This window comes from Balaenoptera acutorostrata, chromosome 3, assembly GCF_949987535.1.
Source record: "Balaenoptera acutorostrata chromosome 3, mBalAcu1.1, whole genome shotgun sequence".
NCBI classification, from domain to species: Eukaryota; Metazoa; Chordata; class Mammalia; order Artiodactyla; family Balaenopteridae; genus Balaenoptera; species Balaenoptera acutorostrata.
Window position 1 is genome coordinate 164,385,532 of NC_080066.1, and position 144,179 is coordinate 164,529,710.

Genomic DNA, 144,179 nt, shown 5'->3' on the forward strand with positions numbered 1-144,179 from the left:
TGCAAAGATAAAACTATCCATTTGATTTGTTAATCCCAGGTCAAGAAACTCTGTTTCACTAAACAAGAAATGGTGTGCTTAGCACAAAAATCCATTTTTTTTTTAAAGAGAATTAAATGCATGTGATGTACACATAGATTTGACCCTCAACCAATCTGTAAAATGGATTTCTTGTTCTTAGGCAGACCACTTAACCTTTCAGTCTGTATTTATCACTAAAATGGGTGGTTATGAGGATTTATATAACAATTTACAGGCACTTATTACAGTGCTTTACACATAGAAAGAACCTGTTTTTGATGTTCAAAATGAAAATAGAATGCCAAATTTGTATTTTATCCCAAATTTAAAGTGTATACTGATTTAGCCACTCATAAATATTCATTGAGGCTTGTTATTGCTAAATACTCTTTCAGGTTTTAGGGATTCGGAGGTGATAAATTGACACAGTTCTTAAGGAGTTTATACATACTAGTTGGGGAAAACATAACCAACAAATAAACAAGAGCGTGACATGGATAAGAAGACACAACAAATTTGCAATGGCTGGACACGACATAAATAATTATGAGTATATTGTTCTATAACTATTCTGTAAGTACAGTATTAATTGAAAGTTCCTCTTCATTAAAATGTGGGAAAATCCTTAGTTGGGTGGATTGGGGATTATAGTTAAGCTAATGTGTTGCTGACCAAGATTTCCTTCTTTCATTGGGCTTGTTCTCTACTTGCATGCCTCAGTTTCATGCTGTGTCCTATTTCTCATTTCCTATTATCAGAGCTAGAAGGCTAATTATGTTGGTATCTATCTGAAGTTCAGACTTCAACATAAAAGAAATGTTTGCCAGATAACATAGATTATATTATTATTCTCCCATTAGTCTATCTTTTTATGTTCCCAATTCCTTCTGGTAAAATCTGGGAAGGTTTTTGCTCCTCTCCGACAAAAGTTTTCTTTAAACATCTTTGGAAACCATGTTGAGGGAAGGAGACTTCATACACATCCTTGTATTCACAAAGCAAAGTAAAATTCATGTTTCCAGTTGAATGCTAATTACTATTTCCCCACCATAGCTTGAAAGACTTTTATGCCCTTTGTTGCTTCAAATCCCACCCCAGTAACTCCCAAACCCAGCTGCTGTATTTTAAAACTATCATTTGAAAATAAAACTTTACCTGGGTAGGCATTTTATATTTTAAATCACATATTCATGATATGTTAATATGAATGCATTTCTGTCACCTTGAATAATATCTAAATTCTGGTTCCTGGTGTCAGAACATGACATAAATCCATGGCACAACCAGACATAGGAACACTTGATAACTTTTACAAAATATTTTGTTAAAACTAGCACCCACTAAGATATGTCAAAAGGAGATTAGGCATAACTCAATACATTTTAAGATATTTCTCCTTTTGCAAGTATGAATCACTATATAAGCAGAATTTAAAAATGTGATCATGGTGTCAGTTTTATTCCATAGTCTTGTAGTTAACTTCCCTGACTTCAATCTTACCGATGAGTAACATGTTCCCTATAATGCAGACATTATGTTTCTTTCTAATAATGTATTGATCTAACAGTTTCCAGTATTGAAGAAAGTTTCACACTGCAGCATATTTAAACTTTTAACACCTTGGAAGATCTGTGTCCCAAGTTAAGACAAAGTCACAGAACTGGCTTTGTGACAGCTTCCAGTGATCAATTCATGTGATTTATAACATGAGATTTGTTTAATAGTGCAGTTATTTGGGTTCTATGTTTCGACACTTGAAGAATAAAACATATAAAGATCAAAAGAACAGTGTTCCCTGAATTCATGGTTCATGGCTAGAACATATTTCAGAAATGCTGAAGTAGAAGGGGAATGATAAGTCTGGGCAATCGAAAGGAAGTTGAATGACCTGTTCGTGACACTGGCTAGCAGGAGAGCCGTTATCTTGCTCGCCCACACTGCAGGTTCCCTCTGCTCTAGAAGAGTAATTGCCCATACAGGTCACCGATCCATTGCTTGATGAGTTGATGAAATTTGTCTTTGTACATTTGCAATCACTGATTCCTTTTGCTTGGTGGATAAGCTCTGTTGTCAGTGAATTCTCTGTGGTCACTATTTCCGTGCTGCTCTGTTCATTAAGAAAATACGTCTCTATTTTATTTGTGGTAGTGTTATATGTCAGTCCCAGTCTCCCAATTTATCCCTCCCCCCTCCTTATCCCCTGGTAACCATAAGTTTGTTTTCTACATCTGTGGCTCTACTTCTGTTTTGTAAATAAGTTCATTTGTACCCTTTTTTTTAGATTCTACATATAAGCAATATCATATGATATTTGTCTTTCTGTGTCTGACTTACTTCACTCAATATGACGATCTCTAGATCCATACATGTTGCTGCAAATGGCATGATTTCATTCTTTTTTATGGCTGAGTAATATTTCATTGTATATATATACCAAATCTTCTTTATCCATTCCTCTGTTGATGGACATTTAGGTGGCTTCCATGTCCTGGTTATTGTAAATAGTGCTGCAATGAACATTGGGGTGCATGTGTCTTTTTGAATTATGGTTTTCTCTGGGGATATGTCCAGGAGTGGGATTGCTGGGTCATATGGTAGTACTATTTTTAGTTTTTAAAGGAACTTCCATACTGTTCTCCATAGTGGCTGTACCAATTACATTCCCACCAACAGTGTAGGAGGGTTCCCTTTTCTCCACACCCTCTCCAGCATTTATTGTTTGTAGATTTTTTGATGATGGACATTCTGACTGGTGTGAGGTGATACCTTATTGTAGTTTGATTTGCATTTCTCTAATAATTAGTGATGTTGAGCATGTTTTCATGTGCTATATATAAAATTGATAACTAATAAGAACCTGCCGTATAGCACAGGGAACTCTACTCAATACTCTGTAATGGCCTATATGGATATATGTATATGTATACCTGATTCACTTTGCTGTACACCTGAAACTAATACGACATTGTAAATCAACTAAACTACAATAAAATTTTTTAAAAAATAAATTGCTGCCCCTCCCACCCCGAAAAAAAGATAATAAGTTTTGGAAGGCTGGAAATTGTTTCCCTCCACCTCTCTTTTCCTATTTTCTTTCTAAAAAATTAAGTTGGATTATTTTGATCCTTCTTTAAAAGCTCTTTAGCAGCTCCCCAACATAAGGCCCACAAAACGCAAAATGGACATTCAAGGCTCTCTAATTTCTAGTTTCATGAAAACATCATTTTCTTACATCATCTAAAACCCCTGCAATTTCCTGAGCCTACCAGACAATGTGTGCACATTCTGTTCCCTTTCTGGCTCTCCTCCTCTTAGCATTTCCTTCAAGATCTAGCTCTATGTCATCAACTGGATCAAGCCTTTCATAAGTGGTCACTAGCTTTTCTGTACTTCCATAGTCCATACCTGTATTATACAATGCTTTTCAGTTGACTATGGTTATCAGCCTATGGATTCATCTTCCCCACTGTGCTGTGAAGCTCCTAGAAGCCAAAAAGATTGTCTTCTGCTTTGATTGCCTGCACTTCATGTGGTGCTTGGTTTTTCCCTGTCTGATGCTCTGCCCTTAATACCCTCTTTGAGAAATTCCTGTCACCTTAGAACCAGATTAAGTCTCTCTAGGTGTGTAGCCCTGGTCATCTATCTGTGTCACACACACAAACACAGGCGCACGCACACACACACACACACACACACACACACCCCCCACACATACAGAGTGGTAGAAAGTTAATGTGATTGGTAAAGAAAATATTTAGAATCTTGGGAAAAATATGTCTACAACATTTATTTCCATCATCATTAGAATAAAACTCAATTGTGTATTTGTTAAAGATGTAATTCTGGGTTATAAATCAAGGAAAAGATTTTTAGAATGTGCATTTTCAAAACAAAGTTCAGTGATAGTGCCATAATGAGCTTTGGTTTTTATAATGAATATTCCAAAGCATTTAGTTGCTGTGCATTTAGTGGCAATGCACTATACCCGGCCATTAATACACATATTACAGTGAAAACATTTGGCAGAATATGGTCCAGCAATAATAATAATTTTAACTTATAGCTCAAAATTAATCGCTCAAAGCACTTCACAATGTGCTGTTTAATTTCTGCTTGCCCCCATATGCTACTTATTTCATCTTCATTCATCCTGCAAGTTATGTGAGTGTATGACTTTCATTAAAATAATAAAAATAAATGAAATGTTTAATATGAAGAAGAAAACTGAATAGTTTTTTATAATTATCTTGAGTAACTGGAGAGCTGATGGCAGGGAGGGAAACATAAGGAATATTTGCTTGTATTTTCTCTGAGCTCTAGGATCACCTGGAGGTGAGTGGAAAAATGTTCTTGTGGATGAAGTGCTAATTCGAGTCATTGATTTTTACCTGAGGTGGTTTTGAGAGTCAAGTTTCTGAGAGCAGTTGAGGAAACTTTTTTTTTTTTTTAGGTTTTTCCCTGGTAATCTCAACAATTAGCACCCATAGAAGAGAGAAGCATATTTACTTCTTGTAGCAACTAGTCTGAAGATCTCCTTAGAGGGTTACAAGACTTATTACTAAATCTCAATCTTCTTTTGGAATCTCTGGGGTGTTTCCTCAATCTGTACCTGGGTTCTGAATGTACCTTCATACAGAAAGCCAGGATTTTTTGCTATGTTCACCTTGTTTGGCTTTCTTCTCTCAGAATCCTACAGCAGAGTTAGTGAAGACAGTGAAGATATTAGTTGTTTGCTAAGATCTGAAAATGAGTCATTTAAAATGATTGTGTCCAATTTTCCAGTTGTTTTATAGTGGGAAAGTATTTTAGTCCCTGCTACTCACTGGCCATAAGTGACAGTCAATTTCTTTTACTACATATACATTTATTCAGATGTTCTTTCTTCTCGTGTTAGGTTTGGCAAACTATGTTTTGCAAGACATTTTTTTCATCCAAGTTGTTGAGTTTATTTTTGTATCATTTTTCTTAGTATCCTCTTATTATCTTCTTAATGTATTTCTTGTGATTTCCCCTTTTTCATTCCTGATTTTTATCACTTGTACCTTCTTTCTTATTCCTTGATCAGTAGTGCCAGAGCTCTATCAACTTCTGCTCTGGTAGTCTGGTCCTTTGCAGTTTTCTTTTCTGTTTCAGAAATACATGCCCTTTGGCTAAACACAAAGTCAGTGAGGAATGAATGGAGGAAAGCAATCTGAATGAATGTTTGGGGAATAGTAATTCACTCTCTTACATTGAGTTGCCTCTTGTTCTGATGACCTGCTTAAACCAAATTCTGTTTATCACCTACATTGGCTCATATATGTACACCCTTTGAACACATGGTGGGCACTGCCCTGTTTCTTCATTTTCCTTACTAACAATTTGGGATTATAGAAAAAGAATACAACTAAACTTGGTGGAAGTGATTGTTTAAGGCTGAGTATTCCATGCCATTGTCCAAAATCCTCCCACACAGGAAAGATTTCTTAGGCATAAGCAGCAGTTTATCATCAATTTTGTCCCCTTCCTTTAATCCTCAACACTCTTTTCCACCCATCTCTACCTCCCAGCCTTTAATCCCAAACTTCCAGTGACATTTGAGTTATTTTTTGTTTATTATTGTGGTAAGAAAACACTTAACATGAGATTTACCCTCTTAACAGATTTTCAAGTGTACAATACCATTTTGTTAATTATAAGAAAAATTTGTCTAGCAGATCTCTAGAACTTATTCATCTTGCATAATTGAAAATTTTGTACCTGTTGAATAGCAACTGCTCATTTCCCACACATCTTAGCCCTTGGCGACAACCATTCTACTCTCTGTTTCTATGAGTTTGACTATTTTAGAGACCTTATATAAGTGGAAACATGCAGTATTTGTCCTTCTGTGACTAGCTTATGTTTTTTAGGATAATGACCCCCAGATTCATCAATGTTGTAGCCCTTGGCAGAGTTTTCTTCTTTATAAAAGCTGAATAATATTCCATTGTATTATATTATTTTATATTATATATGTGTATATATATATATATATATATACATGTGTATATATATATACTATATATATATATATATATTTTTTTCTTTATCTGTTCATGGATGGACATTTAGGTTGTTTCCATGCTTGCTGCAGCCAGCAGGTCTCTGCAAAATTGGGAGAAGACTCAGATCCTGAGGATCCAATGACACTCTTATGCAGGACAATCTAGTTCACTCCTTTCACTGTCCTTTACAGTCTATATCTACAGAATTTTCTCAATCAAAAAGTCTCATCAAGGCTTATTAAGTGTTTCCTCAGAATGAAGGCAGTCTACCCCAGAAATATATTCTACAAATATGCATTTACAAAATTTTCTTTCAAAATATTATTTTGTATTCTATTCTAAACAAATGGGGCCTGTTCTGTTGCTCTCTCAAAATTTCTTAATCTATCTTTCTCACACGTATATATGCATACATGCACAAACACACATAAAACTATTCATACATAACATACACATTGATGATATATTGATATACATATATTTACCTCAACATCTTTCAATAGAATAAATTTGGAGAGATACAAATATAATTTTAACAGTGATTTCTTGAGCAGAATGGGAGTGTGGGAGGTGATGAGGAGGAAGGACTCTTATACACTTTTGTTTTCTTTAATTTTTTCCCCCTGGGCTGATAACACATTTTTTTACTTAAAATAAATATATTTTAAAAACCCATGCCTACTATGTGTTCTGTTTTATGTACTTTTGTTTCTCTCACTATCATGAGAGAACATATTGATAGTTTAAGTTTTTATATATTCTAATCCTAAAATTATTTTCCTGACCTGTGTTTTATTGATTGTCTGTTTAAGTTATAATTCATTTTGGCATTTTCTTAATGTGACACACAGTCCTTGAATCCACTGGGCTTCCAGTTTATTTCAGCATGAAATGTTTAAAAATGGCCCTATCTGCTTGCAGAAAGTTCAGAAATATCCAAACAATCTCTACTCTCCTGAGCGTAAATATAAGTGAATATTAAATTCCTTTCAATCAGGTTAGTCATTAGTTTGACAGTCTATGTTGGAACATCTATATTTAGCAATCAAATTTCCTGCATTTTAATGAACTTGATCAAATGTATGGTTTAAGACCATAAGTAAATAATTATTATATAAGCAATTTCACTGTTACCATAGTAATGAAATAGAAGCAGCTCACTTTATGTTCAATGTGGAAGCTTAAAATAAAGACAGTCTAAAATGTCTATAGTTAGGAAAAGAGCAGCAAGAGCTCCTGTCTATTCAGTCTTTAGATTCCAATTATCATGACACTATTTTTGTTAAGCAGATTTCTCAAAGCTCTAAAAAAACAGATATTAGGAAGCAATTCCTTGTAATAACAATTTTAAATTTCCCATATAACTTTCATTTCCTTAAAGTCTATCCCACCCTATGCTGGAAACCATGGGTGAGAAATGTAAGACATAGCACCTAAGATCAAGAAGATGATTGTCTAACTGATGAGATACGTACCTAATTATACGTATTTCATACATATAATTAGTTTTAAAAAACCTCAGTATTCCATAGAATGAAACTGTAAATTGCATGATATAAATAAATGAGCTGGGAAGAAAGGGAGATTTGAGTAGTATGGAATACTTTAGAAAATCTTAGTTGAAACTGGGAGGAGTTTTGCTAAAGCATTGTGGACATTTAATTCATTGAAGACGCATATTAAAGACCCAGTTATGACCTATATATTTAGCTAGGTGCTTTAGGAAATACAAAGAAGAATAAAACAGGATTCTTGTATGTGGATGCTTTACAGTTTAGTGGGACATTGTAGATATAAAGGTAAATCCAGAACCGATACTGTGATGAGTACTACAATATCAAGAGAAATAGGAGACTGGGAGGGTGAAGTATCAGCTCTCGAGGTATTGATAGTTCAATAGGAAGAATTGATGAATGGTGCTAGGAAGGGAGGAAGATGTAGTATGTTTATTGTATTTATGACCATAATTAAAAAGCCCAATTAAAAAGGCCACTCTGTTTCCATGCCTTTGCCCTTCAAATTTGTAACTCTTTGCGACCCTGGCTCTGGGTTCAGTAAATGACATTTTAAGGCCAATGAGCTGTTAGCAAATTTGGTGGAAGCAGAGGTTTATAAAAAGCATGCAAGTTCCAAAACTATTGTGTGTTTGGCTTTATTCCAATGAAGTCACTCAAATCAGATTCATAGAAAGCCCACAACATTTGCAATGGATCTGTTGAGGCTAAGGAGCCTAAACTAAACTCAGAGGGACAGACACGTAAATTAGTATTAAGGCCTCTGGGACCCCAACTTTATATAGGCAGGAAATATGCTGAGAAAATTTCTCAAATACATATTTTCCAATGCTCTCTTAAGACGTGGTTAAAGAAGACCATGAAAAGAAAGTAGCTCACAGAGATCCAGGCTAAAACCTCAGACCTAGGCTAATAAAGGAACAGTTCTATCCTTGGAATTGCAGGACTTGGCAACTTGTGCTTCACTGTCTTCAGTTAGCTATGGACAAGTGACTGCTCCATGTTTCCTATTCTTTCCTTCTGTGAATGGTCCTGACTGTCATGGATACCTTGCCTCTGTCTCACCTCTGTGGGTGAGTAGGGAAAGGATTAGTTCATAATTCTCTATATCAAAAGGAGCCAAATCTGAGGAGCTTCATGTTGACCTAATGTAAAGCAAAAGACCCTGGACTATGCTATGATCAGATGAGACTCATTTTGCATGTGGACGGCAGAGAGGGAGGACTATGACAGACTGACTGCATTAATGACCCTAATTATTTGTCTCCCTGCACCTATGCCCTTTACCATGTAACTTTGTTCTCTCATCCCCACCACTCTGACTTTGGGCTCAGTTATGTGATATGCTCTAGCTGATGGAATGTTAGTAATGTGATGCAATCAGCTGCTTGAAAGGTGAATTTTTTTGCTGGCAATCTTCTACAGTTGAGCTTTTCTCTTGCCCAGGATAACCTGCTGGAGGATGAAAGAAATTGGAAGAACTGCCCATTCAAGTCCAGCCCAGATCACTAACCTGCAGGTTCAAAAGCAATAGTAAATGATTGTCATTTTAAGGCACAATGTTTGGGGAACCGTTTTTTATACAGCATTATTGTGGCAATAGTGACTGACACAGAGATTGTTTCAAGTAAAAGGAGATGAGGAATGTGTTCCTCATCCATGGTCTCTTCAAAGACATAATAATAAACATTAAGTAATAGTTGTTGACTGGCTATTCTATGTAAGGTACTATTCTCAGTTGATTTATGTGTACTTGATCTTTTCTTGCAATCCTTAAAACAAATTTTAAATAAGCTGATGCTATTATAACCCCTAATTTATCAATGAATAAACTAAGGCACAGAAAGGTTAAATAATTTACTTGAGTTCACATAGCTATTAAGTAGCAGATACAGTGAGAATACCATGAAGAGGCATAGTTGGCACAGTGTGAAATATGACAGTAGATCTGTGACATGTTGAATTTAAGAGTCAACAACATTGTCCACAGGATCACAGGTTAATTTAACAATGTAAGAAAGGTCAAGATTGTATATTGAATTGGTAAAGAGTAATGTAAAAGAAGGCAAGGGAATAAGGCCTGGCGAGCATCAGAAATAGAGGGGCAGACAAAGGTAAACACAGTAAGAGATAATAAAAAAACTGGTTGACGAAGAGGGAAGAAAAGTTGAAAAGAATAACAAAGAAGGAAAGAAATGGAAGAAGGAGAAAGTGGGCAGCAGTGTTTCTTGCCCCTGAGAAGCTGTAGTAACTTAAGGACTATTAGTATCTGTTGATTTCCATAGTTTTTATAAAATGATGGAAACCAAGCTATAGTAGATTCAGAAGGGAGTGGGAATTCAAAAGTTTAAGGTCTGATTGTGGTCTATTATCTTCTATCTAAGAAGGAAAAAGAAAATGAGAAAAGAAAGAAAAATAAAGGTCTTATTACTCAGAAGAAATGGAAAGGAATTATTTTATATATATATATATAAAAATAATGGTTAATGGTATTGAATCAAAGGTGGAAGGGAATGTGACCAAGAACTGAACTGAAAGAATTTGTTTTAAGTGAATAACAACCCCTTTCATGGAGAAAATTGGAAAGTTTTTCTCCAGATGATAGACATACATGCAAGTAAATACGTATATCTGCAGTTTGGAAGGTAAAGGATTTCATGACTAGTGGCTTGTGCTTTTCTCAGTGAAATGGAAAATTAGTTCCTCTGCTTAAAATGAGAGCCATGGAGTGCAGATAGGAAGATGGAAAAAAGGATAAAAAAAGTTTACCTAAGTAAAATAAAATAATTAAATATTTAAAATCCCAATTGTGTTCTGAGAGTATGACTTTGTGTGGTTCCAAAATGCACAACTGTGTAGTGCCCAGGCATTAGATGCAGAAACAAAGAAGATGATGAATCCAGCATTAAGAAGTGGTTGGGGCTTCCCTGGTGGCGCAGTGGTTGAGAATCTGCTTGCCAATGCAGGGGACACGGGTTCGAGCCCTGGTCTGGGAAGATCCCACATGCCGCGGAGCAACTAGGCCCGTGAGCCACAACTACTGAGCCTGTGCGTCTGGAGCCTGTGCTCTGCAACAAGAGAGGCCGCGATAGTGAGAGGCCCGTGCACCGCCATGAAGAGGGGCCCCCACTTGCCGCAACTAGAGAAAGCCCTTGCACAGAAACGAAGACCCAACACAGCCATAAATAAATAAATAAATAAATTAAAAAATAGCTTAAAAAAAAAAAAAAGAAGTGGTTGGAAAGGAGTAGCAGCAGGGTAAAGGAATGAGGCCTAGAAGTTGCAGATGAGAAAGCAGCAAAGTAGTCTATTTTGGGTGCAGGATTCTCTCCTGCGTGTGGGCCAGGAGACCTTCTATGATGTCTGCCATAGAAAAGCCTCAGAAAGGCAGTATCAGGGAAGGCTGGAAAATGCATCAGAGACTGAACTTTGGCAGTCAATAAAGTGAATATGAAACTTAAAAAAAATAAGAAATAATCTGAAAGTGAGAGAAATTAATAAGAAACACCCACCCCTACCACTACCACTAGGTTCAGGTCACACTGGATTTCTCTCTGTCCCTTGAAAGCACCAAGTACATTCCCAATCTAGGTCTTGTTCCAATTATCTCCTCTGCCTGGAACAGTCTTAACTCAAGAGTTTTACTTGCTGATTCTTTCTTGTAATTCAGAGTTCAGCTCAAATGTCACCTGCTCATGGAGACTTCCTCAGTTGCTCTCTCCACCTACACACATAAACAAACAGTAACTTCTATTGCATTATTCTCTGAGTACCCTTGTGTTTATCACTTGTCCCACTCACTAGAAGGCAGGCAGTGTGCGGGCATTTACTTGGTCTCATTCGTCACCATATCCTTACTCCTAACATGGTGCCTGGCACGTTGGAGTGATTCAAGGAATACTTGCATCCTGATCAGGTGTATGCTTGGAAAATAGACTATAGGAGATCGGATAGGTGGACTAATCCTGAATGAGAAAAAGATCCAGAATATGACCACAAAAGCAGTTGCTGAAATAAAGTATAAGTGAGAGTATTGTCACTCAGGAAGCCAAGGGTGAAGGTCTAGAGACAGTTTGATGGAGTTGCCAAATACTTGTTTAAATCAACAAGATTTATAACACACAGAAAAACAATAAACTGTGAATCTGGCTCTGCGGCCACTACAATGAGTTTTGAAGGAATGTGAGACAAAGCAGAGAATGGCATCCACATATCCTGGTCTTCAGGCTGCAGGAACATGATCAAGCTTCACTCTGAGCCCTTAACCAAGTCAAGAGTAGTCGCTAAAAAAGCTGAGGTTAGAGAAGGGTGTGTTAAAAATGAATTATTACTTCCAGATAGTGTTGTTTTATTTATTATTTTTCCAGATCTCTCTGCTTTGTTAAATCCGGGATAAACGTGAATTTTTAGGACTTGAGTCAGAGGCAAAATGAACATAGTGATGGCAGTGTGGAGCTCGGCACACCTTGCCACTCAATAAATAACTGTTCAATTAACAGGTGGATCATGGTAGATCTCATCAGGATCCAGCATATATGGCTTTTATTTAATTTTATTTTCTCTCTCATTGAAAATGCTGACATTGTTATCATGCCCTATAACTGTTTTATTCAATATGATATCTACCAGTCACATGTGGCTATTTAAATCTCAAATTAAATGAATTAAAATGAAATAAAATTTTAAGTGCTCAATTGCTACATGTGGACTAGTGACTACAACAGTGGACAGTGTGAGCATTAGAACAGTTCCATCATCCCAGAAAATTCTATTAGAGAGAATTGACATAAAACAAATGCAGCCATGGTCTCTTTTCCTAATTCACTCATCATATTGCATGTGTTTTTGACCTTTCAATCATCCTATGCTATTCCTCTAAGACACTGGAGAATTACATTAAGAGACACACGTTTTCATTGATGATGTACTTAAGTTCCCTGCAAACATACTTGAACATCAGGCCACCTTCAGCCCAGATTTCTCTGACCAGCCTCCCAACTATGCTGGCTTGCATCCATTTCCTACCAACCCAAGTTGCTCAAGTCCCGGCATGCCTCAAGCCTAGATCTTTAAGTTACAAAAGTGAGTAGTGATTGGTGATCACCACCAGAGAAAAACATTTTTCTGATATTTCAATTTAGAAGAAGATGCAGGCAAAATTATATCCCTATTTTATTTTATTTTTATTGGAGTATAATTGCTTTACAATGTTGTGTTAGTTTCTGCTGTACAATAAAGTGAATCAGCTGTATGTATACCTATATACCTTCCCTCCCCTCCATCCGACCCATCTAGGTGTCACAGAGCAAGGAGCTGAGCTCCCTGTGCTTTATAGCATGATCCCACTAGCTATCTATTTTACACATGGTAGTGTATATATGTCATTCCTGATCTTCCAGTTTGTCCCACCCACCCCTATGTCCACACGTCCATTCTCTACATCTACGTCTCTATTCCTGCCCTACAAATAGGTTCATCTGTACCATTATTCTAGACTCCACACATATGCATTAATATACAATATTTGTTTTTCTCTTTCTGACTTCACATTTTATGACAGACTCTAGGTCCATCCACTTCTCTACAAATGACCCAGTTTCATTCCTTTTTATGGCTGAGTCATATTCCATTGTATATATGTACCAAATCTTCTTTATCCATTCATCTGTTGTTGGACAATTAGGTTGTTTCCATGTCCTGGCTATTGTAAATAGTACTGCAATGAACATTGGGGTGCATGTGTCCTTTTGAATTATGGTTTTTCTCAGGGTATATGTCCAGTAGTAGGCTTGCTGGGTCATATGGTAGTTCTATTTTTAGTTTTTTAAGGAACCTCCATACTGTTCTCCACAGTGGCTGTATCAATTTACATTCTCACCAACAGTGTAAGAGGGTTTCCTTTTCTCCACACCCTCTCCAGCATTTATTGTTTGCAGCATTTTTGATGATGGACATTCTCACCAGTGTGAGATGATACCTTATTGTAGTTTTGATTTGCATTTCTCTAATAATTAATCATGCTGAGCATCTTTTCATGTGCCTCTCGGCCATCTGTATGTCTTCTTTTGTGAAATGTCTATTTAGATCTTCTGCCCATTTTTCAATTGGGTTGCTTGATTTTTTTGATATTGAGCTCCATGAGCTGTTTGTATATTTTGGAGATTAATCCTTTGTCAGTTGCTTCGTTTGCAAATATTTTCTCCCATTCTGAGGGTTGTCTTTTCATCTTGTTTATGGTTTCCTTTGCTGTGCAAAAGCGTTTAAGTTTCATTAGCTACCATTTGTTTATTTTTTTGTTTTTCTTTTCATTACTCTAGGAAGTGGGTCAAAAAAGATCTTACAGTGGTTTATGTCAAACAGTGTTCTGCCTATGTTTTCCTCTAAGAGCTTTATAGTGTCCAGTCTTACATTTAGGTCTCTAATCCATTTTGAATTTATTTTTGTGCGTGGTGTTAGGTAATGTTCTAATTTCATTCTTTTACATGTAACTGTCCAGTTTTCCCATCACCACTTATTGAAGAGGCTGTCTTTTCTCCATTGTATGTTCTTGCCTCCTTTGTGGTATATTAGCTGACAGTATGTGTGTGGGTTTACGTTTGGGCTTTTTATTCTGTACCATTGATCCATATTTCTGCTTTTGTGCCAGTACCATACTGTCTTGATTACTGTAGCTTTGTAGTATAGTTTGAAGTCAGGGAGCCTGATTCCTCCAGCTCCGTTTTTCTTTCTCAAGATTGCTTTGGCTATTCAGGGTCTTTTGTGTTTCCATATGAATTGTAAAATTTTTTGTTCTAATTCTGTGAAGAATGCCTTTGGTAGTTTGATAGGGATTGCATCGAACCTGTAGATTGCTTTGGGTAGTATAGTCATTTTCAATATTGATTCTTCTAATCCAAGGATATGGTATATTTCTCCATCTGTTTATGTCATCTTTGGTTTCTTTCATCAGTGTTTTATAGTTTTCTTTGTCCAGGTCTTTTGCCTCCTTAGGTAGGTTTACTCCTAGGTATTTTATTCTTTTTTTGTGATGGTAAATGGGATTGTTTGCTTAATTTCTCTTTCTGACCTTTCATTGTTAATGTATAGGAATGCAAGGGATTTCTGTGCATTAACTTTGTGTCCTGCAACATTACCAAATTCACTGATTAGTTCTAGTAGTTTTCTGGTGACATCTTTAGGATTTTGTATGTATAGTATCATGTCATCTGGAAACAGTGACAGTTTTACTTCTTCTTTTCCAATTTGTATTCCTTTTATTTCTTTTTCTTCTCTGATTGTCGTGGCTAGGACTTCCAAAACTATGTTGAATAAGAGTGGCAAGAGTGGACATCCTTGTCTTGTTCCTGATCTTAGTGGAAATGCTTTCAGTTTTTCACCTTTGAGAATGATGTTTGCTGTGGGTTTGTCATATATGGTCTTTATTATGTTGAGGTAGATTCCCTCTATGCCCATTTTCAGGAGAGTTTTTATCATAAATAGGTGTTTAATTTTGTCAAAAGCTTTTTCTGCATCTGTTGAGATGATCATATGATTTTTATTCTTTAATTTGTTAATTTGTTGTATCACATTGATTGATTTGTGTATCTTGAGGAATCCTTGCATTTCTGGGATAAATCCCACTTGATCATGGTGTATGATTCTTTTAATGTGTGTTGGGTTCCGTTTGCTAGAATTTTGTTGAGGATTTTTGCGTCTATGTTCATCAGTGATATTGGTCTGTAATTTTCTTTTTTTGTGATATTTTTGTCTGGTTTTGGTATCAGGGAGATGACGATCTCGTAGAATGAATTTGTGAGTGTTCCTCCCTCGGCAACTTTTTGGAGAGTTTGAGAAGGATAGGTGTTAGCTCTTCTCTAAATCGCTGATAGAATTCACCTGTGAAGCCACCTGGCTCTGGACTTTTATTTGTTGGAAGATTTTTAATTACAGTTTCAATTTCATTACTTGTGATTGCTCTGTTTATAATTTCTAATTCTTCCTGGTTCAGACTTGGAAAATTGTTCCTTTCCGAGAATTTGTCCATTTCTTCGAGGTTGTCCATTTTATTGGCATATAATTGTTTGTAGTAGTCTCTTATAATCCTTTGTATTTTTGCGGTGTCAGTTGTGATTTCTTCTTTTTCATTTCTAATTTTATTGATTTGAGTCCTCTCCCTTTTTATCTTGATGAGTCTGGCTAAAGGTTTATCAATTTTTTTTATCTTCTCAAAGAACCAAATTTTAGTTTTATTGATCTTTGCTGCTGTTTTCTTCATTTCTATTTCATTTATTTCTGCTCTGATCTTTATGATTTCTTTCCTTCTACCGACTTTGGGTTTTCTTTGTTCTTCTTTCTCTAGTTGCTTTAAGTGTAAAGTTAGATTGTTTGAGATTTTTCTTGTTTCTTGAGGTGAGATTAAATTGCTATGAACTTCCCTCTTAGAACTGCTTTTGCTACATCCCATAGGTTTTGGGTCATTGTGTTTTCATTGTCATTTGTTTCTCTGTATTTTTTGATTTCCTCTTGGATTTCTTCAGTGATCTCTTGGTTATTTACTATTGCACTGTTTAGTCTCCATGTGTTTGTGTTTTTTACAGTGTTTTTCCTGTAATTGATATCTAATCTCCTAGCTTTGTGGTCGGCAAAGGTGCTTGATACGATTTGAACTTTCTTAAATTTTCTGAGGCTTGATTTGTGACCCAAGATGTGATCTATCCTGGAGAATGTTTCATGTGCACTTGAGAAAAATGTATTCTGCCACTTTTATGGGAATGTGCTATAAATATCAGTTAAATCTATCTGGTCTATTGTGTCCTTTAAAGCTTGTGTTTTCTTATTTATTTTGTTTGGATGATCTGTCCATTGGTGTAAGTGGGGTGTAAAAATTCCCTTCTATTATTGTGTTACTGTCGATTTCCCCTTTTATGGTTTTTAACATTTGCCTTATGTATTGAGGTGCTCCTATGCTGGGTGCATAAATATTTATAATTGTCATACCTTCTTCTTTGATTGATCCCTTGATCATTATGTAGTGTCCTTCCTTATCTCTTGTAACACTCTTTATTTTAAAGTCTATTTTATCTGATATGAGTATTGCTACTCCAGGTTTCTTTTGATTTCCATTTTCATGGAATATCTTTTTCCATCCCCTCATTTTCAGTCTGTATGTGTCCCTAGGTCTGAAGTGGGTCTCTTATAGACAGCATGTATATGTGTCTTGTTTTTGTATCCATTCAGCCAGTCTGTGTCTTTTGGTTGGCACATTTAATCCTTTTACATTTAAGGTAATTATCAATATGTATGTTCCTATTACCATTTTCTTAATTATTTTACGTTTGTTTTTGTGAGTCTTTTTCTTCTCTTGTATTTCCCATCTAGAGAAGTTCCTTTAACATTTATTGTAAAGCTGGTTTTGGTGGTGCTGAGTTCTCTTAGCTTTTGCTTGTCTGTAAAGCTTTCGATTTCTCTGTGGAATCTGAATGAGATCCTTGCTGGGTAGAGTAATCTTGGTTGTAGGTTTTTCTCTTTCATCACTTTAAGTATATCCAGCCACTCCCTTCTGGCCTGCAGATTTTCTGCTGAAAATTCAGCTGATAACCTTATAATGATTCCCTTATGTTATTTTTTGCTTTTTCCTTGCTGTTTTTCATATTTTTGTTAGTCATATTACTATGTGTCTTGGTGTGTTTCTCCTAGGGTTTATCCTGTATGGGACTCTCTGCACTTCCTGGACTTGGGTGGCTGTTTCCTTTCCTATGTAAGGGAAGTTTTTGACTATAATATTTGAATATTTTTTCAGACCCTTTCTTTTTCTCTTCTTCTGGGAAACCTATAATTCGAATATTGGTGCATTTAGTGTTGACTCAAGAGCTCTCTGAGGTTGTCTTCAATTCTTTTCATTCTTTTTTCTTTATTCTGCTCCTCAGCAGTTATTTCTGCCATTCTGTCTTCCAGCTCACCTATTCATTCTTCTGCCTCAGTTATTCTGTTATTGATTCCTTCTAGTGTATTTTTCATTTCATTTATTGTGTTGTTCATCTCTGTTTGTCTTTAGTTCTTCTAGGTCTTCATTAAAATTTTCTTATGTTTTCTCAATTCATTTTTCCATTCTATTTCCGAGATTCTGGAACATCTTTATTATCAATACTCTGAATTCTTTTTCAAGTAAGTTGCCTATTTCCCTTTTTATTTATTTGGTCTTGTAGGTTTTTACCTTGCTCCTTCATCTGTAACATACTGTTTTGTCATCTCACTTTTCCTTTTTTTTTGATGGGTGGGATTGTGTTCCTGCCTTACTGGTTGTTTGGCCTGAGGCTACCAGCACTAGAATTTGTAAGCAGTTGGGTAGAGCTGGGTCTTGCTGCCAAGATGGACCTCTGGGAGACTTCAGTCTGATGAATATTCCCTGGGGTTTGAGGTTCTCTGTTAGTCCAATGGTTCAGACTTGGAGCTCCCACCACAGGAGCTCAGGCCAGACCCCTGGCTCATGAACCAAGATCCCACAAGCCATGCAGGGTGGCACACACACATACAGAAAAAAACCCAAAAAGGCCTTGGCTGTAGGGGATTGGGCTTAAGCAGAGGCAGGGTTTATGCGGCAGGCGGGGTCTAGGCTTAGGACCCACGTGGCCAGAAAAGGCCCTGGGTGGGTGGGGGCCAGAACTTAGGCTCAATGTGGCTGGAGAGCCCCTGGAGTGCCTCTGGCCTCGGAGGGCAGAGGACCAGGCCCAGGACCCCAGCAGGCTCCCTGGGCTGGAGTGAGTAGGAAAAATGCTAGGCATACTCCCCCATGATCCTCTGATCCAGAGGGCCCCTCCCCGTCTGCCTCTCCTCTTCTTCTCCCCCACACCCCTAGAGTCAACGTGGCTACAGGGGGCCATGGAGGGTGGAGGACCCTGCCTGGAGCCCAGCAGTCTTCCTAGAGCCAGAGTGGGTGGGGGAAATGCCAGCCATGCTTCCCCTGATCCTCTGGTCCTGGAGGGCTCCCCCCATCTGCCCCTCCTCTTCCCCCCTCCTCCCTCCTTCCTATGCCCCTAGCACCCATGCAGCCATAGGGGGCCTCGGAGGGTGGAGGACCAGGCCCGGGACCCCAGCAAGCTTCCCAGGAACTGATTGGGCAGGGGAAACACTAGCCGCATTTCTCCCTGATCCTCTGATTCCTGGAGGGTCCCTCTAGAAATGGAACTCCTCCCCTCCCCAGCCACCCCACAGGGACACTGGTCCCATCCGGCCTCCACTTCTCCTCCCCGCTTACTCAACCCCATATCCTACCTGGTCATTTGGGGGTTCCTCCCATCCCCTTGGGCATCGAGGTCCCCCACCAGCGTCTGGTAAGGGCCCTAGTTGTGGGGAGACATTAACTCCGTGGCCTCCCACTCTGCATTTGACTCCACCCTTGCAAAATTATTTTCCTTAGCAGAGGAAGATGAGTATGAAAAGCCACGAAGCTGGTAAAGGTTTTTTTCTAGCTCCTGACTTTATCATTTATTACTCTTGATTTTGTACACTTTTTTAGGAACTTTTCTTTGTTTTGTATTGGTCATTAGTATTGTTAGTCAACTGTGCATTAACCTTTTCCTCAATTGTCTTCCTCTTTAAAATTTGGGTATTTAGTATTTATTCCCCCCTTATCACTACAATAGCTAAGAGTGCATATTTATTGCATTTAGGGATCATAATTCAAGCAAAGTTTCTCCTTCTCCAAAGTGCAGCCAACCTTATTTATTCATTAACTTTCTTCTAATTTATTTGTAAAGTTCATTTTTAATTCTCCAAAATTCAAATATGCATTACGCCATGCATAGTGAAGGTAAATATTGCAGAGCAATGTAATCTTACTGTGTCAGTGATACATGCAGACTTACAATTTTTAAATAAACAATGTGTTAACAGTCTGGCAGTTCAGCAGCTTGAAAAATGAAAACAAAAACAAAAACAAAACACAGTAAATGTTCATAGCCTTTAAAAATCTTATATCCGTTCTCATGTTCAGGAGTGAAATAGTGTTAAACCAGATGGCAATAACATTGCTCTTCTTAACTTCTTAGAAGACTGTTCTTAAGTTCCAGTAGAAATCAATTGGTTTAGAATTTCAACATTCCCTTTTTAACAGGTACTCAAAATAGTCATGGATAGTATACAATTTTAGAAACTTCTTACCAAAAATGCATGAGAATAAAATTATACAACTGCACTAACATGTAATGAAGGAAAATGGTTTCCTCCTTGACTCTTAAAATCTTGACCTCTGCTGTTGTCTTATATTTGCTGTTTAGCAATGCAAAGGTATTGGAAAGATAGCCTTGGTGAAAAAGTGGTGGTTCCCTAGATAGAAGAAATAAACATATTTCTTTGATTTGAATGACCAGTAAAAATAAAATAAAAGCAAGATTAAAGATCTTGCCTGTATTCTATCAGTGCCACAGATGTTGCAAACTATTTTTTTTCCCAGTAATCCAGCTGTTTACAAATATGGTGTGCCTGGCCTCACATGAGCCATATTTGTAATAAAGTGGAGGAGGTTTTACTTTTTTAATAAACGTTTTGGAGACATACAACCTCTGTGTGGTTCCCATTCACAGCAGTTTAATGAGTGTGTTTCCCAGGGCCAAGCATACATTCTGATTATGGCAGTGCTAGACTGTCTACCACATACACTCAGAATGCCTGGGGTAATTGTGACCTGGGCTAATGAATTGTAGAAAGATAATTTCCTCTTCCTATTTTTCCCTTTAAACAAATTGCAGCTTCATATTTCAACCAAATGACCTTTCTAAAACTCCACAGTGACTAATTATAAGAGAATGAGGGGGCATTGACTATTAACAGAAATGAGATTAAGTTTTGCCGTAACCTTGGGAAGCAACATAGCCAATGATGTTTATAATCCAGGGTGATTAGAAGTGGGTCTCCTCCAAAGGCTGTTGTAGATTGCTCCTGGCACGGTGCAGCTGAGTGCAGCCTATTCAGTGCCACAAAGCCAGAAGCTTAAAATTCCCTGTCTGGTTTTTATGTTGCTAATAATCTTCAATTTAGTACTGTTGAATGGGAGGAGGGAAGCAGAGAGGAACAGAGAACATGGGTGATAAAGAAACAATATGAGAAAATAGAAATAGGAAAAGGTAAGAGAGAATAAACTAAGAATAGCTATTTACTTACTCCCAAAATATTTATTAAGAACCTACTATGTATGAAGCACAAGGTTCTAGGTATTCAGAGTACAGAATGAAAGAGACATGAAAAGTCCCTGGCTTTGTGGTGTTTGCAGTTAAGTTGGAGAGGAGACAGAGCAAAAATAACAAAACAAGAAAATAATATCAGTCACAATGTGTGAGGAGATCTAAAGAAAATGAATAGGATGCAAAGATACAGATGATACTAATAAATCCTCCAAAAATTATAGAATTGTTTTTAGAGTGAAGCTGAATGATGGATGAGAAGGATCCAGGCATTTCATCATTGTAGAAAAGAGAGAAAAGAAACAGTGAAAGTGTTGAAGTATAAAGAAGATTAAGTATATTAGTAGTACATAAAATGCTAATGGGGCTGAATTAAAACAGCAAGAGGAGAGTGGAAAGAGGAGGTATTGAAACTATGTGTCAAATCCTATATGTGTTCTTAATTCTGAGCGATGGAGTTTCTTTAGGGTTTTGAGTACATGACATGCCTGATTTATATTTTACAGGGAGTTGATGGATTGGACCTAGGCAAAATTGGAAGACAAGAGATCAGTAAGATGATGGCAACAGTGTCGGCAAGAGATGGTGATAGTGGCGGAGGTGCAGAGTGAAAGAGACATGGAAAGGTTTGACAAATATTTACAAGGCAAACTATTAATATATTAGATTTACTGATGGATTGGATGAGGGGGTTAGAGAAATTGAGAGCATTTCCCATGTTTCTGACTTGAGCAAGCTGGTTTATAAAATTGAATATGTCAAGTAGGTGATTATAGGTTCTAGAGCTTTGAAAAGGGATCGATGCTAGTATATTAGTCAGAGTTCTCCAGAGAAAAAGAACCAATAGGAGAGAGAAAAAGAGAGACAAGAGAGAAAGGTATTTATTATAAGAAATTGGCTCTTGTGATTATGGAGGTTGACAAATCTCAAGATCTGCAGTCTGCAAGTTGGAGACCCAGGAGAACTGATGTATAGCTTCAGTCCCACTTTAAAGGTCTGAGACCATGAGAGCCAACGGTGTACTTCAGACCAAAAGCCAGGCGGTTGAAGGCCCAAGAAGAACTGATGTTTCAATTTGAGTCTGAAAGGCAGGAAAAAGGTGATGTCCCAACTTGAAGGCAATCAGTCAGAAGGAATTGTTTTTCACTCAGCCTTTTGTTCTATAGAGAGCTTCAACTGATTAGATGAGATGCATTGGAAAGGACAATCTCTTTTTTTTAAAATATATTTATTTATTTTATTTATTTATTTTTGGCTGTGTTGGGTCTTCATTGCTGTGTGTGGGCTTTCTCTAGTTGCTGCAAGCAGGGGCTACTCTTCGTTGTGGTGCGCGGGCTTCTCATTGTGGTGGCTTCTCTTGTTGCAGAGCATGGGCTCTAGGGGTGCGGGCTTCAGTAGTTGTGCTGCACAGGCTCTGTAGTTGTGGCTCGTGGGCTCTAGAGCACAGGCTCAGTAGTTATAGTGCATGGGCTTAGTTGCTCCGCGGCATGTGGGATCTTCCTGGACCAGAGCTCGAACCCGTGTCCCCTGCATTGGCAGGCAGATTCTTAACCACTACACCACCGGGGAAGCCCTGAAGGCAATCTCTTTTATTCAGTCTACCTATTCCAATATTAAACTCATCCAGAAATGCCCTAATAGACACACCCAGAATAATGTTTGATCAAATATTTGGGCAATCAGTGGCTCAGTGAAACTGACACATAAAATTAACCATCACAGCTAGAAATATAAACTTGAGGGCTACAAGCATAGAGACAGGATTTAAGCCATTGGATGGATAAGCTCAGTTAAGGAAATAATACACACACACATGCAGAGCAGAGAACATAGTACGAGTCCCAAAGGAACTGCATATTTTACAATTTGTACAAAGCAGGAGGAGTTGGAGAAGGAGACCAATAAGAAATGCCCTGGTGCAAAGAAAACCTGAAGAATGTGTACTAGGTAAGTCTATTTACTATTGAATGAAATTCAAACTTTTGAGACTTTCTTTTTTCAGATTATCCATGAATTTAATCTCTCTCTGTTTTTCACGGCTTTTTTTTTGTATTCCAGATAACATTTTCACTCATGGGAGTACGCTCTCAACCCTTACTCTACTTCTCTTATGGTCCCCATTGTGCGCTTTCTCAAAATTATGTACAGGCCTCTTAGCCTTACTGGAATTTCAGCTTCTTGGTATTCATATTATTTGTTTTGTTTTGTTTTTACTTCTCCTCAGGACTGTCAGAATACACCCTCTGTAAGTTGCCACTGTGATGGCTTCAGTCAATGGGCATCGTCTTCTAAAAGCTTTCTTGTGCTAAAAGTTAAGGAAAATTAAAAAAAAGCATTTCCCAGACACCTTCCAGCTGGTTCTGTATACGAGTTAGATTTTTGCCCAATAAAAGCAATAGCTTGAGAGTTGGTAAGTATAAGTAAAGTTCAGGTGTTTACTTATCCCTTTTTCTTCTGGCAAGGAGAGCTGTGATGTTAAAAACAATTGCGGTGGTTGGATAGGCATTCCAATGTCTAGACAGTGGCTCTGTGAATATTGCATGACAGTGACAGTCCTTGAGGCTCCCTGACCTCTAGAATATGACTGTATAACTATAGGTATATGTCCTTAATGATATTTCAGTGGTGTCCATCTGACTGCTCCCATCTTCCAACAGTTTTGTACAAACTGAATTCCTATATTAAATCAATTTCTGCTCAAAATACCCAGAGGTACTTCTCTTCCATTCATTGAACTTTAACTGCAGAATACATGGTAAGGATTCAATTAAGGATGCTTGAAGGAACACATGAAATAAGAGACCAATTATGACATCGCAGTAATATTAGCTACAATGAATTCTTAGTGGGTCTTCTTTACCAGGCTCCGAGATGCTCTACAATTCAAAGATAAGAAGTGGAATACAGCTAATGATGCTAAGTCAAGACTGAGACAGAGGCAACGGAGCGAAGAGGAACAGTACTTTAATAAGAGCTTATCTGTGGAGCACATGCTGGGAAATCGTGTTTCCTAAATCGTGTTTCCTAAAAAATTTATATGTGGAGTTCTAACCCTCAGAATGTGATTTTATTTGGAAATAGCATTGTTACAGATATAATTAGTAAGTTAAAATGAGGTCATACTCGAATAGGGTAGGCTCTTAACCCAATATATCTGTTGCCCTTACTAGGAAAAAAACGAAAACAAACAAACAAACAAACAAACACAAGAAACCATGTGAAAATTGGAGAGATGTTGCCATAAATCAGGGCACTACCAGTATCTAGGAGGAGGCCTGGGAGATCCTTCCTTACTGCCCTCAGAGGGAGTATTATGGTCCTCCTGACACCTTGATTTTAAACTTTTGATCTCCAGAACTGTGAGATAGTAAATTTCTGTTGTTGTAAGCCATCTAGTTTGTGGTACTTTGTTATGGCAGTTCCAGGAAACAAATACATTCAGTACTCGTAAACTCTAAGTGGTTTTACTGAAATGTGGTTAGTAACATTTCCTCTAACTTAGACAATTAGGACAGATAATAGACCCATATTTAACAAGACTTTTAGAAAATTCTGAAATATAAAGCAGAGTCATCATAAACCTGGAAATACACATTAGCAATTTTCCTATGGATTTCTTTTTAATGATTTTTACTTCCAATTATGATTTTTATGTACACGGATGATTCTACTTTATGTAGTCACTCTGATGCATGTTAGTTGTCCTTGAGAACAAGGTCTAGACAATACTATGCTCTTCATCATCTTTGTACCATCAACATACATGGAGGAAGAGGATTTTACTGCAGTGAAAAAAATGGAAAGCACATGAAGCATTCACACAAGGCTTTTTTGAAAGGTGTAAATGTTGTAACTATGAATTCAATTATGTGATAAATCCTGATTTATACTTATTTAATTTTAGCACCACACCTTATTTTTCACTTCTAAAAGGGAAATTGGAAGAGACACATAATTGATTAAGTAAAAATTGTTTAAGGCCATCATATTATAGTTGAAAATGTGCGATAAGATATATCAGGCTTCATGCCACTTTTTGGGAAATCTAGCCAATATATTTATCAGTACTTAGTATGAGGATAAAATCTAATTTCACCCATAGAATTTATTGTGACAGAGTGTTTGTTGGCTTAAAAATAAATAACAAGTTCCTAAGATCCAACGAAGTAACAAAACTTATGTGAAGCTTTCACTCGTGAAAAAAAAAGAAAAAAAAAAGCAGAAAATACATACATATTAGAAATATACTAGTGCATCAGAATGGAAAAGTTCTAGAAGACCAAGGCCAAAAAAATCTCTGCTACAGCAGAAATTAAGTAAATCCAGCATAAAATAAAAACACAGCCACAGCTAGGTTTAAATGAGCTACAGAGACTGCCATTGGCCTGCCTTATTTTCATGTCCTTAAAATGAGAAGAATATTATTATGAAACAGTCTTTTGTAGCTATTGAAGTCACTCTTGTGTTTTGTTTGTTTTCTTAAGTTTAAAGTCTTGATGGGCACAATCATGAAAAAAATATGAAAGAAGACCAAACTCTCTTGAAACTACTTTCAACTCTACAGTTTTTTAACCTTTTACAAAGACACACTGGTGGCTGTAACTGCTAATAGGTGACCGAAAGAGCTAGAATATTTAATTCACACCCATGGCCCTGGCATTTCTCTGTAAGCTAGAAAGAATTGTGGTTCCCAGGTGATTCTGTTGCAAGTGACCTATGAAGGTCTTTTCTACTAGAGAAAGAAACAAACTCATTCTTTCCAGCTCAGATGTTGGAGTCTGTGATACACAGCGCTGATTTCAAATCAAGTTCTTTAAACACTTAGTGTTTAGAATAGAACCAGAAGATGGTTAAGAGGCCTTAGCCCCACTTAAAAGAGAGCTCTCTGAAAATAGACGTTTTTGTCCAAACCACAACAGACTTGGGATCAACAACAAACAGTACAACAAAGCTAAATGTGGTTGAAATGAAACAATTTGTTTAGAAATCAACTTGCTGCATCCATTTGTTTGCATTTAATCTTTTTTACAAAATGCATTTTCCTGTTTATGGATAAAAAGACTGAGTTATAAATAATAAAAAAGACAGTCCAACTTTTGTAACCAAATTACTGAATAATGAAACTTTAGAAATTGAAAGGAGCCTCACAAATCTTCGGGTACTTATGCATGGTTTCGCTAGAAATTCTCCTTGAAAACTCACCATTTGGAAAAGTAGCCCACTGAACTTTGGAGTAACGATTATTGTAAGAAATACTTTCTCAGTATTCATTCAAAATGTCCATTTATATCTTCCTTCTACAGACCCAATTTCAAACTTCTTGTATTCATATAAATCTAATTCCTCATAAAGACTACTGACCTTCTAATATGTGAATCATAGGAAATCCTTGATTTCCAGGATTTTACAAGTGAAATATTCATCAGTTGCAAGATCCTTTGTCCTCTTTTTTTCTGACATTTTATCATACCTGGGTTTGTCTGCTTCCTTCCGGAAGTATGATCTGGCAGTAGGGTTCCAGATATGGAGTGACGTCTTCTTGGTTGTGGATACCATACTTTGATGAATGCATCTGAGGTCCATGTTGACTTCAGTGGTGACTCCATCACCCTGTTGGCTCCCATTAATCTTAGAGCTGGTGAAAATACCTCTAACATTTTAATCCATGCTGCTGTTCAGCTTTGCCTCTCCCTTACTCTTTTGAGCCATATGCTTTCTGACCCAAGCACAGGATATCGCATTTATCTTTATTAAATGTCATCTTCTTAGATTCAATCCACTGTTTCAGCCTGTCAAGATGCTTTTGAATCCTGATTCTGTCATCCCTTGTATTAGTTATCTCCCTGAGCTTGTTGTCAGCCCCAGATTTGATAACAGGTCTTCTTTGTCCTCACCGAGTCAATGATAAAAATGCTAAGGGGACCAAGCCAAGGAAAGAGCACTGCTGCTGGCATTCCTCCAGGTTGTGAATGCTATGTGGATCTGAACTTCATTCAACCTGTTGAAAATCTACTCAACCATATTAAAATTCCATACTGTATCTGATATGTAAAGATATTTTGAATCTGGCCCCTGCCTTCTTCCTTGACATTATCTGATCCTTTATTCTCAGCACTTGTTGCATTTCAGCCAGACTAGCAATCTTTCTGTCCCTTACTGATACCGAGCTCCTTTCTCATCTCAGAACTTTTGTAATTTTTGTTCCCTTTACCTGAATTACTCTTCTCCTAGATATTTGTATGACTGGCTCCTTATTCAGGTCTTAGCTCAAAAACCACCTCCTGGAGCTGTGTTTCTCAACCTTTATTTCTCAACCATTGACATTTCAAGCTGGATAGTTTTTGTTATAGGAGACTGCTTTCCTCAGTAATGTTTGGTGATTTTTAGTGTACATGCACTTCTTCTATCAAATATATTCCCAAATATGTTATTATTTGATGGTATTTTAATGGAATTATTTCCTTTTAAGCTTAATCTTTACATAAAGCTTTTAAATAATGTTTTTTAAACATATATATTTCTCAGTGAACATTTTTAATACTGATTGCTAATCACATAAAATCAGGTGTAGGTCTTTTAAAAGAACTAGTCTATAAGATAAAATCCATCTATTATGTACCTGGTGTTGGATTTAAGGCTATGTTAGGCATTTCACCTGGTTACTATATTAAATATGAATAAATGCCCTCACTTTGCTCAAATAAATTTACGTATATCCTGTTTCTACAAATATAATTCCTAAAATAGAGATCCTACAAATTGACACTTTATAATTCTGTCCACTCATATCCTAATAATTCACTGTGAATTCAAGTTAAAATGCAGGGCTTCTTACCTTTATATAGAATCAAACCCTATATATATAGGTCAAGTTATTTAACTTATTTGACCTAGAGTAGATGACTTGGGTGATGTGAAATCTTGGTTGAATGGTGATGGTAGTAAGATCTTTGACTTTCCCCTTGCATTATTCTTTATAATCCACTGACAGCCAAGATTTATCATTTACTCTTATTATGAAATATGTTTCATATTTAGTCTTCATTTCATTTCTGGCAACACTCTTCTAAACCTCAGATTTAATACAGTACATGAAAGAAAGGCTGGATCAGAGTCACAAAGCACTGAGAAGATTATACTATGTATTTAAAAATAAAAACAACACAAAATTTTAAAATATATGGTGTAGGAAAGTCTGACAAAATTTTGCGTTTTCTCTGGGAGACTATTTCATTGTCTTTTAAAAAAAGAAATCAAATACAATTTTCTAATTTTTCCTCAATGCTTTAATTTTCTACTGTCCTAGACATATCTTTAGGATTAACTGGATAAGCCATCACTGTATGGGGACTATAGTAGTATACTTCTTTACAAATTCTGAAATTTTATATGTATATATATATACATACATATAAAATGCAGAGTAATATAGAAGAATGTACTATAATATGGAAGTCACACACAACTGAGGGTTTAATTCTCCAACCCCTTTTGATTTTATAACTTCCTAGTTTACCAACTATCAATGGCTGACCATTGCCTATAAATCTATAGTCCTAACCTTGTATTAGATGTCCTTTACTATCTAGTGACACAGAAGGAAAACTGACATTCATTAACTTACTACTATGTGCCAGCAACTTTAATACATTATGCCATTTAATCCTATAAATCTGATAAATCTGATGAAGCAGGTATTTAGTTATTTATTTATTTATTTATTTTTGGCTGTGTTGGGTCTTCGTTTCTGTGCAAGGGCTTTCTCTAGTTGCGACGAGCGGGGGCCACTCTTCATCGCGGTGCGCGGGCCTCTCACTATCGCGGCCTCTCTTGTTGCGGAGCACAGGCTCCAGACGCGCAGGCTCAGTAGTTGTGGCTCACGGGCGCAGCTGCTCCGCGGCATGTGGGATCTTCCCAGACCAGGGCTCGAACCCGTGTCCCCTGCATTGGCAGGCAGATTCTCAACCACTGCGCCACCAGGGAAGTCCTGAAGCAGGTATTTTAAACAATTTAAATAACGTGCTCAAAGTCACATAATGACTAAATGGTAAAGCCAAATTTGAAAACCAGATCTGTTCCTCCAGATCAGTCTAGAAAATGACATAGAGAAGGAGAACAGCAAGTAGGCTAATCAGGGCCCCATTGTTGACAAGGATTAAGAAAGTGGGGAGCCCAGAGAATAAACAGTCATTTGGGAAATCTCTTATTATGAGTCTGATATTAGAGTCCAGCACTAACGCACTGCCATGGATTAGCCAGAGTCAAGAACGGAGATCAGGGACTACAGCCGTGCCCATACCCTAAATAAAAAGTAAACATTTATTCATTCAATAAATTCTGAGTTTGGTATATTCCTTAATGGCCACAAATTCCTCCCACTTCAATATGCATATTCCTTTGCACTGTGACTGTGTCATTCTTCAAAACAAACAAACAAACAGAAACAAACGAACAAGCAGGTGGTCATGGGAATCTCCAATTTACAGCCAGTGGCCTAGAAGCACAGGTAACAACATGGACTTGCAGTTGGTATCTGTAGTGGGGACAGTCCTGTGGGACAGACCCTTAACCCATGGTATCTGGTGCTAATTACAGGTAGATAGTGTCAGAATTGAGCTGAATTGTAGGGCACACAGCTGGGGTCACAGAATTGCCTGATGTGTGGAAAAATCAACACATTTGGAATCAGTAGTGAAGTATGGTATTAAGAGTATAGGAGACAAACAAGAGTGTTTTTTCTTGAACAATCACTGATGAAAATGATTATAAAACTGTTTTAAAATAGTTCTAGCTAATTACATGTTTACACTTACCTACAAGTTTTAATCTAGTACATTCTCTTAATATAGCATGAGAAAAACCCACATTATATGTATTAACCCTGTTTGTATATCCATTGTCTGAAAAATTCCACAAGGAGTGTAGCTGTTTACGTCTACTCTTTCGTTCCCCACGATGTGGTGTTATGTCACAGTAGTTGGCTCTCCCAAAATTTTATAAGTTGGGTGTGGAAAAGTCACTGGACTTGGAGTGACAAGATCTGAGTTCCGTTCCCAGGTCTACAACTCAAGAGCAATGTGCTGTGGCCAGATCATTTAGTCTCCAGGTGCTACATTATGGCAGATTAAATGACAAAAGCAGTATGACTGCAGAGGACATTTTATGATCTGGTAGCATTCTCAGCCATGTACACTAAAGCCAGAGGACAGAGGCTTCAATAACACATGACATGGATGCAAAGTATTATTATATCAGTTAAGGAATGAGTTATAGGTGTTCTGTAAAATAAATTTTCATCCCTAATCTGCTCATGTGAACATTCAAATGTATGTTTGATCAGAGTACTTCATCAATGTTGAAATTACATGGAAAGGAATGGACTCCTTGTTCCCAGGAGTAGATGATGGTCTTTATAGTATCGTACTAGGACATATGTAATAGTGTCATACTCAAGACCTGGTTTGAGCATGAAATGATCATGTGTCTAAAATGTCTTATAATTATTTTTCATTTCTCAAGCTGAGACATGTAACTCAAATTATGTTACTTATCTTATTCCTAATTTGGAACAAATTAATCATGTCAGTCAAGCACTCATCAGGACTCTAGCAAAGTAAGGAAAACTCCACTAAGGGCAACCCAGCGGAAGGCTGAAAGGAATCATGATCAAATCAGTATGGTTACATCACAGGCAAAAAGATGATCAAATTATGAAATAATTCCCCACCTATGAGGGAGAGTGAAATAGGTCATTAAAAAGCTGAAATAGTTAATTTAAAGATCATAGGATTCTTAATTCATTTGTGAGATGAGGGGGGCAGAATCCTTGTAGATTTGAAAACATCAAGATGATTTCAATTCTAAAAGAAGGCTATACTTCACATCACTAATGACAAACTGAAAATAATATTATTAAGTTTAAAAAGTGTCAGAGTAAGAAATACGTAAAGATTCAAACTGAATTTAGGTAAATATTAGGACGCCAATGTCATAAATTGACAAAGACAGCCTGGGTGAGGCAAGCTTTTGAAGGCGAAGTGGACGTTATCTAATGTGACATTAAGTTGTTTAAGGGTAGGAGGAGGGAGAAGGTGAATGGGTGGTGAGGGTAGGTTTGAGCAGGCTGCCACAGTGGCCAGGGTCCAGCCTGGAGGCAGTTGGGGAAAGCACAGCACTACACACTTGCTGATTTTGTCCACAGGTGTCCCTTATCAGTGGTAACCACAGAATTTGCATCATACTTTGCATTAGAATATATTACACTGAAATATATATATTTTTAGTATTGAAATTTTAATAAGGAAGTCAATCACAACTATCATAAAAAGACCTAAAGAACTAACATCACACACACACAATTAACGCTTGATGATTTCATCTGCCTAGAGAGAAACTGAAACAGAAACATGTAAGAATTAAATCAAGCTCACATTTTCTTCCAAGAAAGGATTTTTCCCCCACAAACCAGACTGTGTATAGTAAATTGAATACACTATATGATTTTTATTCAAACACTGGCACAATTGGGAAATTGCAAAAAACATAGTCGAATAAATCATTTAGGCATCTGCATCGAGATTTGAATCAGTTTACTCAAGGTTTACACAACAAATTTATTATCTGTTTTCTTAGGAGATGAGGGTTATTTAAGACATGGAGCTCACCAGTCCAGACAAGATCCTTGCATTGTATATTTGGATTCTGCAGGGAAGTTTCACAATTTTATTTCAAATTTAAGAGAAGTACATCATCCAGCAGCCCACAGTCTCCTACATTTGCTCTAATATGTCTAATTACTTTTATCTTAATATGCTAGACCTATGTATATTGAGCCTTAAAAAATATTCTCCTTTTGGCTCAAGGTGCTCATCAGCCATCTGGAACTGCCTCCCAGGCTTCATCCATTATGCAAATGAGTTTTAGTATTCGTCATGTTTCATCTACTGATACTAATACATTAATGTTGGATGTTACAACACAAGCCCCTGAGAAGACATTGCCTTTTCATCAGTCATTGGCTTGAGCTCACACCTCATTACTTTTAATGGTTCTGTGGCACTTAAGGTCACTGAGCTTCTAACTGCTGCTGCCTAGGGTGTTAACAATAAAAGCAATATTCTCTGTTTAAGTGAAGCAGTTTCCCCATTTCATTCTCTTCTTCCTGTTCTTTTATTTTATTTTAATTTTTTGTCATTATGGAATTTCCAGCACTTGGGAATAGATAAGGACTGTTTGATTGAAGAAGTAGAGCTGTCTTTCAGAAATTTAGGTAAACAAAACTAATATTTCTGGGAAGGGTTTAAGAAGAAAAAGTCCATTGGCCTGTGTGTGTCTATATATATAATTTATATATATATAACTTTTATAGCATTTTTCAATTATCTCTCTTAAAAATGTTTTTCCTTTTAGCATACTGTCGAGTGCTTAAAGCACTCTTGAGACAAACAGTTCAGCTTCATTCCTGGCTCTTCCACTTTCTAGCTGTGTGAGTTTAAGCAAGTTAGTTAATCTCTCTGTGCCTCTGTTTTTTTATCTGTAAAATGGGAATAATAAGAGAATTTATTTCATAGGCTTGTGGTGAGAATTAAATCAATTAATATTAGTGCTTAAACACTCTGGCACATAATATGCACTAAATAAGTGGTTGTTAAATCAAATTGCATTGACAATAATGTACAGATTCAGAAATAATTTTAAAAACATGATTGTGAATAAATATTCAAACTAAATTAAGTTGTTAAAAATTAAATGAGAAAGGCAGCACAAGTTAATGCTAATAAGCCTGAATATTAATAGAATTCAATTTTCAAAGAAAAATATGTTAAAATTTATACAAAAATTAATTTAGAAAGACTTATTAGACTGATAATTACAAAATAACTGCATATATATTTTTTAAAGCTCCCTAAAAGCACCAGATTTAGCAACATTACAGGCAATATCTTCCAAAAAATTAAAGAACAGAAAATTCCAGCAATCTGCTAACAGTCCCAAAGTCTTAGTGTGTGGGTACGTTTTTGTGTACCAGTCTTACATGAATATAGATGTAAAACTCCTAACGCAAATTAGCAAATTGAATCTATCATGATATTAAAATAACATCATAATGAATTCCAAGAATGCAATAATGTTTCAATAATGAGAAAACATTATTGTTATTCATCATATCATAAGTTAAAAGAGAAATAGTATTGGAACTTGCAATCCAAGGTGCCAGACTAAGCACATGAATTAACCTTCCTTTCCTCTCCAAATTCAGTTGATACAGAGAAAATGCTTAAGAAAATGTACATTAATAATAGCTCTGGGAAACAGCAATAGATACTAAAAACAGAGAAGAAATTTGAAGGATGGTAAAGTACTTTCTAAACAAAGCCTCAGAGGTAGAAATAAAGGTCAATATTGATATATTTGATTGTAGACTATTCAAAAATTATTTAGTATCAGGAAAATATAAGCCATATTAGAGGGCAAATAAGTAGCTCAGAAACATATTTGCAAGTTGTATGACAAAGGATTAATTTTCTTTTTATACCAAATCACTTAATAATCAATAAGCAAAAGTAAAGCTCTCTAACAGACACTGCTGGTCTCATTAAGCAGGAACTGTGTACTTCAGTGAGAAAAATATTCAGTATATATATAGGGCTCCTAACACTCACAATGAGTCACAAAGAAACATGTTCACAAACACATGTGCACACATACAAACATGTGCAAACATTCAAATACAAACACATATCAGTACATGAAAAATTACTCAACATTGCCAATGAAGTGTAAATTACAATAAGGCAACGTATTTTCCCAACTCACTTAAAAAAGAGAGAATAACAATGCACAGATTGAAAATAGTTTGAGGGAAATAATCATTATATGTAAATTAGGCAATGTACAACAAAAATATTCAATACTCTGACCCTGGGTTTCCACTTCTAGGAAATTTCCTGAAGAAACATATCTTTGAATACAATTTTTTAATAGAAAATATTGGAATGTACATCAACACCTAAATTTAGGAAACATAATGTTAGTATATTATGATACGTCAATGCAATACAGCACTATGCAGTCACTGATAGGATGATGTGATTGGACACATAATTACTTATATGTAAGTATTTTCATATTGTAGTAAGAAAAATAATATTAAGTATTGTCTATAAGTATTAATATTATAGTATTAAGTAAAATAAAAGGTTGCCAAAGAGTATCTATAGTATCTTATATATGTACTGGATTCTCATTATTCACAGAAGTTATGTTCTATAATGTCACTTCAAATGCTGAATTAGTGAGTATTAAACTGCTACTTTTAGGATTAGGATTAGAAATACAGGATTAGGTTCCTGCAAGCCCCTGGTCACATTTTCATAACCTAAGTGCATAACCTTGTTCTACGTATGTTTCTATTTAAAGACACATTATTACATATATTTATTTTTTATATATTATATATACATAGATATGCATATATATTTGTTGATCCCTTAAGTGAACTCACAGCCATCAACCCTATCACTTATGCCTGAAGGAAGCTTATCTAACACGTATTTTCTTGATAAGGCTTGTCACAACTTTCATGCACTTAGGAACTCTGGACAGTACTTCAGCACTACACTTGAAGGTTATTTTAAATATGAAAATCAGCAACAAAAAACTATTATAACAAGTAGAAAAATGTTCAAACACAGAATTCATGAATAATGATGACCAACTATATGTATTAGTAAAGACGTTTTTGGATGAAAGTGCCACAATATGTCAGTTTAAACTAGATAGAGTTAAAAAGAAATTTATTGCACTATAAAACAGGAAAGTTCATGGTATGAAACTTGCTTCAGGTACACTGGACTTGAGGATAGCCACGTCTAGCTCTTCGTTTCTTTCACCCTCTTTGTTCTGTTTTTCGTTCATTGAGGTTGCAAGGATGGCTGGTAGCCTCTGCAACCTTTCATTCAAGGGGCTCAGTGAGTATACGTGAAACAGTGTGTCTATTTCCCAATATCTTCAATAAGAGTCACAAGCAGTGATCATGGGAGCGTGAGCCATCACATGCCTCTCTCTGAAACTAGGAAGTGGAGTCAGAAGTGCAATGAAGGAGCTTGCCTGGGACTCAAGCCAATGAAAAGAAAAGTACACTTCTACCAACAGAGTGTGATGGAGATAGAGCAAGTTATGAATATTCTTGAGGCCTTGGGTCCACTGTTCTTGAAGCAAGCTTTACTCCATGAATTTCCCTATTTTGTGACCCAGTGATTTTCCTTTAGCTTAAACTAGTTTAAATGGACATATTGCCTCTGCCACCTGAACAGTTCTTACTAAAACCACAGATCAAGATTGGGAAAAGAGGTACTCCTCAGAGAACAGGGATAACCTATTACCCTATCTTTTCAGATAATTTCAGGGAGTATATGCACACCAGAAAAGATACGTGAAATATGCATTGCTAACTTTGGATGGAGGGATTTTAAGTGACTTACATTTGTTTGCTTGTTTGTTTATTTGAATTTTCTTTCTTTTCTTTTTGGTCTAAAATAAGCATAAATTATTGGTGTATTGGAAAAACATCATAACTAAAATATAATCTCTACATTAAAGTTAGCAGGGGAGAAGTTAGCACCGAGCTGACCTTTTCAATATTCGTATCATTCGACTTGCATCTTGTGAGACATGTTGGGTGAAGAGTTAGCCTCTACTGAATTATTTAGCAATCTTTTTGGTAAGGCTAGCTGGCCCATGTGTCTGGTACATCTCTTTCTCATTGCTGGAGGCCAGCTGTGCTGATATTCAGAGGTGTGAAATGCAAATAATATCACATATCCATTCTAAACCTAATTCTATGCAAACAAATATGTTTTCAGAAAAAACTTATTTTTAGTCAATGTTCTCAAAGTGTGGCCCTGAACCACCTGCATCACAATTACTGCAGTTTTTGTTAAAAATTGAAGTTACTACATCCAATATTAGACATTAGTGAATCAGAGTATTTGCTGTTAGGTTATTGGGGTAAATATTTCTTAGAAGCTTATATGATAATCATTATATCTTCCACATTTTATAAACCAATGATCTAGTGTGATAAAAACTTACTGTCTTCATAAGAATATATTCTGAACTAAAATTTATTTAAATTAATGTTCAGAAATAAACATTATTAGAGTCACTAAAAGCAAATATCTTCATGTTCATGTACCATAGATGATTCTCAACTGAAAGCAAATACCATGTCATACCCAGATAGAGGGGAAAAATTAAAAATAAAATGTATATTCTCAAAGGTAGAATAAAAATTTTTATTTTCAAAGAGTCAGCTCTGAGAGAGAAATATACTGATAGGCTTTAGTATTCAAGGAAAGTAATAGAGTAAAACAATGATTTTTCTGCCTTCAAGTAGAAGAATGAAACATCTAAAAACAGCTGGAGATTGTATTACAGGTAGAACTAAAAGAAAATGGGCCCTGAGTTAAAATTCCAGCAAATAAGTGAATCTAATGCTACTGAATTTAGAAACTAACTTTCATTACAATATATTTTGATTATAATCCATGCCCTGAGTTCATGCATTGCAGGATGCATGGTATCAATTTTCTGAGTTACTTTTATATCATTCCACAAAGCTGGAGGTTGCATCTGAATGAGTAGAGAGAATTGGCAACAGAGTTGTATCTAAGAATTGATTCAATGATAAAACATATTGGAAAACAATTTATAAAGTGTTACGTATTTTTTTAATATTATACAATATTATGTTATTGCATTTTCTTAGTAGGCCTAAAGCAGATCTGCCTCTTAATATGATGTCAGAGTGCTTTTCAAAACACTGAAATTAAGACCTTTTAAAATATTAATAAGTGTCATTAAGGTTTACCATAGGAAATGTTTAAGAATAGAAACACATGTATAGCATTTAGTCATTCATTTAGCAAACAATTCTGAGTTCTTGCTATGGACCAGGCACTATCAATGTTTTGAGAGGCAGTTTCATAGGGAGGCAAAGTAATAGATAAATATATTGCAGGGTATATATGCTTTGATGGGGGCAAGAGCAGAAAGCTCTGGGTCTATGTATTAGGGGCGTATACCTCAGACCTCCAGGGTGAAGGAAAATTGTCCATAAAAGGAATTATTGATATCAAGCTGTGCAAGATGAGAAGTAGTTTACCAAAGTCATAATGGCTGGTGACTGGAGATTATGAGTCAAGGACTGTTGGGTGTGGTGTGGTTGGGAAATAGGTTTTGAATAAGGGAGTGTTGAGAGATAAGCCTGAAGGTTGATGCGGGATTTCTATCCTCAGGACAATGGAAGACCTTTGAAATCTTTTAAACTAGGGAATTAGATAATTTAGAACAGGGATTAGTACAACTGTTCTATACAAGGCATATAGTAAATACTTTAGGCTCTTTAGACTATTTGCTTAACTCTGCAGCACAAAGGCAGCATAGATAAAATGTAGGCACAAATGATCATAGCTGTGTTGCAATAAAACCTTAATTACCAAAACAAGGGCTGGGTTTAGCCCATTGGCTGTGCCAACCATTGATTTTGAAGTTCACCATGGCTTAAGAATGAAGAATGGATTTAAGAGCGACAAGGATGAAGGCAGAGGGAATATATAGGATATTGCTGCAAAAATGCAAGTATAAGAGTCATAATTAAGAGAAAAGCAGTGTATGAATGGATTAGAGGAAGATGAATACAGGATACCTTAGAAATCTGAAAGATGTAGGAGCTGGTGATTTGAAGGAAGCATATGGATGCAATAAATACAGGTTAAGGATGGCTTGGGCACTGGGAAGGTGTAGATACTGAGATAGAAAACATAAGAGCTGGAGGAGGATTGGAGTTGAGTGGAAAAGGAACGGTTTCTGTTGTATACTACATGAAATCTAAGAACCGTGATATCCAAATAGAGAATAATGATGTCTATTAGGTCAGAAACTCAGGGCAGAGATCTTGGGTGCAGACATCATTTAAATGCTCCAACTCCAGAATTCTTCTATCTATAAGAATATTGAGACAAAGAAATACCTAACCCAAATAAAAAGATAAATAAACCACAACACCATCAGAAGTTGACACCTATATTCTGTGGCGCACAAATGTGAGGGAGGTAGTAAAGGAGGTTTCCACTGAGAAAATAATTGGAATGTTGAATGGCATAGAGTAAAAAATACTTTTGCATTACTGTAGACTAGAGTACTTGAGGGCAGTTTTTTTCTGTTTGTTTGTAAACTTTACAATGCTAAGATGATCTTTATTATAAACCTGACCCAATACACTAGGAATGTTAAAATGTGATTATTTCCCATGGATTCAATTTGAAAATGCCAGCCTGGTGGTTCTGAAAGCAGCCCACCTATTTCACTGACAGACAGCTTTAGATATTGAGGTAGAAGATTTCAAGCCAATGATGAGAAGATGTTCTCTCATTGATAATGACAATGTTTATTAAAATTAACTCTATTGGACATTAATATAATAAACACAACATTGATTATGTTATTGTGTATACTCTTCCTTTTTTCTTCACATGACAAAAAAATATATAATTTCCCTAAATAGTTTTTCTGTATGCTAGAATTCCATGATAACATGTTTCATGACTGCACGGATTTGGGACATAACAGAGTTCAAATAAAAAGCCCACTGAAGCACAATTACATTTAGCAAATACCAAAAATATGAGTGTTAAAGTTATTCCTGTAAAGGTATGCAGTGAATTTCACCATATAGGTTTAGATTTTATTTTACATAAGTTAAGTTATAGCAATTTCCAGGGTCATTTTTCTAATTTGTCTGCAGCTTAAATTGCATTGCATTGCCATTTTATTAAAAGTGTGAATGTTGTGATCCTAAACCGTTTATCTGACTGTTGTGATTCTTAATGTTGTATGACACTTGAAGATATACTTGTTCACAACCCAGGGCAAATATTTTATCTCCTACTTAGTAAAATTTTCATACTTTTACATTAAGTGTATATAAACATCCAAGAATAAATGTGAAGGGTCAAGGAAAATGTTTCAGTGTTTATTAGAGAACAATATACTATATTTACCCTCCATGATCATTATCTCTATTCTCACTTATTCTGAGCTGAAAAAGTGGTATTTATTTTTCACTTCATAGAAGACAGTCAACTGGCTACTACTTTGTGTAGAATGTAAAGTTGCATCTCATGACCTGAAATGATAATGTTTGCATAAATAGAAGTCAGGAGTTTTATTGTCAAATGCACTGTTATTTTATTCTGAAAGTTAAGAAAATAACAGAAGTGAATAATGGCTATTGATGCAGTTAGCAGTGGCCCTAATCTGATGCTTATTCACTGGGAATGGACTCACTGAGTTGAATTTTATACATGTATTATAAAGGTTTGTGAAATCAAATAAGATATTCCAGATGGAAGATTAACATGTCTTGGTGAACATTTTATGACACTGTTAAGTGCAAAGTCAATGAACAGTACCAGAAGAAAGAACCTATCTATAAATCAAAGACAATTTGCAATGAATCATAGGAATATTTTACATGATAAATGCAGTTAAAATATGCCACCAGGGATTTAATTACAACCAAGGTTCATGATTATACCTCTTTGCTTTCTCCCCCAAGCATGCTTTTCTGTGATCTACAAGACTTTATCATTATGGAGTGTATCATTCACTGAATGCTGTACCTCCTGTCATGGATTTTGTTTTGTTTTTTTGTGAATATAGAGCTTGGGCGGATCAGTCTTCAAGAAATATTTGAAAGTCACATGTCATAAAGTGGTATCTCTAATAAACCCATATTAAGGATGGTGAACTTTGTGCCACTTTTCTATTTATATTTTCCCCAGTTAAGTAATCAAATTTTCAACCTTTCTCTAAGCCATCCAAGAAAAATATAACCTAACTAAGCATTAACAGTAATTTCAAAGTAGTCAGATAATCAAGCAAAACTCTCACCTCTGTTCAAAGATTGAAGGTTGGCCTTCACGACTTTTTCCCAAATTAGCCGATTAAAACCTGGAAAGACTGATGTTCACAGGATATGGACTCTTTAAGAATTTTATGCAAATGATTTTTCTCAACTGATCTGCTTCAAATTATCTCCTTCTTAATTCTTTCCATACTTAAATTTGACAACATTCCTCATTTAGTAAAATATTTCTAAGAGCATTGAATATGAATTCAGAATAAGAAAAATCTTGAAGTTGAAATAAGTCTTTTGATGTCACTAACTATCTTTAACAACATGAAATGAATCAAGTTTGCTGACAAACATTAACAGTTGCCTGTACTTTTCTTTGTCTCTTAAATATAATTCATCTGGCTATTATTTGTAGAAGCACATTTTGAAATTAAGCATAGAAAATTGCAGTCTTTTAAATTTTCTGCATTTACTACATATTATCAGAGCTAATTCAACTTTATTCATCCTACTGAAATTGAACTCGGTTTTATATTAGTGCTTAAAATGAATTCCAACTTGGAAAATCAATAAGAAACTTGTAAATACTCTATCTTACCCCAAGTTCTAGATAATTTTGGAATTCACAATGCATGCACAGGTTGTTTAATGCCATTCAGATTTTCTAAAGAGTAGTTTAATTTCATCTGGACTAACGGCAAACTGTGTACAAAAGAATTCAGAGTTAATCCATGTGCCTCGGAAGAGCAGTATGTGACTAAGAAGTCTGGGTTAAAAGAGAAAAGAAAGCAGATGTTAAAAAGAGAAAAAGATAGCGATTAGAGTTCTTTAGTGATATTATCACTTAATCCTTCACCTGTGCAAACTTGTGCTAAAATCCATTCCAGTGTTTCTCAACCCTTGGAACATTCATCATAAAAACCTAGATTATTTACCCAAATCATGGAAAATACTAGCTAACACATAGTTATGTACAATTTCTGCCCAGAAATCTTCAGGTGGCAATGGTTTATATGGTCCGAAAGCCTGACAAAGCCATGTAGGGGTGTAATGGAGATAAATATAAATATAAAACACATATGTATATATACATGTATATATATGTATATAAAGCTAGATATATATTTTATATTATGTATGTATAGATAGAGATACATACAATGAGAATGAGAAAGAGAGAGAGAGAGCTATAGCTGTACTTGTTTCAGAGTCTAAATCTATATGTATTTTAATCTCATTCTTCCTGGTGTTTTCAAAGTAAATCACTCTAACTTAAGCATGAATTTGACCATTTCCAAATCCAAATCTGCAGTGGTCACCTAAATATGCCCATGACATTTTAAAAACTACCTTTACTTTTCAGATGCACAAGTATGAACAATTGAAAATATTTTAAATAAGCTTTAAAGATATACAACAAATAAAATAAGAGGTTTAGATAATTGCTTGGAAAGTTTCAATTACAATGATGTGAAGCCTCAGGAATATATTCCTGTATAAAAGTTTATATATTGTAATACTTTTGAATAATATAATCATGAATGCTTTAAAAGCATTCAATGTGATTGAATAAATCACCCTTACATATGCAATAATAAAATCAGTATTTGTTGCTACTCATAATTAGGTCTGTGTGTCAGTTCTACAAAGCATTGATTTTTATATTTATTTCATAATTATCATTGGAGGAGATGACCCACTTTAACAAATTAGTTAGTGCCACCAAAGGGCTAGACCAGAGGTGTATGGTTATGCTTTAGTGTTGACCAGAAAGTAAGTCATCATGAAGCATAAATCATGTCTTTGATTTCATCTTCATCTTCATCAAGCTCCTTCTTTCTTTTTGATATCACCACTCTCTTTCATTTTCTGCAAAATTTTTCTCTTCCCTTAATGTTATTTGAACATTTCCTCTCTCACTTACTCTCGGGCAACTTGTACAATTTTCACAACTGACTCATAGGTGAGGCACATTTCCCCCAATTTCAAAGATGAGAGAATGGAGACAATGCAGTTACTGACCTGTCCAAGGTTGTACAGTACTAACTATCAGAGATTTGAATCAAAACAGTTCTGTTGGATTCCTATCCTTACAGATCCAGTCTGGACATTTATTGTTAAAAATATTATTTCTTTCCTTTTCCAACTCTTTCTATGTCATAACCGTTCAAAAAAGAACTAATGGGTGAATGGCTGATGATTTCTTTCATAAATAAAACACAAATGCAATTGTTTATACTGTGTGTTGCCGTGAACAGCTCTGGGGTTATTTGCATGCTTTAGTAACCATCTTCCTGACCCATTCACCCAGCTTCAAGGTTGCTTTTTTTTGGAGCTCTCTAGCTTTCTAACACTGGTTTATCCCCAGAGTGCAGCTGTCAGGCACAGTCTTCCTGGTGGCTGAGATTGAGGCCTGAGTTGGCAGAGTGTCACTAAGCAACTTGGTTCTCCTCTTATCTTGCACCTTACACTTGCAAAGGTGTTAACAGTGTCACCACCAGCCCATGTCCATAGCCACTCCAACTGTCAGCTTCTCGACTGACAAGTTTGCAAATCCTTCCCCATGTAGCTCTTGTCCTCAGAGTTACAGACCTTGGATAGTGATGCATCTACTGAATGTCACTGTAAGGTGCCGGAAGGATGACTCTGGGACTAGATTTCCTTTTCAATTTTACTTTTTTTACGTTTTTCTAATGTATTTGTTTTATTTTTATATTTAATTTTATTGTTTTTATACAGCAGGTTCTTATTAGTTATCTATTTTATACACATCAGTGTATACATGTCAATCCCAATCGCCCAATTCATCCCACCACCACCACCACCACGGCCCCCGCCCCTGCTTTCCCCCCCGTGGTGTCCATACGTTTGTTCTCTACATCTGTGTCTCTATTTCTGCCTTGCAAACCAGTTCATCTGTATGGTCTGCATGTAGTGCTTCAATTTTATTTTTGATTAAACTTTGTAAAATCTATGATGGAAACACCTTTTGTTTTTTTCACGACCTACATCAGTCTCAAAATCATTTCCCTTTCTTCCAATTTTATGGTTGAGGTTTCAATGTAGCCTTATCATTGTATTTCTTTCTTTCCTACATTATAATTTCTGTTATTATATATTTTAAATGTTCTTCTATCATTTATGTTTTAAAAAATAAACCACCACCAACAACAAATGATTTGACCTTTAGGAGTTGGGCTAGGTTTGGAGTAATTTTTAATGTTATCAGAAATTTGAACAGTTGTGTTGGGACATCTTCCCTTTTAGGCCCAAGGCCACAAAAATTTCTTATTATTTATGTAACCACAGAGCGGCAGTTCTGTATATTATCTGTTCATCCCACTGCTAATGCCTTCATTGAAATCCCCATTGCACTTGTCAGCACCCTCACCTCACTGATACAAACTCTACCCGGTACCGATTAGGGTTCTTGGCCTTCCCCAATCAATAACAATTGATAAGACACCAGACAAGAAATTCTGGCCAGGCTTTCCTGGGACCCCTGCTGCAGCAGTGGGGAGTGAAAACAAGTAACATTTTCCCTACCTTACTCCCTAAGGGGGGTTAGCTGGCTCCTTATACGTCGTGAGGGTAGGGGTGTGTCCTGGGGTCGGGCCAGAGCGGTGGCTTAGGGGGTCTGCCCACCCCTTTGGTGGTGTTGAGTGCAGGGGGCATGTGCAGTACCCTGCTTTTGCTCCCGGCTCTTCAGAAGTGGCAGCTGGGTTTTTTCTTTTTTTTTTTGGTCTTTTTGTATCTTGTCCATAATTTGCCCCAACTGTACACACAAGCAGTTGTTTTTAGTCCCTTGTAGTTTCTTGGTATTTTGTTGCTGGAGGAGAGGTTTGTCCAGGTGCAAGCACTGCAGCAGAGGGTCCCAGGTCCCAGCCTGTCTTATACCCACACTCTTTCATCCTCCTGGATTTATCTTTCTAAAATAGCTGATCCTTTTATGACGCCGGCCCCTGTATAAAATCTAACATCATTTCATACTTCCTAAAGGTCACAGGTTACAATCCTTCATTATTTGTTCCCCAAACATTTTCCCAATAGATCTAATAAAACATTTCAGTCCTTGTCTTACCACTTTCCGGTCACCCAAAAGCCAGTTAACTGCTATCTCCAAATCAGTTTCTCTTCTACAAACAGAGACTCTCCACCTAGTATATCTGGCTCTGACAGTCTCTTACCAAAAAAATTCCCCTGATTCCCATAAACAGAAGGCTACCCCTCTAAGTGTGCAGGATGATACGGCAGGCTTACTCTTCTCCACCCCACTCTCTCTCATGATTTGCCATCGATCCAAGCTGTACCCGTTGACGTTCCTCAAACTCAACTTCTCTCAGCTCTAAGTCTTTGTCGTGCATATACTGTGTCCACTACCTGTGTCTTTCACACACACACACACACACACACACACACACACACACAATACCCTCATCTCGAAGACTTCCATTCAGCTTAGGCATAGTATCCTTCAGTAAGCTTGGTTGTTATGATGGTTCTTAAAATTTCCTTGTTCGTTTTTTTCAACAGTCATCACAGTGGATTATAATAATCTATACTTGTTTCTTCATTAGAACATAAACTGCTTTAGGGCAGTGCTACATTTTGTTTTTGACATTATTTACCCAGTGTCTCAAATGATGTCCAGGATAGCACCAGTTCCTGGTAAACATTAGAGATTCAAGCACTAAATGAAGGAATGACTGTAAAAGAAGGAGTAATTCTCACTGCTCTAATTTCACATCTGTCAATTTGTTCCTTTTCCCTAACAACTTACCTGCCAGACTCTGGAAAGAAATTTGTTTCCTGTTCCCAAATACACTGCAACTTTTCTGTGTTTATATGCATGCATTCCCCCCACTTGTCTCCATCTGGAGAACTCCTTCAACCCTCAGCACAAATATCATCTCCACCATGAAAACTTTCTTATCTACTAGAGTAGCTCCTTTTTTTGTGCCCCCATAATATTTTGCATATGTTACTGCATTTGTGTTTTATTTTACTGATTTATGTATGTGTCTTCCTTCTTTGCTCAGCTTTAGAGAATGATGTATTCACCATAGAATATTCAGTTTCTAACACTGTACTGGACACATATTAGGTGTTTAATAAGTAATTGATCAATATATTTGAACAATTGTCAGATGGTTTCTGACTTGAGACCAAGATTCTACCTATGTAGGATGTTATCTGTATGTGTAACTATTCTCATACAATACAGGAGTTATTATTGATTCCTCAGTACAAAACATCTCAACTTACGTATTTGAAATCGTGTATTCTCATCTACAGACATTACTTCAGTTCTACAGGGACCACCTCTTATAAGAATCATTTAAAAAAACTAAAATATTTTTCTGCATCAATTTTATGGATATGCTCTTATGTTCCCATACTACTTGTTTCAATATCTGCCTTTAATCCTTGACTATTTTCTTAGGATCTGGGGCTACTTAGACTTTCTTTCATTTGATTTCAGTTTTTTTGACATCCTAGAACTGTAGCACCCTACCTTATCCATTAACTAATTTAATAATTAAATGCAGAAAACCTACTGTGTGCCAAGTACTATTCTAGGTTAGAGATACATTAGCAAATGTAAATAAATAAAACTCTCACTTTTATGCAGCTTACATTCTAGAGAGATGAAACAGACAATAAGCAAAACAAAGAAGTACATTACATTGTTTCTTAGAAGGTGATAAATGTTATCGCATAAATTAAATTGGGGTGGGGTGGCAGGAGAGCAGAGATGGCATGGTGGTTAGATTCAGAATAGAATGGTCAATGAGGGCCTTGCAGAAAGTAACTTTGAGCAATGACTTGAAAGGAGTGAGGTGGGAGCCCTGCAAATTCTGTGAAAATTACAAAGTATAGAATTATAGTACATGCAAATACACTCAAGCAGCAACACATTTGGGCTATTCTAGGAAAAGAAAGGAAGCCACCATGTCTAGAATAGAGCAAGAGAGGAGAAAGTTATTAGAAATAAGAACAGACAAGCAACAAGAAGATAGGAGGTCTTCAAAGATTTTGAGCAGAGGAACAGAAGAATTTAACAGAATCACTCAGGCTATTGTGTTGACAGTAGACTCCAGGGTGGAAGGCAGGAGACCAGTCAGTGGTTGAAAGCTACAGTCTAGCCCAGAGATGATGGTTGCTGGGACCATGGTGGTTGTGGTGGAAGTGATGAGAAGTAGTAAGAATTTGAATATGCTTTGAAAGTAGAACAGAATTTGTTATGAATTGAATATGAGGATTTTAAAAAAGAGAAGAGTCAAAAGTGGCTACAAGCCAAGTTGTCCTGAACAATTCAGAAATGCAATTTCTAATAAATGTAGGAAAACTTGTTCTGGGAAGACAGGAATATCAGAAATTTGGTTTTCAATGTGGTGAGGGTGAGATGTTTGTTAGACATGTAAGTAGAGAGGTCAAGTAGACAATTTTCTATGAGCCTAAAGTTCAGAGAAAATATACAAAATGGAGGTAAACTTTGGATACACAGGCAGTATTTAAAGCCATGAGATTAAGTGTGAGAAGATTTGAGGACTGGTTTCTGTCTTATTTGAAGACTAGGGCCAGTGGAAGAAGAACCATCATAGTAGACCATGAAAGAGCAGCCAGGAAGGAAGAACATCAAGAAAGTGCATGGTGTTACAAATAGAAAGGAGTGGAAAATTGTGTCCAAATGAGAGCTCAGGTGAAATGAGGACTGGAAAGTAACCATTGCAATTGGCAGTGAGGGTGTTACTGGTGACCTCGGAAAAGCATTTAACGAAGAGTAGAGACAAACCTGATTGTAGTTTGTTTCTGTAATTATTTCATTAATACTGTGGGAATAATTGAATCTTATCAGTGTTTTCTCACGTTTTTGGCACTGCTCCCCTGAGTGCTCTGCAGTTCAGTGAAGTAACACACTGTATATAAGTAACTAAATTGTCTTTGATAAAAATAGTATAAACAATAAGACAAAAGGGGACATGGCTGCATGGTATTTTTAAGAAGAGAGAGAATAAGAGACAAATGTAAATAGTTGAAGGGTTACTTCCGTCATACCCAAGGAGACTGCTGTCTAGAGAAGGTAGACAGTGTACAGTTGAACAGGTTGTGCAATGCATAAATCCTAGAGAAGCCATTCATATCACAGTGAATGTGAATGACACCATCCAGGGTTGTACAGGTTAAATCTGGAATGATTGTACATGATGGCTCTGCTCTAGACTGGTATGGGATAGGAGACATACATCTACTGTTGTTTTAGTCTCAATTTTCATGTTTCTCATGTTTGAGCATTTCTTAGCACAAAATAGGATTCACCAGTTTAAACCAATGTATTTTTCAAATAGTACGTAAATTTAGTCCAACTTCTTTGGAATGCACAAAACCACATATTCTGTTTTATCATAAGCATTTTAAACTGTGTTAAGAATAAGTTTTAATGATATGCCTTATGTATCAGCCTTAGAACTTAACTCCTTATAAGATGAATGTCTCTGTATCTCATACCTCCTCACTGATCAAACTCAGGGACTGAGATAATTTAATCACATTTTTCATCCCATGATTCACCAGGTGTGTCAAACACTCATGCTTAAAGGCATCTTTCCATCATTCAAGAATCCGTGTCTTTATCCTATATATATATCCACTCAATAAATAACTCCTAAACCCCCAACGTACACCAGACTCTAAATGTTAGAGATTCCAAGAAAATAAAAACATGATATCCATTGTTCTTGCTGTTAGGTTATCTCCTGTTGTGCAGCAAATTCTCCCCAAACTTTTAAAGAACAACCATTTTACTATATCTTATGATTTAATGGATCAGGAAACTGTGCAGGGCTCAGCTGAACCATTCTTCTATTTCATGTATCAGAGGCTGATCATTTGGTAATGTTCAACTGGGGTCTTTGTTAGTTAGAGGGTTTAAGACAGCTTTACTCACATTCCTAATGCCTCGGGCTTGGAGCGGTGGCTGGAAGGCTGGGCTTGACTGGGTTTTACTCTCAGTAGTCTCAGATTCTTTCGACACGCTCTCTCCAGAAGGCAGGAGGACTTCTTACATCATGACTCAGGAGTCCAAAAATGAATGGTTCAAGAGAAAGGAAGTAGAAGAGAAGTCTCAACTCCGGGCCAGCAAACTAGCTCATGCCTTCTGATGTATTCTTTTGGTGAAAGGAGTCACATACCCTTCCTAGATTTAAGTGAATGGTACATAGACCACTACTCTCAGATGGGTTGTGCAGCAAAAGTTTTGTGGCTGTTTTTAATCTGCCACATCCACTAATCTTTTCATGAAGAAAGTATAGGTATTAACACAATGCATTACAATGGCTGAGAAAAGAATTACTAACAGTCTAGGGAGTGGTTGATAAGATCATTTTCTTCTGCCAAGTATATCTGGAAAGCCTATGCTAGGGCTTAAGTGACAAAATATTTGCTTTGCCAATCCAAATATGGAAAAAGATGGAGGAAACACAAGCCTTAAATTCTTTCCACTTAATTCTCTGCTCGTTAAAGGAAGTGTTTCTGAGAAGACAAAGACCACCAACATAATCGACGAAAATGTGACACTTCATTTTCAAGATCTCCTCCGGTTCTAAATAACTTATGTCACCTTATAGTCCTTTAAAACTGGGACTATACAGCAATGGAGTAGCAAGATAACCACCTGAAAAATGCGAGCAAGCAAAATGCCCTCTGCACGGTGACCCTGCCTGGAGTGAGTGTGAAATGGAGACATAAATCTATTGTTCCCTTGGTTCCTTATGGAAAAAAGGAGTCATTTTGTGGCAGTTGAAGACAAGATAATTGCAATATTATATTAGGCTCCCAACATCTTACACTCCTTAATGACCCAAAGTCAGGCTGTGGAAGAAAGATTGGTTGGACATAAATGTCAAAGGTTAGTAAGAGTTTATACAAACAATCCATGATTCTACTGAAGTATTTTAAAGCAACCTGTATCTGCAAAAGAATTGCTAGAAGTGTTGTTGTATATCCATTATGTAGCCATATGTGAGGCTACTGTCGTTAGCAGAGAACAGCATCAGAGTAGAGCTTTATTATTTTAGAAATAAATGACTCACTGCATTTAGAAGGCAAAAATTCTAGAATTGTTTCTACTCCAAAATCACCAGAGCAAGACTATTTTTTGTGTGAGGCTTCACTACCAATATCCTCTTTTAAATACCGACTGAAGATTTTGTATTTTCATGAGGAATTAAATGTGTAGTGAAGTAAGATTGACTTTTAGACTTCTTGAATTTTCAGAAGTGACAAAAAAAAGAAAAAAACAACAGCTTAGGAATCCTAAATGGAGTAATTTTGGTTGTTGTTGTTGAGGTATTCAGATCCTTATAGCATCAGCTTTACCTTTCCTGAGTATGCTATTTAAAAAAAAGAAAAAAGAAAAACAAAGAGATATACCACAGTAGGAAAGAATCCATTAAAAGAAGATAGCTATATAAATTTTCTTGTAATACAATAAATTATTTTAATGAATTATGCATTTTTAAAGATTTCTTTCTGCAACATGAACAGTCTTGTAAAAATGATCTACTTTCCTATGAACATGATTACATACAGAAAATATATGTGTGTAGCAGTACAAAACCATTTTTAACTAGCTTGTTTTCAAAATTAGAAGTTTGATTATGAATTATTATACTTCTTTTAGCATTTTTATAATAGAATATGAATTAGAAACTGAGAATTGTCTCCTCTTCCTAAAAATATACTGAATTTTAGCTTAAAGGTATTTGGTATCTAAACTATAGCTCTGACAGATAACATTCTTTTTACTTTGGTCAAGAGGTTATAAACAGTAGTAAAAGATAAAGTTAGAGAATGCTCATGGTGTCATCAAAATATAGTATTTTCTATTTACCTAGCAGTTTACATTTTCTAAAGCTTTTGTCAACTCTTCGATTTCATTTACTTCTCACAAATCTCTGTTACAAATCTCTGAACAAGTTACAATAAGTACTTTGGTGTGAGTTGTGTTTTTCAGATGAAGACACTAAAGCACAATGACACAATCAAATTGGCAAAGACAAGTTTGAACTAAATTTCCCCCTCTGCTACCAGGGTTCTTACCTGTGTAAACTAATGTAACATTCAATCCCTCATGCTTTTGAGCCCAATGGGTGCTACACAAGTTGCCACCTGCTGTTCTATATTTTAGTGCCAAATGTTAAGTATATGCTTAAATTCCTTCTAAATTGCATCTTACGATACTCAACTAGAGTTTGCCGCTATTCAGATATGGTTGAGACTGGGAGAATCCTCCAATCAAGAACAAAAACCACTACGCCCTTTATTTATGTTCTAACCAAAGCCCAGATACATGACAGAAACATTTATTATTCAATCCAAATATTGGAGTCCTCTACCTTTTGCAAGCTCCTTTGAAATAAGATAATGGTCATATGATTATTGATGGCCAATTGAAATAGGAGCCAAACTGATATGTGCTACTTCTGGATCAGTGCAGTTAAGGAGGTGATAAGCGTGGTGCAGCTTCCATTACCCAATTGCATGTAGCAAATTGTAGAGTTTTAAGATGGAGGAGGACGACCTGACTTGCATCAGGCTGAGACATGAGCAAGAATAAGCCAACATTATGTTAAATCACTACATTTTCAGGGGTTTGTCTATTGCAGCATCTAGCCTTCAATGTTCTAATGAATATAACATAGTACTTTCAAGAAACAGAAAATGGTTTCTGGATCTGTTGCAGTCCGCATGACGGTTACCATAAATTGATTGAACAGTAACATTTCAACTACAGAGCATGTTTCAGGGTCCCTGAACTTTTGTACAGATGGAGCACTTAGAACTTAGACTTACCTGGAAATCCCTCATCCCCACCAACATCCAGAGCATAAAATAAAACCTCCTCTGTTGTACAACCTATGACACACCATGAAATGTACAGGTCACAGAGAAACTGAGAACCACACATAATGTGGCAGTGCTAAAGAAGACAAGAAATGACAAAGAAATGATCACTAACTGAAAATTGTTTTGAGATGGAGCCTTTAAATATATGTCATTAACAATACAAATAATTAGAGATTTAAGCACAATATCAGAGAAGTCTCTGAAATGACAGTTTGTACTTTCATCATTTAAAGATTGAAAGATAGAGAGATCTTCACTCTTAGGAATTCTAAACACTAACACAAGAAAATTTACTAGCCTTCCCACTGCACACTCATTTGGGATGTTGACAACATAGAATATGTAAAAGGAGCCACAACATAAAATAGAGTTAAAGGGACATTTTTCTTTTTCTTATTCCTTAAAGGAAACCTGGATAATAATTTTGCCAAGTCCTAAAAACAAAAAGAAGAAGTGAATACCCAAACACACTTGGGGTTTTCTCTTTCGGTGCCCACGTGTGTGTGAAACATTTAATGTGTTTTAGATAAATTAGAACTCAGGGACTTCCCTGGCAGCACAGTGGTTAAGACTCCACGCTCACAATGCAGGGGGCCCGGGGTCCGATCCCCAGTCGGGGAACTAGATCCCACATGCATGTCACAACGAAGAGTTTGCATCCCATGCCACAACTAAGGAGCCCGCATGCTGCAACTAAGACACAGCGTAGGCAAATAAATAAATATTAAAAATAAATAAATTAGAACTTGGAGTGGTTTAGGTCTTAAGTATCTATATTCAAATATCCATAAAGGAACCTCTTTTTTTGAATTGGATTGGACCAAGAATAAAATCTCAGCCCGATTCTCGATTAAAAGTTACCTTCTGTTAGAATTAGATAAAGATAATGTTTATAGCTGGCTCTGCTAAGCAGCAGAAGTTAAGTGGGTATTGCTTTGAGTTTTTCCTTGTAGCTGTTGGGACAACTGAGGTGGAAACTTTAATGCTCTCTCCCATTACTAAAATACTCCTAAAAGCCAAAGTGAAGGAAGCTGAACAATGTCATGGGGAAGGAGCAATCCACAGAGTTTGTTCTTGATCACGTATCAGACTGTAAAGAGAAGCCCACCTTTGTTTAATGAGGCAGAGTTCCAGTTGGAAGCCAGAATAAAACATAATTGTTTCAGTAACTTTTCCTATTTCTTTAATCCTTAAGTTATCAACAAAGTAAACAGTCACACAATGCACATCCACACACATAGGGCTGAGGAAAGAAGGAAAGGCTTAGGAGGGGCTACAGGAGCTTACATGTTCATGTTCCTAGAAAAGGTGGTTTAGTTAATCACTGGATTAGCTTGAGAACTTGGAATTCTCTTTCTGTATCTCTTTGGAATGACACCAATCTGCTTTGCCAATAAATAGGCTATATGTGTTTTGTTACAGGTAGTTACATCTGTGTTGGCTTTTTGTATATCAAATAATTTAAAAACCATGACATGCAAATAACCTGTGTAGCAATGACTAATCTTCCATCCCAAATGTTGTAACTGATTTATAGGGAAATGATTCATCAGTGATGTTAAGCCAAACGTGGGAAGCTTTTCTAGTATTGCAAATACATCTTTTGAATGTTCACTTTTATCTTCTCTTTCCTGTTTCTATTATTGGAACTCTTGCATTGTATGTTTGTTCCAATCCAGACATTATCACAGTTTTCAACCTTGCACATACCCTGTCCTTGATAAATGAGTGTTCATTGATTTTTTTTCAAAGTGGCATTTCCAATTTAATGAATGAGACACTTACTGTGTGACCTTAGGAAGAACACTTAACCTCTCTGGGCATTACCTTCTTCCTGTGGAAATGTAAATGAAAGAGCAGGGATCACTCAGTGTTTTCCTTAAGTTCTGATACTGGATAACATTTTGCTACTATTCTCAAAGCACAATTTTATTTCTTCCAAAAAATTTAATACTGCACCCTCATCCTGGTGAATAAAAGGATAGTGAAATGAATACATTTCTAACAGCCACCCATAATCCTAGGTTTTTCTAAAAGATATTTTCTTAGACTCTGCTTTCCAAGCATGTGCTTCGTATCTTTTACTGAAGCTTCTTTCCCTTGGGGAAGGGAACCGATGCTTAAAAGAAGCATTTGCATCACAGAAATTGTGGTCCCTATTAATGCCTGTCCAAGGACAAGAATATATCAAAAAGGAAGGAATGGTTGTCCTATGTTGAGGTTAAATAGTTACCACCCCTAGGGAAAGCTTACATTTCTTTTGTGCTATGTGTCTGTGAATGTTTTATGAATCCAGTTGAGCTTAAGAATCAAGTTTCTCCAACAGACACAGTTTATTCGGAAGAATAAAGATACAGCAGAAAGTTATTGATTTTTGAGGGATCCACGCCTTGTGAAAAATTAAGCAGACATTCCTTCAAAATCAATATGATTACCCTTGCTGCTTCACAACTGTTACACCGAGTCTGACACAAAGAATGTCTTCATCGTAGAGGGCAGTGGTTGCTTTTGTGGGTCTTTTGAAAACCAAGGGCAGGTGATTTTCCCCTTTGAATGAATCTCTCCTTTCCTCCTGTGATTTCTAATCCTTGACTCCTTTCCACAAATGTGTGAGTAAAAAACACCTTCAACTTTCTCAGGATCCATCTGCGGTTTTGCTGGCCTCTATAGCAGTCACATGGAGGCTTGGGGTTACCCATTGAATCCACTTCCAGGCTGGGTAATTAGTAAGACATTGATATTAGGTTTTATTGTCGCTTTCCAATGGAGGTTACCACGCTGCTCTCTGTGACTTATCAATTCTGATCACTTTGTTTTTTGATAACTGATCATGGACTGCCCTTTCCCATATCTCCTCAGATGTAAGAGTGTCTCGTCTCTCTGCCATTGAATCAATATAAAGTCATACATTGATGCATTTCTATATTCCTATCTAGCTCATTGGTAAGTAACTGAAGTCCATCTCCAATATGCATTCACTGTAGGTCTAGCAATGAGCTTGCTGCTGGAACACACAGAGGAGCAAGATAGAAACCCATTAGTCAAGGAACTCCTTGACTCACAGCATTTCTCCATCAGAGTGCTCTTGGCATTTAGTGCAAGGAAATCTTTTCTTGTAAAACTCTGCCCTGTGCTTTTGCAGGGTATTTAGCATACTTAGTCTCAATCCATCATCAGTAACGTCCCTCTGTTAACCCCTCTGCTATTGTGGCAGCTGGAAATACCTCCTTGTATTTATAAAACAACATTGGAGGGCTTCCCTGGTGGCGCAGTGGTTGAGAGTCTGCCTGCTAATGCAGGGGACACGGGTTCGAGCCCTGGTCTGGGAACATCCCACATGCCGCGGAGCAACTAGGCCCGTGAGCCACAACTACTGAGCCTGCGCGTCTGGAGCCTGTGCTCCGCAACAAGAGAGGCCGCGATAGTGAGAGGCCCGCGCACCACGATGAAGAGTGGTCCTCGCTCGCCGCAACTAGAGAAAGCCCTCGCACAGAAACGAAGACCAAACACAGCCAAAAATAAATAAATAAAAATTTAAAAACAAACAAAAAAAAACAACATTGGATAAATAGTATTGCCCTGATTTGAGCTTTTGGTGCACAATTTAATGTCTGTCTTGATGCCTGGGTACCAGATATCTAACCTTCTTCTGAACACAGGCTCGTGGGCTAAACTCTTTACTTTGATCTTTTGGCTCCCAAACCCTTTGTTCAATAAAGTCCCTGGTTCTGACATGTCAGGGATCTGGGATCTCTTGTCCATCACTTCCATGTATGTAGAAACTGACTAACTCACTTGGTCTCCTCTTAATGGGCAGACTGTGTCTCAATAAATCTAGTCCTTCAGAGTAATGTCTTCTTTAATGCTACAGTGCTCAGTAATTTCCCTAGCAGAATATTTGAGATATATGGGTACTCATTCCCAAGATTTTATTAGATAATTAACAATGTAATATATTATGTTTATCAGAGTAATTTTACTATGAAAACTACTTCTTTTGCTTTTTCAGTAAATCACTCCAGCTGTTCATGATTAATTGAACCACTACTAAATGCCAGGCATTTGACGGATCTTTAGGAATACAGACACAAGCTTAAATCCGATCCCTCCCCTCAAAGACTTTACATTGTATTAGCAAAATATACTAATCAAAGAATCACACAAATTAATTAAAATTATAATGATAAGTATGAGAGAGAGAGAACTCTGAAAGGATATAATGGGAGAATCATCCTTGTTAGTACTGTGACAATTATCCAGAGGAATTGTCACTTGAGATGAGGTCTAAATTTCATGTTCTAAAGAAGAAGTAGTAATTAACTAAATGAAGTTGAGAGGGGAGAATATTCCATCCAGAAGATTAGCATGAGAAAAGGCCTTCTATATCAAGATTTACACATATTTAAATCCATTTGTATATGTATATATATATATATATATATATATATATATATATGTTATGTGAATGGGATAAGAACTTTCAATATTTGAAAGAAATTAGCTGGCTTTTCCCTCTAAGTCTGGCTTACATGTTCTTATTTATATTAGACAAATCATTTAGCCCCTTTAGACCTTAGTTTTCTCATATGAAAAGTGAAACAATGAAACCTGAAGTATTTTAATGGCCCTTCAAGTTTAGGTCTACAGATTTGTTTAGTAAAAATAGGCAAGAAAAAGTAACCATGACTGCTCTTTAAAATATCAGAATTTGGAAATTCAGGAGAAAGAAATTTTAAATGTATATAGTTTCAAAAAAAGTTTTTAATGACATTATATATTTTATTCAGGTTAAAAACATAAAAGTTATTATATTGTGTTAAGAGAATCTTGTAATGAGCCCTTGGTTTTCTAGAAAGTATAAAAAATTTAAGCCGTAGTAAAATGTAAATGTTAATGAAAATACCTTATGCTGAATATTTGTTCTTTTACATCATTTTTCTAGCCTATAATTGGTCACACATATTTTTTGACAATACCTATGGCTATTTCTGGATATGTCAATTCAAAATTATTGCTACTTTTTTGTTTTCTTTTTTATGCTCCTGGGCCATACAAAATGACTCTTTAAATTTCTGTCTGTTACAGGGATTAACAGGTACAGATTTAGCCATCAATCTAATTGTTGGACAGATCACACGCCACGTGCATGTCAAGCTAGTTTGTATATTAATTGGTTAAACCCTAATAGTAATCTCAATTAAGTGCTCTCTCATTTGTTTAATTAGCTCTACTTTAAATGGATGGTTTAAATCTATTTGTCTTCTACTCCTAAACCAAATCCTGCCAGAAGGACTGCTCTTGAGAATTACGACCCCCAAAGTAAATCGAATTGAGCAGAGCTGATTCTAGTCCCACCAACTCTCTTTGCTTCAGCTAGTCATGCCATCTCCTTGTTCCTTGTTTCCTCATTTACCAAAATAGTGTTTGAAAAGAGATCAGTGGTTTTCCTACTGTGTTTCTTGGTGCCTTAGTTTTTAAAGAAGCACTCCTGGAAAAGTCTTGAGAAAGGGTAAAGAAAATATTCAGTTTACAGCACAGATATACTTTTACTGACTTATCTTCTGGTATTACATGGGAAATTGCATATAATGAAGAGTTCTATGGCCATACAAACAAAACACACCCTGAACTGGATTTTTTTTTTTTTGATGTTCCTTCCATTTCTATCTTTCTGTAGATCTATAAATTCAACAATTGATGCATTAATTTTATTCCTAAAAAGGAACAAAATATCTATACAACCTTGGCTAATACCTGTCTCTAATAAAGCATGGATTGTGTAAGAGAAGACAGAAACATTCCCTCAAACAGCAAGATAAGGCAATTCAACTTCACAAGAGAGACTGATTGCTTCATTCATTCATTTGATAACATGCCAAGGATCCAATGGTGAACAAAACATAATCTGCTATCTTAGAGCTCATGGTATATTGGAGGAAACAGAAACCGACTAATAACAATACACACACACAGGGCTTCCCTGGTGGCGCAGTGGTTAAGAATCCGCCTGCCAATGCAGGGGACACGGGTTCGAGCCCTGGTCTGGAAAGATCCCACATGCCGCGGAGCAACTAGGCCCGTGAGCCACAACTACTGAGCCTGCGCGTCTGGAGCCTGTGCTCCGCAACAAGAGAGGCCGTGATAGTGAGAGGCCCGCGCACCGCGATGAAGAGTGGTCCTCGCTCGCCGCAACTAGAGAAAGCCCTCGCACAGAAACGAAGACCCAACACAGGCAAAAATAAATAAATAAATAAATAAATTAATTAATTAAAAAAATACACACACATAAAATAACATGTTAAATACTGCTGCAAAGCATGAAAAATAAATCAAGGCACAGGCATAGTGAGTGATGGGGAGTTTATCAACTATCTATTGTTGTGAACAAACATTCCTAAAATTTAGGGGCCAAAAGCAAACAAAAAACCTTTTAATTGCTCATAATTCAGTAGTTTGAACTGGGCTCAGCTGCATGCTCCTGCTGGCCTTGTAGGAGATAACACACGACTTCATTCAGCAGGCTGGTTAACTGAGTGCTGGGCTCAGCTGGATGCCTGGGCTTCTCTCCCTTTCTGCTTGCTTTCTCCACGACTGTGTACCTGATTTCCTCACGGGGCTGCTCTATACGTTCTGCTCAGCAGTGCAGCCGGACTTCTGGCATGGCTAGAATGAACACAAAAGCAGAAGCTCTTGCGGTTACCTAAGGCTTAGGCCCAGAAATCCTGAAATGGCTTTTCTATTTGTCCTATTGATTAAATTGAGCCCCAGGGATAGCCCAGCTCCAGCAGAGGTGACTCCAAACGTGTGTGAGTACCAGGGATCACGTTTTATTAGGAGCCACAAATATAACAAAACTATCCCAGGAGGTTCTAGTGTATAAAGTTTTGAAGACCAGAGGCCTCCCTGAGCAGAGACCTGAAGTGGGAATAAATGGAAAAAGACAGTCATGCAAAGATTTGGGGAAAAGCTTTCAAGTGGACAGAAAAGCAAATAAATGGCCCCAAGATGGGAAAGCTCAATTGTATGAGAACTGGATAGAAGATGAGCATGAACAGAAGGGAGGGTCTATGTAGGAGAATGATAAGAAATATGGTCAGAAAGACAAGGTTCATATCACATAGAACCTGAAAGACCATGACCATATGCTGGAATTTTATTATTTTTTCAATAGAAAATTAATGGAGATTATTGGCCAGAGGAGTGACACAATTTGATTTTTAAAAAGTCACTTGCCTTCTGTGTGAGTTGACTTATTGGCTCCAGAGTGGAGGAAGAGAAAGAGGAAGTAATTGTACCCTTGAATATAAGAACATTACAAGAATTGGTCACGGTGATGTTGGAGGATGAAGTAGATAGATTTTAAAAATATTTTGGAGGCAGACTGACAGGACTTGGTAATGAGCATGGTATGGATTGGGCAAAGAGGAGCCTGATTTTAGCATGAAAAACAGAGTTGGGATGATGCCATTTACAGATACGGAGAAAACTGGAGAGGCGGGTAGGAGCTTGAGAAATCAAGAGATCTAGTTTGGACCTCTTAAGTTTGAGATGCTTCCTCAGCATTCAAATGGATCTGAAGACTGACAGTTAGATATTATAACTCAGGGATGGGACAGGGCCAAAACCATTTCTAAAGTCTTCAAAGCCATGAGACCGTATGATATCACTGAGAAGATGAGTATAAAGAGATAAGAGAAGAGCTGAAAACTGAGAGATTTTGAGGCCAGGAAGAACAACTCTAGCAGCAGGGAGAGATTGAGCATAGGTCCCAGTAGCAGGGGTACAAATTAGGAAGCATTGCAACAACGCAAGTGAAGGATGACTGTCAAATTCAGGGAGTAGCAGTTAGAGGGGAAGAGGGAAATTCGGGTTCACTTGGGGAGAGAAACCACAGGATTCAGTGGCCTACAGGACGTAGAGGTGCTGCCAAAGATTTTATTATATTATTTACTTAATTTTTTTCTTCACAGATTGGGGTTTTAAGGCCTTGATTTCAAATAGTTCTCTCAAATGTAGACTGAATCATTTGCAAAATTATAAAGATGACATAGAACACGGTTTGGAAAGAAATATTGAATAAATAGAGAGGTGGCTTCTCTTATAACCCAGAACAAGACAAAACCATCAAAATCCAGTTTCTTCTGCACAGATTGTGGTGCCTTAAAGCACTGGGCAATACTCAGATATCTCCTATCACAGTTCTCTCCTTTTTAAAAGGAGAAAACAATACTCAGATATCTCCTATCACTGTTTTCTCCTTTTTAAAAGGAGAGAACAATACTCAGATATCTCCTATCACTGTTTTCTCCTTTTTAAAAGTCATCATTTCCTCAAATTTCATGTCTTTTTTTAGCCCCTGAAGCGTTTTGAGTGTAGAAGACATTTCATTCATTTAGTATTAATCATTTGTGTGTCTAGCATTTTCCCTTTTGGTATCTGCCTTCTGGTACCTTATTTGGGAGAACAAAACCAATCTATGTAAAATGATCACAGAACAGTTAGTTGCTACACACTGTGGTACTCACTGAGTGCAATAGGGAGCCGGAAGAGAGAGACATTAGGGTAGGCTAGAATACGTAGAGAATGGTTCGTGGAAGGGGTGGGACCTGAACTATTTTCTTTGCGCTTGGACTTTAGATTGACAGGGGACATAGGGAGGACATTTTAGGTGGACAATCAGTGAAAACAGCAGACATGTAAATCCAAGGAACTGTGTAGTTCTGTCTAGTTTGAAGAAATAAGTTGTAAGGTGGAGTGGAGATTAGTGGTGCAACAACAGGCTGTAGGATTTAAACTCGGGTCAAGCAGAAGCCATTGCAGATTTCAAAAGGACAAGATTTTCATTTTATGAAAGCAGTGTTCAAAGATTAGTTTACTAGTTGTACTCAGGATAGATTGCTAGAGAAAAGAGGACCTCACTAAGGTCCTCTTTTTTCAGTAAGTCCTGTTTGGATTGCTTATAGTCTTCTAAAAGACAAGTTCAGGGTGGCATCCATGGGAAAAAGAGATGTGGGTGAGAACTAATTACTACACCTCCACTATGCTACTCCTGGTATAAATTTTGGAACCCTAGAGAACGCCTTGGTTTTACTTCAGGTTAAATAAACTCCTGCTGCCCCCTAGTGGCAAATTGTTGGGGAACAAAGTCTCTGCATCTCTTGTTTATTTTGTGACAGATGTGTGCATTGGTGACACCAACATGGTACATAGAGGAGAACTCTAGAAACCAAGGCATTTTATAGACATCAAAACCCTGACTGTGCATTCGTAATCACATAAAATATTGATTTGTCTGTTGTCATTGCAATCAGTGAAGTTCTTAATCCATAGGGTTGTTCAGTGATAGCAGTACCATGCCATATGTCAATCAGAAGTTGGTCATGTCTTGATGGGTCTAGCAATTTATTCATTTTAATTAGTGAAGTTCTGAATCTTTTAGCCACAATCATCATCATCATGTGATCATCTGGGCTTACTGAACCTTGAACAGGCATGATAGCAAGAGTGTGTTCTAGCTTAAGACTTGTAGCTTAAGATTCTACTCCTCAATTTTTATTTCCTGATTCCCTGTCCCATGTTTATTGTCTGTGGGAAATGCCATTTCCTTCAGGAGAAACCCAACTCCCATTCGCAGTATCGGGATATAGCTTTCTGGCCTAAAGAACGTAATCACATCCGGAAACAATGGTTCAAGTGACCACCCATTCTTGCTCCTCTTCACAGTCTTTTCATGGTTGAAATAAAACATGGCCTTCAGGGGCTTCCCTGGTGGCGCAGTGGTTGAGAGTCTGCCTGCCAATGCAGGGGACACAGGTTCGAGCCCTGGTCTGGGAAGATCCCACATGCCGCGGAGCAACTGGGCCCGTGAACCACAATTACTGAGCCTGAGCGTCTGGAGCCTGTGCTCCGCAACGAGAGGCCCGCGCACCGCGATGAAGAGTGGCCCCCGCTTGCCGCAACTAGAGAAAGCCCTCGCATAGAAACGAAGACCCAACACAGCCAAAAATAAATAAATTAATTATTTTTTTTAAAAAAACAAAAAACACACGGCCTTCATCATTTTCCTAAGACCCTTCCAGTGCAGCTTTTCGTTTACAAACTGCTCAGAGAAGGCTACATACAAATTCATAAGAAAAATCCACACTTTACAAAGATAAGACTCGTGCTCTAAATCAAACATAAAAAAAGTTAATATTTCTTCCCAAAGAGGCATGGAAAAATATCGCACTTATTTTCTTCTGGAAGATATATCCAATTTAATTTACCAAACAGAACAATTCATTTGTAAACCTAAGATATCTGCATAAGTAAATGATATCTGTTCCAGGAGTAAAATGGTGAGTAATTGTTTTGCACTCATAGAATAAGAAAATTTCTTCTGGTGATTTTTTGGCAAAACAAAGGTACCTTTGTTTTCATCCAGATAAATTCACTTCCAAGGAGATAGGAACTATTTTAAACAGTTTAAACAACACCATTTGCTATTTAAATTGTAAATTTTTAGTGTAAGCTTTCTCCTCCCTGGATTCTATACTCTTAAAAATTAAAAACAATGAAAAGAAAAAAAAAGCTTTAAATGGCTCTCACTTTTAAGGTACAGTCATTTAGGAAGTAGGTGTGATTCTGTGTCCCCTGTTTGCCCTCCTCTTAGACCTTTGAACTTCTTAAAGTCAGAAGAGATGACAAACACATCTTTGTAATCCAAGCATCTATAAATAGTCTGGTTTATAATAGATGATCAATGCAAGTTTGTTGAAAGGAACCCAGAAAGAGGGATATAGGTGACATTGTTAGCAAGAGAGAAAACGTAAGCAGTAGCCATTGAGAGACAGGATGTCACTAAGGGGAAACCTATGGGATGATTTAATATTGATTGACAGGGAATTAAAATCCCTTAATTACCCTTTGAATTAAAAACTCGTGGCCTACTCATGTTCAGTCTTTCGGTGTGAATTTTATATTTCAAAATATTGAATAAACTGTGAAGCTGAACTCATGGATGTGATTCCAGCTAAATTCGAGACTGTGTTTAGATACAGTGGGAAAGAAGACAAAGTTTGCTCTTGGTGTCTTCTCTTTCTCATCACAGAATACTCTATTTTCTTCCTACGTTGTCCAGGGATATCCTGTTAAGAAAGAAAATGATCTAATGTACCATCTCCATTGTTGGAATATAAGCATTTTTAAAGAAGACTTTAAAGAAAAGTGTGATGCTAAACATACAGTCATACTATGGTAATGAAGGTATTTTAGGCATGGTAGGGAGCACATTTTGGAAATGGGGTTTGGGAAATAATATCCCTCAATTATAAGACATAAGCATCAGTTGATATGACGTAATAAGTCTGTAGTTGAGGCTAGTCATAATTGTTATACCTTATGCCACATCCCTCTGGGTTCTTTGACTCAGAGCCTTTACAGTTTCTACAAATGCACATTAAAGGGCTAGGAACTCAACATCACCTTTCTCAATAAGCTTCTTTGTGAATCGTATTTTCCATTGAAATCCTATGTTTACGTCAACTCGTAACATTCTTGAAACATATGCGTAGCTTTACAAATGAACAAAAACATTCAAGATGTACCTGTTGTTATTCCAATAGGCAGAGATATTGGAAGATCTTTTAAATCTAGTGGTGAAAACGCTGGTGGTGTGTTCAACCTCAGTTCTCATTTTTATAATACTCAATAACGTATCTCCATTCATCCCAACAATTAATATACATAATAGTAAGAATCAATTACTATTTTCCAGCGATTTTAAACCAGTTCATTTGTTTCAAACTCTAGGATGGATTTTTTTCAACTCGGAAGGAGATTAATTACTTTAGTTTTAATTTTAATTGATTTTTAAGGCCTCTTTCATAAGTAGCACTTTGCTTCTCATTTTTTTTCCGTAAGGATTTATCTAAATGGCATTCCTTCTTGCTATTTATAACTGTAGAGGTAATTTCTCCAGATGATCTTTAACTTGAACTGCCTGTCCAAACTGGTAATTCCTGCAGAAAAGGGGCAGTAGATATAAAATAGTACAAGGGGCACACATTTTAAGGCAGATCAAGCCAGACTGAAATCTCACCTCTGAAACTTATTAGATACAAGATTGAACAAGTTATTTTACCTGTTTAATTTTCTTTTTCATGTATTAAATTATTTATATCTTCTTCCTAGAACTGTTTTGAAGAATAACTAGAATAATACCTATTAAGACCCTGATGAAAATAAATACAGAAGAAAGATTAATTCTCACTATTTCCTATCCAGATCTTCATAGTTATTTTGTTCAGGTTTTACTAAAATGTCCTATTAAGTGTCTAAATAAAGTGAGAATCTGCAGCAATATAAATTATTTACTTTATGAAGAGAAAGTGTAATTAGACAAGTCTTAAAAATACCTCAGGGTACTGAAATGTGTATTCCACGTTTATGTACTTGCTCACCAATAAACCACGGTAAGAGATAAGAAAAATTTAAGAACATGGGCAGAAAGCTGGGCTAGAACAGTATGCTGGACCTTATATAATGCATTAACAGCAGTAAAGAAACGAGCAGAAATGAATGTAATTAGGTGCCTCTCTGTAAATAATGTTTAATATGCAGTGTTAGCCGAGTGAGCTAATGAAAGACGTTTTAATTATAAGAAAATTATTTCTGTAATACCTTAGGCAGAGTGTCTTAAACATGGTCTTAAATATACTGTATATATCAGTCAATTGCTTAAACAGTGACATTCATTTCACTACTTTTGGGGACAAAGTTTTGCTATCTGCTAGATGAAGTTAAGCAAGGCAAAGTAAGTGTAAACTTAGTGTTTGAAAGGTGGGCAGACATAAAAGACTGTGGTAACAAACTGCTGAGGTAATGTTTTAGAAGTAATTTAGGCTGTGTTAACTCAATGGGATAGTATTAGAAATAAGCAAAAGGCCTCCTGAACATTTGAAGTTGTGAAGAACTTCCCTCGCTTGCTGAGCTTTGATATATACACATCATGTGTTCTGGTGAGGTTACACCACACAGACAAAACACGCAGGCATCTCGCCTTCCTTCCAGGAATTTAAAATAATAAATAGCCTCATCAGATTCCAAACACAGCTGGTTATTTTCTAATAATATTTGAAGAAGCTAACATCAGGCAAGGTCGTGTGCATGGTTTCCCAAATATAAACATTGCATCAATAAAGTATAGTTTCATTTATTTGATAGAACAAGGAGCTGGAAGTATAATGGCAGATGTTTCAATCATTTTATCATTGACTTGCTCTGTAACTGTCTGTCAGTCAACAGGCTTTTGTTGTTTCTGTGCTGAATTGATCAATGGTAATGCAGTTATCTGTACTCTTCTTTGACTCATTACCAGGCGAATTGAAAAATAGCATTTATTAAACAAATTTTGCCAAATACTACACTCACAGCACTATCAAAAACTAAGTAAGAGAAGGCTTGAAATGCTGTCCAAAACAATTCTCAAAAAGAACTATCAGACTTCACATGGCAGAAAATTACAGGTGATAACTTTGCTTTGGAGATCATGAAATATGGCATTAATCTACTATTCCCACAGGTCATACTATCACCATATTCTAAATCTAACCCTTTAATTAGTGCATGCTGCCATGAAAACATCTGAGTAAAAGAATCCCAAGGTTGGAAGTAACCTTTAAGAAAACTTATCAAAGTACCTATGTGAGACTCACATCACCCCTAGAAGCTCATGGATAAATGGTTGTCCAATGCAAGCTTGAACATTCACTCCTATGGAAGCCACTGATTCACCTGGGAACAACTTTGGCAGTGGGGATTAATGTCTTTGTATTAATTCCCAATTTTACTGCCTCCACCTTCTACTGTAATTGTGTTTTGTGAGGGGATTATAAGCTAGCTTAATCATTTTTTTCACATTCAGTAGCAATTTAGCATATAAGAAGTATGTGCCTGCTGCAAATCAGGCACTGTTTTGGATACAGGAAATAAAATACTGAATAAAAGGGGGACCCCAATCACATGGTGTTAACTGTCTTGCTGCGGGATGGCTAGGAAACAGGCAGGTACATAAGCAAGTACAGTACAGTAATATGACTTAGGATAGGTATTTGTGTAGAATGTAGTGGAATTATCCAGCAGGTAGTTGGATTAGGGGTGTTGCCTAAGTGAAGAACAGAGGTATAATAATGCTGTTTTCTTCCAGGAAACAGATAGCACTCACATATACAGCAAGTTAATCAGCTAATAATAAATATCTTGGCCAAGCCCTATCGGGTGACCACCATGCAGCAGCTACTGAGTCATGTACCTTTCCTGGACCATGTCACCTAATACTATGGATGCCATATGAGAAGGTACTATCATTATTTACTGTCTTATAGATGAGAGAACTGAAGTTGGGAGAGGTCAAGTTATTAACCCAATGTCACCCAATGAACAGGTGACTAAGCAAAGACTCAAATCTTAATCCCTGAATAGCACCTCTCCAGGGTAATGCTGTGAGAATGAACTTCACAGGAAAGACGACTTACAAATGAGATTTCTTCTTTACCAACCTTTTCTCTTTTAGAAAACACTGGATAATTTCCAGAATTTCAAGGGAGCACTTTCAGTTCACAAGCCAAATCCTGATAACGTGGTACATTTCACAAGTTAACAAAGCAAATTCTGGCATCTCCTGGATTCCATTCTGGGGTCACTCCTTTCTGGGGTCAGTTCCTTGCTTTAGGCAAGACCTCCAAGTCTGACCCCCTTTAAGTTTCTCACCTCTAAACACCCTTCTACTAGCTCATTGGCCTGCAGCCCACTGGACTTTTCTCTATTGCTCAAGCACCCCTCCCAAACCTTCCTACTCTGGGCCTTTGTACTTGCTCTTTCCTCTTCCTAAAACATTATTCTCCATATTTTTCCCATAGCCCTTTAGCTCCTTATTATCTCAGAGCCAATGTAGATAGCCAGCTTTGCTGCTTTAGAATTCCACTGCTCTCCACAACTCAAAGTTCTCTCCATCTTATTAGTCAACACTATTTCCTTCAGCGTACTCATCATCTGACCGATAGTGTATATTTATTTGCTTAATCAGTATTTTAATATTCTCCACTGGAATGAAAGCACCATAAGGTTAAGAGTTCTGGCTGGCATGGTCACTATGTATCCTGAACAACTAGAATAATACTTGGCTTCTAGTGAGACTGGAAAAGATAAAAGATAAAAGAATGATGCATTTACTTTTTCAATGAATATTTGCTGAGTGCCTCCTGTGTGTTGGGCCCAAATGCAATTAAAAAATATCTTGCCTATACCAAAATAGGATCTATATAACGCTATACAGATAAATCTCATTTTCGCCAGTTTGAGATGAGACTGAGAAGTTAAAAACTTGGGTCAGTAGCCCAGCCAACCAGGTAGAAGACGGATGAGGGAGAATCAAAATTAAACTCTCTCCTACTCCAAAGCATTTGCCCCTATATTTCAGAAAATATGGTGAGGGCTAAAATAAAAGTGTGACAATGAAGAGAAATCAGAGCATAAGAGGAACTGATTCAACCTGGGAGAATCAGAGAAGTTTCTCAGAAGTGACTATTTCCCTGTGTTTGGAAATTTGAGGAAGAATTTGACAGGAGGAGAAGAGCAGCAAGGAGACATTCCTGCCAGAAAGGAAGACGTGTGCAAGAAGCAGGGGTGTGCACATCAACAAAGGTCCATTTAACACCTGCCTTTTTGAAAATAGACTCCGCCATGGCATCAGGGTTTTACAAGTTGCTTGTAAGAATATCTGCAAAACAAGATTTAGCCACTAAAATTCAAACCAAGACACTGATAGCTAGCATGCTGCCCAATGAAAGTGTAACAAATCAGCACCTGGTTCTGTCTACCAAGCGGAGACGGACAAATTGAACACTGCCGAGTGGACATCAAAAGCTCACTGCAGGGACAGGAATAAAGATGCAGACGTAGAGAATGGACTTGAGGACACCGGGAGGGGGAAGGGGAAGCTGGGACGAAGTGAGAGAGTGGCATGGACATATATACACTACCAAATGTAAAATAGCTAGAGGGAAGCAGCCGCATAGCACAGGGAGATCAGCTCAGAGATCAGCTTTGTGACCACCTAGAGGGGTGGGATAAGGAGGGTGGGAGGGAGGGGATATGGGGATATAGGTATACGTATAGCTGATTCACTTTGTTATACAGCAGAAAAGAATTCACCATTGTAAAGCAATTATACTCCAATAATGATGCTAAAAAAAAAAAGAAAGAAATGTGGGAGGAGGAAAGATTCACTTCATAGAGTTTGAAGAAGCAAATTTTAATTTTATTTTAATTAAATAAAATATTGAATTAAAAAAAAAAAAGCTCACTGCAGTGAATGGGGATGGAGACTGAGCACCAGAGGCCACAAGCTCGCCCTCCTAATTTATTAGATTCTCGTGAGAAATGCAGATTACAGTCTGTCATGTTTATATTCATGTTCATTTGAGACCCACCATCAGAGCGACAAGGCTAACTGCCCATTGACAGCAGCGTGAAGTCTGCAAAAGCGAAGATGGCTATTGACTGCCAGACTTCTGGAGACAAGCTGGCATCAGAAATTGCCTCTAAGGGTAGTACACATATTGGTACCCCAGAGTCACCGGGAAATTGTCCCAGAGACAGACTTAAGTGAGAACTCAAGTAACTGTCAGACATATTTCATTACTGATGTAAATACTAAACAGAGTAATTTTGCTGATGTTTCCGGGATTAGCATTAAATCCCGACTCTGCAGGAAAACCTTTTGCCTGTAAGGAGGAAATTTCCTTACAAGTTTCAGGTGGTGTGAATGTGCTAATACCAAAACGCATATTACTTTCCTGCCAGAATTATTTTCCTTAACAACTTTCCCTACACTGGGCTTGGAACAGGTTAGGTTTATTTAAAGAACTCTATTTCAAATAGTATCTATCACATGGAAGTCAGTTGTTTGGTGTGTGTCTCTGTGTCTGCACGTGTGTGCCTGTCCATCTGTGTGTTTTTCTCCAAAGGATATTGTATTTCAGAAGAAAATGTCAGAAGTCAAACAGTACAAAGGCCATTTTTTTCTCATAAATTCTTACAGTGGTTTCTTTTCTAGAGGTGTCCCCTTGAATTGCTTGTATTTTAAACATCTGTAATGTTATGTACCATTTCTAACTGTATTAGCACTGAATCACTTACTTTTCCAGGAAATAAAATATTTTTCTCTGTTTCATCACTTTTTATTTCATGATCATGCACATGTAAATGTCCTAGATATTTTTTACCCTCAGGGGTTTTGCATACTTACCAGGAATAAAAATGAAAAGAGAGGTAACCAACCCATCAAACATCTCTCTCTCTCCAACAGCCAATAGAAATGCATTTGTGAGCTAAAAAAGTGGTATGGTTTGAACAAAGAAAGCTGTTAAATGTACCTTTAGAACTCTATGTAGGGTATAAAATTCTGGAGATATAGCTCTGTTTCTACTTCATCTCAACCAGCTTTAATTTCTATACAAAGGGAATATTAAATCTTGAAAAGGCCTAGAAAAGGACAAAGCATATTTATTTGTGAGCACATTAAATATACCAGGCTTCTACTTTGTCATAAAACTTGCATGAACAGATATAAGAACAGGCAAGGAATAAAGGTCATTCCTTTTGTCCAAGCTAAATTCACCAGTTCTCCCCCTAACAAATCACTTATAGATTCCATCAAAATGTGAGTTAATGAATTATAGTACATAATATCCACTGGCAACACAATTTTGCTATGCCTTTTTTTAATATCCTGCTGAAACCATTTTTTTTTTTTAGATTGAAGGAGGTAAAGAGTTAATTAGCACAGGCTTATTAATACTTTCAGGATAAAGTTGTGAAAATTTTCATTTTTTTATGGAAAAGGAAATATATATAAGAAATGGTATTGTATGTAGGGAACTTATGCTAACTATACACAAAAATTATCTTTTATAAACATATTTGATATTTGTAAAATTAAATTTGTGTTTTGAGCTACTCCACAAGTCTTAATTTATTATAGAGACGACTTCATGAATGTACTATAATTATTTTTTCCTTTTCATGTAATTTATAGTCAAATTTGGATATATGATGAATAAAACCATTGCTTCTGGGTCCTATTATTTTAGCTTAGCTCTCAACTTTTGGACAAAGCAGAAATGTGAATAGGCTAGTTAAGGATGGTATATAGTTACAGAGTTGGAGTACATCCTTTCGTAATATTAACCCACCAACATGATTTCTCCGTGAGCCTCCTGAAAATCTAGAATCAAACCCTTCCTTAATAAGAGGAAATCTCAGATTTGAGATGTAAGACTTCAGCCTCACAAGACCTTGAAAATGTTTGATTTCCTATCCATTCATTGGGGAAATTTGAGCTGGTTTGGGCTTCTAGTTTAAAACACCTGAGAGCCTTACCATCTCTAAGAGAGAGTTGGAGTTAACAGTAAGTGTGCTTTCAAAGGTTTGAACCTCTAAGCAGCATCCTTAAGAGTTACTCACAACTGTGCTTGGGACTTTGGAAATTGAACTTGAAATCTTAGCCATGAGAAATTTACTTTTCTTTCAATATAGATGGTGCTCTTGACTTCCGTCAAATCAGCATCATCTGAAGGATACCTTTGTCACTGGATTTCTTACTTCTTCAACTAGAACCTTATAAAAACTGCTTACAAAGGCAGAACTGTATATGTATAATCTACTGATACCCTTCCTATTGGAAGACAACACTTCTTGCTGGTAATTCATGTAATATAGGAACTAAGAAGAATCCTTCGCCTCCTTCCCCTCAGTTATTTATAGGACCACAAGAAGAGTACATTACACAAAGCAAAAATGACCTATTAAAAACAACCAGAGTTAGAGGAATTCTACCATTTTTAAAATCATACAAGCACAATTTTTTGTCATATGGAGTGATGCATTGAAAGGAGCCTAGTTCTAAGATTAAGAAAAAGGTGACTTTTAAATTTTGAAAGAGTAAAATGGGATTTCCTTAAAAGCTGTTTTTGTGGGAAAAAATTATGAGATAGCTGTATTTGTTCTGTATCATCATTCCTTCTTTGCCAGCTCCACAAAATAACCTTTAAAAATAGCTGTGCAGTAATAGCTAAGAATGGAAATGGTTTTAGATAATTTTTTTGTAGTGTGCAGAGGCACCTGAAGGGATGTGGCATTTCCTGTCCTTAGGAAGCTCTTTATCCTGAAACTCTGGGTGGAGGGGAGGAGAAGAAAATAGAAAGAAAGATTTCATCACAACAGAACTCAATCGATGTTAAAAATGTCTTATGTACATGCAATTGAGGCCAGATCTGGAAATTTTACTTATAATTATATATACATAATACATTTATAAAACAGTTACTTGGACTCTGTAGTCTACAGTATATCTTCATCTTTATTATCCTTGGGCCTGACTTTTTGTTTGGCAGCAAATGGAATTTTAACTTGGCAGAGGAGTTTTTTGCAGTTAGCAGATATTCGCGGTGTTCTACCAAGCCTCTACAAATCGATTAGATTGTAGACCGCTAAGGAGAGTCTAAAAGGAATGGAGAGAGGTCTGTCATTGTTTGACACTTGTCCTGGATTCATATACATCATCATTATGCATCCATTCCTCACTTGTTGGGTGACCATCGACCTGTTAATGGTCCCAGCTTAATCTAGAATCTTCATGTATGAAAAAGAATGTTTGCCTCACCATAGTGATATGGGGCCTGGAGCTGGCATGTTTTTTAAGTCACCTATCATACTGTAAGACACAGAGTTTAGGCTGAATAAATAATAACTGGTTTTGTTGGTATTACCTTGTTTTCTTCTTTTTTATCATGTGAATATACAAATGTGTTTTAATGTCTCCCATAGAAAAAGTAAAAATACAACCTCCTTTAGTTCTACTCCTCCCCTAGTCCACACACCAACCAGTTTCTCTGTTACTATAGAGGAGCTGAACTTGAAGGAAATATGGCAGCCTCCATATGCTCACCTCTCATTCTCTCTTCAACCCTACTCCAGCCAAGGTGTTGCCTCCATTTTTCTCTCATGTTGCCAAATCCTTTGGGTATTTCTGTCTACTCAAATTATTTGGCAGCATTCAACATAATCAATTCCCATTTCTCAAAACATTCTACTCTTGGCCTTCTGACACACCCATTTCCCAGTTTTCTATCTACAACACTGGGCTTTCCTGCTCAGCTTTTTTTTTTTTTTTTATAAGATTCTTACCTCTGAATAAGCATATTTCTCAGTTTTAGTCACAAGTATCTTTAATTCCTGTGTTGTATGTCTACCATGTAGTGTCACCCATTTCTGTGACTTTAAGTATCACATATACGTTGACACATAAATTTAGAAATCCTATGCTCATCTCCTGGTAAGAACTCTCCTCTGCATGGCAAACCATCAAGTTGAAATCTCAGACTTTTCTTGTCCAAAATTATGCTCTTGATTCAACACTTCACCTCTATTCTAACTCCTTGATTTTTCCATCATTCTAAATGGCTTTACCATTGCCTAGTTGCTCAAGCTATAAAACCTAAATTTCCATAAGATACCATGACCAAGACCATAGTCTCTATGGTTTAAATCTTGGCCCTGTCATATTATGCTAGACAACTGCCTAAGTCCATTTGTGTTGCTATAACAAAATACAACATACTAGATGGCTTAAAAAACAGAAATTTACTTCTCAAAGTTTGGAGGCTGGGAAGTCCAAGACCCAGGTTCCAGATTTGGTGCCTGGCGAGACCCATTTCATAGTTCACAGATGGTCATCTTTTTGCTGTGCTTACACAACAGAAGGGGTGGTGGATCTCTCTGGATCCTCTTTTTATAAGGGCACTAAAGCCATTCATGTGGGCTCCACTCTTGTGATCCAATCACCTCCCAAAGGCTCCAGTCCTAAACACCATCACGTTGGGGTTTAGGTTTCAATATGTGAATTTGAGGGGGGCACAAATACTCAGTATATAATAGTGACTTGGAAATTTTCTGTACCTCTCTGTGTCACAGCTTCCTCACTTGCATTTCAGTCAGTTTAGGCTGCTTTAAGAAAATACCATAGACTGTGTGGCTGAAACAAAAATTTATCTCACATAGTTCCAGAGGCTGGAAAGTTCAAGATCTGGGTGCCAGGGTGGTCAAGTTCTGGGGAAAGCCCTCTGGCTGGTTTATAGATGACTGTCATCATGCTGTGTCCTCAGAAGGCAAGGAGAGACATCATCTTTTTCATGTGTCTTCTTATAAGGGCACTGATCTCATTCATGAGGGCTCTACTCTTATGACCAAATTATTCCCAAAAGCCCTACTTCTAAGTATCTTCATGTTGGGCATTAGAGCCTCAACATATGAATTTTGGGAAAACACAAACCTTTAGTCCATAACAACTTACAAAATGGAGATAATGATAGTAATACCTTTATGTTGAGGTTATTATAAGGAATAAATTAATGAATTTATTAAGTGTTGTGCATAGTGCTCTACCTAGAGAAAATATACAACAAGTACTACCTGTCATCTTCAGCATCATCATCAATGTCACCTTCAGTGTTGCCACCATCATCATCATCATCTTTGGCTTTTAACTCTCACCTTCCACACCCAACCTAAAGGAACTCAGGCAGATTTCCAAATGTATTTTATAATATTTTAAATCTACCCATTCTCTCTTTCTATGCCACCACTCTATCCAAGCCAACGTCACTTCTTACTTGGATTATTGCAATAGCCTCTAGTTGTCCTTGACAATTCTTTTCTTATTGTCTTCTAGTTCTCCAATGCAGAAAACAAATTTTCAACATGTCAATAATTTGTCCTCCAATAACTTTACATATTAAAATTTAGAATAACATTAAAACTCTTTATGTCTTAAAAGTCTAGTATGCTATGGCCATATACCAACTCTACAACTTCACCTTATTCCACTTTCTTCTTGGTTCATCAGAGAATAACACAGTTTCTTATATATTTTTTGAATGTTTTGAGCATGCCTAGATACTTCTTGCCTCAAGGTTTTCTCACATATTTTTCCCAGTCTATCTTCTTCTGTTTATCATATTTGCTTTTTGATTAAATAGTTTTAAATATTTCAAATGGAAGTGGAAGAGTAGTTATACATTAATTGGCAGATGAAGATTACCCATATTGTTGCTGTAGAGTCCAAAATTAATAATTAGTTTCCACAGAGCCAGTTTTCAAATACAAACTTCATAAGTTGTCACCCAAGTGAAACTATGAAACCTACCAAAATAACAAAGAAAAATAAAAAGAAGGATTAGGAGAAGGAGAAAGAGAAATAAATTTTAAAAAATACAGACAATGGTAAAGCCAGTCTCTACTAAAAACAATGTCACATGGCTTAGATGTTAATTGCACAGCAAATACATTTATATTAATATATTATTAACATATTAAGTATTAAATATAAAACATGTTAATATATATTAGTGCATATAATTTAAATTCATGTATATTATGTATACACATATTTTAAATACATATATACACATATATATGTATTTAAAATATCTCATTCCCAATATCAAGGAGAAAATTATGAAGTCAATTTTATTTTTAATACAAAGGTGTTTTCCTTATTTGAGGAGAGTGTTATTTAAGTAAATTTCCATATAGAGAAGTTATATACTAATAAAAATAATTTTAAAAATCACCAAAGGCCAAAACCCAAATGCAGCTACTGTTCTCATTATGATCTAATGGTCTCCAATTATACCTATTTTAACAAGATGAACTTGCATAAGTTTACTGAAGATTCTTGCCAAATATTAGAATATATGTAAATAAGAACTTGCCATTAACTCATCATATAGTAATCTAACCTCCGTTATAGAGAACTTTTTCAGTATAGTGAAGAAGCTTGTTCCAAAATTTGTATACATCACAAAAAAACAAAACAAAACTAATTGGATTCTCTGCAATAAGATATAGGAATTTCAGGAGAAATATTTTTGAAATTATATAGAATGATATTTATGTAAACTGTAAAACAAACTTTTTTTCTCAGTAGTTTTTTAGCCTACAGTGATATAAACAGATAAATAATGGAAGAAACCGTAGCATTTAAAACAAAGCAAATGATTCCTCATTCTATTTCTTGGGTTTTTATAGTTTTTTATTCATCACACACTTTTTATGTAGCTTAGTGACTTTGTACTAACTCACATTTTATGTGTTTTCTCTTATTTTTTTTCTTTAGCAGTAAAATTTTATCATCCTTTGATTAGATGAACAGAGAAGTCTAAAGCTAATTAAAAGCTACAAGCATTTGGTGAGGTTCGTTGAGTTCCTTGAAGCACAAAACTGTTTCTTAAGAAGAGGGTCCTGAAATCTAGAGTACCAAATATAACTTTTCAGATAGCTGCATAGCCTCTACATAATTTCAGAACCTGTCAAAACACTTGCACTTATGACAGTGTTGGCACAAAATAATGACTTACCCAAATATTCATGCTGACTTAAGAAAAATAAAACAGAAGCAAACATAATATGTAAATGATAAATTCAAACTGAAACAAGATTAAGCAACACTAAAGTACACTACATGAACAAAGGCTGTGTGCTACATTAAAATGAGAATAATTGCAGAAAAACTGAATCACCATTCAGTGCATAGAAGTAACAGTGTACTAAAATAAAGTAAAATAAATTCTATTTTAGCAGTCAGAGCCATATTCACATTGTAACTGCTGATTTAGTGTCAACAAAAGAACATCATTTGTCACAGTAAACTAATGATGTTAGTTTGGATTTTATGGTTTGTTTAGTTTTGTTAGCATTTAATTTATAAATTCTTTTGACTTTATAGCTCCCTATAAGCTATAAGTGAATAAGTTTAGACACTTTGTTTATGTTTATACTACTTAACTAACATAATAAAAATTATAAAAGTCAACAATGAAGGTTAAGAAATACCATGAATTCTAAAAAAACACAAAACTGAAATTTTGTTACAATATCTTTGTGTATTATTCACACACATGTAAATCAAGTACTTTTGCAAGTAAGCAAGGAGTCTTCATGCTTTTCCCCTTCATTATTTTCTTCTTTAAATTAAACTTTTTATTGAGAGATAATTGTAGTTTCACATGAAATAATAAGAAATAATACAGAGTTCTAGTTCTCCTCAATAATAACATGGTAAAAAACTATAACACAATATCTAAACCAGAAGACTGGCATTGATATAGCCAAGGTATAGAATATTTCCATCACTAGGCTCCCTCATGTTTCCCTTTTTAAGCTAAACCCATTTTTCTTCCACATTTGCCCTACCTCCCTTAGCTCCTGACAAAAACTAAAATGGTTGACATTTTTTTTTATAAATTTGTCATTTCAGGAATGTTGTATAAATGAAATCATAGAGTATGTAACCACTTGGATAGGCTATATTCACTGAACATAATTCTCTGTATATTCATTCAGTTTGTGGTGTGTATCAATTGTTCATTCCTTTTATTGCTGAGTAGATTGCAGAGTATGGATACATCACAACGTATTTAACCATTCATTCACCCACTGAAGGACATCTAGGTTAGTTCCAGGTTTGGGCTACTATAAATAAGACAGCCATAAGCATTTGTGTACAGGTTTTTGTGTGAACATACATTTTCATAAATGCCCAATGTGCAACTGTTGGGTAATAATTTATTTCCATGTTTAGATTTAAAAAAAAAAACTGCCAACTTTCTTCCAGAGTGGCTGTACCATTTTACATTCCTATCAGCAATATATGAATGATAGGTTTCTCTGTAGAGTTACCATAACTAGGTGCTGTTAATGTTTCCACCACGCACTGCCCCCACCCCAGGCCCCTGCATCACCAAGCCATCCAATAGCTCTGTATTGATAATTCATGATTTTAATTTGCATTTCCCTAATGGCTAATGATGTTGAGCATCTTTTGATGTGCTTATTTACCATTTTTAATCCTCTTGAGCAAAAGGTCTCTTCATTTACTTTTCCCATTTTCTAATTGGATTTTTTAAATTGTTTACTTTTGAGGGTTCTTTGTATATTGTAAAGACTAGTCTTTTCCTGGATATATGAATTGCAAATACTTTCTCCCAGTGTTTCCTTTGCTGGTTTCCTTTGCTGTGCAAAAGGTTTTAAGTTTAATTAGGTCCCATTTGTTTATTTTTGCTTTTATTTATTTTGCCTTAGTGCTTTGATTTACACCAAAGAGTGCAGTGCCTATGTTCTTTTCTAGGAGTTTTATGGTTTCGGGTCTTAAATTTAGGTCTTTAATCCATTTTGAGTTTATTTCTGTATATGATGTGAAGAAATGTTTTAGTCTCATTCTTTTACATGTAGTTGTCCAGTTTTCCCAGGAGCACTTATTGAAGAAACTGTCTTTTCCCCATTATATATCCATGCCTCCTTTGTCATAGAATAATTGACCATAAGTGTGTGGGTTTATTTCCAGTCTCTCTTTTCTGTTTCATTGATCTATGTGTCTGTTTTTGTGCCCCTATCATGCTGTTTTGATTAATGTAGCTTTGTAGTATAGTCTGAAGTCATGGAGCGTGATACCTCCAGCTTCATTCTTTCTTCTTAGGATTGCTTTGGCTATTCAGTGTCTTCTGTAGTTCCATATAAATTTTAGGATTATTTGTTATAGTTCTGTGAAAAAAGTCCTGTGTATTTTGATTGGGATTGCACTAAATCTGTAGATTACTTTGGGTAGTATGACTATTTTAACAATATTAATTCTTCCAATTCAAGAACAAGAGATATCTTTCCATGTCTTTGTATCATTTTCAAATTCCTTCTTCAATGTTTTATAGTTTTCTGTATATAGTTTTTCAGCTCCTTGGTTAAGTTTATTTCTAGGCATTTTATTCTTTTTTGATGTGATTGTAAATGAAATTGTTTCCTTACTTTCTATTTCTGATTGTCTATTATTAATGTATAGAAAATCAACAGTTTTCTGTATATCAATCTTGTATCCTGCAACTTTAATGAATTCATTTGTTAGTTCTAATAGTATTTTAGTGGAGACTTTAGAGTTTTCTATATAGAGTATCATGTCATCTGCAAATAGTGACAGTTTTACTTCTTCCCTTCCAAGTTGGATGCCTTTTATTTCTTTTTCTTTCCTGAATGCTGTGCTTAGGACTTCCAATACTACGTTAAATAGAAGTGGTGAGAGTGGGCATCTTTGTCTTGTTCCTGATTTTAGAGCAAAAGCTTTTAGCTTTTCAATGAAGAGTATGATGTTAGCTGTGGGTTTGTCACAAATAGCCTTTATTATGCTGAGATGTTTTCCCTCCATATCCACTTTGATGAGAGGTTTTATCATGAATGGATGCTGAATTTTGTTAAATGCTTTTATCCTGAGTGCTTTGAATTTTTTTTCAGATAATTCTAACATCTTCGTCACCTCATTTTTTAATTTATTGATTGTCTTATTTCATTCAGTTTGAGCTTATTGATATGACTTCTTCGCATTCAGTGTGAGGTTCTTCATATGACTAGCAATTTTCTATTGGAATTTGGACAGTTTTTTATTATGTTTTGAGACACTGGATCTCATTTAAACCTTATGTTTTAGCTTGCTTTCTCTGACAGTGTTCTCTAGGGGAGGGAGGCATTGTCCATTTATTGCCAAATGCAAGTAGAAATCCAGTTTCTCCACTCTCATTATGACTGCTGGGTTGGGGTGTGAGTCCTGGCTCCCACTAGGCCTCCAATGTTAAATCCCTGGCTAGGAGGAGTAGCAATGTCTCATACAGTTGCCCACATATCTTGCACTGACATCATGGGTAGATGGCTTACTACTGTTGGCTGATGGTCAAAATCTTGACTCTTCATTAGGTCTCCTCTTATACTACTCTAATGAGGACGGTGAGTAAAAGTCTCTTCACTGTCAGATGGGGGTAAAGATCCAGGCTCCTCATATGTTCTCCACCAACACTGCAGAGGGATAAGGGCTCATTATTGGCTGGTGGGTAAGAAAGTTGTGGCTCCCTATTTGACTTTTTCTGGTACCACCTAATCAGGGAAGTTGAAGCACCATTTTACAACTTACTAGTGTGGACCTCTGGGTTTCTCATTCAGTCTTAGTTGATGTGGGTATTGAGGGGGACAGATTTTTTTTTCCGTGGTGTTTGGCTAGAGTAGAGTGGTTATCATCTAAGATTTTTTTTTTCTTTCTGGGCTACCCCTTTCCTTGTCATTTGACTAGAGAGAGCAAGCTTTGAGGGATCATTTTTGTCATCACTCAGGATTTCTAGGATGCCAGATACTTCAGCTCCAAGATTGGGAAATGTGAAGCAAAAAGAAATCTCACCATCATGTCCTTCCTTGGGTCCTGAAGCCCTTAGATGTTCTGCCTTTTTCTCTCCTCCTTTCAGAGTTTTCTTATGTTTGTTTTATATATAATGTTCAGGGGTTTTACTTGTAACCTTAGCAGGAAAAATAGGAAATTGTATGTCTACTGCAACGTCTCAGAGGTTGAACCTTCCCTTTCTTTTTAAAACAAAGTAAAATAGTAAACTTATACAAGTAACTCATGGTGGTCCCAACAAAATATGTTTTTTCTAGTATTCCTGCTTTCAACTCCATGGCCCACTAAATCTTTGTATCTATCTGACCTTCTATTTTACATTTTTCACATCAGTTAAATTGCTCTCCCATCTGAAAGAGACTGGCATCTTCTTCCCCAACTCTACTTAAAACCTACTGTTATTTTGCCCAGCATAACCATCAAGTTTTTAACCTGGGCTCCTCCCATTTAGTATTTGTTTGTTTCTTTTTGTTTACTTGTCTGATGCTTTTCTGCTGCATCTTGTCTTCCATTACTGCTTTTATATTATATATAATTGGGCCAAATCTTTCCTGGTTGAACAAACTCTAATGCTATGCATGGCAGAACCTCAATTCCTTAATAAATTACTGCTGAATTTAAGGAACTCATAGATACAAATCATCTCAAAGGATGATGCTTTCTCGAATGGAAGATAAAAGGATTATCCTCTGGTATCAAACCATGAACTAGACTTCTGGTACTCAACTAATTCTTATACTTTCTGACCTCAGAGACTTAGCTTTTTCTTCTTGACTTCTGGGCCTTTGAGTTTTGACTTACTTTTGACCAAACTGGTCCCTCATTGAGTTAATTCAGCTTTTAATAAACGCTGATATCTGCCCAACCTAATCCATGTTATGTTCTTTCCAAAGCACTTTTTCCTGCAACTTGTCTACACTCAGCCAAGCATTTTAACGGTTTTGTTTTGATTATTAAATCACAGCTCTGGAAACTGTATATCCTGTTAATCCTTCTTTAAACTAAAGTTGTTTTATGAGGTACATATGAATGTACTTAGAAAAGCTAAAAACATTTTTACTGAAATGCAGGGAATTATAATCAGCAGGAGTTTATTTTAAAGTAATTTACTACCCAACTATGTTTGTGGGATTCAGAGCTAAAAAATAGTTCTTATGGGGCTTCCCTGGTGGCACAGTGGCTGAGAATCTGCCTGCCAATGCAGGGGACACGGGTTCGAGCCCTGGTCTGGGAAGATCCCACATGCCACGGAGCAACTGGGCCCGTGAGCCACAACTACTGAGCCTGCGCGTCTGGAGCCTGTGCCCCGCAACGGGAGGGGCCGCGATAGTGAAAGGCCCGCGCACCGCGATGAAGAGCGGCCCCCGCACCGCGATGAAGAGTGGCCCCCACTTGCCGCAACTAGAGAAAGCCCTCACACGAAAACTAAGAGACCCAACACAGTCATAAATAAATAAATAAAATAAATAAATAAAGTATTAAAAACTATTAAAAAAAATAGTTCTTATGGAATATGGTATACATTTAACCCTTTTGGGATGAGATGGGGGTAAAATACATATTTCTTCAGTAGTCTCGTTTATTAGCATAGTATTCATTTATTACGTATATATTTTTTATATAATTGCACATTTTCTCTACATAGTGAAACAAGTTATTATTTTATGATAACATTTATTTACATTAAGTAAATCTATATTCTCAGTTGTTGAGAAGAACTAAAGAAGCCAGCCGATGAAAGCAAGGAAAAGTGAAATATTTTGTACACTGCCTAGATTATGATAAGCAAGGGTATGTAAGGTGCTACTCTATTCCAAATATATCTGTAAATTTGTCATGCTTGATGAGAATGCTCTTTTTACACTAAAGGATGCTACATAAGCAGAAGATAATTTAAATAACTTGCCTCTTCATTTCTGATTGTGTTTCCCTTCCATGGGGAAGGAAGCAAAGCAGAAGAGAGGATACACTGGAAAACCATTGTTTCCTCTGCTCCAGCATTCATTCCTTTTTATTTAAAGCATAGAACCCCTGTTTTCTTTTGGAAACCTCCCAGCTTTATTATCAATATTTTGTACCCAGGATGGCAACTCAACCTAGTTATGGCCAATCAGCATACTCAAGCTACAGCTATTCACTCCAACTACTCTAACCAGAGTAGCCGACTCAGCAATAGCCATGCAACCCAAACCAGGCAGATAAGTTTCAGATCTTTCATTGAAAATAATGAGAAAGTGATAAATAAAAATATGAAAAAAAAGAAGCATAGACTAGAAACTCTGAGCACAGACTCTGGAGCCAGATTGTCTGCCTCCAAAGCTTGGGTTATCGTGGGCAAGTTTCTTAACCTCTCTGTGGTTCAGTTTCTAGTCTGCAAAATGTGGATAACAATAGTGCCTACTTCATAGATATTATCAGGATTAAATGAGTTGCTGTGTCTAAAGTGCTTGGAATAGGTGTTTGTTTTATTATTATTTTCTTACTGACATTTTGCTAAGCTGGTAGGACATAAATGTGGAGATGCGAATAGCCATTTGCCATAAACACCCATGAGGGAATAAATCCAGCAGAAAGAAAGAGTATAGTTAAGAGATGGAGAGAGATAGGTCCCTTGAACATCATTTGATCATCTGAATCCAGCTCTATCTTGATGTGCAAACTTTATAACTTCTCTGTTACCTAAACCAATGTGCATTGTGTCTGTCCACTGTAAGTGAAAGAGCCCTAAGGAACACAGAAAAAGAAGGAAATAAACTTTCTAGAGCAGTCTGTCCAAGATCCAGAGTGGAACAGCAAACTAAGATTCTCTCAAAGAAAAGCTCAGTAATATATTCAGTCAACTCATTCAGAACGTATTTATTAAATGCCTATTATGTATTATGTACAAAGTAAGCGTTTCGGATACCACAGAAAAGGAGTGGTCCCCACGTTAGAGGAGGTTACTATCTAATGGGGAGATAAGAATCTTAGTCACCTCAGGCTGCCATAACAGAATCCTGCAGACTGGAATGGCTTAAATGAGAGAAATATATTTTCTCCCCGTTCTGGAAACTAAAAATCCAAGATCAAGGTGCCAGATAATTCAATTTCTTTTTTGTTGTTGATTTGCGATATAATTGATATATAACACTATATTAGTTTCAGGAATACAACATAATGATTCAATATATGTATATATTATAAAATAATCACCACAATAAGTCTAGTTAACATCCATCAGCACTCATCGTAACAATTTTTTTCCTTGTGATGAGAACTTTTTTTTTTGTTTTTTAAATATTTTATTTATTTATTTATTTATGGCTGTGTTGGGTCTTCGTTTCTGTGTGAGGGCTTTCTCCATTTGCGGCGAGTGGGGGCCACCCTTCACCGCGGTGCGCGGGCCTCTCACTATCATGGCCTCTCTTGTTGTGGAGCACAGGCTCCAGACGCGCAGGCCCAGCAATTGTGGCTCACGGGCCCAGTCGCTCCGCGGCATGTGGGATCCTCCCAGACCAGGGCCCGAACCCGTGTCCCCTGCATTGCAGGCAGATTCTCAACCACTGCGCCACCAGGGAAGCCCGTGATGAGAACTTTTAAGATCTACTCTCTTAGCAACTTTCAAGTATACAATACAATATTATTAACTATAGTCAGCATGCTGTGTATTACATCTGCAAATCAAGTTTTTGGTGAGGGTCTTATTCCCAGCTTACAGATAACATTTTTTCTCACTGTCCTCACATGGCAGAGAGAGAAAGAGAACGGATATTTCTTCCTCTTCTTACCATGACACTAATCTTATCAAATTAGAACACACCCTTATGACTTCATTAAACCTTAATTACCTCCCTAAAGGCCCAAATCTCCAAATATAGTTACATTGGTGGTTAAGCCTTCAACACACAAATTTGCAGGGGCAGGGGTGGGGTGGGGGAGGTGGGGCACATAATCCAGTCCATAACAGTAAGTAACGATACCTGGTTGAATATTGTTTAGAGAAATACCTGGTTGAATAATAAATCTTTAAGCATTTTCTAAAATGGTCTATTCATTCAATGAAATGCAATTCTTGAAGACAAATTCACTTAGAAGCAGCTTCTATTAAGTAAATGCCTAATATAAAAATATACATTGGGAAGATAATTCGTAGTGAAAATAATTCTGCCCTTCTAAAAGGCATTTCATAGGAAAAAATGTTTATTTTGCAAGATACATTGAAAAGTATATTTATCACAAGTTTATGAAATAAACTATTGATACTGAGACAAAATGATTATAGAATAATCTATTAGAGCATGCCTGAGCCTAGCTTGTGTTTGTTAACTTTACCAGGTCATTCTACTGAACTTGTCGATGGAAGCAGTAAAAAAAAAAAAAAAAAAAAAAAAAAAACAGAAAAATCAACCAAATCAGGAACTTGACATTCTAAAAAATTAATATAACTAAGCAAAAAACCTATTAATTGATCTAACAACAGATTGAGTTGACAAATGTTTGAATCAGTTAATTGATTTAAGCCTTTGTAATTCCAAACACTGAAACAGGTAACACTTTCAAGGTCAAGTTGGTAGTAGAAATGCATGGGTTGCAGGTGAAAAAATGCTGCTAGGTGAGTCACATTTGACAGCAGAATGCCAACAAATAACAAGTAACTCTTTAGGCACTTTTTATGCGAAATCAATTTGATTTTCACTACAAATTGAAGAGGTAGGTATTATTGACCCTACTTTGTAGATGAGGAAACTAGGCAAGACTTTCACCCTCCAGGCACAGCCACAGATCAGTGGCATCTCAGCCAGAACACGTGAAACTGAGTCCAACACCTTGTTCTTTCTACTTTAACATGCACTGTGTTAGACAGGAGCAGGCATTAACTACAAATGTCTCTGCTGACAAGTGTGATTAACAGTGGGGGTGAAGAGCCAAAATAGATCAGAGATTTTTTAAAAAACCATGATGTTATGCTCAGTGCCCATTTATTTTGCTTTTCTTTTCACAATATATATTGAAGTGCATGGTCTTTTATTTAATTGTTTATTTTAACTACTTAAAAAATGTTATCGTGTGCTTGATTTTAAAAAGAAAAACATCTAAAAATCCTCACTTCACAGAAACAAAAAAATAACAATTATCTGCTTTGCTTCTTGCTAGTCCTCAGTTCCACTCTCCAGAAGCAATGGTTCTATTCAATTTTAGCTTTTTCTTTTGTTATTTAACACATTTCTGAATAATGTGTTTATATTACTATTTCTTGATTCAATTATTTAGACATTAACTATCAACTCCCTATGATGGTGTATGCGGACGTTAGCTCTCTTTACACCTCCCACCACTCCCACTTCCTCCACATATAATTAAACCTCTCCATTCAATCTGATGACTGTAATTATGTCTCATTCTTAAGCCAGGTAGTGAACAATAATTATATTTTCTTTCTTGTACAGTTCTTGTGTTGTTTTGCTTTGCTTCATTTTAACTTCTGTATTGTTTTCTTTAGCTCTGTAACAGTTAGTTGGGTACTGGCTTTTCCACATTTTGCTGGGGGGTATCCTGCTGGAGGTCTTTACATTCCTACTGCAGTCAAGATTAGTGGATCTTAAACGTGCTGTCCTAGAACATCTCTGCCTTTCCACTGGGTGAGATGCCATCTTTCCTGGATCCCAGATGTTCTTCATTTTGCTGAAGCACATCTACCAGTAGCTTCTTGGGAGAGAGGGGAAGGTTATGAATTCAAGAGATACATTATTTGAGACCAGGTCACTCAGAAAAACATTTCTCCTGTCCCCTCATGGTCATTGGTAATATATCAGTCTGTACATTTCTAGACTGAAGAACATTCCCTTTTGGAAGCATTATTCCACTGGATTCCAGTCCCTCATAGGATATTTCGTATTTCCCCTAAACCCCAGAATAATTTAGGATTTTTGCCTCTGGTCTTTTAAAGTTATGCGACAAGACTAGATGTCAATTACAGGAAAAAATCTGTAAAAAATACAAACACATGGAGGCTAAACAATACACTACTAACTAACCAAGAGATCACTGAAGAAATCAAAAAATACCTAGAACCAAATCATAATGAAAACATGACAGCCCAAAACCTACGGGATACAGCAAAAGGAGTTCTAGGAAGGAAGTTTATAGCAATACAACCCTACCTCAAGAAACAAGAAAAATCTCAAATAAAAAACCTAAACTGACACCTAAAGAAATTAGAGAAAGAAGAACAAAAACCCCCCAAATTAGCAGAAGGAAAGAAATTGCAAAGAACAGATCAGAAATAAATGAAAAAGAAATGAAGGAAATAATAGCAAAGATCAATAAAACTAAAAGCTGGTTCTTAGAGAAGATAAGCAAAATTGATAAACCATTAGCCAGACTCATCAAGAAAAAAAGGGAGAGGACTCAAATCAATAGAATTAGAAATGAAAAAGGAGAAGTAACAACTGACACTGCAGAAGTACAAAGGAACATGACAGACTATTAAAAGCAACTATATGCCAATAAAATGGACAACCTGGAAGAAATGGACACATTCTTAGAAGAGCACAACCTTCTGAGACTGAACCAGGAAGAAATAGAAAATGTAAACAGACAAATCACAAGCACTGAAATTGAAACTGTGATTAAAAATCTTCCAGCAAACAAAAGCCCAGGACCAGATGGCTTCACAGGCGAATTCTATCAAACATTTAGAGAAGAGCTAACAACTATCCTTCTCAAACTCTTTCAAAATATAGCAGAGAGGAACACTCCCAAATTCATTCTACAAGGCCACCATCAGCCTGATACTGAAACCAGACAAAGATGCCACAAAAAAAGAAAAGTACAGGCCAGTATCACTGATGAACATAGATGCAAAAATCCTCAACAAAATACTAGCAAACAGAATCCAACAGCACATTAAAAGAATCATACACCACGATTAAGTTGGGTTTATCTCAGTGATGCAAGGATTCTTCAATATACACAAATCAATCAATGTGATAAACCATATTAACAGATTAAAGGAGAAAAACCATATGATTATCTCAATAGATGTAGAAAAAGCTTTTGACAAAATTCAACACCCATTTATGACAAAAACCCTCCAGAAAGTAGGCATAGAGGCAACTTACCTCAACATAATAAAGGCTATATATGACAAACTCACAGCCAACATCATTCTCAATGGTGAAACACTGAAACCATTTCCAGTAAGATCAGGAACAAGACAAGGGTGCCTACTCTCACCACTATTATTCAACATAAATTTTAGAAGTTTTAACCACAGCAATCAGAGAAGAAAAAGAAAGAAAAGGAATCCAAAATGGAAAAGAGGATGTAAAACTGTCACTGTTTGGAGATGACATGATACTTTACATAGAGAATCCTACAGATCCTACCAGAAAACTACTAGAGCTAATCAATGAATCTGGTAAAGTATCAGGATACAAAATTAATGCACAGAAATCTCTTGCATTCCTATACACTAATGATGAAAAATGTGAAAGAGAAATTAAGGAAACACTCTCATTTACCATTGCAATGAAAAGAATAAAATACCTAGGAATAAACCTACCTAAGGAGAAAAAAGACCTGTATGCAGAAAACTATAAGATGCTGATGAAAGAAATTAAAGATGATACAAACAGATGGAGAGATATAGCATGTTCTTGGATTGGAAGAATCAATACTGTGGAAATGACTACATTATCCAAAGCAGTCTACAGATTCAATGCAATTCCTATCAAACTACCAATGGCATTTGTCACAGAACTAGAACAAAAAATTTCACAGTTTGTATGAAAACACAAAAAAACTCTGAATAGCGAAAGCAACTTGAGAAGAAAAGTGAGTTGGAGGAATCAGGCTCCCTGACTTCAGACTATACCACAAAGCTACAGTAATCAAGACAGTATGATACTGGCACAAAAACAGAAAATTAGGTCAATGGAACAGGATAGAAAGCCCAGAGATAAATCCACTCACATATGGTCACCTTATCTTTGATAAAGGAGGCAAGAATATACAATGGAGAAAAGACAGCTTCTTCAATAAGCAGTGCTGGGAAAACTGGACAGCTACATGTAAAAGAATGAAATTAGAACACTCCCTAACACGATATACAAAAATAAACGCAAAATGGATTAAAGACCTAATTGTAAGGCCAGACACTATAAAACTCTTAGAGGAAAACATAGGCAGAACACTCCATGACATAAATCACAGCAAGATCCTTTTTGACTCATCTCCTAGAGGAATGGAAATAAAAACAAAAATAAACAAATGGGACCTAATGAAACTTAAAAGCTTTTGCACAACAAAGGAAACCATAAACCAGAGGAAAAGACAAGCCTCAGAATGGGAGAAAATATTGGCGAATGAAACAAATGACAAAGGATTAATCTCCAAAATTTACACGCAGCTCACGCAGCTCAATATCAAAAAATCAAACATCCCAATTCAAAAATGAGCAGAAGACTTAAGTAGACATTTCTCCAAAGAAGATATACAGATTGCCAACAAACACATGAAAGGATGGTCAACATCACTAATCATTAGAGAAATGCAAATCAAAACTGCAAAATGTTATCACCTCACACCGGTCAGAAAGGCCATCATCAAAAAATCTACAAACAGTAAATGCTGGAGAAGGTGTGTAGAAAAGGGAACCCTCTTGCACTGTTGGTGGGAATGTAAACTGATACAGCCACTATGGAGAACAGTATGGAGGTTTCTCAAAAAACTAAAAAAAGAACTACCATACAACCCAGCAATCCCACTACTGGGCATATACTCTGAGAAAACCATAATTCAAAAAGAAGCATGTACCACAATGTTCATTGCAGCTCTATTTACAATAGCCAGGACATGGAAGCAACCTAAGGGTCCATCAACAGATGAATGGATAAAGAAGATGTGGTACATATATACAATGGAATATTACTCAGCCATAAAAAGAAACGAAATTGAGTTATTTGTAGTGAGGTGGATGGACGTAGAGTCTGTCATACAGAGTGAAGTCAGTCAGAAAGAGAAAAACAAATACTGTATGCTAACACATATATATGGAATCTAAAAAAAAAAAAAAAAACAGGTTCTGAACCTAGGTGCAGGACAGGAATAAAGACACACTTAGAACTAGAGAATGGACTTGAGGACACGGGGAGGGGGAAGGGTAAGCTGGGACGAAGTGAGAGAGTGGCATGGACATATATACACTACCAAATGTAAAATAGATAGCTAGTGGGAAGCAGCTGCATAGCACAGGGAGATCAACTCTGTGCTTTGTGACCACCTAGATGGGTGAGATAGGGAGGGTGGGAGGGAGACACAAGAGGGAGGAGATATGGGGATATATGTATATGTATAGCTGATTCACTTTGTTATACAGCAGAAACTAACACACCATTGTAAAGCAATTAAACTCCAATAAAGATGTTAAAAAAAAAAGATATGCATAAGGTTTGTGATGTGATTAATAAGCAGTAAAAAATAAATAAAAATAAATTAAAAGCTATCATTTTTTAAATTTAAAAGAACTATTTCTTAATTTTTGATTGTATTAGCTTCTCATTCTTATATTATAAATAAATATGTTTTCTTATCTTTCAGAGATTATCAATGATGCTATATTGAAGTTTTCTTCTGTTCTCTGCATTTTCTCTGATAAACTATTCTCTGTTTCTTTGTATTGACCTCTGACTTCTTACTGGAGGCTTTCTTCAAAAACCCTGCTAATTTTACTGTGTATTTGTTTTTCAGAGTGTGAAACAAAAATACTAATTGGGCTGAGACTTTTGACTGGTAGGGTAGTCAGGTGTTTAGCTGAGTTTTCTTTAGAAAATGTAAAATATTGTTTTGTTACCTTGTCTGGAACTGATCAGTCTTTGCGGAGAAGAATCTTCCAGCCTCTTACACAGGGGTTATAACCCATTATTTTTAGTTGGGCAGCTCAACTTCTTCATGTCTTGTTGTCCTGAGTTCAGAGTGTCTGCATTAATCTCTCTAGTGAATGTATCTGGAATGAGAGACTATTTGCCTAACTAAATGGGGAGGGATGGTTATAGAAGGGCCTAATTGTTCTTTGTATTAACTTTACGTTATCCTTTTCCGGTCTTTTGTATCAACCTACGTTTCTTGGTGTCTGGTGCTTCTATTTCTGAGAGTTGCAGTTTATCATTATCTTTCTCTATGGATACACAGTCCTTAACTAGCTCTGACAGTGGATTCAACACTCCTCCACGTACTATCCACATTCTTATACTATGGTATAGAAATTTGATTCTCCTAGTTTCATCAGTGATAACACTTTGGTGCCTATCTCTTGATCTTTCATTTTTTCGGAGATTACTTTCAAGGAACAAATGTTTTGAGGTCTTAGAAGATATTTTTTTACCCCTCCTTTCTTGAAACCAGAAGTATCATATCACCAGTGGTAATATGATGTAGTTACTGAGCAAGCTTTACCTGAAGTACTAAGTAAGAGAAAAGCAGTGTTTGTAGCAGACTGAATAATCATAGATTGAATGTTTGGAGCCATTGGCTACTTGTTGTGTAAGAACCATCAGGGGGAGTTATTGTGGGTTGAGAGACATGTAATAACTTTGGGGGATAATGTTTTCTCCAAGAGAATTTTGGTATTCTATTTAGGCAAGATACGTTTTCTATTGTTGTATAACTCATAACTGTAAACCTAAGTGAGAATTTTAGCTTAGAACTTCTGTATTCTCTGCCCAGCGTAGTGCGAAGTGAAAATTAAGGTGTTACCCTAGCTGAATTCTTGTCTAGAGTCTTTGGAGACGTATCCACTTCCAACCTCATTCTTGCTGTTGGCAGAATTCTTTTCTCGTGGTTGTAATTCTGAGATCCCTGTTCCCTTGCTGGCTGTCAGCCGAGGGGTTGCTTTCAGCTCCTAGAAGTTGTATGTATTACTTGACACATGGTTCCCTCCGTCTTCAAGCCAACGAAAATGCATAAAATCTCTCTCTCATATTTTTAATCTCTGGCCTTTTTCCATGTAACTAGCCAGAAAAAGCTCACTGCTTTTAATAGGCACGTGTGATCAAGCCAGGCCTACCTAGATAATCTCCTTATTTTAAGATCAACTGTGCCAAATAACATAAGCTATTATGGGAGTAAAAGCCATGATATTCAGAGTCCCATGGATTATGCAGGCCCTGTACCTGGGGGAGTGGGAAATCTTGGGGGCCATTTTAGGATTCTGCCTACCACAATTAATAATACAAAGTCTTTTTTCATCTTTTATTAAACATATATTTAGAGCTACATTTAAATGTATAGAAAAAGTCCCCCAAATATTCCATATTCCATATGTCCCTCATCCAGCCTCCCCCAATGTTACCATCTTACATAACTATAGTAGAATTGTCAGAATCAGGAAACTGGCCTTGGTAAAAGAGTTCAGCCATCTCTCTAACCCACAAAGAACTGGAGTTATCACCTCCATGCACCACTCTTCCTTCCTTCTAAAATTCTTACTCCTCTTTCAAGTATTAGCACAAAATTTTCCTTCTTGTATGGGGTATGGGCTCATTCTCCATCCTCTGAATACTCCACACCCCTTTGGGAATACCTGTATTATAGCACTTACACAAATAATTAGAGAACAATATATCTGTTTCCCCAATCTATAATGTGTATTTATTCATCATATATTTATTAAGGTTCAGTATGCCACACAGGGAGATATTAAAAGTAGAAACCATAGGTATTCACCTTCTCCTCACCTCACTCTCTATCTAGGTAAACCCTAGAACATAATATGCTATTTATTAATATTCAGCTGAATAAATTAGGTGTAAGATTAGAGTATTCACAAACACTGGGTTGAAAAGTCCTTTGGATACAAAATATACTGAAATGATATCATTATATACTAACATATATGGTATATATTTTTAAAAACTTAGGTTTGAAGGTTATTTACTTATTTTTTTCCTTCAGTTTACTACATTATTGTGCACATTTTATTTGTCTGATAGGGGTAATAAATAGCAATCTATACAGTCATGTTCCTTTTAGCCCATGCATATTCTCTTAGACCATTTTGTAAAAGTAATGGAGTATTTTCCTTTTTTATTTCCATATGCTAAAATGAATATTTGGTAATAATGTTCTTAAATTCATTGACTACGTCCTTAAAAGCCAAAGCTTGGCAGATACCTCTGGAGAGTATAAGAAAATTCACAACTTCAGGAGGTAATTCCATAACATTCCACTCTTTCATGCACAAATAAAATGTTGGAATGATGCTGGACATCAAGGACAGAGCAGGGAAAAGAGTGCCCATCAGACCTCCACCCTGTAAAAGAAGTCCTCATCAGGAATGACCTTAGAGCAGAAGGGCACATAACGTATGAAAAACATCACATAGCCAGCAGGACAAATTAATGGCCCCATAATAAAATATGTTTTCACATGCTTTTTTTTTTTAACATCCTTATTGGAGGATAATTGCTTTACAGTGGTGTGTTAGTTTCTGCTTTATAACAAAGTGAATCAGCTATACATATACATATATCCCCATAACTCCTCCCTCTTGTGTCTCCCTCCCACCCTCCCTATCCCACCCCTCTAGGTGGTCACAAAGCACCGAACTGATCTCCCTGTGCTATGTGGCTGCTGTTGTCACACTTCATTGCATATGTGACTAGAAGCTCACGATGATGGAAGGTGAGGTCAGCTTCCTAAGCCAGCCTGAGTTGTAAGTGGGCAGTTCATTCCTGTAAAGTTCCCTGGAGCTTAGGGAATTCCCTGTATCCAGTTTGGTCACTTTTGTTAAAAGGAAATAAGTAATGGCCTTTCCATGCCGAGACTTGGAAATAAAGATACAAAATGATCTTTCCTGGTAGACACTGCTAACTGGGGTTTCATCCAGATGACAAAAACAGAAACGTGACTAAATCTCCTTTAGGAAAATTAGTTGTTTACTTATGGAGTGCCTGGATAATGGAAGATGCCTTATAGTTTCTGTGAAAGGGAGAATGGATTGACCCTTCTAGAAATTAATGTCTTCCAACATGTATTACATTAACATCCTGTGCAAAAGTAACCTACAGACATTTGCTTGGACCTGCATCATGGCCCACCAAAGCACTTCAGTAAAAAGTGCAACTTGTTCCACTCAATGATTATTTAGTGATCTAGTTAAATACCAGAAAATCGTGACATTTTCCACTACCTGATAATTTCTGGTTGTAGAGTTTACTCTTTTTTGAAGAAATTAAATTAAAAGAAGATGGTGCCTTATTCATTTTATTACCACATAATTGTTGCTCAGTAATAGTTCTTATTTTAATGTATGTGTCCCAGAAACAAAGTAATGTGGTGGGGTAGAAATGGCACTGTTTTGAAAATCAGAAATATTTGTATCAATGTCGGGTCTGAATCTACCTTGCTGTGTCACCCTGGACCATCATCCCATCTTTCATTTTCTTTTCTTTTCCTTTTTTATTTTTTTAAATTTTTATTGGAGTATAGTTGACTTACAATGTTGTGTTATTTCAGGTGTACAATAAAGTGAATCACTCATACATATACATGTCTATTCTTTTTTAGATTATTTTCCCAAAAGTTTATTATTGACTAGAGTTCCCTGTGCTATACGATAGGTCCTTTTTAGTTACTTATTTTATATATAGTATTGTGTATATGTCAGTCTCAATCATGTTTTTCTTATATTTTAAAATGAGAGAGCTAAACAAGATAAACTGTACACTTCCTTCTTTCTCAGCATTACATGATTTTTCTAGGTCATTGGCTAGTAGCAACTTCTGAAGAAATTTCAATATGCTAAAAGTGTCATATAGAATAAAATGGAAATTATAAATACTGAGCATCATTGCTTCATAATATGTCTTTTATTTCAGGATTCTTTATAAGCATTCTGGTTCTTATAAACTGCAGAAGAGTTAGTCACAAAACTTTTCTAGTCAAGAGCTGAATGCTTGCCTTGTCTTACATGGATCGCAACAAATGCAGTTGACCTGGCACATAATTTATCACTACAGAAGGAGGTGGTGAACCCACAGGAAAGGGATAAGCTCCCCTTATGCATTCCAAGCATTAACAACTTTTGCTTTTTGCGTCTCCTCTCAGTTTTCTCTTTTACTCATCTAAGAGTCCATTTCCTGAACCTAATCTTACAAATGTCTGCATTCACCTGTGACAAGACTATGCAAGATCATGTTATCAGCAGTCAAACATAAGTTGAAAAATCAAAAAGTGAGTTTGCAGAAGAATGTATAGTTAATTGCACCATTACTGTGGACCCTATACAATCTTCCAACACAAGGATAAAAATGCTAAAGGAATGATGGGGAAAAGTGTTTACAGTTTATTAGGCTGTTACAAGATTTTCTTAAACTACAAATGGAACACACTACCTGCTTCTGCACACACAAATATCATGCATTTGAGGGCACAAGATGGTTCCCCAAACTACGTTTTTCAGAATGCTATGGGTCCTCAAATAAAACGAGAACATCTTCTAGCTATTCTCCTTATTTAAAAAATTCTAACAACCATGAATATAAAATATCAATATATAAAATAAAGAATACAAATGGCCAAATAAACTTATAGAATTTGTTCCCACTAGTGCTTAAAGACCTGAAAATTAAAATAAAATAGAAATCACCATTTTTTGGTTTTGGTCAAAATTAAGGCATTAAAATATTTAATGTTGAGGATGTACAAAATGGGCACACCTTTTCCCTCTCACCCTCAAAGCATTATCCCACTAAACAGTGATGGATTTGGATACATGCTGATTTCCATAAACAGCTTTATAAAATTACAAACATATGTAACATAGAAATTTTCACAATAAAAATAAGTATATATAAGTATATATAAAAGCATATAAGTATATACAAAAGTTACATAATTGATTGTTTCCTAGTGAGACACAGTTAATTAGATTAAAAGGATATAAAATAAAGAAAAGGGCTCTTGAAATGTTCAGAAGTTGGAAGAATCAAATCCTGAATCTAAAAAGAGAAGTCAAAAATAAACCAAGAGAAGGTTAAAATGATTATCACAAGTGAAATAATCATTTCCTCTGTGTAAATTCTGTCTTCTGCCCCCTTTGTTTTGATGAAATGAGCTGTTCACCAATTTTTGTCAAGTAGAGTGAGTACAGAGGCTGATCCCATGGTCTGGCTCCTGAAGTAGCGGTTAGGATGGGAATGACACTGCATTCTTTTTTTTTTTTTCTATAAATAATCCCCATTTTATTTTATTTTTTATTATTATTTTTTTAATCTTTATTTTTAAAAATTTTTTTGGAGTGTAATTGATTTAAAATGTTGTGTTAGTTTCTGCTGTACCACAAAGTTAATCAGTTATACATATACATATATCCACTCTTTTTTAAATTCTTTTTCCATGTAGGTCATTACACAATACTGAAAAGATTTCCCTGTGCTATATAGTAGGTCCTTATTGATTATATACTTTATATATAGTAGTGTGTATATGTCAATCTCAATCTCCCAATTTATCCCTCCCCCCTTTCCCTCCTGGTAACCGTAAGTTTGTTTTCTACATCTGCGACTCTATTGCTGTTTTGTAAATAAATGGTACAAATGGATACTACATTTTGATGTAGTTCGGCACCTTTCAGCAGTGGATAATAGAGGAGATACTGTGGGTGTCACTGATGGTGAGTCTGCATCTGACTATTCAAGTGCCTCCAAGGAGTGAGAATTTCCCCCTCTGCTCCTTGAAAGGCACAGCTCCAATCTGACCTCTCTCATTTTTTTGTTGTTAAACTATTAGATTCCTTTGACTTTGCCCAACTTATTTTGGTGCCTTTCTTTTGTGAAAGAATTCCATTCCAAAGTAATTTTTAGTTTACTAATTCTCTTACACTTTATAATATTTCAGACTAATGCTACTCATTATCACCTTTTAAAAACAGATAATAGGGGGCTTCCCTGGTGGCGCAGTGGTTGAGAATCTGCCTGCTAATGCAGGGGACACGGGTTCGAGCCCTGGTCTGGGAAGATCCCACATGCCACGGAGCGGCTGGGCCCGTGAGCCACAATTGCTGAGCCTGCGCGTCTGGAGCCTGTGCCCCGCGACGGGAGGGGCCGCGATAGAGAAAGGCCCGCGCACCGCGATGAAGAGCGGTCCCCGCACCGCGATGAAGAAGAGTGGCCCCCGCTTGCCGCAACTGGAGAAAGCCCTCGCACGAACCGAAGACCCAACACAGCCAAAAATAAATAAATAAATAAATAAATAAATAAATAAATAAATAAGAAAATCCTTTAAAAAAAAAAAAAAAAAAAAAAAACAGATAATAGAAATAAAGCAGAAAGAAGTTAAGTGGCTTCCCAAGACCTGATGCTTATGAAGAGTGCAATGGAGGGTCATATTTATTTCTCTCCCTAAACAGCTTCTGGCTTTTGCCGAAATGGTCTGAACAACTGGAAAGGGACCAGAATCCTTGCTTGGTGAGTTATTATGGGAGTCACTCCCGTGTATAATTTCCCATCTGTTATTCTGTATTAAGACTATAATAAATTTAAACTTGTAAATTTTTAAGCATTAATCTTGATTAATTTTTCAGTTGAGGGACTGGGAAATATAGACTCAGGTTAAGTATGAGACTACTGAGGGAAAAGAAAATTAACTGATTTGATAAAAGGTCAGGGAGATACTTAACTAAAGAATTAGTTCTTCAACTCATGACGTCTAATAACCAGTACTATATTTTGTTTTGCTTGTTTGTTTCTCCCTACATCAGGGTGACTTTCTATTTCCTATGAATCATATGAATATTTTTTCTAAGGTCTCTTTCTCCTGTTAAACCTTATAAAAGAAAAAAAACCTGATTTCTTCTGAAAACACTTTTTTTTTCTATCAGCTTAATTATTCAACATTTAAAGTTTTATTTTCTTATTATTTTACTTGGATGATTAACATGCGATGTCAGAGCCCAGTGACTATGAAATTTATGTTTCCATTGTCCATTCTTACTAAAAACTCGATATTAGGTTAATGCATCTGTAACTATATTTTAATCTGCCAATTGTTAATTGGCTATCTCCAATACTTAAGATCATGATTTCCAAGGTATCCGAGCAGAATTCTATACTTTTTTTAGCCAAGATTACCGCAAGTGCAATAGAAAAAGAATGCCTTCCCCAAGTACATATTCCTATAATTGTTGTCACTTCCACCACTCTGCTCATCTCATGATTAAATCAAGTTCAGATTGTGCTTCTCAGCTCTCTCTGACGCCATGCATCATTCTGTAGAAAAATATTTATAAGCCGTATTAAATCAAATATTCACACACACCCCAATCATTATGGGTGATTAATTTTCTTTTCTAGACTCCATTAAGGGCCTTCACTGATATTCGTACCAGAGGCTGAGGTCTCTAATTGATTTCTCTCCTCCGCTCCTCACAGCACCCCCCTTTTAATGGCCCAGGGTCATGCTGGGATATTCATTAGTTTCCTGCTAGCTGTTCTGCCAAGTGGCCTCCAAAGCCTCAGCGTCACCTCGGAAACCATTAACGTAACTGGCGCTGCAATCTCCACCTGCCAAGCATAGAGTAATCATTTAGAGAGTGAAACCTGTTCCTCCATAAATGAGCATTTTGGGGGGAGAGAGAAGTAGAGAGGGAAAGCTCATGTGTTGCAATCATTTTCTCCAAACAAATGAAATCTCAGTAACTGAGATGAGAAGGCAGATGTTTGCCAGCATCCTAGTCGTGTTTGGGGACCAGAAATGGTTTGGTGTAGAGGCAGATGTGATTTGCTTTTGGCTAAAGAAAAAGACACAATGATATATTGAGGGCCCAAGGACGTCTAATCACACTTGTGATTTTCTAGAGCTGCCTTCACTTCCACTGTGTTCATACATGGTGATAGAATCTCATTGCAGATGTGTCTTGATGAAGTGATGATGCTATTCTTAGCAAGGATACGGAAAACCCATTCAGCCTTCAATCAAAGAATAATGTATATACATTTATTTATATGTGGTTTATAGGTTTTATGGTTAAAGACACAACTGCTGGTATTGTTCCTTATGTCATCATTCAAAATTATGTCTTATACAATCAGTAGTGCAGGTTCTATATTAAGATTGCTGACCTGAAAATATAGTTCTCTTAAGAGCAAAACAAACAAACAAACAACAGTGGTCAGTGAACACAGGGTTACAGCCTTATTGAATACAAAGGAAATATGAATCTTGCATGGAAAAAATGCAGAGACTCTGTGTATATGTGTTCCTATGGACAGGATCTCTGCCTTTTTTTTCCCATGTAGACTTTGTTTTTTTGTTGTTTTTTTTTGTTTTTTAACATCTTTACTGGAGTATAATTGCTTTATAATGATGTGTTAGTTTCTGCTGTATAACAAAGTGAATAAGCTATACATATACATATATCCCCATATCTCCTTCCTCTTGCATCTCCCTCCTACCCTCCCTATCCGACCCCTCTAGGTGGACACAAAGCACCGAGCTGATCACCCTGTGCTATGCGGCTGCTTCCCATTAGCTATCTATTTTACATTTGGTAGTGTATATATGTCCATGCCACTCTCTCACTTCATCCCAGCTTTCCATTCCCCCTCCCCATGTCCTCAAGTCCATTCTCTACGTCTGTATCTTTATTCTTGTCCTTCCCCTAGGTTCTTCAGAATCATTTTTTTTTAAATTCCATATATATGTGTTACATATACAAATACAGTACTTGTTTTTCGCTTTCTGACTTACTTCACTCCGTATGACAGTCTCTAGGTCCATCCATGTCTCTGCAAATGACCCAGTTTCCTTCCTTTTTATGGCTGACTAATATTCTATCTTACATATGTACCATATCTTCTTTATCCATTCCTTTGTTGATGGACATTTAGGTTGCTTCCATGTCCTGACTATTGTAAATAGTGCTGCAATGAACATTGTGGTACATGCTTCTTTTTGAATTATGGTTTTCTCTGGGTATATGCCCAGTAGTGGGATTGCTGGGTCATATGGTAGTTCTGTTTTTAGTTTTCTAAGGAATCTCCATACTGTTCTCCATAGTGGCTGTATCAATTTACATTCCTACCAACAGTGCAAGAGGGTTCCCTTTTCTCCACATCCTCTCTGGCATTTATTGTTTGTAGATTTTTTTGATGATGACCATTCTCACCAGTGTGAGATGATACTTCATTGTAGTTTTGATTTGCATTTCTCTAATAATTTGTTATGTTGAGCATCTTTTCATATGTTTGTTGGCCATCTGTATGTCTTCTTTGGAGAAATGTCTATTTAAGTCTTCTGCCCATTTTTCAATTGGGTGGTTTTGTTTTTTGTTTTTGTTTTTGTTTTGATATTGAGCATGAGCTGTTTGTATATTTTGGAGATTAACCCCTTATCATTTGCTTCATTTGAAAATATTTTCTCCTATTCTGAGGGTTGTCTTTTTGTCTTGTTTATGGTTTCCTTTGATGTGCAAAAGCTTTTAAGTTTCATTAGGTCCCATTTGTTTATTTTGTTTTTATTTTCCTTACTCTAGGAAGTAGGTCAAAAAAGATCTTGATGTGATTTATGTCAAAGAGTGTTCTGCCTATGTTTTCCTCTAAGAGTTTTATAGTGTCCAGTCTTACATTTAGGCCTTTAATCCATTTTGAGTTTATTTCTGTGTATGGTGTTAGGACGTGTTCTAATTTCATTCTTTTACATGTATCTGTCCAGTTTTCCCAGTACCACTTATTGAAGAGGCTGTCTTTTCTCCATTGTATACTCTTGCCCCCTTTGTCATAGATTAGGTTACCATAGGTGTGTGGGTTTATCTCTGGGTTTTCTATCCTGTTCCATTAATCTATATTTCTGTTTTTGTGCCAGTACAATACTGTCTTCTTTACTGTAGCTTTGTAGTATAGTCTGAAGTCAGGGAGCCTGATTCCTCCAGCTCCCTTTTTCTTTCTCAAGATTGCTTTGGCTATTTGGGGTCTTTTGTCTTTCCATACAAATTGTAAAATTTTTTGTTCTAATTCTGTGAAAAATGACATTGGTAATTTATAGGTACTGTATTGAATCTGCAGATTGCTTTGGGTAGTATAGTCATTTTCACAATATTGATTCTTCCAATCCACAAACATGGTATATCTCGCCATCTGTTTGTGTAATCCCTGATTTCTTTCATCAGTATCTTATAGTTTTCCGTGTACAGGTCTTTTGCCTCCTTAGGTAGGTTTATTCCTAGGTATTTTATTCTTTTTGTTGCAATGGTAAATTGAATTGTTTCCTTAATTCCTCTTTCTGATCTTTTGTTGTTAGTGCACAGGAATGCAAGAGATTTCTGTGCATTAATTTTGTATCCTGAAACCTTCCCAAATTCATTGATTAGTTCTAGTAGCTTTCTGGTGGCATCTTTAGGATTTTCTGATGTATAGTATCATGTCATCTGCAAACAGTGACAATTTTACTTCTTCTTTTCCAATTTGGATTCATTTTATTTCTTTTTCTTCTCTGATTGCTGTGGCTAAAACTTCCAAAACTCTGTTGAATAATAGTGGTGAGATTGGGCAACCTTGTCTTGTTCCTGATCTTAGTGGAAATGCTTTCAGTTTTTCACCATTGAGAACAATGTTGGCTGTGTGTTTGTCATATATGGCCTTTATTATGTTGAGGTAAGTTCCCTCTATGCCCACTTTCTGGAGAGTTTTTATCATAAATGGGCATTGAACTTTGTCAAAAGCTTTTTCTGCTTATATTGAGATGACCATATGGTTTTTATTCTTCAATTTGTTAATATGGTGTATCACATTGATTGATTTGTGTTTATTGAAGAATCCTTGCATCCCTGGGATAAATCCCACTTGATCATTGTGTATGATCCTTTTAATATGTTGTTAGATTCTGTTTACTAGTATTTCCTTGAGGATTTTTGCATCTATGTTCATAAGTGTTATTGGCCTGTAATTTTCTTTTTTTGTGATATCTTTGTCTGGTTTTGGTATCAAGGTGATGGTGGCCTTGTAGAATGGGTTTGGGAGTGTTACCCCCTCTGCAATTTTTTTCAAGGGTTTAAGAAGGATAGGTGTTAGCTCTTCTCTAAATGTTTGATAAAATTCACCTGTGAAGCCAGCTGGCCCTGGACTTTTGTTTTTTGGGAGATTTTTAATCACAGTTTCAATTTCAGTGCTTGTGATTGGTTTGTTCATATTTTCTATTTCTTCCTGGGTCAGTCTTGGAAAGTTGTACTTTTCTAAGAATTTGTCTATTTCTTCCAGCTTGTCCATTTTATTGGCATATAGTTGCTTGCAGTAGTCTCTTATGATCCTTCATATTTCTGTGGTGTCCAATGTATCTCTTAGAGAAAACTCTAAAGTTCAAATTAAGAGACTGTAGCATAAAGAGAATGCTTAGAAGTGGTTTCAGACATGAATTCTGGCCATTTAATCTGTTTGACTACATAGTTGAACTAGGAAAAACAAGGTGGGGAGGAAGAAGAGAAAGAGGAAGAGGAGGAGAAGAAATGTTACATATGTAGTATTAACACTAATTAGTTTAAAAAGTATATCTTGCCTCATTTACCTGGTTAACTACCCAAAGTCCTTATTTTCTCATATTAGACTTCTAGATCTAATCTGAAGAGAGCATATTTAAAGAACTAGCATTAGAAATAGCCAAATAAGCAAAAAATCACTTTTTTACCTGAAGATAATAAATAATAGATAATGTAAGCATCATATGACATTTTTTGAAACCTGGTTTATTTAGGAAAAGGGTAGGTTAATAGTGTAACTGTAGGATAATGAATCTATATATAATCCTTTGAAGAAGTCACTTGCAATAAATGACCCTGCAGAGTTGCAGTGAAGTAAATCTAATTATTTATTGAAATGATAGAAAAATAATGAATAAAGTCATATTTCAGAAAGAAGATAGTAGAATCATGCAAAACAAGCAGCATGGGACTATAGCTAATAAATCATTTTATGCCAACGTCATACTACTACCCAAATTAATAAGATAATAAATAAAAAAAGAACAGTGTAATATTGCATGTTACTTTTACATTTTAGAAAGGCATTTGAGTTGCTCAAGTACATTCTAATTTTAACATATTATTTGGAACAAGTGATTAGCTTCTATGCTATTGCTGACTAGTTTATGTGACACATACAGAAATGGAATTTAAAAACAAATACAGTATGTGGATGAAAATAATCACACTCTAACACAGGAGTCCCCAACCCCCAGGCCGGTACTGGTCCTAGGCCTGTTAGGAACTGGGCCGCACTGCAGGAGGTGAGTGGCAGGGGAGTGAGAGAAGCTTCATCCACTGCTCCCCATCTCTTGCATTACCCCCTGAACCATCTCCCCTACCCACCGTCCTTAGAAAAATTGTCTTCCGTGAAACCAGTTCCTGGTGCCAAAAAGTTTGGGGACCGCTGCCCTAATGCATTTACATGTCAACTTGGAACCAGAATATGAATCACTTTTTGGCCATACCATTTACAAGATGTGTGAACATGATTATATCCAAGAGCTTTTTTGCATCTAAAAAAGTTTCATCCATCCCTTAATTTCTAGCATCTATATCCACTCTTCCATCACCAACTCTATTTCATGGTTTATGATGAATACATATCAGATGAATTGCCCTATATAATGTAAGGTTTGAGTCTTCTAAGAACATTAAAATACTTTTAATTCAATTCACCAATCATCCATAACTCCTTACTTGTGCTCAGGAGTCTTTCTTCTTAAAATTCCCCTCTCTCTCTCTCTCTCTCTCTCTCTCTCTCTCTGTGTGTCTCTTCTGTTTCATCATAACCTTGGCATCATTGTTCTTCATTCTAATAAGATTAATTTAATTTTTAAACTATTTTATATCAAGTTTATTGTGATATAATTTACATGCCATAATATTCACCTCTTAAAGTGTACAGTTCAGTGTTTTTTCTATATTCACAGATTTGTGCAACCATCATCACTACCTAATTTTAAAACATCTTCGTTACCCCACAAGGAAACTATACTCCTTAGCATTCACTCCCAGTTATCTTCTGCCCCAAGTCCTGGGAAAGCATTATTCTATTCTCTTTCTCATTGGATTTTCCTACTATGGATATTTCATATAATGGAATCATACAGCTGTGGCCTTTTCTGCATAGCTCCTTTCACTTAACATAATGTTTTCAAGGTTTATCCATATTGTAGCATGTATCCTTTATTTCTTCTCATTACCAAATAATATTCCATTGAATGGATATATCATATTTGATTTATCCACTCATCACATTGATGTTCCAGTTGTTTCCACTTTTTGGCTACTAAGAATAATTCTACCATGATCATTAGCATACACTTTTTTAGACATATGTTTTCATTCTCTTGGACATGTACCTAGGATTGTAATTTCTGGATTGTATGGTAAGTCTATGTTTAACTGTTTTAAGAACTGTCAAACTGTTTTTCAATGTTGCTGCAACATTTTACAGTCTTACCCACAACAATGTATGAGTGTTCTAATTACTCCACATTCTCCACATCACTTGTTATTGTCTGGCCATCCTAGTGGGTATGATAAGGTATCTCATTATGGTTTTGATTTGTATTCCCCTAATGACTAATAACCTTTGAGTATCTCATGTGCTTACTGGTCATTTGAATATCTTCTATGGTGAAATATCTATTCAAATCCTTTGTCTATTTTTAAATTAGGTTGCCACCTTATTGTTGAGTCGTAAGAGTTCTTTGTATATTCTAGAAGTAGTTTTCTGATGAGATATATGACTTGCAAAACTTTTCTTAATTTTTATAGGTGGTCATTTTATTTTCTTTATGGTGTCTTTAGAAGCACAAAACTTAAAAATATTTATGGATTCCAATTTATCTAATTTTTTGTCTGCACTTTTAGTGTCATAAAAACTATTGCCTGAATGAATGCCACAACGATTTTCTCCTATGCTTCTAAGAGTTTTATAGTTTACCTTTTAAGTTTAGATTTAAGAGCTATTTTTTTTTCATTTTTATATATGAGGTATAAATAAAATTAGGTAGGGGCTCCACTTCATTCTTTTACATGTCGCAGTCCAGTTGTTCTGGCAACATTTGTTGAAAAGAGTATTCTTTGACTATTCGGGGTCTTTTGTGTTTCCATACAAATTGTGAAATTTTTTGTTCTAGTTCTGTGAAAAATGCCAGTGGTAGTTTGATAGGGATTGCATTGAATCTGTAGATTGCTTTGGGTAGTAGAGTCATTTTCACAATGTTGATTCTTCCAATCCAGGAACATGGCAATCTTGAGAACGAAAAATGGAGCTGGGGGAATCAGGCTCCCTGACTTCAGACTATATTACAAAGCTTCAGTAATCAAGACAGTTTGGTACTGGCACAAAAACAGAAATATAGATCAATGGAACAGGATAGAAAGCCCAGAGATAAACCCACACACATATGGTCAACTTATCTTTGATAAAGGAGGCAAGCATATACAGTGGAGAAAAGACAGCCTCTTCAATAAGTGGTGCTGGGAAAATTGGACAGGAACATGTAAAAGTATGAAATTAGAACACTCCCTGACACCATGCACAAAAATAAACTCAAAATGGATTAAAGACCTAAGTGTAAGGGCAGACACTATCAAACTCTTAGAGGAAAACATAGGCAGAACACTCTATGACATACATCACAGCAAGATTCTTTTTGACCCAGCTCCCAGAGAAATGGAAATAAGAACACAAATAAACAAATGGGACCTAATGAAACTGAAAAGCTTTTGCACAGCAAAGGAAACCATAAACAAGACCAAAAGACAACCCTCAGAATGGGAGAAAATATTTGCAAATGAAGCAACTGACAAAGGATTAATCTCCAAGATTTACAAGCAGCTCATGCAGCTCAATAACAAAAAAATGAACAACCCAATCCAAAAATGGGCAGAAGATCTAAATAGACATTTCTCCAAAGAAGATATACAGATGGCCTACAGACACATGAAAGAATGCTCAACATCATTAATCATTAGAGAAATGCAAATCAAAACTACAATGAGATATCATCTCACACCGGTCAGAATGGCCATCATCAAAAAATCTAGAAACAATAAATGCTGGAGAGGGTGTGGAGGAAAGGGAACACTCTTGCACTGTTGGTGGGAATGTAAATTGATACAGCCACTATGGAGAACAGTATGGAGGTTCCTTAAAAAACTACAAATAGAACTACCATACGACCCAGCAATCCCACTACTGGGCATATACCCTGAGAAAACCATAGGTCAAAAAGAGTCATGTACCAAAATGTTCATTGCAGCTCTATTTACAATAGCCAGGACATGGAAGCAACCTAAATGTCCATCGACAGATGAATGGATAAAGAAGATGTGGCACATATATACAATGGAATATTACTCAGCCATAAAAAGAAATGAAATGGAGGTATTTGTAATGAGGTGGATGGAGTTAGAGTCTGTCATACAGAGTGAAGTAAGTCAGAAAGAGAAAAACAAATACAGTATGCTAACACATATATATGGAATCTAAGGGAAAAAAAAAAAAAAAAAAAAGGCCATGAAGAACCTAGTGGCAAGACGGGAATAAAGACACAGACCTACTAGAGAATGGACTTGAGGATATGGGGAGGGGGTGGGGTGAGATGTGACAGGGTAAGAGAGTGTCATGGACATATATACACTACCAAATGTAAAATAGATAACTAGTGGGAAGCAGCCGCATAGCACAGGGAGATCAGCTCGGTGCTTTGTGACCACCTAGAGGGGTGGGATGGGGAGGGTGGGAGGGAGGGAGATGCAAGAGGGAAGAGAAATGGGAACATATTGTATATGTGTAACTGATTCACTTTGTTATAAAGCAGAAGCTAACACACTATTGTAAGGCAATTATACTTCAATAAAGATGTTTAAAAAAAAAAAAAAAGAGTATTCTTTCCCTCATTGTATTGTCTCAGCACCCTTGTCAAAATGGTTCTGATGAACCTAGGGGCAGGACAGGAATAAAGACGCAGACATAAAGAATGGATTTGAGGACACGGGGCGGGGCGGGGGGGGGGGAAGGTAAGCTGGGATGAAGTGAGAGAGTAGCACTGACATATATACACTACCAAATGTAAAATAGCTAGCTAGTGGGAAGCAGCCGCATAGCACTGGGAGATCAGCTCGGTGCTTTGTGACTCCCTAGAGGGATGGGATGGGGGAGGGGGAGGGAAGTGCAAGAGGGTGGGGATATGGGGATATATATATATATATACATATAGCTGACTCACTTTGTTATACGCAGAAACTAACGCAACATTGTAAAGCAATTATACTCCAATAAAGATGTTAAAAAATAAAAAAATTAAACCGTAAATGTAGGGTTTATAGATGTATTGCCAATTCTAGTCCAATTACCTTTTTGTTTATTCTTATGCCAGTACCACACTCTCAATTGCTGTATATTTGCAGTAAGTTTTGAAATTAGGAAGTTTGAGTCCTCCAAACTTGTTCTTTTTTTTTTCAATATCATTTTAGCTCTTCATTTCTATTTGAATTTTAGGATCAGTCAGTAAATTTCTGAGAAAAACAAGCAACTGAGATTTTTACAAGGATTGGGTAGTATTTTTTGATCAATTTGGGAAGTCTTTCCATCTTAGCCATATTATATCTTGCAATCTATGAACATGGGTGTCTTTTCCACTATTTAATTATTTAATTTCCTTCAGCAATTTTTTGTGCTTTTCAGTGTACGAGTTCTACACTGCCATTGTTAAATTTATTACTAAATATTTTAATATTTTTATACTATGATGCTATTATAAATGGAGTTGCTTTCTCCATTTCATTTTCAGATTGTAAAATTAATTTAATTAGAATACTGTCCTCAGTCCTAAAAATGTATGGAGTAATTATAAACATGTAGTTCACACTAGTCCTTGGCTTAAAAATAATAGTTAACATTTATGTATCATTTTTTATGTGCCTGGCATTGTTCTAAGTATATTATACATATATACTGTTCTAAGTATATATTATATATATATTTATATATATATTCTTTAATGTAATCTTTATAGCTACATTATGAGATCATTTCACAAATGAGACATAAAGAGATTAAGTGGTCCTTTCTTATTAAAACAACAACAAAAAAAACGACAGTATATTCCCTTATACCTCTCAGAATACCACTTATAATTTTTTTTTTTTTTTTTTTTTTTTACCGCTTATAATTTTATTGAACTTTTCTTCTGCTCTTTGGCTTCTGTTTCCTGTGAGATTGCTTTTTCATGTTAGTTAATGTTGAATTTTATTTTTCATGTCTTATGAGGCTTGACTGTTGATTGGAACTCTGTCCAGGTGTAGGACTTATTAACTGGTGGCCCTCAGCATACGAATATCCTGACTTTTCATGTGTAGGCCCCCATACCCAACATAAAGGTACCTATGGTTTTTTTCCCTTAGTTCTTCAGCCTCTCCAGGAACGAATCTGTACTCTGCTGTTGAAGGATAGGTGAACTGGCTGCAGGAATTGTGAGAACAGATTAAGAGAAACGGATATGAGTTATTGTTTTGTGGTTTGAAAATTTTCACTGAATACTCATTTTCTGTGTGAAACCTCCTTCACCCCTCTGTTTTGAAATTTGAATTGTCCCTGAATTTGAAAGATCCAGTATTCTGTGTGTGTGTGTGCATGTGTGTGTATAAATGTATTCCCATGGGTGAATGGCTGGCTTGGAGAGAAGAGGGTACAAAGCAAGGGTTACCTTGGGGAGGGTCTATTTCTTGTAGATTTTTACATGTCCCCTCTTATTATCATGATGTGTTTCTCTCATCTTCTAAAGCAGCGGTCCCCAACCTTTTTGGCACTAGGGACTGGTTTCGTGGAAGACAATTTTTCCACAGAAGGTGGGGGGGAATGGTTCAGGCGGTAATGCAAGCGATGGAGAGCGGCAGGTGAAGATTCGCTCACGTGCCACTCACCTCCTGCTCTGTGGTCCGGTTCCTAACAGGCTGCAGATAGGAACGAGTCCGCGCCCCGGGGATTGGGGACCCCTCTTCTAAAGTATTTGTACTTTCAAGTTCTAAGTCTTCCTCATCTGTTGACCTAAGTCAATAGATTTATGAGTTAGAGGCCCACTCTATTCAGGGACATTTCAGCCTTTTGAGGTGTACTGTTAATTACTGTTAATTACTATGTCTCTACATGTTTTTATCCTTCAATTCTTTACATTCTAGTGAGCATGTATATGCTCTATCAGTGCATATAATTCATCCACCAAAGCTACAATTATCCCAGGTGTTTTTTTACACACTTTTTTTTCTCTTAAAACCATCACAATGCTTGGCACATAGTAGGTAATCAATAAAATACTGGTGAAGCCAATTAAGTCAAATGGAATTGAATGGGACACAGTTTGGAAAATTATATATAACCAGTGTATCTAAATATTATAATTCAGTAAAACTACTACATATGACTAGTGAAAAAACACTATTTTTGAAGTATATAAATTAATTGCTCATATAGCCAAAACATATGGAGTAAGAAAGCCAGTGGAAATATATTTAATCAATAAAATCTAGATCTCTGTGTCAGTGACGGCTAGATATTCACTGATTATTCATGTTGCCTTACTCATGGTAAGGCTGTTGCTTGAAAGCCACAGTCCAGCCATTGAATACATTTTAATATCCTTCTTGTATCCCAGTTGAGACATTGGGATTCAGTTCTAAAATATGGAGTATAAAGAGAATAAATGAACGATACAACCAATCTTGTCCCATAAAAACATTCATCCCTCCTTCTGAGTAAATATCAATGTCCAAGGAAGCTACGTGTTGAAACTTGTGGAGCCGATGTCAAACTTGGTCCCTGGATGATAACGTAAAGGAAAGTTCTCTCATCCCTGACTTCTGAGTCAATTAGACATAATAGAAATAAGAAATTAACTCATGTTATTATATAACACTAGGACTTGAGAGTTAATTTGTTACTAGCATTCCTCTAATAATAAAAAATAACAAGTAAATATAATGCCATCAGTATTTCATTAGTAGAAAGTAAATTAAAAGTTGATTTGAAAATATGTTAGTATATAGCATCATCCCTGCAAACTTAGCAAAGCCCTCCTGCCGTCCTTAGTAATTGCTTCCACTAGGAAATCCCTGAAAGTAAAACATTTTGATCGAGTATTTCTGTTTATTCTGCTTATTTCTGTTTATTATCCTCTGGGTGTATATGTTGTTTTACATAATGTATCTTTTCCCAGCCTTAAAATACAAGGACTCTACTCAGTAACTGTCTTTCCTTGAGGTGAAAGTCACAAGTTATTGACCCAAAATCTGATACAGATTCTAATTATTGTTTAATTGAGTAAAATTGAAAAGCATTAAAAATTCACCTAGAAATCTGGAATGTTCAGCTTCTGTTGACAGTTAGACTATCTGACAAATGTGCTGCATTCCAGCATGACCACATGAGCTGGAGCTAACCGGCTTCTCCTCCTTGGGTAGAATACCTGTTTTTGATTCCCCTTAGGTGCAGCCATTCTTTCAATGTACTCATGCATTCTTATACCTGGCCTCATTTATGTACTTGTCTGGTCCCAAAAGGAATTTGGATTACAACCAGTTTTGCAACGATGCCAAAAAATTAGAACATAAATATATTAAGTTTGTTTTATGGCATTTGAATTTTGTAATTTTTACACAGGTTTATTATTGTCATGTAGGGTCTTGAATCTGTGATTATCTTAGCTGAGTGTCAGAGAGGTAGATTGCTATGTTATCTTACTTTTACATATTACTTTATATTTAAAAATCTGTTAGTTACATTTAGTCTTATCTACTTACTTGCTGGGGGAAAACATGAAGCAGTGGTTGTGCTTCATCATGAAATGGAGAGTAAATTTAAGAAATATAAACTATTATCCATATGTTAGCCTACATGAGTTTAATAGGAAAAGTACGTATATTATGGATCAGACTTCCAAAGGTATTTGGAAGAAGTTGTCATCAACTCACACATTATCCACCTAAATCTGTAATATTCTCAATAACAATTTCAGATGTAAACTTGGGTAAATCAGTATCAATTTAATTATATTTAGTGTTTAAAATAGAAATGACTTTTATTTATTCCCCAGGATCTGGGGAATTCTCCACTATATTCATTAAAATGTGTTCAGCTTCAAGTAATAGAAAACTTGAGTTCAAAAGCCTAAACAAACAGGGGTTTATTTTTCTTACATTACAAAAAGTCTGTACCTTGTTTTTTCTAACATTGATTCACTGGTTCAATGTTATCAGTGTTTGCATCTCTGTAATTTTTCTATTCTTGTTACAGTCACAAGTGATTACTACAACTCCAGGCCTTATGCCCACATTCAAAGCAATGCAGGGACATCAGTTGAAACTACCTTTATTATCAGGAAAAGCAAAAACATTCCCAGAAATCCATCAGCATAATTCAACATATGTCTCATTGGCTAAAAAGATTTCAGATGGCCATTTCTAATTCAAATAGAAGCTTGGACTGAAAATACTTAGAGGAAATAGTCAAGGGAAAAGAGACAGGAATGAGTGTTCAGTTAGCCAATCATTTGTATATGTCCATAAACCATATGGGTAATAATAGGGAAACACATACTGTCTCCTACAGTTGACAATGTCTACCCAGTCACCCTTGCTAAGCAGGTGCCCCCATTGCAGGCTGCTCACTAGATATTTGCTAAGAAGCAGAGAAGGTGTAGCAGTAGCATTGAAATTCTAGGAGCAGAGTGTCAAAAATGCAAAGCAATTTCTAGAGGCAGTGGGGTGATGAAAGCAATGCAAGCTTGGCAGCCAGTAATCAGCATCATCAACACTAGATCAGTTTGTAGCATGGTTTTGCTGTGGTCCTGGCTACCATTTAACCTACCTTATCCCTGCCCATTTCCCTTGCCTAATTCTGTAGCCTTCCTGGGTATTCTTTGAATGCCCAGTGTTCTTTAGTTAAACCCTTCATCTGTTTCATGTATACAAGAAGGTAACACAGGAATTAGCACAAGAAATTGTTGTAAGCCAAAGACATTCAGAGAAATGAGAATCTGGGGTATGTTATTTCGATTCAGCTGAGACTAAAGGCAATAACAAAATAAATTCTAATGAGCATTAACGGAAGGGTGTCTGGCAGTCCATGATATGCAATAGGAAATGGCAAACAACTTATGTTATTATCAGTGGTCACCTGGAAGAAGCACCCACTGAAAATAATGTTTGGAGAGCCAACAACATGATAAATAAAATTCAGGACTGCAGAGTAGAGTGATTTACTCCAGTGGGACTGGAAATATTAAATAAATAATTTGATAAGTTCAAATCCCCTTGCTGTTGTTGTTATTGTTGTTCAAATGCAGACAGAAAAACCAGAAAATTCCTATGCCTTCTCTGAAAGATTTCCTTATCTCTTAGAGCCACTGGACTAAAAGCCAAATCCCAGACACAGAGTTTGCTTCTGTGGGTTGCTAAATTATGATGTTAATTGAATTCACAGCCTCTCAAAGGACATTTAGGGATATGGAAAGAATGAACCTATAATCTTTAGAAAATTGGCTTATATGAGGAATCAGAGGATTACGAATACCAAAACTCAATCCACTCTTAGACTCTTTTGGCAGCAGAAGTGACACTCTTCCCAGTTTACTGAAGCTGTTCTCTGCCTTGCTTGAAAATATTGAAAGGTTTGAGATATGGATAGTTAGTGATTCTTGGTTTTGATAGAATGGTCAGGAACTTAGAAGCAACCTGATTGGATGGTTGATGACATGAGATTTGGACAAGAATTATGTGGATGGAGCTCTTAGAATTGACTCCGAGTGTAGGAAAATTTGTATTCTACAGGAATCTTCACAAAAATGCCCCCACTTCAAAGGAGCTTCTTAGTAATTAGGGTCACAAAATGACTTTTATAGCAATATCAGCTAGTATTCTTTCCAGCCACCCTGGAAAGGACTTAATGAGATCATGAACAAAAAAACACATTAATCATGATAGCTTTAAGGATGTATAGACTATATTTATGTTCAGCTACTTTGATCTCACTTATCCAATGCTAACTGATGTACTTTCCAGGACCAATGACAAAACTGAGAGTCAATATGGCAATGTATGCCAGAAGACCGGACAATCACCTTTTGGCAATTGGCCTTCTTCCACCAGGGTGAAGGTGACATTTTACCCTTTCTAAGAGTCATATTCTCAGTTTGGTTTTGCTTTTTCCACCTCACAGGTAAACTACATATTTTAAAACAATAATAAAACTAAACACTTGTATTAGTCTGCTGGGGCTGCCATAACAAAATACCATTGACTGGCTAGCTTAAACAACAGAAATTTATTTTCACACTGTTTTGGAGGCTGAAAAGTCTAAGATCAAGGACCAGCAAGGTTCATTTTCTGTTGAGAGCTATCTTCCTAGCTTGTAGATAATCACCTTCTCGCTAGGTCTTTACATGGATGAGAGAGAGAGTTCTGGTGTCCCTCTTTTTATAAGGACACCAATCCTATAAGACTAAGGCCACACCCTTATTAGTGCATTTAACCTTAATTACCTCCTAAAGACCCTGCCTCTAAATACAGTCACTTCGATGGTTAAGGCTTCAACATAATTTTGAGGGGACACCGTTTAGTTACAGCACTACTCAACATTGCTGTTGATGTAGGAATTCCCTTTACCAATTAACAAGAAACACACAAACACATGAACACAGGAATGAATAAATAAAGGCAATATATCGATGTACATTGTTGTTGTGAGTCTTTTCTATTATCAATAACTCAGAAGCAGCTGACCATACAGAATGACAAAATGCTTAATGTCTTTGTTATGGCACAATTGTCCAATATCACCTCCAGATGAAAGTGATATCCTTTGAACCACAACTGATTTACGGTGTTGTTTTTCCTACATCCAGTATTCATAGACACAGAAACTAAGGGCTAGAAGTTGGGGTGTCACCTCTTCCTATTACACAATGGTCTACTCACAAAATATCTGCTTCCTTTCCCCCATGACCCTGGGCTTTCAGTTCAGAGGTTTCATTACACAAGGGAGAAAACCATCCCAGTGGGCATAGCAGGGCCTAGTTCTATTAAATCAGAAGCTAAATTGCCACTGGCCATTTTGGGCTCTTCATGCCAACAGATGAACAGAACAAAAAGGGTTTACAGGGCTGTCTGGTATGATTGATCCTGACCATCAGAGTGAGATAGGATTGCTGCCATATAGTGGGGACAGGAAGGAACATAGATGCAACCCAGGGTTTATAATGTTCCAGAATTACCTTGTTCAGTGTTACAAGTTAATGGAATTCTATAGCAATTCTATACAGATGGGGCCAACAAGAGATCTAAAACAAAGGCTTGGATCACCTCACTCAGTAAAGAGCAACAACAGGCTGAGATCCTGATTGAAAGTAAATGAAAATTAATACAGCCTGATTAGTTGAGGAGGAAAGTTGTAAATTCTAAATCCAGGCTTATGAACAGATCTGGAAACGAGGGCTACATATAGCCCATATCTTCCTCTGTGTTTGTGTGTGTGTGCATGTGTGTGTGTTGGATGGTTTGATTTAAATCTGCTTGAAATAAAAATCATAATTGTGAACTAGATAACCTAATCAATCAATCTAGATCCCCATCTGATGATAGGATTTATAACACCACTGCATTCCAAAAGATGCTGAGTTTTACAGAAAAGCTGATGTTATTGAATAGCTGTCAACGGAACATGCACCCTGAGTTGTTGTTCCAAGTGGGCCAGAACATTTGCACTGAATCTTCAGCATTTTCATACTTGATTTCATCATAGCCAACAGCATGAACATAGGAGTTGAGTAGAGATTCAGAGAGATTTACTAGGTTGCTCAGGAACAAATCATTTCTCTATGAAAATGAACCCAAGTTGTTGGCTTCAGGAGTATTAGGCTCTAACCAATTGGAATAACTGTTCTTAGATAATTGTAGCAGTGGAAGCCTCTTACACATGTGTGTTAATAACTTATAAGGTTCTGATATATGGATTAATCTGTTGGTTCTCCCAAGAAGTAGGCAAACATGCATATGACCTTATTTGTAATATTGATGATGAAACAAAGCCAGACAGATTACAGTCATGATCACAAAGTTTATAACTGAAGAAGCTTGAACTGGAATGTGTGCTTCAGAACCCATATCGTTGATGGAATTATAGACATACTGGAAAACACTGTATTTGACACTTATAAATAAAATCATGCAACTTTGATAGCTTTGTTGCACAAAAGTTTTCTAAAGGTGTCCTTGAAATGAAGCATGAGAATATCCATAATTTATGGAACAGCAATGACTAAATAAAATTGTTGGTAACTTGTTTTATGCCTCCTGTCTCTTTCTGGATTGGGTGATGATGGAGGCCATAAGAGAAATTATACTCTGGGCGTAAGAAAGGTATTGCTTTAATTTCACTCCTCCGTAATGAAATTACAAATCTTTGATTTTCTCTAATTGAAAATAATTTATGTCATCTTGTTTTAGAAGTTATTTTTAAAAAAATGACCTAGCAACTAATATCTTTGGGGCACTCTCCCTGGATTTGTACTTAGAGTCACTTCATGGGCCAACTGTGATATTTCTCCAAAAAAACATTTAATAGTTGTTATGTACCCATTTTAGTTCATATTTGTGGATGCAAGAAGCTCTTGCTGATCCTCTTTTTTTTTGTATGAAAATTCAGGAAACAAAAGAAACCCTATCCTTACCTCCAAATTCTAGAACAGACATTGTATTAAGCTCTGAGATCAGGTAAGGATACCTAGGTAAATATTAATGAAATAGCAAAATGAAAAGGAACATATATTTGCACTGTAATATCCTGTAATTTTCAAAATGAACAAATTAAAAACATAATTAATAAAGTAAAGAGCAAGGAAAATAAAAATTCATAAGCAGCAATGTTTCATCTTTCTTTGTAGGAACAGTTCCTTTTCCATTTCAATTGACACAAATATAAAATGCTTTTCTTTAACTGAGTATCTATATTGATTTTGCTCTATGATCCATACATCTTCTCCATGACTTCATTCCCCTCACTAAGACCACAAATAAGTTAAAATCCATCCATTCTCTAGAGTAGTTTCAATTTTCGTGATGAATCAACCAAATTTTGACCAGAATACCAACAGTAATTCTCTTCTGACAAGTAATTGTATTTGCTCTATAAAAAACAACTCTCATTAATCCACATTGTTCTTTTTCAAAACCAGAGGTTTAAGATTTTATGTTAGATGTTGACTGACCATGCATCTCAAATACCCTTTTATTATATTGGAAAGGTTCACAGGATAGTACTCATAAATGAATGCCACACTTTGGAAAAGAACGTAGTTAAAAAGATAGGATAGATGCCTGGGTGAGACCTGAATTAACTAGACATTTTGAGAATGCTGAACATTTACATTTTCAGCACATCTAATTAACTTGTAGGTATTACATTCCAGTTGATTCAGGGAAACTCATACACATGCATGACATGAAAAAATCATTGCCACTGTGAAATGGTGTTTTACACTTACACCCCTACAGGCAGTTTTCTTTTTTCAAAATTAAATATGCATCAAGCTGCATATTAGAATCCACCTGAAACTTTTCCAATATTTCTTCCTTTTCCTTCATTCATTTTCACTTTTAACTCCTAGTGAGAATGGGAAATGGAGACTGTAAAGAATCATAGAAGAAAAATTCTGACCATATTCTCAACCACAAACATAACGAAAGCATAGTTTTTATACTTCATGGGACTTTTTGGTTTTTTCTTTTGCATTTTATTTTATTTTATTTTTTATACAGCAGGTTCTTATTAGTGTATATATGTCAATCCCAATCTCCCAATTCATCCCACCCCTCACCATGGGACTTTGTTTTAATCAAATCCAATCACTTATAGATTCATTCCTCCATTTCTAGTCCAGGAAGCAACCCCCAATGTTCACTTTAATGAGTAAAAGTAAAAGCTTTACTCAATACATTATCTTCCAACATAAAGTACAAATAATATCATTGCATGCTTATAGGAAACCTTTTTCATGATATCGTACTTCCTTTACTCTCGAAAAGGTAAATGATCATTTGGAAAATTCTTCTAATGTATGCTGTATACATTTTAAAGACAACTTGGAGTTCAAAGTAAGACAATAAATGACACTCATAGTTTCTTATATCATGAATTTCAGCACAAAGAAACAACATTTTCTAAAACCATATATAAAACTATTGAGTTCAGCATGCAAATAATTCAAAATAAATCCATTTCAAATAAAAATTACTTGATTTCTTAAAGCAAAAACCAATAGCTCAAAAAGTCACTCCAATGCTTTGACACTTTTAAGTAACCAGCTAAGAAAAAGTGCATGACTAATTCAGCTGGCTATGCAAAAAAAATTGTCTTTCAGGTGGTTAAAACTTAGCCACAAAATGCACTAATGGGGATAAATTATCTCTGTGCACACCAACTAAATAGAATATAAAACAATTTTTCCATGAAGAAAATGCAAAATTTGCACATATAAGCAAGCAGGGAAGACTTCTTCAAGACTGATCTGTTGTTCTTGAAGTTTGTACATTTTATTGGAGTTTTGATGTTGCTAGTTTATTTTGCTTTTGTTCTGGTGGTTTTGTTTTTATTTAAATGTCAGTAGGGAATTTTTAACCTCTTTGACTACACACATTTTAGTCTGGAAGCTAACATCACTTTTTAAATTTTTTTTCTCCAATTGCCCTTAAAGATATCCAGGATTAAACATATGATATTAATATTTCTCAGAAACAGTGAATCACACAAATACTTTTAAACAAAAACATAAAAACAAAGGAAGAAAAAAAGAGAGGCTATATAAAACTGAAAGCAAGCAAGAATTCCCCCCTAATCATAATGTGAAAAAACACTTTATCTCTTTAAATTTTAGACAAAAAATTTTCTAAGAGGGAGACTGTTTCTGCTTAATCTCTTTGGCAACAGTTTTCTTTTTCTCCTTCCTTCACTGTTTTTCTAAGATAGATCCAGAGAGCACATCAGAGAAGTAAACACTATAGTCTGCAGATATCATACCACACACACAACAATTTGTATGATAATTTTTTTTCTTGATTGCAATTTAACTCTTTAAAAATGCAAATTGTATAATTACTACCAAAAAAAAGAAAATGTTCTCCATGTGTAATGACAAAAAGTCCACAAAAGTGCTATAAATTTTGCAGAATAATGGGTTTACAGATGAAAAAAAAAAGAGTGTACTCTATTAGACAAGCCCATTATGGAAGAAAAACACACTGGGTTGAAAATCCTTACAGTTAAAAATTTCTAGGTTGTTGTTGATTACTGCCCGGAGCCCTACCCTCAGTCTTCAAAACCTGTTGTAGAGGGTAAAACATTTTTTTCCCTTCTGACATATTTCCCAGTTATATCGATTAGATCAAAAGTAATGTCAGAAAATCTAAAATTAAGCATTCAAACCTGCAACTACTTGAAACATAGGCAATAAAGCATTAGAAAAATCACATCTATGCTCACAATCAATTTTACAAATAGTTGAAAATATGGACCTCGGTAAATATATACACATACTTACTATTTACACTATATATCCTTTTTCTTGACAAGTTTTTGTGACTAGATAGAAGAAGATCAATGAATTCACCTAAAGCAGAGTGTCATCATAAGCACCACATTTAGCAATATAACAGCTAAACTTTCCTGAATACCTGCTGTGTGTCAGTCTCTGTGTTTAGTGTGTTATGAAGATCAGATCCTTCATAATCCCCAATTGGAAGGCATGAATAGCATCCCTTTATTCAGGTAAGAACTTGAGACTCAAAGGGTGATTAAGAGGTGAGTCACAAAGCCCAGATCTAACTGTGCATACCTGATCCCACAGCCAGCACCCATACTGTTCTACCTCCTTTCTCCCCAGTGAAAAAATAGACCCATTTACCACTTGGCTTGACTGGGCAAATGGGCAAGTTAATTATTTGGTGTGTCCAGTCACTCACATCTGATAAATGGAAAAGCTAATTCACTTACCTAATGCACAAAGGAGCTGTGAAACATTATACAAATGAGCTTTGAAAATTGGTGTATTATGTAAGTGTAAACAATAGAAACTTTCACAAATGATTATTTTTGATGCATAAAGTTTAAAGGATTAAGCAGTATTTATAATAAAAAATACTGTCTTCAAAATCAAACACATATAATCAAGTCCTGAATCTATCACTTAATAGTTAGGTAAGTACAGAAAGGATCCTTAAACTAAATGAGGCTAATTTTCCTCTTCTGTAAAATGAGGATAGTGAGTATTACAGAATTATTGGAGGAACTAAAATAATGCATGAAAAATAATTTGACATATAGTAGACACTAAACAAAGTATATCTGTTATTATTATTTTATGAATCAGAAAAAATCTGAGTACTAAATTAATACATGAATTCCCTATTTGCGTACTGCTTTCATATGTAGAATCATCTGCTGATTGAGGGAAAGGGAACCTTAAATTTTAACAAGCAAGAAAGTAAACATAATTCTTTCCCTCCTAATATCACATATATATATATAATATTATATATAATATAGTAATACTTGGCTTAACTGTATTAGAGAAAGCCATCTGGCTATGGCAGATTTGTAACATGCCATCTTGAGTCTAATTTATTGATATGTTGCATGTTTAACTGTATGTTAAAAATGTGACTTACTTGGTGTCAGTTTCTTGTGAAAGACCAAGGGAACAGGAAGTTCCCTCATGAGTGTTGCCAGACCACTGATGCTGGACTTGCAAAGGAGTAGGGAAAAACCAGTCATGTAACACTTTGTTGACCATCACTTCTAGCCTATAGGTGATTAGAAAGTTTAAGAAAATAGTGGGAGATTAAAAAGATAATTATTTGCAGAAAGATGTGATGTGGGTGCTGCAATTCTTCTGTGGCAGAGTGGTGGGCAATCATGTTCCCACCTCATATCTCATGAAAAGGGATTCAGAGCAACCATGCAAAGAACTTGATGTATGTCCTCTACAGTTGTGGGCAGGATGACTGGTGTTTGATAGACACCTAAGGAAAATAAGGCTCAGAGGCTTGCTTGCTAACATACACATCTGGAGTTTGTCAGGTCAAAGGCTACATGAGTGCATCCTGTGGACCAGATGTGGGTCATGTATGCAAGAATCAGTCTGGGCACGTCTTAGATTCTGTTCAAGAAAGGCACTCTGTAGATAAAGAAAAGCTAATAAAACAGGTACAGCCATCTTCTTCCTGGTCTGTGGCTAAAGCCAACAAATAAAGGATCTATAGATGTATAGAGCCAAGAGAATGACCAAGGAGTTTAGCTAGGAAGGTGACACACTGCTTCTGATGCCTGCCTAACTTGTGGTTTCTGGTCATATAAGAGAATAATATTATTACTTCAGCTAATTGTGGTTAGGGATTTTGTTTCTTGTAGCCAAAAACATCATAACTACTACCATAGCTAATCTACAGTATTTATGTGAGAATTAGTGGAAATTTATGAAAAGTCCTTAGTAAGATATTTCTGAATGTAGTTGACAGGCACTAGATAAATAGTAGATGTTTCCTTAAGGTTTTTGATAGAAAGAAGAGAGAAATGAAGACAATGTAAATGAATTGAAATATATTAAGGAAGATAAAACGTGTATGCACAAATACAATATATAATAAACATTATAATGTTTTAAATGCTACACAAAACTATGAGTTTTCAAAGGAGGGAGAGATTATTTCCAGCAGGGAATATATTTGAGGACATTATTTGAGAGAGAGGTTGCTCTCTGATTTCTCCCAGGCAAGTTTCAGCTCACAGATGTGTTTGCCCATGTATAAATCAGGGTTCAATCAGAAGAGCAGGACCCAAGGAATTACACAGAATAGGGAATTTGTTTACAGAGATTAAACCTTCCACAATCATGGGAGCTGGTGGGGAGATCTATGAAAGGCTGTTGGCTCTGCATCTGTTGTTGGATGTGATGTTTCTGTAATTCAACCAGTAGAGCATTTGGAGAGGAAAGTTAGACCTGAAATGGGCTAGAATAAGAAAAAACTGGCATCCTTGCTGATGAACCTGAACACACAAGGACAAACTGAAACCCACGTTGGTCTCTTTTTCCCCAAACGTTGTTGATACAGATAACTTTCCAGGGTTGCTGGCACCTTTGGCCACAGACCAATACATACATTTCTCTGGGTCTAGACTCAGAGAAACTTTAGGAGATCCAGTGTGAGTTGCAGGAGCTAGAGGTCTGGACACTGCCCCATGCCAAGAGCATGAGCTCAAAGATCAGATGTATCATGCCTGACCAGAGAGGAGGCTGACTTTCAGAGAATACAGATAACCACTACATCACTTCTAGTCTCCACCGTTCACGCAAAGTTTGACCTGTCTTGTGACCAACCGTAACCCAGAGCCACACAGGGAAGGGTATTCTGAGAAATATAACTGTAGCTTAGCTAAGTGACAAAGCCAGCACAGCCCATAACTTTTTGATTATAATTATTTTATATCATTTAAACTTTAGGAGATTTCACAGAATGACCAAATATTTGGGCTCCCCTTAAAGAAAGAAGTTTGTGAAGATATTGACGAAGTGACTGTAAAGTTTATATGGAGAGGCACAAGACCAAGAACAGCCAACACAATACTGAAAGAGAGCAAAGTGGGACGACTGACACTACCTGACTTCAAGACTTACTATAAAGCTACAGTAATCAACACAATAAGTTATTGGTGAAATAATAGGCAAGAAGACCAATGGAGCTGAATAGAGAGCCCAGAAATAGACCCACATAAATATAGTCAGCCCATCTTTAACAAAAGACCAAGACAACACAATAGAGCAAAGGTAGTCTTTTCAATTAATGTTGCTGGAAGAACTGGACATCCATATGCAAAGAAATGAATCTAGACGCACATTTTGCAAAAACTAACTCAAAATGGACCCCAGACCTAAATGTAAAACATAAAACTACTGGAAGACAAAATAGACAAAACCTGGGTGACCTTAGCTATGGTGATAACTTTTTAGATACAATACAAGGGCATGATCCATGAAACAAATAATTGATAAATTAGACTTAATTAAAATTAAAATGTCTTCTCTGTGAAAGGCAATGTCAAGGGAATGAGAACAAGCTAAAAACTGGAAGAAAATATTTTCACAAGATACATCTGATGAAAGACTGTTATCCAAAATACAGAAAGAACTCTTAAAACTCAATAATATGAAAACAAACAACCCAATTAAAAAATAGGCCAAATACCTTAACAGATACCCCACCAGAAGATACACAATTGGCAAATAAGCATATGAAAAGATGTTCTACATCATATATCATTAAGGAAATGCAAATTAAGACCAATGTGATATTACAACACACCAGTTAGAATGGCCAAAATCTGGAATACCAGCAACACCAATGCTGGTAATGATGTGGAGCAACAGGAACTCTCTTTCACTGCTGGTGGGAATGAAAAATGGTACAAACACTTTGGCAGACAGTTTAATGATTTCTTACAAAACTAAACATACTCTTACCATGCAATCCCTCAATCATACTCCTTGGTATTTACCCAAATGAGTTTGAAGTTATGTCCACACAAAAACCTGTACATGGATATTTATAGAAACTATTCATAATTGCCAAAACTTGCAAACAACCAAGATATCATTCAGTAGAGCAATGAATAAGTGAACTGTGGTACATCCAGACAATAGGATGTTATTCAGCGCTTAAAGAGAAATGAGCTATCAAGCCATGAAAAGACATGGAGGATCCTTAAATACATATTACTAAGTGGAAGAACCCAATCTGCAAAGGCTACATGATATATGACTCTAGTTATATGACTTTCTGGAAAAGCCAAAACCATGGAGATAGTAAAAACAAAAAAATCAGTGGTAGCAAGGGGTTGCAGGCTGGGGTGGGGTGAATAGGTAGAGTACAGAGGATTTTTAGGACAGTGAAAATATATTGATGGATAAATGTCATACATTTGTCCAACCCACAGAATGTCCAACCCCAAGAGTCAGAGATAATGTAAACTGAGGACTTCAGGTGACTATGATGTCAGTGTACGTTCAAATGTACCCTCTCGTGGGTGGTGTTAATAATGGAGAATGATATGCATGTGTGGAGGCAAAGTGTATATGGGAAATCTCTGTGCCTTCTCTTGCTGTGGACTTAAAGCTACTCTAAAAAATAAAGTTCTGGGCTTCCCTGGTGGTGCAGTGGTTGAGAATCTGCCTGCTAACGCAGTGGACACGGGTTCGAGCCCTGGTCTGGGAAGTTCCCACATGCCGCGGAGCAACTAAGCCCGTGAGCCACAACTACTGAGCCTGTGCGTCTGGAGCCTGTGCTCCGCAACAAGAGAGGCCACGATAGTGAGAGGCCCGCGCACCGCGATGAAGAGTGGCCCCCGCTTGCCGCAACTAGAGAAAGCCCTCGTATAGAAATGAAGACCCAACACAGCCAAAAATAAATAAATAAATAAATAAAATAAAAATAAAAGTAAAATAATAAAAAAATAAAGTTCTAATTAGAAGAAAAGAAAAGGAAAAAACACCATCAGTTGAGCTGACATTCATACATGACAGCAGGTGACCTGAGGTGGGGAGAAGCAGCCCCCTTGCATGGGTTTGAGCTCTCTTGTTTGCCATCATCCCCATCATTTCCTATCAACTTCCAACACCGAAACCTTGTTAGTTATCATTTACTGTCACTGTAGACTGAATGTTTATGTTCCCTCAGAATCCATATTTTGAAACCCTAATCCCCAGTGTGATAGTATTTGGAGGTGGGGCTTTTGAGAGGTGACTACGAGACACCATAATGGGATGGATACCCTTATAAGAAGATTAAGAGACCAGAGCTCTCTATCTGCCATTTGAAGATACAGCAAGGAGGCTATCCACAAGCCAGGAAGGCTTTTACTAGAAACAACCCTGCTGGCTCTTGATCTTGGCCTTCTAGCCTCCAGAACTGTGAGAAATAAACCTCGGCTGTTTAAGCCACCCAGTTTATGGTATTTATCTGTTAGAGCAACCCGAGTTGACTAAGATAAACATACTGCTTTTCTTTTTTCTTTCATTCATTAAGCCTGGGTTCTGAAGAGTTTTGCATTTGGGACCCCATATTTTGAAGGAGCCTTCGGATTGAGTATCTGAGAAGGGTTTCCATTTGATATGGAAAGTGATAGGTAACTTAGGAAAAATTGTTACAAGAAATATTTTTTAAACTCATGAGCAGTCTTAGGCCCGATGAAGATTAAAGTGTGAAAGAGAGTTTGGTGAGATGTGGTAGTCAGAAAGTGACTTGGCGCCAGATGGTAAAGGGTCTGGAATGCCAGTTTTATTTGGTAGACATCGGGAAGCAATTGAAACATTTTAAAGAGGTGAGGGAAATGACCACAACTATGGCATAGGAAAATCAATCTAGAAGTTGTATAATAGTGAATTAGGTGGGAACAGAGACAGAGATGGAAAGTATCTTTTGTAATGCAGAAATTTTTACTTTATTACCAGTCTTGCCCGAAGACCAATCTGATTATTCTTATGGCCACTGGGCCACTGTCTTTGTCCCACTTAAAATTTGAAGCCCTAGATTTATTTATCACTGTGGTTGATAGACAGAACTCCAAGTTTTCCTTTGTTTAAGGGAAACACATTCAAGCTGGTATTCAAGTTCATATTCAAGCTCCCCAGGCAGTTTGGCTGCCAAGACTGTTCTGGAAATCTTGCAAACTCTGTTCTGTGGCATTTAGCACTGCTGCTTTCAATCTTGGCTGGAAACCATAAAAATAATATTTCATTCATTATGTTGTAGAAGAGGCCCTTAGAGCTTCATACTTGAAAGAGAAGATATTGTGCAGATAGCATCACATTTCTATGCACAGCAAGGCACCAGATTGACAAACAGTTAAGTTATGACTTAAGGGATATTATTAAAATGGCAGTATTACTTTATCACCAAAGAATTATGAGGTCTTAGTTATATCCTCTAAGTGACTGACTGAGAAGGAAATTATTCAAACTAGTAAGACTGGGAAGACACTTTAGTTCCTTCCTGAGCAAACCTGTGCTTACTCTGAATAATAAATGGAGTTGGCGTCTTTCGTTAGAAACCCCCAAATCACAATGAGCCAAAGGAATATTACTCTAACTGCATTTCAGAAAATAGAGTTAGAATTGAAGAACTCAAAAGCAACACTGGTGACTATCCCCCAAATCTCAAATGCATCCAAAATACCCAACTGCTTCAATAGAGATGAAGAAGTAAATACTAAACAAAAATCTTTGACTTACACATTGCACACAGGTATAGACATCACATTACCCCTCTACTGCACACATATCTAGTTTGATTCCACTGAGAGAACTTTAGCAATCAGTGAAAGTACTACAGCTAAAAGGACAATATATATACGTAAAATAAGAATGTTTTGGTGCTTAGTAAAATAAAAGAAGCACCCATATTAGGGTAGGCTGTCTCCCAAGAGGTCCTCTGCATTGGAGTTCTCTGTCTTCATCTTTGGCACTTCCAGTACCTTGTACAATTTTGGGGAATATTGACTGCTAGACTGCTAAACTTCATATCCCTATAGAGAGAAAGCTATTTCAAGGCAGGACAGAGACCTTATTCTGTAGCCAATGGCCAAGTTCCTTTTTTTCACTTTTGTGTAAACCAAACTACCAACACAAGAGTCTATTCTGCCATTTCCTGGTCCTAAGTCTATTTGCTTTTTACACTCTTCATATCTAATTTAGACCACAAATACTAGTCAATTAATAATTCATAATCAGAACATCTCTAAATACACTTACATTTGAGGTTAGGGCTTCGACATATAAAATTTTTTTCTGGGGGGTGCATAATTCAGTTCATACATAGCACAGAGGAAATCAGAAAATTAACTTATAAGCCTCAATGTCTTCATTTTGAACATCAGGATAATGATATCTTCTTCAAATTGTTGTTATCCAGAACAAATGAGATAGTACATTTTAACAGTATAATAGTTGCACAATAAATCTAAAGTTTCCCCTACATCAAACCATCTGGTTAGAAGTCCACACTATCCCTGGACTTGTATTTTGCTCAAATCCCTGCCTCTGCCCTCCTGCTGGGCTTGGATCTTTGGCTGGGATCTCCAGGCCCATAATTGCCAGAATCAGACATCTGAATGCCTACTCAAGTCCCCTTTACCTGTTTACTGGTGTTCAGATATGCCCTCAAAAATCCCAGTATAAACAAAACATATAGATATAGATAGTTATAAGATATATAGATATTCATATATAAATACAATCCCTTACCTCAACCATATAGAGATTCTACATTTCCCCGCCTGTCCAGTGGCCACTTCAAAAGTGTACTGCAGTCAGATTCCAGAAGGGCTAACTAATAATATTTTAAAAGAAAGTTAGGAATATTTTTAATACTAGCACTCTTTCTATTTATCTGGCCCTATCTTGCCTTTTATTTTCATCCTATTACCTGCTGCTTTCACCAGACCTCTAGATCAAAGGTTCTCTACCGACAACATAAAGAGAAATGGCATTAATTGTTCTAAAGATGCTTTTTAGAAATTTTTAAAATAATGCATTATTTGTGAAGAACTTAGCTCAGCATATGAACGTTAAACTGTATATTTCCAAGCGTTGCTGTACATATATATAGTTGATTCTTTCACCTTTCCTACTGAGACACTTGTGATGTCTGATATAATAATTGCTTTCTGGTTACAGTATGTGTGGTCTCATTTAATCCTCACAAAAACCCTATGGGGGTACCAAAGCACAGAGAGACAGTTGACCTGTCCAAGGTCACCCAGCTGGACAGTGGTAGAGCCAGAATTTGAACTCAAGCAGTCTCTCTTCTGAGGCCACACTTAACCACTGTGCAATATCACCTTGAAATGGAGGGAAAAGTGGAGTCATATAGCCAGTATCCATGGAATTGTCCATAGCCAATGCTGTCTCCCTGGGATGCCATGCCACTTGTCATGTGTCATTTCAGCTCCTGAAGAATGAACGGTTAATGCAGCTATTTTATATTCTTGCTGGAAAGGAGATTGCATCTGCTAGAAAAGGACTCTGAGAGCACAGCTGACATCAGTCAGGTTTCTGCTCCATGGATTAAATCTGACAAAAAGCAGATTACAAAACCCTCTCCTCAAATCCTGCACCTTCGTATTATTTTAAGATCTAATTTGTTTTGAAGAAAAGGTCCTATAAAGATTCCTGCAAGCCAAAAATATTCAGAAAATGACTTAATGTCTGCATTAGGACTTTAAACTTACATGATATAAACAAAATGCAGAATTAGCCTATTATATTTGCATTCACACAGGAAAATAAGAAACTCTCTTAGATCTTGGACAGATTGGCCACTAGAAAGGTCTTAGATCCACTGGTGATTTGGCTGATCAGCTTGGGAATTAAGCACTAGCATGCTCAGAATGAGAGAAATGCTGCTTTGTAGAAATGCAGGCAGATCTGGAAAAGGGAAAAGGAGAAACAAGACACAAATGGTATCTTGATTCAGCTTTTTCAGTCTGTCTTATTCACACAGCGTTCCTCAGAGATTTGATATTTGCCTTCTTATTGAAAGAAATGCACACAATTGTAAAAGGAAAAGACTGTCTTTAAATGTTTTTACATTAATATAATGTAAATGCCCGCCACTATACAATAAGTAAAGAAAAGCAGTATAGTACAGTGGAAAACATATGCTTTCTGGTATCATGCAGTCTTAGCCAAATTTTAAGCTCCCTGAATCTGAGTTTTCTTATTTCTGAAATAGATATTTATCTCACAAAGTTTCTGTGAAAAGCAGTGAAATATCCCCAAATCATCATGCACTGGGAGAGGTAGCACAGTGATATTGAGAGCGACTTGGGAGACAGACTGTGTTCAAATCTCGCTTCACTCTCTTATTAGCTGTGTGAGTTCAGGAAAGTTACTTCAGCACTCTGGACCTCTAAAATGAGGATGATAATCATAGTGCCTACTACACAGAATTATTATGAGGATTTAATGTGTAACTAGTTGTAAAGTGATTAGAACAATGCCCAGATCAGAGTAAATAATATGTAAAAATTGAAAAACAAATAGTGTGTTGGCTATTAACAGTCTGACATTCATTTCCTCTAATTCCAGATACAGCATTCCATCTTTGCTTTCAGTAATGTTACCACCTGTTTATTTTAAATAGTCTTAACTAAGCAGTCAATCCAAGTGCTTCAACCAGTTGTGGCTGAGGGGTGGGAATGTGACCCAATCTAGGCTAATCAGATACCCTCTCCCTGGAATTTGACTCATTAGCAGATACTACACAGACTGTATTGAAATGTATTCATCCTGACTATTGCACCCTAAAGATACCCTCCATTAATTTCTCACTTTAAGATTTCCAAGGTTGCCCTAGTCTCTGTCTACTCTAGGACGTATTTTGATACCTTATCCATCAATTCTATGAGCCAACCCCTATCCTTTTGAGAAATCAGCCCCTATTTCCTTTGTTTTCTTAAATCCATTTCTTTTACTTTTTTTATTTATAATCTCATATTTTATATTTATTTATTTTTTAAAATTTTTATTGGAGTGTAGTTGATTTACAATGTTGTGTTAGTTTCAGGTGTACAGCAAAGTGAATCAGTTATATATATATAACATATATATACATATGCATATATGCACTCTTTTTAGATTCTTTTCCCATATAGGCCATTAGAGAGTATTGAGTAGAGTTCCCTGTGCTATGTGGTAGGTCCTTATTAGTTATCTATTTTATATATAGCAATGTGTGTATGTCAATCCCAATCTCCCAATTTATCCCTACCCCCTCTCCCTTGCTGGTAAACATAAGACTGTTGTCTACATCTGTGACTCTATTTCTGTTTGGTAAATGAGTTCATTTGTACCATTGTTTTAGATTCCACATATAAGCGATATCATATGATATTTGTCTTTGTCTGACTTACTTCACTCAGTATGACAGTCTCTAGTTCCATCCATGTTGCTGCAAAAGGCATTATTTCATTGATTTTATGGCTAATATTCCATTGTATATATGTACCACATCTTATTTATCCATTCCTCATCAAATACTCCCCAAATGTGTACAATAGGCACACAATACAATTTTATTCATTATTAGAATCAGAGTAATCATTCTAAACTGTTCTTCTGTACTCAAGTCATTAGTTTTGCTCATTTAAACTGATGAAATGATTTAGTCCTATGTCACCTCCATTCCCACCCATGGCAGGCAAAAAGGATATATATGTAATTATAATCTGGCAAGGTTCGAAGTGTGTATGACTGGAGAGGGATGTCTCCTAATGACCAGCCCTAGCCCTGGGGTCTACGAGATGAGCCTGGGCAATCAAAGACTCAAGGTTGGCTCTTCATTTCCTTTCAGTCTCAGAGGTACATAGAATTCAAAACAATTCAGAGGTTGGAAAGAAGCAAAGTCACTGAGACTTCATGTGCTCTGATTTTGCTAATATGTCTCTCCCCCTCCTGCTAAAAGATGGACAGAAACTTATCAGAGAACAAAATGTAGTGTGTCTGTATAATGTGAGAATGGCTAATTGGACTTTGAAAAATACACACATACAACAAAATAAATCTCTAATTGCTGACATTTCAAACACTAATACAAAGTAAATAACTTCATACTGAGAAGTTAGAAATCATGTAGTGAGCAATTTGGGGAGAAAAAAGGAGTCTTTTCTGGACTGGTTAAATCATTTATCAAAAATTATAAGCAAATCTATAGAGACAGAAAATACATTAGCAGTTGCCTAGGGCCAAGAGATGGTGGTGTGGGAAGTGATTGCTAATGGGTATAAGGCTGCTTTGGGGGATGATGAAAATGTTCTAAAATTAGACTATATGATGGTTGCACAACTCTGTAAATATACTAACAATCACTGAATTCTGCCCTTTAAACAGGTAAACTTTCTAGTGTGCAAATTATTCCTCAATATGTTGTTTTAAAAAACAATTTCTGAATTTCCATATTTTGAGTGACTAGAAATCTCTAGCTAGCCTGAATGAAAGTTACCAGGCTTGGATTAGGGATTCCAGAACAGGGTGGGAAACATAAAGATTAGTAAAATGCATACAAATCAAAATCTGTGTTCAGATCCCTTAGGTCAGTATCAGACAGCTAATGGAAACCAGGGGCTGGATTACAAATGAGAAATGGGCCTGGGTTGTAAGGAGATGGACATTGGACAAAGCAGGAGCAAGTTCAATTCAACTTGTCACCCTCATAGACTGGGCGCCATGGTCTAGTGAACATTTCTCAATGAGATATAGTCCACCTGCACTATTTACCTGTCTCGTGTAGAGTCTAAGAGAATCTTTAGGCCAAAGAGTACCCAGGATTCTGAAGAACACCCTTCATAATGTTCTTATTTCCTTATCTCAGGCTTAGTAAGTTGCCAGCAACCAGCACATTCTCTGAGTGTGGTTACACAGACCACACACCATGCTGCTGGGTGTGTATTTGTCTATCCAATGGAAATATGAGGTTTATTGAGAAAGCCTTCTTTCCTTTATGTCACTAAGTACACGTGACTAGCAGCTCTCCCTGTTGATAATTTATAAATCACATATTCATTGCATACTGAAAGGAACCTAAGATAAAAAAAAAGAATAAGAATTTTAAAAAATGATATTCAAGAGAAAGTTGAAATTAGAATGTTCAATTTTCCTACCGTTTTGTAGTTATGCTTCCATTCACTAGATTTTTTTTTTTTTCAGAGCTTAAGGATGATTCAAACACAGTCCCCTTCAAAAGTTCTCAGCCATTTTTTTTTCCCGCTATCACACTTGTGATCGATGGCACTTAACACAACTCATATTTTATGGAACATGTGCATATAAGCTGCTGGGTATAGGTGATTCCCACATCTTTTCCTTTGAAGGAAGCATGTCAAGTGGCAGGAGAATGAGACTAATACTGTAGGAATGTTCTAAATAAACATATAGTGACATATTTATCATTAACAAAAGTTAAATCCTATCAGTAAAAATTAATTTGAAAGATCCCTCATAATTGATTGTTACACACACAGATCACACACAAACATTGCAAAAGCACTTCAGAGAACCTGCGAAATGGTTTCCTCTCATAGATTTATAAATGAGGAGAAAGAAGATTCAGAGATTTTAGGCATTTTGCTTAAGCATTATCAGTCTAAGTTAACGTTGACTATTTCCAGGATTAAGGATGTCCCCCACTGCACAATCCCCACCCCTTTTAGACCAGTGCATCTCCAAACTGAATGTGCCTATGAAATACAAGTCAACTTGGGAGTCCTGTCAAAATCCAGAATTTCACTTTACGTTGTGAGGTTCTCTACCTATATTTGAAAGCACCTCTCAAATTTTCAAAGCACTTTACAGAGGCTAATAGTATTTTGTTACCATGACACTTATGAAAACAATACATTGTAAATTCAGTTTTATAAATGGGAATGTAATATGTCTTACATTGTACAGTAAATGATAGATCAAGAATTCAAACTAGGAACCTGTAGCCCTAAATCTTATGTCCTTGACCCCTGAACATTTCCTCCTGGGTAGAAACACATGTTCTATGAGTGTTTCCTTCTGAAGTCTAAGAGGAGACTATAACTCTGACTTTCCTAAATGTCCTCTTATTTCATTTCTTTTTCATTCTCTGTCTGAGATTTTTCTTGACATGTTTTCTGTTTTTGAATATGACCCTGTTGTAACTTCTACAATCAGTCTCCACCATGGACTCTTTTAAGGTAAATTTGTATTTTCTTCTCTAGGTTATTTACATATTTCGCCAATGGATTCAAATCTCTTAGTTCTTTAGCCATGATACCTTAAACATATTATATTCCCATATTTTATTTCTAACTATTAATTTGTCTTTTAATCATATTTACTGTTTCCCTAGAACCTATCTGAACTTCTTAGCCTCATCTTTGTATCAGAGTTAGAGGGTGTGGAGAAAGGGAAACCTCTTGCACTGTTGGTGGGAAGGTAAATTAATACAGCCACTATGGAGAACAATATGGAGTTTCCTTAAAAAACTTAAAGTAGAACTACCGTATGACCCAGCAATCCCACTACTGGGCATATACCCTGAGAAAGCCATAATTCAAAAAGAGTCATGTACCACAATGTTCATTGCAGCACTATTTACAATAGCCAGGACATGGAAGCAACCTAAATGTCCATTGACAGATGAATGGATAAGGAAGATGTGGCACATATATACAATGGAATATTACTCAGCCATAAAGAGGAACGAAATTGAGTTATTTGTAGTGAGGTGGATGGACCTAGAGTCTGTCATATGAGTGAAGTAAGTCAGAAATAGAAAAACAAATACTGTATGCTAACACATATATATGGAATCTAAAAAAAATAAATGGTTCTGTTGAACCTAGGGGCAGGACAGGAATAAAAACGCAGATGTAGAGAATGGACCTGAGGACACGGGGAGGATGAAGTGAGAGAGTAGCACTGATATACACACTCTCAATTGTAAAATAGCTAGCTAGTGGGAAGCAGCTGCATCGCAAAGGGAGATCAGCTTGGTGCTTTGTGACCACCTAGAGGGGTGGGATAGGGAGGGTGGAAGGGAGATGCAAGGGGGAGGATATATGGGGATATATGTATACATATAGCTGATTCACTTTGTTATACAGCAGAAACTAACACACCATTGTAAAGCAATTATACTCCAATAAAGATGTTAAAAAAAAAAGTCAAAATCATGAACAATGTAAAAGAAACATAAGTACTCACAGTCCCAAGTTTCCTACATTTGAATTTATATAGCAAGACATTTCGTGTTCTTTTTAAGGTCTTTTAAAAGATAATAGATATTAAAAGGCTCCAAGCTAAATTTGTTTGTTTTTTTTAAATTTTGAGATAAAGAAGTCATATGGGGAAAAGAGAGAGGGAACCCATTTTGAAGGATGACTTACTGGAATTACAAAATGCAATATTTAGTTACATATTTTATTGGGATCTTGGAAAAATATAAAAGATACACTACAATTGATTTTTCCATGTGGCATTCTTAAAAATTCATAGCATTTGTATTAGTTAATTCCTATTATTTGTAATAAAAAAAATATTTAGCCATCCTATTAATGATAAAACATGACTCTCTATCATGAATAGTATAGTCTTTTCCTACTATTAGAGTGAAAGACCATTGAGTGAAATAATAGTCATTCAAGAAAACCCAGGGATGTATAACAACATTTCTAGATTTGGGAACCATGTTTCTTTTTTGTTTAAATTTCTGAAATGATATGAAACAATATCTGCCCCATCCATTCCAGTCCTGCCTGGCTAGAAGATTAACAGCTGAGTTTTTGATTTCTCCATTTATAGAGAGAAGGAAGAACACCTGAAAGAGGAGAAATGTAGATACACCCAGAGAGATTATCCATTCTGTAGTCGTCCTCTAGGTTATCCCACCGCATTATTGTTTTTAAATATTTGCCATGTCAGAGGTCAGATCGAACTGTACCACAATATATAGGGCTAATAGAATGGAGGCAAACAGGCCTCTGATTTTGAGAAAGTTTGTACCAAATGCTGATGAGAGAGGAAATAAGTACAGTCTAGTTTTAGAGGAAGTATTTCTTCGTTTCACATGTCCCTTATTAGAACCAGGATATTATGCTAAGGTTATTTATTACTTCTGAGGATTTCTCCGGATATCTGGGTGTGTGTCTGCAAGAGAATTCACTCTCCTTCCAGTCTTGACTAATTATTTTACTTACCTGGAGATGTAAGAAGGACCCACAAATTTGCAACACAAGAACAAATCCCTTCAAGAAGGGAGAATTGAAGTCCCAGGACGGTGATTCTCAACCTAGGCTACATATTAGATAAATAAAGAAACTTTAAAAACTGCAAAAGCCCAGGTCCCAATCCTGGATCAGCTAAATAGGATCATCGGGGGAAGGAATTCCAAAGCTTTAAAGCTTCTCAAATTATTTTAAAGTCCACCAGTTTTGGAGGCTACTTTGGAGACGTTCTAGGTGTATATCTAGTTAAAAAATAAAAATAAATATAAAATAAATTGGCAACAGAGTTAAGATGCCTCCTTTCTAATCAAGGACTCTTTTTGCTCCAATGAGAATTATTGAAAATAAATGTTAAAGAGGATACACATTAAATGACTATTTACCAAATGGCAACTGAAGAAGGCATGACTGTATGTTTCAGTAAAAGAGGGCAATAGAAATCAAATTTAAAACCCCAAGGGGAGGAAATCACCAGGGTCAGTGAAAGTTTGTAGCCAGGGGAGATTATGTCACGTATTTACATTATTATTTAATTGTATGTTAAACAGGATTTGTAAAATGAACTATAAATCCAAATACCACCACAGAGGCAGAGTGCTAAAATCTTTCATCTCAGGTTGACACGGATTAGAGATTTGAAAGCCCACTTCTCCTTTTACCATGTCAAATTATAAAAGGAAAAATAAAATGCTGATTTGAGTCTCTAATGAAAGGTAACTGCACGGTTATTGGAAACATACTTTCATTGCAAACGTGGATCTTATTACAGCACAGAGCAGGGCCTGCGTCTTTCTACCTTTAGGTTTTGATGGTGGGATTGCTGTTTACATTCATCTGGTTTTCATTTGAAAAATCCCATCTGTGCTGAGCCTGAAAGAACTGTAAAAATACTAAAGTTACAAGCATTTAAGTAAGGTGAACAGAATTTCCTGGGTTTACTTTGCTAAAATGATGTTTAAAGAAGATTTTGGTGATGTAGGCTGCGAGACCACTATAATATACCTGCTACAACTAATTATGTGTCTGAGATGAGATGCAAAACAGAACTTCAATCCCAGAGGGGAGGGGAAAAAAATATCCTAGCAGCATGATGCACTTATACTAAGTATGGACATTTTCAAAAGTGAATGTATTATAGTTAGGCTAATTATGTAAAACTTTTTATAATATCATATTTATCTGCCATTTTCTATTATAATCCAAACACTTATTGCTACACACATAAAACGTGGAAATAATGGAGTGGAGAAGAGAATGTTTCCATATTACAAAAAACCTAAAAATCAAATCGAATCAAATAAGCCAGATAGTTCTCCTTTTCTATATTGCTCATAAAGGATCAGACTTGCCATGAGAAAGCTTAGTTACTCTGGCATCAGCAGGTGAAGTGTGCCTCAGAAAAAAGAGGAGATTTGAGAGAAGTGGAAATGTCAATATTAGATGTGAATGTTTTAAAAGACAACTTGGGGCTAGGCATTATAGAGGTAAAAGAGAGTTCTTGAGTCAAGCATGGCATCTGGGCAAGTAGAACAGTATTATTCCCCACTTCCATCCCAGGTACATCATTTATATTAATGTAAATAACCCAAGTCAGATATCTGAAAAGATTATTTGGATATTTCTAAGGTATCTTAGATATTTCTAGGGTATCTGGTATATTCCAGAGTTCAAAGGAAGCACTGAGCAACTATCTGGGCTTTCCCCAATTTGGATGATCATTCATTGAGTGTTTAGATGAAGTTCAGACTAGACATTGGTCCAAGAAACAGTATCTATGTTTAGGTGATTTTAATACTGCTATTCTAAATTCTTTGCAAGCTCTGTATCTATGAATTGTTGCCTCCATATGCCTTTGTAAAAGTGTAAGTCCAATTAAAACTACTAAAAGAGACCAAAGTCACTCAATCTCAAATTCCTGCCTGGTTGTGCAGTGGAGAATTTACAAAAGATCCTCACTTCATTTCTCATTTCTTCCTCTGTCACTGCTTCTGTGAAGGATTATTCTGGAAATTACACACACACACACACACACACGCACACACACTAAAACTGCACTAAAAATACAGAGCCAAATCAAGGGCTTCTGCTAGCTGAGAATCACTCCATCGGAAGTGAGGTTGTCACTGACATTTTTCTTCAGTGGCTGCTCTTTCTTACCGTTCACAATTCACTTGTGTCACAGCCTCCAGGTAAAATTCCCTGACTTCCTAATTATGATAGATCCTGATGTGCATATTTCTCCATTATGTTTTCATAATGATATGCGCATTTAAAATAATCTTGTGACACTCCTTTATGATTACTTAATGATCTGTTTCTCCCCCAGCACTGTAGGTTAGGGTAGACACAATCTCTTGATTCACCACAAGCAGGTATCAATAAATACTTGGTGAATAAATCAGGATGTGAATGAATATTTAAATGGCAGACGTAAAATTTATTATATCTATTTGCAAGAGCTTTGAGATCCACAGATATCTAGTGGAATGTTCAGAATTTTCATTCTTTCTTCTATAAATTATTTTAGATTGAGCCTTAATGATTTTTTTAAGATAGACTATTTTTAGAACAGTTCTAGGTTCACAAAGAAATTGAGTGGAAGGTACAGAGATTTTCCATATGCTTCCTACTGCCACACAATCACAGCATCTCCCATTATCAACATCTCCTATCAGAGTGTTACACTGATAACAATAGGTGAACCTACACTGACATATTATAATCACCCAAACTCCATAGTTCACATTAGGTTTCTTTCTTGGTGTTGTATATTTTATGGGTTTTGAAAACTGTTTAATGACATATATCCATCATTATAGTATCATACAGAATAGTTTCACTGGCTCCCAAGTTCTACATCCTCCACCTATTCATCCTACCCTCCCCCCCAGCTCCTGGCGACCACTGATCTCTTTACTGTCTACATAGCTTTACCTTTTCCAGAATGACATATACTTGAATTTATATAGTATGTAGCCTTTTCAGATTGGCTTCTTTCCCTTCGTAACCTGCATTTAAATTTCCTCCATGTATTTTCATGGCTTGATAGCTCATTTCTTTTTAGTGCTGAACAATATACCATTGTCTGGATATACCATCATTTATTTATCCATTCACCTACTGAAGGGCATCTTGGCTGCTTCCAAGTTTGAGCAGTTATGAATAAAGCTGACATAAACATTTATTTATAGCAAGTTTTTGTGTGGACATATGTTTTCAGCTCATTTGGTTAAATACCACAGAGCATTATCACTGGATCATATGGTAAGAGTATGTTTAGTTTTGTAAGAAACCACAAAACTAAAGTGTCTTCCAAAGTGGCTGTACCATTTTGCATTGCCACCAGCAATGACTGAGAGTTCCTCTTGCTCTACTTCTTCACAAGCACTTGCTGTTGGCAGTGTTCCAGATTTTAGCTGTTCTAATTGGTGTGTAGTGGTACCTCATTGTTTTTTAAAATTTACATTTCCCTGATGCAAATTCCCATATGATGTTGTGCATACTTTCATATGCTTATTTGATAATCTGTACATCTTCTTTGGTGAAGTCTCTATTCATGTCTTTTGCCCATTTTTTCATCAATTTGCTCATTTTCTTATTGTTAAATTAATTTTTTTAATTTGTAAGATTTATCTGGAATTTTTTTCTTCAAAATTTCTATCAAAATTTTAATCAATATACTGCTCAAACACAGTTCTCAGAGATACTGATCAGTGGCCCTTAAGTCTAATTTTCAGTTTAAGTGTTTATAATCTATACTGATTATCTTTTCTAAACTCACGTTTTATTGCCAAACATTGTTTAAATAACAGTCAAACTGAATAGAGATTCTAATGATGGGCATCCTGCACTCTGATATGCTGGAAAAAGCGAGACTTTCTTTTGCTGGACCTTTTGCTGGAGAAAAATGAATAAATAAACCAATAAAAAGTACTATAAAGCATTGTTTAATTTGTCTTTCTAAAATTAAATAAATAGTTGTATGGGTTTACTTCTAAGAGTGACATCCAAAAAAGTTAATACGGTTGAGTACCACAGAAGCCCACATTTCCCAGCTTTATTCCCAGTATTATAATCTCCCAAAAAATATCTCGAAAGAGAAAACTGTGGCCATATTCGATACCTGTATTTAGTCACCCTCTTAAGATTTATAAATGATATTTTGGGTAATTTTAATAAAGTAAAAAAATATATATATAAATGAAAGAACTTTCTTCACAATTGGCCACTTCCTAGCCTTTGGTCTAAGCCTTTTAGATTTCTAAATAATGTTTCTTCAGGGTAAGCCAGGCTTTCTTGCCATGACTCACTTTCTGGTACAACAGCTTGTTAGAGAACGAAAATGGAATTCCAGTTAGAAATGTATACATAATGTTCAAGTTATGTCCAGATCTGCAAATGGATAGGACAGAAAATAGCAAATGTATTCCATTTATATAAAACAAACAGATTTTCCTCTATAGGAGGCACCTATTAAAGCAGGACTCTGCTCAACCAATTGGAGTTCCATGTAAATCCAAATAAGACAAGTATAGAGATTTCTAAAACGGAACCCTGGCTTCCATGATATGAAATTTATTTTTTAAGAGAAGAAAAAAAATCAAATTGTATCGTTAATAAAAATTGTTTATACTAACTGAAGTTTAGGAACTAAGGCAAATATTAAAACAGATTTTATTAGTTAACACTGGGAATATTAACACATTCAAGGAAGAGTTTTCAAGATCCTGTCATCAATCACAATTTGTGTATTGTTACAAATTGACAGCCATCATTTTTTTGTCTTTCTTTCCAGATCACGTAGAATTAATACGGAAATATTGATCAAGGTGAAGGCAAATGACTCCATCCTGTGAATAAGACTGAAGCCCAGCAGCTCTAGACTTCAGTGATAATTTTGCTCATGCCAGCTCAATGTTTCATGAACTACCTATACATCCAGGTGATTTATTCTGTAATCTTTTTGGAAGCAGATGTTTGCCTTGCCTTCCAATCAATGATTATTTTATTGAGTGCTCAGTATGTTTGGTGGGATATGTGATATTTGTCCTCAAGGGGCTTATAACATGTGATTGGTTGTCTTGATTAATTTAACAGCTATCTAAAGCAAGAACTCTCCTTGACTATGTGCCAGTCCCTACACTAAGCAGCTCTTAATCCCCTTAATATTCCTACATGGTGGAAGTTTTTATTGCCATTTTACAAGTGGGGAAATAAAAGCACAGAGCCCAAGTTCTCTTAGTTCATAAAGCTGGAATCCAAGCCCAAAATGCCATGCTCCAAAAGCCAGTGTGATTAATTTCACATAATTTCCTTTGTTGGCTTCCCTTCAATTTCCAAAAAGAGGCTTCCTCTTCACCTTTCCTTTTTTATGACATAAAATAGCTTTCTTTGCATTTAAAGTTCTTTATATCAACGACAGTGATCTTAGTATATTTTTAGGCCATAATACCTTTAAATGAAACCAGGGAAAAAAATGAAGATAATTATCAGCTAGTTAAAAATGCTCAATATGTAGACAAGAGAAATTTTTGTTTGGTGACTATGTTGAGAACCTTAAATTTTTTTTTAAATTTTTTTTTATAGCTACTTTATTTATTTATTTCTTTATTTTTGGCTGTGTTGGGTCTTCAGTTCGTGCGAGGGCTTTCTCTAGTTACGGCAAGTGGGGGCCACTCTTCATCGCGGTGCAGGGACCGCTCTTCATCGCGGTGCGCGGGCCTCTCACTATCGCGGCCCCTCCCGTTGCGGGGCACAGGCTCCAGACGCGCAGGCTCAGTAGTTGTGGCTCACGGGCCCAGCTGCTCCGTGGCATGTGGGATCTTCCCAGACCAGGGCTCGAACCCGTGTCCCCTGCATTAGCAGGCAGATTCTCAACCACTGTGCCACCAGGGAAGCCCCGAGAACCTTAAATTTTTACAAATAGAAATACACTCTAGAATGAATGAATGCCCATAACAATAACAACAGCAGTAATAGAAGCAGCGTTCCCAATGAAGAAATGTATTTGGATGAGGTTTTGGTCTCAGAGAATTAAAAATAATATATTTATGCAATAGCAATATTATACTTTGGTATTGTAGTTTTAATCAAATCACTGACTATATGAAGGCGAAGACTCAGTAGAAATGTGTTATGGAAATAAATATGCTAAGTAAGCATTCTATGGCAGTGCTCACTGTGGGCTCTTTGGAGGAAACCGTCTGGGCCAAACACAACATAAAGGTGCTTGTGCCTATATATGTGGCTCAGTGAGTTAGGTCACATCAGAGAAAGTTATGCTTTATCAAAGCATATTGACTGAATTCTACAATTTGTTTCCTCTTTTTAAGACTACTTATTTTAAAAAGTAAACAATTTAGCTATTCAATAAACAGTTACTAAGCACGTTATTTAGTGGTTTGGCAAGCACTTCAGTAGCTCTTACTATGTGCCAAGTATTGTTAGAAATTCTTTACAAATGTTAATTATTCCTCTTAATAGGTTTTTAGTCCTATTTATTCCTCTTAACTTCTTTCATCCTCATAACAATGGTACAATTTTCATCCCATTTTACAATTGAGGAAACTAAAGCACAACAAAGCTAAAAAACTTAGTCATGGTCAATTGGCAAGTAGCAGAAATCCGTCCCTAAAATACATGCTACTAACCATTATATTATGTGCCTCTCACTTCCTAAGTAAATTGTCTACATTGTTTAGCTCTGAAGAAGCAGTGTGGTGGAGAGCCAGTTTTTTGTTATGGTACAATAAAAGAAAAAGAAAATGTTTTCTAGAAACATTTTTAAAAAACACACGAAAAGTAATGTCTTGGGTTATATATAAAATATGTGTGTCCTTAGAAATGTGACAACCTAGTTGGTCAGACAAAGGAATGTAGGAAAATCTACACTGCCTTTAGCCACAGAAATGCTAATATCTAGTCATGTTGGGGGAAAAAATAATTCAAAGGCTGAATTGTATTTTATTTTTTATTTTGAACTGAAAATGTGTGCATTTTGCAAAGCTCAATACCTGCATGCCTCCCACCTCTACGTAATAGTTACCACTACAGATTTCAGAAGATGGAAGCCTTGGTTGGTTAAGCTATCTGCAGAATTGTGTCTGTTCGCTATTTTTCTGGTAGCAATGTAGACTGGAAACTGCAATGAAGACTTACAGAAGACATTCAAGCCAACGCTGTGTGCCATTTCCCGCCTGCCCTCTTATTGAAGGCAGAGGTGCAGTTAGTGGAAATTGCTTTACAAACCGGGGGAAAAAGGCATAGCACAGGGGAACAAAGCATCGTTTCCATATTATATCAGAAGGCCATAACAGCAATGTTACAAGTTAGATGGACCTCGTGAAAAGTTTGGTCATGCTTGACTAAAATCGTATGTTTATTTTGAGACTCTTGCATTCGAAAATACATATTTATTTGCATTATGAAATTAGCCAAAATTCTTGATTTTTACAGTATCTGTCCAGTTGTATCTGTCTACACAGATCACATAATTTGCACGCAAATCCGATTGGTTATCATTAGCCCATTCTTCTCTTCGGAACTCCCAAATGTGTGGTTAATTTCCTCAGACATAAGGAAGAGTCAGTTTCTGAGAATGGCATCTTGTTTTATTTACACAGATAAGCATGTTCCCTGTAAGAATTTCCATAACATTTGGCTGATAATGTTTAATCAGATTATTCATGTGTGAGGCCTGGCGAATTATCTAGGTAGAAGTGGCAACCTGTGTAACAATGTACCATCATCAGAAAGACTCGGGATAAACATACCCTGTGTAGTCATTTTCTTGTCCACTGCTTGCTGACTGGGGGAGACAATCAGACATCTTTAAAGTACACCACCTCCTGTTTTCAGAACGTCCCTTGCTATCCTCCTCTCCTGCTTTTCTCTCCTTATTTGATAGTGATAGAAGAAGGCCACATTTTTGACATAAATGCGAAGCAAAAATGTGTTCTTAAGTATACCCTTTAAAGACATTTCAGTGGCAAGTGCAATCACATTGTGGTAAAAATCTCCTTTCTCAACAATTTCTAATTTATTTAATAGCAAATCTCCTTCCTTCACCCCTCCACCTCACCCCTGGAGTCCTGATTTTTTTCAAACTGGTTTGCCACAGAGAGAGAGAGAGATACAAAAATTTTGGACTCAAGTAACAACTGAGGAAGATGGTGGGAAGTGCTCAGCTGTGAAATCTCTGAAAGTTGTAATAGGAATCAGATGAGCAAGTGACATCACTGTGGCTCAGGCACTGCCTTGGCAAAAATCTGTTCTCAATTTTTGAGTTGCCTAGAAGCAAAAATAATATTTAAGCAAAATAGGTTATAAAATCAGTATGTTAGCTGGTATCACGTAAGTCAGTCATTTTATCATTTCAAATATCTAAAAACACTCATGTACATTAATGAGACATTGACATTTAGAGCGGGGAACAGGACACTGGGACATCAAAATAAACAAAGAGTTAATATCCCCATTACTCATGTGCTTTTAAGGGTCATGGCCATGGCTAGCTCCTCAAATAGGAGTTTGCTATGTGCCTTGAACATGGTGGGGCTAGCGGGTGGGGCAGAAAGCTTGGAACACTTTATTTTTTTTTGCCGCTATCTTCAATGAGTTACAAAGGATCTGCCCTTCCTGATTTTTTTTTTTAATTGCTATTGATTTCTTGGCTCATTCTTATAGTTTTCCTACATTGTTGAGCTACTAAGAGTGTAGGCTATTTGAATTCAGTACACGTCTTTATCCTGGCTCTTCATGTCTAATGCCAGCTCTATCTGGGAACATAAGAATGAGTGTTTTTAAGCAAGCTCTTGGGTGAGACTCTATACGGCAGAGTTACCCTAACCCCATTTAGCCCTAGGTTCCTGTTTTTCAGTGTGATCACCACTTGTGGCCTTTTGTAGCCTTTTGGTGATTTGGTCAGCCTACTCACCAGGTAACGAGGTCTATGGGTGAATTAGCAGCCTGAGAGTGGTTGCTGAGCTATCTACTACAATGGCCATTGGGCCACATAGGATACTCAGCCATTTTTGCCAAATCAAATGTGAAAGTATTGGTATCTTCACTGTTGTCTTCTCTCTGTGCTCAGGTATCTCCTTCTAGATCTCTTTTCCTCATATCAGGTAGCTGCAGAAAAAATAAACAAGTTTACTACCAAAATTGATATCCACTATGGGAAGGAGGTAACACTTCTCTTCTTGCAAAAATGCTCCATGTTTGTAAGTAATTTTCTTGGTGCCAACATAACTAGATATGGTGGTTGTAGCATCCTCTTCCCTGTAGGGGTCAGAGGGAAACCCCTAGTATTCCTCAGCTCAATGCCTCTCAAATCTGAAGATTCCCTCTATTTTTAACCTTTTCAAAGAGCAAAGGATGGGGCGAAGGTTAAGGCACAGAGCTTTTTCTTACCAACCCCAAGGGAGGTATCCGACCCTCACTTTGGGCATCTCTCTCTTTAGGATATAGAATAGTTTATGTCCAATTATCTTGAACTTTCAGCTTTAGTCATCAATTCCAGGATATGTAGCAAGGTATTTCTACAAATGATGTTATGCTAGCTCAGCGTCACCTGCTATCACTGCTCCTACAAGAGGTGTAATTTTCAATAAAGGAACCAACTAAAAGTATTGGTAAGCATTGTAAGCAAATTTCAAACAGCGTTTTCATTTTAAGTTGTTTTATAAATAGAAGGTGAACAAGTATAAGATTCTTTCCCACTCTATCTTTCCTATCACCTTCCTTAGTTCCTTCCTTTCCCAGGTATACTCCAAGTTAAAGAGAAGAATAATTCATTTTATTATCTATTTGAAGTATTTCCTATCCACCTTGAGTCCCTAGAACAGTTCAAACATGAAGAAAGTCCACTTTATCCACGTGACACCAGGTATTCTGGAAACACAGTAGGTGTTTATAAAATACCCTGCTGTATAAATAATCAGAAGACTGGAGAGTCTGGGCTTATCAATTCATTTACTTGAATACGATTAAGATAATAATAGTGAAAAGTAACACTATAATAAGAATGAAAACAGAGATGTCCTTTCCTCCAAAGAGTTAAAAGCTTTGTAAAAGTTATGATGCTTATTATGGCATTTTTTAAGATAAATGCTATTCATTTTCATATTTCATGGTTTTGAAATTGGACAAATTGATGCACACAGTGGCTGATTCCAATGCTCATAATCTCAGCGGTTAAGGAAGCCAAATCTAAGACGTGGGTTTTTGGAATTTCAGGCAAGGGAGGCTAGGCTACACGAGCACTGCTTAAAGTGTGGTATCTTGATATCCTGCAGTGTCCGTTCCTGCTTAAGATCAGTTTCCTTTATTCAAGCTCTCTGGCACATTGAAGAACCTCAAATTGCATGGAAATAATTGAGGATGGCTTATTGTGATCATTCATATCATATGCAAACCTTATGAGGTTGGTGAGCTATGTGAAATAGCACTGCTGTGTCCTAGCCACTGAAATTATCTGTATGAATGGTTATTTTCTGTGTCACTCCAAACCTCAAATATGTATAATGCTGCTTTCATTCAAGTCATATGTGTTCAGAGCCTTTCAACATAGCATTTCAAAATAACTGTGAAAGTGGAAGCTATGTATAAGTTCCACACTCCGCCCATTACAACCCGTGCTCAGGAATTCCTCACCTGTTAATGCAGATTCTTCTGAAGATCTTAGGCCTCGCCTGTCTTGTTTGAGAGGAGTGATATTGAAATGAACCACGTCTCAAAACATAGAGAAGTAAGTTCTGACAGGGCACATATTTATCTTCTGCCAGGATTATTTAGAGGATTTTTAAAACTTGGCTTCTGAAAAAGTGGAGCTGAACGTACAACATGTGACAGAGCTGTAATGTTTTCTGAACAAGGGAACGAATTGCTTTTAAAAGCATGGAACTATGTTCATATACACAAATGTGTTTATACAGACACACCCATGCATGCGTTGAGAGGTGATTTTTCTTCCTTTTTAGTGTTGGAATACAATTTGGCCAATACTTTAAAAACGTTATTTTCTTTGCGTTCAAACTTTTTCATTTCAAAACACAAAAAGCATAATGCTATTGAAAGGGAGTAAAATATACCATCCAAAATATGCCTCTTTGGCATATTGATTATCTTAAGATGATTATTAAAAGAAACCCAGCAGACATGAGAGAATCTCTGAAAACTGAGTAGACATTATCCTTTTAAAAGAACATCTACTTTTATAAGGATAAACTGAAATACTGTTTTCCCTTGTATCATGTTTCTAAATTCCCCACATTCCATCTCCATCTTAGTAAAATAAATAAGTCCTACTTTTCTGCAATGACATTAGATGTCACAATGTGACAGGAAACTTGCTGCCACTTGACAAAGAGAACTGTATCCATTTTTTTTGCTATTAGTTCCAGTTCTCCTGGTAACTTAAATCCTGGGGAAGAACTTGCTCTGCACTGATGAAGGCCGTGTTCTATCCAGAGTTGAACAAATTGTCTTTCTTGCTGGCGCTGGTGCCTTCAACTATCTCCGGAACTTGTCAAGGACGCGGAGGGTCAAGAATAGCTTTCTCATTTTAAACAACGTGACAAAACAGCATAAAGTGTCCCATTTCAGCAAGTCTGCATGAAGTTTATTCCTGCAATCGGTGCAATCAAATCAAATCTGCTCACCAGAAGTCAAATGTATGAACTTCATTCTCCCTTGTAATTCAGGAATTAGAGAGCCATCTACTGGTCTCATCTTCCCAAGTGATTTTCCAAATAGACAGGAGAATATCATGAAGAAGTGAAACATATGCCACAATTTTAAGCCAAACAAAAAATATTTACCTTTCTCATTATAGTTGGAGAAAATATTTGTATTCTTTTCTCCTCTGAGACTGAAGGATAAAATAGAAGTACTTCTATTGGGCAAATTAGATAAAATAGAGACTACATCATACAAGTAAAATAAAATGATAATTTATAGTAATTAAACAGTTAATCAGCAAGTAGTGGAAAATGTGCTACATGTTTAGTTTGCTTTTCTAGAATAAGTATGAGACATGATAACTTCTGTCAGAAAACTTTTATTCTAATTTGAAATAAAAGAAAATTAATAATAAGACACTGAATGGATAATACAATATTTTGGCATCAAAGTAAATGTACAGGATTTGAAGTTAGAACGCCTGAGTCTAAATGTTACATACTCCATTTATTAGCCTGATAATGTGGACTAGCTCACTTAGCCTCACTTTTTCTTTTTTTTTTTTGGCAATTTTTTTTTTAACATCCTTATTGGAGTATAATTGCTTTACATTGTTGTGTTAGTTGCTGCTGTATAACAAAGTGAATCAGCTATACATATACATATATCCCCATATCCCCTCCCTCTTGTGTCTTTCTCCCACCCTCCCTACCCCACCCCTCTAGGTGGTCACAAATCACCTAGCTGATCTCCCAGTGCTATGCGGGTGCTTTCCACTAGCTATCTATTTTACATTTGGTAGTGTATATATGTCCATGCCACTCTCTCACTTCGTCTCAGCTTACCCTTCCCCCTCCCCGTGTCCTCAAGTCCATTCTCTATGTCTGCGTCTTTATTCCTGTCCTGCACCTAGGTTCATCAGAACCATTTTTTTTTTTTTTTTTTTTTTAGATTCCATATATATGTGTTAGCATAGGGTAGGTGTTTTTCTCTTTCTGACTTACTTCACTCTGTATGACAGACTCTAGGTCCATCAACCTCACTACAAATAACTCAATTTCGTTTCATTTTATGGCTGAGTAATATTCCATTGTATATACGTGCCACATCTTCTTTATCCATTCATCTGTCGATGGACACTTAGGTTGCTTCCATGTCCTGGCTATTGTAAATAGATCTGCAATGAACATTGTGGTATATGACTCTTTTTTCTTTTTTCTTTTTCATTTATTTATTTATTTTCTTGTTAGTCATCCATTTTATACACATCAGTGTATACATGTCAATCCCAATCTCCCAGTTCATCACACCACCACCCCAACCCCCTGCCACTTTCCCCCTTGGTGTCCATACGTTTTTTCTCTACTTCTGTGTCTCAATTTCTGCTCTGCAAACCGGTTCATCTGTACCATTTTCTAGGTTCCACATATATGCGTTAATATACGATATTTGTTTTTCTCTTTCTGACTTACTTCACTCTGTATGACAGTCGTTCGATGCATCCACATCTCTACAAATGCCCCAATTTCGTTCCTTTTTATGGCTAGTAATATTCCATTGTATATATGTACTACATATTCTTTAACCATTCATCTGTCGATGGGCATTTAGGTTGCTTCCATGATATGGCTATTGTAAATAGTGCTGCAATGAACATTGGGGTTCATGTGTCTTTTTGAATTATAGTTTCCTCTGGGTATATGCCCAGGTGTGGGATTGCTGGGTCATATGTTAATTCTATTTTTAGTTCTTTAAGGAACCTCCATACTGTTCTCCATAGTGGCTGTATCAATTTACATTCTCA